The sequence below is a fragment of the Musca domestica genome, unplaced genomic scaffold (genome assembly GCF_030504385.1).
Source record: "Musca domestica strain aabys unplaced genomic scaffold, Musca_domestica.polishedcontigs.V.1.1 2, whole genome shotgun sequence".
In the NCBI taxonomy this organism is placed as follows: domain Eukaryota; kingdom Metazoa; phylum Arthropoda; class Insecta; order Diptera; family Muscidae; genus Musca; species Musca domestica.
Window position 1 is genome coordinate 22,462,561 of NW_026712249.1, and position 144,179 is coordinate 22,606,739.

General features: G+C 35.9%; 3 protein-coding genes across 11 annotated transcripts in view; 1 reads left to right on the plus strand and 2 right to left on the minus strand.

Annotated features, from left to right (window-relative positions):
• LOC101895070 (transferrin) overlaps nt 1–2,836 on the minus strand; it is a 4,359-nt gene extending 1,523 nt beyond the window's left edge. Inside the window, exons 1-4 of the mRNA XM_005179513.4 lie at nt 2,644–2,836; nt 2,336–2,578; nt 1,996–2,274; nt 1,778–1,935 (exon numbers count right to left, since the gene is read on the minus strand). Coding sequence (XP_005179570.1) covers nt 1,778–1,935; nt 1,996–2,274; nt 2,336–2,578; nt 2,644–2,722 — 759 coding nt within the window. The 5' untranslated portion in view covers nt 2,723–2,836. The remainder of the gene's footprint in view (nt 1–1,777; nt 1,936–1,995; nt 2,275–2,335; nt 2,579–2,643) is intronic.
• Nucleotides 2,837–6,020: 3,184 nt separating this feature from the next.
• On the minus strand, nt 6,021–116,232 carry LOC101893244 (cytosolic purine 5'-nucleotidase). 9 transcript variants are annotated; one of them, XM_059121980.1, is made up of 10 exons: nt 115,703–116,232; nt 109,897–110,116; nt 109,635–109,747; nt 16,859–16,932; nt 16,572–16,785; nt 16,355–16,501; nt 8,724–8,844; nt 8,101–8,654; nt 7,606–8,026; nt 6,021–6,694 (listed from the first exon to the last, which is right to left on the minus strand). In XM_059121980.1, the coding sequence occupies exons 2-10, from the start codon at nt 109,930–109,932 to the stop codon at nt 6,536–6,538; spliced, it is 1,839 nt and encodes a 612-aa protein (XP_058977963.1). In that variant the 5' UTR covers nt 109,933–110,116; nt 115,703–116,232; the 3' UTR covers nt 6,021–6,535. The 9 variants fall into 9 exon arrangements, with proteins under 9 accessions (XP_058977963.1, XP_058977961.1, XP_058977960.1 ...); XM_059121978.1 differs by having other exon boundaries at nt 109,897–110,194; XM_059121977.1 differs by having other exon boundaries at nt 109,897–110,236.
• Nucleotides 26,833–31,236, plus strand: LOC101893068 (hypothetical protein). The gene is made up of 2 exons (XM_005179501.4): nt 26,833–27,185; nt 30,771–31,236. Exons 1-2 carry the CDS (start codon nt 26,939–26,941, stop codon nt 31,025–31,027), a joined length of 504 nt encoding a protein of 167 aa, XP_005179558.1. The 5' UTR covers nt 26,833–26,938; the 3' UTR covers nt 31,028–31,236.
• Nucleotides 116,233–144,179: the final 27,947 nt, after the last annotated feature.

The window sequence follows — 144,179 nt, forward strand, 5'->3', positions numbered from 1 at the left end:
AGCTTTGAGCTCTTCCTCTATGTATTATAACTCTAAGCTCTCTACATAAAGGACCACTCTGAAGTATCCCTGACCTCTTACGCTGCGAAGAAGACTTCTTCATCTTTAAAAATGCTTTCAAGTCTTTTTTATTAGGAAGACCTCTAAACGCTTGAACTCTGAAAGCCTATAAGACTTCGTTCTAAGAAAAAGACCTCGTATATTTTTGACCTTTGAGCTATCACCCTCTCTCTATGAAAGAGAACTCAGAGTTTATTAGGAATATTTACTTTCTCATTTCTCTATGTAGAATAACTGTAAGATTTTTTTCTCTGAATATCGTTGAGCTTTTTCTCAAGAAGAAGATGTATTTTTTCCATGAATAAGACTTCTAAGCTCTTTTTTATAAGGAAGACCTCTGAGCTCATCCTCTGTGAACAAGACCTGTGAGCCCTTCTTCTGTTTTTGAGCTCGAGCTCTATGAAGTAGACTTCTAAACTCTTCCCAAAACATTTCTTTGATAAAGAAGACATGTGGGATCTCCCTTATAAAGAAAGTCTCTGAGTTCTAACCTCGATCAAAAAGACCTCTGAACTTTTTCTCAACTAAAAAGTTTTCTAAAATTTCCCTTAGGTTCTCCTCACCTCTGAGTTTTTCTTGAAGTACATCTCTGAGATTTGCCTTTATGAAGAAGACCTCTTAGCTTTTTCTCCATAAAGAAGACTTCTGAGCTTTTTTCTATAAGGAAGACCTCTGAGCTATTCGTCTATGAACAAGACCTCTTAGCTCGGATTCTGTTTTTGAGCTCTGGCTTTATGAAGATTGTCTCTAAGATCTTTCCTAAACTTATCTTCAATAAAGAACACCTCTGAGATTCCCTCTCATAAATACAGCTTCTGAGTTCTTACTTCTATAAAAGAAGACCTCTGGATATTTTTCTCAACTTGGAAGAATTCTGAGATCTCCTCTTAGATCTCCCTTACCTCTGTATTCTTCGTTCATCAAAAACATTTCTGAGCTTTTCCTCCATGAAGAAGACCTTCTAAGCTCTTTCCTATAAGGAAGACCTCTGAGTTTTTTCTCTATGAAAAAGACCTGTTAGCCCCTCTGAGCTTTTTCCCCATAAAGAAGACTTCTAAGCTCTTTCCTATGAGAGTTTTTCCTCTATGAAAAAAACCTGTTAGCCCCTCTTTTGTTTCTGAGCTCCGGTTCTAAGCTCTTTTCCAAACTTTTCTTCAATAGAGAATACCTCTGAGATCTTCCCCTATGAAGACAGATTCTGAGTTCGCGCCTACATAAAAAAGACCTCTGAACTTTTTCTCAACTTGGAAGAATAAGGATGACTTATAAGTTCTTCCTCTATGAAGAATAATTCTTTACATTCCTCTAATATGAAAACTTTCGAGCTTTTTCTAAACCATTATTCAATGACGAAGAAATTTGAGCTTTTTCTCTATGAAGAAGACTCTGAGCTCTCTCCACCATGAAAAAAACTCTTCCAGAGCCCCAGAAAGCGTTTTAAGAAAACATTTGAACTCTTCCTTAATGTAGAAGCCCCCTAAGCCTTTCCTTTATGAATAATATCTCTGATATTTTTGTCTTTGAGATTCTTTTTTGTCTCTCTGAAGCATATCTCCTTTGACTCTATCTATTAAACAGGCCTCAGAGACTTTTCTGTCAAGAATACCTCTTTCTTCTTTTCTACTTCTATGTCCAAAAGCTCTTAAAATCCTCTCTATGACAAATACCTTTTAAAATTGTACTTCTTATTGATGTCGCTGTGTTTTTTTTGTCTTACCCCAAAATATCTCTTGACAAATTGAACCTTGGTAAAGGCCACATCACCTCTGCCCTTGTCCAGGCAACGTATGGCTCCATCATAGCCAGAATAAATATCAGGATAATCACACTGGTCAGGTTTCTCGCACAGGGCACACAGATTGGGATATTTCTTTTCTAAAAAATAATAATTTATTCAATTTATAACTCAACAAAAAATATTCCTATAAAACTCACTTAGTAAGCGATCTGTTTCCGGATATGGCGAATAGCTACCCACCATACAAGATTCCGTAAAAAATTCCGATAATGTTTTGAGTTCACGTTCTGTGGCTGTTATTTCAGGATTCAATGAAATTTGTAGAACGCCAGCATTTTTTAGTTTCGTTAGAGGAATTTTATAACCAACGGTACGACCGAAACCGGTGTGGCAAGATTTCGTACCATGCAGATCGGCGAGGCTGTGGATGGTGGAATTGTTCTTAATCAAAATAATGCCCTCATAACGGAAGGGAGCTACAAAAAGATTAAAAAATAAATTTCAAGTTGAATTCAAAAAAAAAAATATATATATTACCCTCATTATCCTCCTTGCTGCGAATCTCAGAGATAACCCGATAATCGGCATTTTGACTATGATAGGCCACATACATGTCCTCCGGTTCGGAGGCCATGACATCGGCCCTACGTTGATTGATCATGTCCAAACAATCAATACGATCACGGCCCGGTATACATTCCATGTGTATACCCGCCTCCGAGGGGTCCTTTAATAAGTTCAGACAATCGGCAAAGTATTTTTTGGGGACACACATGCGATCTAGATTTAAATTTTCAAAATTTTGAAAAATAATTTTGCTTTTTCTAGAATTCCTCTAAACTTACAAACTAATTCTTCGCATTGCACAGCCACCAAACTTCCCAAGACAAGAAATATATATGTCAACATATTTCTATGTCTCATTGCGACTTTTAACTAATTAATTAATTTAAACAAATTCGTGATTTTTTTTCTTTTCTTTTTTGGTTTACGAAGATTCCGCAATAACTACGATACGTGCCTTTTGATTGCTCTTTGCAAACTGACGAATAAACTGATGTTTAGCCGGTTTATTTTTTTAGTTTGATACAAAATGAAACGAATAAAAAAACAAGCAGACGATTTAGTGTGTGCTACTAGCAAGACATCAGCTACTGGACTGCTGCACAGCATTAATATCGGAGATGGTATGTCAAAAAGAAAACTATGATACGTCAAAAAAGTAATAAATGGAGAAATTTGTAAAAAAAAAATTAATTCTTTGAGAACGTTTTGGAATTGAATGCCAGGGTGGATCAAGGAAGGCATCTCATTACTACAACTATCTTCTATGGAAGATAGTACTACCAACACAAAATAGTGGTGGGAAATAATCATACTCTGCGACAGAATTCAATATTTTAACAAGTAAAAAAGCTGTAAGCTCCGTGGACCTGCACGGACAATTTTCTGTCATAGGCTGTTGTATCCATTACGAACTTCAAATACCAAATTTGAATCATTTCGGGTGAGTAATGTCGCTAAAATCATCAAAATACCGAATATCGGGAGGTGCCGACACACACAATTTTCTTTAATATGCTGCAGTATTCACTACGAACTTCAAATACCAAATTTGAAAATATCAAAAATAGGGAGGTGCCATTATATGGCGGCTGTAGCAAAACGTCGACCTAAATAGCCTATTTTCAATACCAAATGTCCTGCAGACATAATATACATTTGAGTAAAATTTTATCAACCTACTTTATTTCGTTCGGAAGCTAGAGTGATATCCACAGACGGACGTACATCGACATAGAATTTTATGGTGATCAAGAATATACACATAAGAAAATACTTCAACCAACTTCAGACTACTGTCATTTCTAAGCGACTCGTCCGAAAGCTGTTAAAATTAATCCTGTGACAGCTCATTATATTGTTTACAAGCGTACAAGCCGCCATAACAGCCGATGGTCGCTCTCCGCTCGTATTAATCGACCGTGGCATTAGAATAAATACCGAATATAATCGGGAAAATATTCTGGAGGGTGTATATGTAGCGCATTTATAATCTTCATTTTTTTTCACTATATTTTTATTTTTCCGAAAGAGTCGGAATTAGAATTCAAAATACAAAAAAAATATCTTTTTTGTCAATAACAGTGTTGCCAACGTTTTTTAATTGTTGCCAACTTTTATTTTAAACGGTCGATGTCGCTTCTACGCCTTACCATAATACCATTTTTGAATAGAAGCGACGGCGAGGGCGACTCGCACATAAAGTCGACGACAACTATAGTAACGACAACCGTAATTGGGCCGATTAAAGCCTTGGACACGCAAACAATTTGGCCGCAGACCTTGAACATTCCAACAGGACTCAGCACCATCGCACTCAGCACGCGCCACTCAAGAAAATCTCCGGATACCGGACTAATGTGTTTGGAGTATTTTGGAAAGCAAGGTTGGCACTAAAAAATACCAAAGTGTCGATCACCTCAAGCAAGCTCTTCGCCGCGAATGGACCAAAATATCGCAAAGCAACATTTTGACGGTTTCATTGGCCGTTTGAAGGCCATAATTCGTGCTCAATGTGACCAATTCGAACAAATCTAAACTTATTCTAAAATTTGATGCTATTTCCGACATTTTTAACTTTTATTCAATAAAATTTTTTAAAAAATGTAAAAAATATGGCATTTGACTTTTTTTGCAGTTTTTTTTTTTTATCTCGCCCTGTATATATTTTTCGAAATTTTGCAAACGAAATGACAAATGTAATATATCTTCTATTGTATGGCCGAGGGTATAAGAATGTGGCAAAAATCATGAAAATACCTTATATGGGGAGATATTTTTATATGTGATTTATATCACAACCGGGTGCTATATAGACAGTCCTTTTGTGGGTTTGTGTTTGGCAAATGACGGATTTTCAATGTCAAAAGTAGCGCGGCCTTAAAATCCGTTTGAGTATTTTTATTTTTTATTTACCCTACTTATTTCCGTTCGAAACCTAATGAATTTTCTGGGTATAAATTCCTTTTTTCGAAGAATGACTAATTAAAATGTTCACTTTTTTCATATCTTTGATTATTTTTCTCTCTTCCCCCATTGTAAATGTTCATCATATTTAGATCAAAAACAGTTTTCTATACTCTATTCTCTTTCTCGTGTATGTTACATCGGAGTGTCAGATGTTACTGATTGTATATTAGGTACGGAACAATATTAGGTACAAATTTAGTCTTATGTTCCTTTCGAACACTTTAAAAGCTTTTTATACATTCCAGCACTTTTGAAAAATGTATTTTTGACAGAGATCTTAAACCCATATTTTTTTACAAATCATAACTTTTTTCTATCTTTTGTTTCCATCACTTTACAGCATTGTTAAAAAAATGTCTCTCCCCCTCAAACATACACACAATGTTTGTCATCAGAATAGAGGAGGAGTCTGCTATTTGTTTATGTTATTAAAACATACATCCAACAACAACTATGTATTTGAATGTAAGTTTACCATTCACATCTACTAATTAACTTTCAAATCACGTACCATTTTTGGCATTCAGTGTTGTGTTGGGGTGACGCTTCAGTGTACTCCGTTGTTGTTCCATTGTTAATAGGGCTAAATTAATTATGTATGCATGAAGTTTAGATTTGCTATTTGTCTTTTGTATTGATAATGCTATCGGTGGCTAAAAGGCAGTGAAGCAGTAGCCGATGTTTGGAGATAAAAGTTTGCCAAGTAGTTGATATTGAAATGCAAAAAAATGGAAGGAGTATTTATTTACAATATTGATGAATTGCATTTTTTTCGGACATTGACTGCATTTGGTCGCAATTTACCAACAAAAAAATCTTAGTGACCAGTCCATTGACTTTTGTTTTCAATAAAATATAAAATTAAACGATAAAATCACATAGAAAGAAAACAATTCCATTGACTTCCTTTATAATTCCTTGGGGGTGTTTAAAACTAATTTTGTGGGTCCCTCAAAATAGAAATATTAGCGGAATTCTTTGTTTTTATTTATACAAATTCAATATAAAAAGTCAATTGTTTCATTTCGATCATAGAAATCCAGAGATGTCGCTTTAACATCAAAATTGTCAGTGTTGCCGTTTTATCATTATATTTCCTAACACATATGTAGAGCATACTTTCAGGCGCTATATTTTACTTACATCTTTTGACATCACACATCTTTTATAAATGGAAATTAAATTGATATTTTTTGGAATATTAATTTTTATTATTATTACTTTTCAAATTGTTTATATAATGTCACGATTACATACTCATCTACCTGTATAAAAATTTGTTATTTAACGACTCTAATCACACATAATAAATGAACAATAAAAACTAAAAACAAAAAACATGGAATATATGCATCTTTTGTTTTCAATTAAATATAAAATTAAACGATAAAAAATTCACATAGAAATAAAACATACAACTAAAAACAAAAGTGTTTTGTGTACAATCTCTAATAAAATCATCCAATTTGCCATAAAATCTTTGAGTCCAAATTCCTTGTAAGCGTGTGAGTGTGTGTATAGAGGTATAGAATAATTATTTCATACAATTTTTTGTTGTTGTTAAATAGAAAGGAAGAAAGAGAAAAAAAATTGGAAGATGCGGATCAACCGTCTTCTAGAATGCAAGCAACATAGTATTACTTCTTTGGGATGGTTCAATAGAGAGTTGGTTGGTTGGTATGGGAGGAATTATAAATAATCTCTTTATTTTGGAGTTTTGCGAGCCTCTTTGCCATTGGCATCATCAGCATTTTCACCATCACTTTTATTGTTGGGATCCGATTCTTCTTCGGAATAATCCTCATCGTGAGTATGGGTAACTGTGCGGGGAGTACTTGGCCTGGTGTGGGGTACAGTGACGGTCTGGAAAAAAATTAAAAATAATATTTTAGGATATTCTTTCCATACAAATATCTCCCCAAATAAAATACAAATCCACCACTTAAAATTGATTTTTAATCGCAATGAAGACTTCCAATTGAAATCTTATTGTAGCTGGGCTGAATTGAAGATTTCCTATGAAAATTCCCCAATCCAGCGAGGCTGAATTGAAGATTTCCTATGAAAATTCCCCAATCCAGCCAGGCTGAATTGAAGATTTCCTATGGAAATTCCACAATCCAGCCAGGCTGAATTGAAGATTTCCTATGGAAATCCACCACTTAAAATTGATTTTTAATCGCAATGAAGACTTCCAATTGAAATCTTATTGTAGCTGGGCTGAATTGAAGATTTCCTAGGGAAATTCCACAATCCAGCCAGGCTGAATTGAAGATTTCCTATGGAAATTCCACAATCCAGCCAGGCTGAATTGAAGATTTCCTATGGAAATTCCACAATCCAGCCAAGCTGAATTGAAGATTTCCTATGGAAATTCCACAATCCAGCCAGGCTGAATTGAAGATTTCCTATGGAAATTCCACAATCCAGCCAGGCTGAATTGAAGATTTCCTATGGAAATTCCACAATCCAGCCAGGCTGAATTGAAGATTTCCTATGGAAATTCCACAATCCAGCCAGGCTGAATTGAAGATTTCCTATGGAAATTCCAATTCCAATGAAGATTCCTATGGAAATTCCAATTCAGCAGGGAGCTGAATAGAAGATTTCCGATGCAAATTCCAATTCAGCCGGGAGCTGAATTCAGACTAGCTTCCTATAGAAATCAAATTTTAGTCGGGCTGAATTGGAGATTCCAATTCTAACGGACCGTCTTGAAAATCCAAATTCCGTCTGGCTTCAAATTTCCAATTTAAATTAAAAAAAATGTTTACCTTTTCATCTGTTGTAGTTTCCACTTCCTTTTCCACCTCCTTGACCACTTGGGCACCATTATCGGTGGCAACATGGCTACCACTGGCCGTTGTCGAGTCTGCTTTCGTTGGTCTGGCTCTCTGAATCATGGGTGCTTCGATTTGATAACGTTGCTCATGGGCCACCGTGGACTCATGCGGCAATAACATGGCCGGGGCACGGAACATATATGAGAATGGATAATAAATGAAATTTAAGAATGTTGCCGCATACAAATCGGCATATCTGACCACTTGACTGGAGAAGAATGTTTGGCGAGAACCAGAACGGAAGAGGGAGCCCATCATGCCATAGGCCATGTCCATTTTGTGGGTAACATCACGTATGGAGGCGCGCAATTTGGAAATGTCGGGTTTTTCTTTGTTGCTCGAGTCGAGATTTCTAGAAAAAAAATTGAAAATAACAAAGTTTAGTGATATTCTCTCCTCTTTAAATTGTTGAGAATGCCAACTTACTTATACATCTCTCCCAGCTGACAATCGAGTTGCTGCAACTCAGCAAAGAATTGACATTTATCGGTCCACACATGTAACTCCTGCACGAGCTCGGGCACCACCAAAAATGTACGCCAACCACGAATCTTCTTCGATTTCAAAATATCACCAAAAATGTGATCACCAATATAGAGGACATCTTTGCCTTTGGCATTGATGAAATTGGTGAATACCTCACACGAACCACCAGAATATACCTGACCTGGCTGTAGAGGGCCCATATGGGTACCGATTTTCAAGGCTCCCGTTTCAGTATCCACCTGCCGCAGAATGGTACCCTCTCCAAAGAACAAAGGTTTACGGGCATCGACAACAATAACATCGAAATAGGTTTTCCAATCACGATGTGGTTCATCGGGCTTGGCACCATGTGGGAAATCGAAGATGTAGGTCATAATTTTGTTGCTGAAGTTATAATCGCTGTTGGTGAGCAAGAACACTTTGGCGCCCGATTCGCGAATGCGTGCCAAAACCATTGGTAGGCGGGGATCCTTTTTGACATAGTAATCAAGATTCTGAAAAAGAGGCAATGTGACAAAAGGTAAGTATTGGAAAATGTAGAATGTTGTTATATAGGGACTTACCTCAACGGTCCTTTTCTTTAAATCACCCTGTATGTGTACCCAATCGACAGCTCTGCGTACATCTTGGAATATGGAGTTGAAAGACATAAACAATTCACCAGCCTTTACACCAGTACGATCCCTGGAAAGGAAAAGAGAGAGATTAATAAATTTATTCTTTGGATATTTGTAAATAAGGCTACATTAGTTTTCTGACAGAAGCGAGGCCTTATAAATTATACTGTACGACAAAATTATTATTTTTTTTTAATTATAGGACAAATCCAGCAGATTATGAAAGTAGAGCTAAAAATAGAAGAAACGTGTATGGGCGTTTTGAATGTTAACATCGCAATGTAACCTAAACAGAGGAGGAAAGTTCCTTCCTCTTCCACATTTTCTGAAATTTTCGAATTAAGATTCCTTGGAATTGATTTTAGGTATATGGTATCTCAGGCAACATTGCGGAGCAAAGTGCGGAGAATATTTTTGCTAACGATTTTAACCCTTAAACAAATAGATAAAAGGGAATTTTTGGCCCATTTTTGAAATTAGCAGTAAAAAAGAAAAATACATATTTTTCACTTGTGTTACATAAAATTCTGATGTGATTTTCTTAAAAACTATTGAAGCTAAGGATATGGCTTACTTTGAGATTTATAGTGAAATTTTGTATAAAATATTTCTTCTATTGACACCTTCTGCCTAAAATGAGATTTCATGTTAATTTCAGACGTCAACAGGAAAAAAGGCCAAGGAGAAATTTACCAAAAAATTAGGAAACATTTTCGAGCTTTTTTGTCAACATTGATGCAAATATATTCTTGATATACAATGATAATAGAAATTTCCGATCTTCGGTGACTTATAGTGAAATTTGATGAGGATTATTTTTTACTTTGAAGTCATTCTTCTAAAATGATGTTTTGTTATCGATTTTTGCATAAACTCACAGAAGCAACGACTTTAACCTTACAAAGTGTTTTAAATATGTATGAATTCTTGACGTTTAGGTTAGACATAGACTCTTGACGTCTTCTAGAACCTACAGTTATTTTAGGACAAATAACTTTGTAGAATACTTTTGACGATCCCGTCTAAGGAGAATTATTAACCACTTTTCCAAAAAAGCCCCAAAAAGACCCCTTTGTTGACTCGCTTGAGGGTTAAAACTTTTAAACAATTAGAGTACGCATATCCTTAACCAGATCCTTTTCTTAACCACAGACACCAAGTCACATCCATATCAAATTTGAGGATTCCAGACCTATCCCTTTACTCAATAGCAAATTTAGCACTGTGTAGTACTTTTCGTACAAGTATGGGAAGCATTTCCAAAACCACCTCCATATCTCAATTCCAGATAACAACAGAAACTTTAATATTAAATTTCAGGATTTTATCTCTACCAAATCACCCAATACCCAATTTAGTACCATTTAGTACTTTTCGTAAAAATATAGGACGAACTTTCAAAACCACCACTGAATATCAAACACAGATACCATCAGTAATCTAAATATAAAACTTCAGAATTTAGCCTCCATCCCTTCACCCTATACTGAATATATTACAGTACTTTTCGTACAATTTCCGAAATCATCTCCATATGTCCAGTAGGAAAAAAGCATCAAATTTAAGAATAAGTTTAGATTTGTTCGAATTGGTCACCTTTGGCACGAATTATGGCGTTCAAAGGTCAATGAAACCGTCACACGCTGCCCGAATGTTGATCTGCGGTATTTTGGCCAATTGCCGGCGAAACGCTTGCTTGAGATGATCGACACTTTGGTATTTTTTAGTTTCAACCTTGCTCTCCAAAATACTCCAGACACAATAATCCAACGGATTGGTATCCCGAGATTTTGGTGACCATTGTGCGATAGAAATAAGCGAGGAACCTCATTTTGTAACTATTCTTGAGTGGCGCATGCTGAATGCGATGGTTCTGAGTCCTGTTGGACTGCCCTGCAGGATATTTTCGCGATAATATTCGGCATTTATTCTGATGCTACGGTCGATTAATACGTGCGGAGAGCGACCATCGGCTGTTATGGCGGCCCACACCATACACCATGGTCGGCGATTGAGTTCTGGTGGCCAACCGAAGGTGTAGATTTTCATCTGACATCTTTGCAAGTAAACAGAATCATTTTTTTTGTTTACAAACTGCTGGACAACGAATGTTTTCTCATCGGATAAAACCTAATTCGGCAGTTCACCACTTTCGACCAAGCGAAGCAACTCTTTAGCTCTTTTGAGTCTATTTTCTTTCCGTTGTGGTGTAAGTTCTTGCACTTTTTGGAATTTCAAGGGCTTTACCCCGAGCACATTTTTCAATATTTTCCGAATGGAACATTGCGATATGTTCAGCTCACGATCCATTTTTCGGCCACTGCGACCAAGTCGCTTCTTTACTTTTCGAACCATTTCCGCTGATGTTGCTGTTTTCTTCCGTCCACTTCTTGACGTCGGGCTACGCTACCAGTATCAGAGCGGTGGTACGAGACACAAAAGATGTAGTCACATTTAAATGCTGGAGTACTCTAACGATAGCCACTTGTGGTTTTCCAGCCAAATATAAAGAAATCACACTATCACGCTTAAATTCCATCACGAATAACTTTTGTTCTGGAAAATTCTCACCGAAAATGCTTTTGTACACTTTTGAACTATATAATGAGCTGCCACTGGAATAATTTAACCAGCTGTCGGACGAGTGGCTTAGAAATGACAGCAGTCTGAATTTGTTCGCAGTTTTTCCATCTCACCCTTTAATTATTACAAACAGTGTGGCTTGTTTGTTCGGGATACCGTAGTATTTTGTTGTTGCAAAATGGTCAGGCTTTATCCCTTTATTATTGTTTTTATAAAACAACGTTTGTTTATTAGTGGAGAACGATAAACCTAGGTATTCCCTGCCTTACCCCCTGGTAAACATTACCATCGTTCTCCACTAATAAACAAACGTTGTTTTATAAAAACAACAATAAAGGGATAAAGCCTGACCATTTTGCAACAACAAAATATTATTTAAATATAATCGGCTCAGGGTATAGATTTTTCGGCAAAACCGACTTGTTTTCAATACATTTTAGTACTCTTCGTAATCTTTTAAATAAAAAAACTAAATAAGTATTTTTTGGATTTTAGTTTCTCAGTATGAAATTGTGGGTTTACCCAGCCCCTTCCTTACTCGCATTTTCCAAAAGAATTTCGATTTTGGTATATTTTGAAGATTCTTCTGCATAAAAATAAGGGCATAACATTTTATTTTTTTATTTTTTCATCGTTGAGTTTGGCTTTTGTGGAATATATTTTTGATTTAGTGATTCAAAAAAATCAATTATTCTATAAATAATGTATACTACTTGGGTATGATTTAAATCCATTGAAACTAATTAATTTCGATTATTTCTATAGAATAGGTGACATTTCTTTTAATTCATTTGAATGTATTTTTCTTTGTATTTATTAAACCATAACACACATAAACCATAACCACATTTCTCATCTCTCTTCTCTTTACTTGACTTACAATTCTTATTAATTGCCATCTTTGACCTCTTTGCACAGACATATGTTCAAATCAATAAGTTTCGTTCCTCCATCTATCGTCTCATAACCCAACATAATTCCTAATACACACATACTGACAAATCGTCCTTAACCCTCTTAATATGTTGCCAAATCCTCACAGAGAAACACACACACACACATACATGTTATAAATTTTTATATAATATATAATTGCTAGCTTCCAACCAATCCCTTCACTAATCCATGCCACACAACAGCTTTAATAAAAACCAAAACCCCATTTCTGGGAACACACAATCAGAAATAAATTCTTTTGAACCATTCAAAATCACAAATTAAGTATTTCCCTTTTCCATTCACACACATTATTTTTTTTTTTTTTTGTATTCATTAGTTATCGATTGTGAAAGGTGAATTTAATGAAAGCCAAAAGGAAAAGAAACGGAAAATTCAAAAGCTTTTCAAAATCAAGGTTCCGTTGTTGTCGAATACAAAAATGTGTAAGAATTAAGAGTGTTGTTTGCTTTAATGGAAAATAAAGGTAAGAAGGAAACATCACCGAACACATATAGACTTAGGATTTCCTGTTTTCGTTTCTATTTGAGGAATTTTCAATGACCCGTTTTATTTAAACAGGTTATCCTTAAAAAGATTTCAATTCACCTTTTTAATAAATAACTAATAGCTGTAGGAGAAATCGTTTGATGAAAAAGAATTCGCAGAAAGGTAGACGAAGACCTTATGGCCAAATAAAAATACCAATTGGCGATTGCATTGTTAACTTTTTTATCAACATCATTTTAAAAGCTTCCAAAAGTATTTCTTGTGAAAAATTCATCCAAATGACCCTCGTCGTCACATCACTGGTGTAAATAATCTGTTGTCTTTATGGCAGATTGTTATTACTATTGTGAAGATGACATTATGGACATGAGCCTTTATTATGATTGACCATGAATAATTAATGTTGTCATGACAACAATGTCATTATCATTGTCATATTCTTATATATATATATATATATATATATATATACAAACATATCATTCCCACACATACATTCACAACACATCAACCACTTATGGCAGGTCAAGAATTATTACTTTCATCAACTATAGGAAGTTGAAATACGCATATCCTTTATTGTATTGACAAACGAAGGTCAATATAGGTGGTAGCCATGGTGAATGGAATGTCGTACAGAAAAATTCCAAATGTGTATGTATGCAAGTAGGTCGAGTATTATCCTTTATAACAATTAATGAGCAATCATGAAAGAATTATCTTGAATTGAGAAAGTTACTGATTACTTTTGGGGTCAATTGGTTAGGAAAATTAGTTCAATTAGGGAAATATTACTGGCGATGTGAGTGGGAAGAAATTTATGATATCTGATATTTAGTAATAAATAGAAGTGGGAAAACTCTTATAAAAACAACACTAAATGGACATTTAAGAAATGGACAAATTAAGAAAAGCAGTAAACTTAGGAAGAAAATATATAGATTTTATCAATATTTCAGTCGAAACTTGGAATAAATTCATGTTGTTATTATATATATAGCTCTTCGATTTCGATACCCAATAAAGAAAGAAAAAACTGCGTTAACTGCAGAACTATAAATCTTTTGGTTGGTAAATGGTTTGGGGCCTATTCAAATTGGTGTACTTACAATGACAATTTTCTACAGGAATTGATTATATATGCTGAGAATTCCAATTCTCAAATAACTCTTCGGTTGGTTGGAAATAGTGGTTCAAATATTCCGAACCACTAAAGGGTTAACACCAATTTAAAACAAGTAAAAAAGCAGCTAAGTTTGGCCGGTCCGCTTTAATACCCTCTACCATTGGGTAAAGAAAACAATTTTATTTAATAGTAACTGTATTCAAACGTGTTAAAAAAATACCAGTAGGACTGGTTAGATCTTTTCAAAAAAAAAAAAAAAAAAGTGGGTGTGGCCTTTATATGGCCATACCAAAACGGGAATCTATAGACAATTTTATACTACAAGGATTGCTATCTATAGCGAACATTAAATACCAAATTTGAGTAAGATTATCAAAATACTGAATATAGCTGGGTACCGTTATATGCGCGCTATAGTGAAACGTGGACCTATATATTTAATGTTCTGCCATCGGAGCTAGAACCCCGTATAAACTGCAAATACCATTTTTAGACAAATTCGTAAAAAATGTGACTAAAACCATCAAAATACCGAATATCAGAAGGTATCATTTTATGTGGGCAATACAAAAACGTGAACCGCACCTAGAAACTATTACGAACTACAAATACTATTTCTCTGACAAATTCGCGGAAAAATATGGCAAAATCATCAAAATACTGTATAACGTGAGGTACCGTTACATGGGGACTATACGAAACAGTTGACCTAGGTATTCAATGTTCTTCCACCCGAGCTAGAACCCATTATGTATTACAAATACCAATTTTTAGATAAATCTGTGGAAAAATGTGGCAAAAATCATCAAAATACCGAATATCAGGAGGTATCGTTATATGGGGGGCCATACTAAAACGTGAACGGATATATTTCATATTCAATACCAACCATCCTAGACACAAAACAAATTGTTGTGCCAAACTTTAAAGCCCTAAGTCAAAAAATGTGGGCTGTATCCTGATTTTATCAGACAGACGGACATCGTTACATCTACTTAGAATTTTATGCTGATTATGAATGTATATAGTTTATGGGGTCTACGAAGAATATTTAGGGATGTTACAAACGGAATTACTATAGGCTATAGGAGCCAAAATATTTCCCATAAACTTGCCCTTAAAACTTCGGTGTGTGTCTGCCCATATATGCGTACTGCCCACATCAGCTATTATTTGGTATTTCAAGTTTCAAAGGAGTGAAAAAATTGCTGTTAAATGGGGTTCCTTTGTTTCAGGATCAGATTCACCGTTATATTAGGTTTATTAATTAAGAATGTCAACTTTACAGCAGAAATCGAATATGGATTTGGCCAAGGAAATTATCTATGCTTGGTGAGATCAGAAGGTTATTTTGTATACTGAGCTGTTGAGATCGGGGAACAAGGTTCCCTTATCGTGAATCGAAATAATAATCTTTAATCATGACAATTTGTTCCTTGGTCAGGAAAACATTTATCACTCCATAACTCGGAAGCTTTACCCATTTCTATTTTGCTTTGATGGATGCAAAGTATACCTATGGAGAAATGTTTCCCTGAAGAATTAGATCTTGTGAGCTACACCGATTATCTTCTGATCAGAAAAAAGTCTCAGCTTGAACAAAATTTTATTTCACATTAAGGAGGACCAGTCAATTGGTCACCTAGATCGTGTGATTTAATGCCCTCATACTATTTGCATGTGATTATGTTAAAGCTAATATCTATACCGACAAGACCGCTTCAATTGATTCTTCGGAAGATAAAATTGGAGTATGCCAAAATTGGACAAAGCGGATGAACAATTTGGTCAACATTTAAATGAAATAATTTTCAAACATCAAATTATATAGACCGTTCTTTCAATTCAAAATTTAATGCATTTCTCTGAATTTTATGTTTTCTTTTGAAAAACTTGCTTAAATTTTGTTTACGATAGAGCTTTTATCCAGGTTAACCATCGTTATAAAGATTTATTTGAGGTATATAAAAAGGAATTAATAATTTGAACTCACTCGCTTTTTTTAATTTTTGCAGCGCCAACCTACTATTGCAGCTCTTAAAAAAGCTCATTCATTTATTATATTTAAATACCGACAAATAGCCGACTTTTTTATTTTGAATTTTACAAATTGTGTGTAAATCTCTGCGAATAACTTCCGCGTTTTCAGAGTTTATAGTATATCCGAAAAAATAGTAGTATATTACACATCTTAGCTATAGAAACCAGATACTGAATTCTTTAAAATAATGGACGTGGTCTGAATTCTGTGCAACTATTTTTAAACGATTTCCGATCATGCTAAACAGCGAAGGAATACCTATCTGCTCTGAAATTATCTTGGTTACGTTCTTACAAAGGCAGTTATGTATTATTCTTAACCTCAAACATTTTGCATGGGGGAATGCATCATATTTCGTAAGAAGATAAGGTTAGTACTTACTCTGTATATTCCGAGCTATTTGTGAAAAAGTCCACCAGGCAGGCTAACAAATAAGTTTCTGGTAAATTGAACAATGTATTCAAAACATATACTCTTGATTCATCCAACTTCAAGAATTTATTGGGATATAATTCGTAGACTTGAGAACTGTAAAAAAAAAACAAAAAAAAAAATGTTAACAATTCAATAAAATAATTAACTTCATAAACACACTTACTGTTTTAAAAATTCAAAACCATGCACGCACACCAATATATTGCCATAGGCATCCACCTTCAAGAGATTACCGTATAAAGTGTCGAACCACAGACCTCTAATGGGGAACGAGGGATCATATTCGAATTGCATTATCTCTTTGGGATAGCCCATGCTAACCAGACGCTCTTTGACCAAATCAAATCCCAGCTGTTCATATTGTGGCGATTTGTATTCTGTAAGAGACAAACATTTATTGTTAGATGAATGTTTCAAAAAGGGGGAATATTTATTTTGAATTCCACTCACCGGCCAATGTGTAATCCATATCGAAGCCATAGAATTTTATGTTTTCCAAATGCAAGGATCTATTGACAAAAATTCTGTAAAGGGATAAAGAGAAAAATACAAGGTTGAGTATTTGAAGATAATAAATATATGACAATATAATAGTATTTTAAAATTAAGGCGAAAAGTCAAATTTTGGTCTATTTACAGAAGTACCATAAAATAGATCTTATATTAAAAATACAAATCGGAACAAAAATCAATGTTGTTAAACAATGATTTGAATGATGGGTAGCCTTTAATTTTCGTGCTAGCATATACTGACTTAATATTTTGGAGAAAACTAATAATGAATACATCCTGGTTATCTTCTTTTCATAAAGCCATAATATGCCAATCAAATTTATCATTGATTACCAATTATCACCAATTTATCAATAATTCTCGAAAAGAGGTTGGATAGGCATGATAGAAAGTTAGAAAATTAATAACTAATTCAAAATACTGGCCATTATCGCAGTTTATTCAATATTGGCATGTAAAGAAGCAAAAAGTGTAGGGCATACTTTTAGGCGCCTAATTTAAAGAGGAGTTAACCAATATGAAAACTATTGTGTGGCATATTCATTGTGATATTCTCCATCATTACAATACTTTTATGAAGTTTGAAACTTCAAGGATATATGCTACCCAAAATTGTAGATTTTGACCACACCTTCAATGGACCTTAGCCTCATTTAGAGAGGTTTATACACTGAAGACAGTTAATGGGGTGTTTTATTCATAAACGACATTTCAAAGGGCTATGCCAAAAATTATGAGAACTTTAAAAGTCTGCTCCACATATATGTAGCAATATCCTCATTTCAAGGTTTTTTAAATTGGGATTAAGTTTACTTCAAACCCATGAATTTTGGGAGTGTCTTCGGCGATATTCCAGATAAAAACACGAGCATTACTTTGAGCGGAAATGTTAACAAAGGGGCCTTTTTGAAAATATGGTTAAAAATTCGCTTTAGACGGGATCGTAGCAAGTCGAAATATTCTACCAAAATATTTGTGATAAAATTCTACTATAGGTTCTAGAAGACATCAGAATTAAGGTTATAGCCGTGCTTCATATGAGTTCATGCAAAACTTCCCTACAAAATATCGTTTTAGAATGATGATGTCAAGGACAAATATTTTCTTTATTAAATTTTATTATAAGGCACCAAAGAGCAGAAATCTCTATTTCCATTATAAATCGAGAAAATATTGTGCAACAATGTTGCCAATACAACTTCAGAATATTTCCTGCATATCAGAACAATTTTTCTTTTGCTTGATTTTGGAATTGAAAGTGTCGAAAGAAAAAATATTCTAGACACAATTTCGCTGTATATCTCGGAATAAACCATTGATCTAGAATTAAAGGCTTTTATGAAAATTATAATCGAATTGTTTATTTTATAAAGAAAAATTATTTGTTTGCGGTTTTAACTCCCAATTAGACACGAATTCATTCTAGGTCAAAACCTCCCTTAATACTTCATTTTTTGGGGGAATTGCCAAAGGAAGAAATATTTTAGACAACATTTCATTGTGGGTCTGTGAACAAAATAAATTCGTATTTATTTTATACCTCAAAATAAAAAAATCAATTTTGCCAAAAAACGCCAAAATATTTAAAATTGTTCGATCCAATTTTTCTTGTCTTTTTTTGCAAGTTGATGCATGACAGTAACATAAAATTTCATTTTAGGCAGAAAGTATTAAGAGAAGAAATATTCTACAGAAAATTTCACTATCAATCTCAGAATAAACTATATATCTATATATAATAGTTGTTAAGAAAATTATATTTTTATGTTTTACGCTTTTTGCTCCAAATTTAACACCTTTCCATTCTACGTCAAAATCACCTTTTATACTTCATTTTTTGGGGAACATTTCAAAGGAAGAAATATTCTATATCAAATTCCGCTATAAGTCACCAAAGAAAAGAAGTCTATATTTCTATTATATATCAAGAAAATATTTGCATCAATGTTGCCAAGAAAAAACGTAAAAATATTTCCTAATTTTTTGATAAATTTTTTTTCGTCAATTTTTCGAGTTGATCTATTAAAGTAATATAAAATTATGTTTTAAGCAGAAAGTCCCAAAAGAAGAAATATTCTACACTATAAATCCTAAATTAAACAATGTTTCTAGGTATAAGAAAGAAAGTTATATTTGAAATTTTTTGTATTCCAAACGAAAATCATGTATTTACGATTTTACTCCAAATTTAACACATTTCCATTCTGAGACAAAATATCCCTTAATACTTCATTTTTCAGAAAATGTTTCAAAGGAAGAAATATTCAAGGTAGAATTTCCTTGTTAGCCTGTGAACAAAAGAATTCTCTATTATTATTATATACCAAGAAAATATTTACATAAATTTTGGCAAAAAATCAATAATATTTCCTAATTTTTTATAAGTTTTTCCTTGGTCTATTTTGAGTTCACGCTTGAAAGTAACATAAAATTTCATTTTATGTAAAAAATGTTAAAAGAACAAATATTCTACACAACATTTCACTATAAATCTCAGAATAAACCATTTACCTAGGTATAATGGTTTTTAAGAAAATTACAATCGAAATTTATATATTACAAATGAAAATTGTGTGTTTACGTTTTTTACTCCTAATTAGAAATTTTTCCATTTCAAAGAATATTTTTCGATTTTACCACTGCTATACATTTCCACTTTCTATTCAAATGAGCTGAAATCCACTATATATTTATTTTGTTATTCATAATTTTATTCTGATTTATTCTTATCTTGACATTTTCTTTGTTTGATTGCCGTAAAGGTTATCTGCAGAGATGAACGAACACCACTCAGCAGAGCAGATAATAGTAGTAGAGTTTGTAATCAAGAAATTATAAACAATACGAAAAAAAATAATAAATAATTGCAAATATTTGTATTTTTGTATAATACTGCGACTTACTATAACATAATTTTCTACTTTGTGGAAAACAAATAGAAAACAAGTAAATAATAGAAGGGGAAAAACTGTTGAAGAGAGAGAGTGAGTGAGTGTCTATTTTATAGAGAACAAAGTCTAAAAGGAAGGGAATAAGCTTCAGCAATCAATTGTTGAGTTTCCTTCCACAAACTAACTGATTTTGAATTTTTGGAATGATTTTTGAAATTCTAAAAATCTAGTCAATACAGTAATTCTAGAAAAAAAATCCTAGGAAACATTTAATAACCAATTTTTGATAATGTGCTCCTGCAACATTTTTCTGCCAAAATCTGTCTAACTTAATTACACTGTTTTACAAAATTTAATTTTTTCAATAATTATAGGGAAATTATTACAGATTATGAAAGAAGAGCTTAAAATAAAAGACACGTACATCGGTGTTTGAATGTTTACATCAAACAAATAACTTAAATAGGGTAAGAGTTTTCTCCTCCTCCACACTTTTCAAAATTTAAAAAATTAACAAGTTTTTTTATGAAAAAAAGTCACGATATTTTTTCATGGTACATATTGAATATACAAATTTCTTTTGTTCAGAGACTCACAATGAAATTTGATGTAGAATAATTCTTCCTTTGAACATTTTCCCAAAAAGTGTAGTATAAAGGGAGATTTTGACTTGGATTGAAAACGTGTTAAATTAGAAGTAAAAAAGCAATCATTTAATTTTTAGTATACAAAATTCAAATGTAATTTCCTTAGAAACCATTGTACCTCGATACATGGTTTCTTCTGAGATTTATAGTTAAATTTTGTGTAGAATAGATCTTTTTTTGACACCTAAGGCCTACAACGAAATTTTATGTTACTTTCAGACGTTTATTTGAAAAAAGGCCAAAGAAAAGATAATCAAAAAAGTTAGGAAATATTTTCGACTTTTTAGGGAACATTGACCCAAAAATTTTCATGATACACAATGGGAATAGAGATTTATTTTCTTTGGCGGAATTTAGTTAAATTTGATGAGGAACATTATTGTCTTTGAAGTCGTCCTTCTAAAATGATGCTTTGTATGAGAATTTTGCATGAACTCACACAAAGAACGACTTCAGTCTTAAAATGTATTTTAATGGTACATGTGTTTTTTTCATAATATATATTGAATATACCAATTTCTCTTGTTCAGATACTCACAATGAAATTTGATGTAGAATAATTCTTCCTTTGAACATTTTCCCAAACAGTGAAGTATAAAGGGAGATTAAATTATCAGTAAAAATACAAGCATATAATTTTCACTTTTAGTGCATAAATTTCATATGTAATTTCCTTAATAACCATTGTACCTAGATATATGGTTTCTTCTGAGATTTGTAGTGAAATTTTGTGTAGAATATTTCTTCTTTTGACACCTAAGGTCTACAACGAAATTTTATGTATTTTCAAATGCCAACTCGAAAAATGTCTGAGGAAAATTTTTCAAAAAAAGTTTGCAAATATTTTCTGTTTTTAAGGGAACATTGATCCTAATATTTTCGTGATATACAATGGAAATATAGATTTCTTTTCTTTGGCGACTTATAGTGAAAACTGGTCTAGAATATTTCTTCCTTTGACATTTTCCCCAAAAAATGAAATATTAAGGGAGATTTTGACTTGAGAATGGAAACGTGCTAAATTAGCAGTAAAAAACATAAACACGTAATTTTCACTTGTAATATATCAAATTCGAATGCGATTTTCCAAAAAACTATTAAACCTAGATGCATAGTATATTTTGAGATTGATAGTGAAATTTTGTCTAGAATATTTCTTCTTTTGACACTTTTTGCCTAGAATTACATTTTATTTTAATTTCCTCCATCTACTCGAAAAAAGACCGAGGAAAAATTGATCAAAAGCATTTGGGAATATTTTCGCGATTTTTTGCCAACATTGATGCAGGTATTTTTTGAATCTGGAGTGGAAATATAGATTTCCTTTCTTTGTTGACTTATAGTGAAATTTAATGAGGAATATTTTTGTCCTTGACGTCATGTTTATACAATTATGCTTTGTTGGCGATCTCTGCATAAACTCAAAAAAGGTACGGTTTTAACCCTAAGATATGTATTAAATGTATATGAATTCCAGGCGCTTAGGTAAGTTTTAGACTTCTGACGTCTTCTAGGACCTTTAGTAGAATTTTATGACAAATAATTTTGTAGAATATTTTGAGTTGCTGCGATCCCATTTTATGGAAATTTTTAGCCATATTTTCAAAAAAGGACCAAAAAGACCGCTTTGTTGACTCGCTTGAGGGTTAACCTTTTTGAACAAAATAATCCTCACATTATTATCTGCAATGTCGTCAAAGACATTATATTCATAAAATGTAAGAATTCCATGAAATCTTGATTCGAAAATTTCAAAAAAATGTGGTTGAGGGGTTACTTAGGCCCCTCTATTTAGTTTTCTTGGAAATGTAAACTTTTAGGCTATTTTAAGCTATACTTTCAAAATCTGCTGGATTTTCTCAGTAAATATGTTTTTTTGTGTTGTTTATGACCTCCACACCAACCATGGAAGTCCTGGGCAGAAATAACCCTTTAACCCAATTTATTACATGCCACATTTTTATACCCTCCACCATGGGTAGGAGGGTATATTAACTTTGTCATTCCGTTTGCAACACCTCTAAATATTCGTCGTAGACCCCATAAAGTATATATATTCATAATCAGCATAAAATTCTAAGACGATTTAGCGATGTCCGTCTGTCTGTCTGTCTGTCCGTCTGTCTGTCCGTCTGTCTGTCTGTCTGTCTGTTGAAATCACGATAGAGCCCACATTATTTGACGTAGACCTTTGAAATTTGGCACAAGTGTGTGTATTGTCTCTAGGATGGTTGGTATTGAAAATGAGATATATCGGTCCACGTTCTGGTATAGTCCCCATATAACGGTACCTCCCGATATTCGGTATTTTGATGATATATGCCACATTTTTTCACGGATTTATCTGAAAATTGGTATTTGTAGGTCATGACGGGTCCCTGAGCGTGTGGCAAAACATTGCATGTATAGGTCCATGTTTTGGTATAGCCCCCATATAACGGTACCTACCGATATTCGGTATTTTGATGATTTATGCCACATTTTTTCACGGATTTGTCTGAAAATTGGTATTTGTAGGTCACAACGGGTCCCTGAGCGTGTGGCAAAACATTGCATGTATAGGTCTACGTTCTGGTATAGTCCCCATATAACGGTACCTCCCGATATTCGGTATTTTGATGACTTATGCCACATTTTTTCACTGATTTGTGTAAAAGTTGGTATTTGTGGGTCATAATGGGTCCTAGTTCGTGTGGCGAAACGTTGTAATTATAGGTGCACGTGTTGGTGTAGCCCCTATATAACGGTACCTCCCGATATTCGGCATTTTAATGTTTTTTGCCACATTTCTTCTAATGTTCTTTTACCCTAGGGTGGAGGGTATTAAAAGTTTGGCCCGGCCGAACTTAATGTTTTTTTACTTGTTCTATTTCTATTCTTCTTCCATTTCAAACCAAACACATGTTTCTACTTTAAAATCAAAGTAAATTTCAAAATTACTGGGTATTGTTGTTGAGGAAAAAGTACTGGGCAGGATGGGGAGTCTAACAACTCAACTAGCATGCAATTGTTGGTTTCTGACTTGTCGAATTCATAAATGTTGGATATGATGAGTCCTTGTTTCATGTGTGTTATTTCATTTTTTTTTCAACTCACAGCATGGATGTCGGATGCTACCCTGGTGTATTACTCGAAGTACTCATGTACTTCTCTCTATTTTTTTGTTTTGTAAAATTTACAAAAAATCTCTATGGATTCTGTTATAGATTTGCAATGCTGGTCCATTATGGTTTCACACAGGGTATTGTGTGTACTGGCATGTTTTTTTGGTAAACTCTACAGGATTCCTTGCTGGAAAGGATATGTGTTATGTTTGAGTGGTTTTTCATTTCCGTGTGTGTGTGTGTTCCCCTTTGGAATGGGCTTGGCTATGGTTGTTGGTTTTTCAAATGAGGTCAACCACAGAAACTGTGATCTTTATTCATCTGTGATGATTATCTTAACTGTTGGTGGTAAGCAAACCAACTGCAGAGTGACTGCATTTGGCCTGGATTTTTGGAATCATGCTAACCATGCACTGGGATATATGTATGATGGCACAAATCCAAGAAGATATGAGCACATATAAATTTCATGTTCACTAAATGCTGTACAGACATGCATAAATATGCAATTTGTAGCATATAATGGATGGCGAAGATAAGGGGAAATTTACGTACAACAAAGGCTTGGATGGGGCTGGTAGGGGAGCGGCCAAAAAAAAAACCTACAAATAGAGGTGGAGGGGGAGGTCTTCCTTAAAGAAGACAAGGACGTCTCTTTATAGAAGAGCAGAATATCTTCACAATAAAAGAGCAGAATGTCTTCTCCGTAGAAGAGCACAAAGTCTTCTCCACTGAAGAGCAGAATGTCTTCTCCATAGAAGAGCAGAAGGTCTTCTTCATTGAAGAGGACCAAAAGGTCTTCTTCATTGAAGAGGACCAAAAGGTCTTCTTCATTGAAGAGGACGAAAAGTTCTTCTTCATAGAAGAAGGCCTGCAGTTCTTTTTCGTAGAAGAGGACCAGATGGTCTCCCTACAAGTTTTACCTCCCTACAAACAGAGGTGGAGTGGGAGGTATTCTTTATAGAAGACTAGAAGAAGGTCTTCTTCATAGAAGAGGACCAGAAGGTCTTCTTCATAGAAGAAGACCAGAAGATCTTCTTCATAGAAGAGGACCAGAAGGTCTTCTTCATAGAAGAGGACCAGAAGGTCTTCTTCATAGAAGATTACCAGAAGGTCTTCTTCATAGAAGAGGACCAGAAGGTCTTCTTCATAGAAGAGGACCAGAGGGTATTCTTCATAGAAGAGGACCAGAAGGTCTTCTTCATAGAAGAGGACCAGAAGGTATTCTTCATAGAAGAGGACCAGCAGGTCTTCTTCATAGAAGAGAACCAGCAGGTCTTCTTCATAGAAGAGGACCAGAGAATCTTCTTCAAATAAAAGGACCAGAAGGTCTTCTTCACTGAAGAGGACCAGAAGGTCTTCTTCGTAGAAGAGGACCAGAAGGTCTTCTTCGTAGAAGAGGACCAGAAGGTCTTCTTCGTAGAAGAGGACCAGAAGGTCTTCTTCGTAGAAGAGACCAGAAGTCTTCTTCGTAGAAGAGGATCAGAAGGTCTTCTTCGTAGAAGAGGACCAGAAGGTCTTCTTCGTAGAAGAGGAATAGAAGGTTTTCTTCGCAGAAGAGGAATAGAAGGTCTTCTTCGTAGAAGAGGACCAGAGGGTCTTCTCATAGGAGAGGGTCTTCTCGTAGAAGACCAAAGGGTCTTCTCATAGAAGAACATGATGTCTTGTTATAGCAGATCGTAAATCCTTCACATATTTAAAGACTTAAAGGCACTTACCATATGAATCGCCTCCTTCCCTCCACAACTTCCCCTACCATATTTATCCGTTTTTATTTATTAACGTTTCGTAAAAAAATATTCTTGCAAAATGTCCATCTTTCGCAATTATCCTTTACACAGCATTACCTTAATAAAGCCACATTAAAAATGGATTATAATTGAAATTCAATTGAAAAGTGATACGGATGACCTGCTTCCCCGTGCTTGTGGTGTAAAAACTTACATACTTCCTGATTATTCTCGATACACAGAACAACGGTAGGGTTGAAAAAAAATTAATTTTCGCAGCAGCAAAAGGTCAGTCACTATGTGCGCGACATTGAAATGTGAAAATCATGGCCATAACTGAATGTAAATTATGCTCAGTTCGATTGACAGAATTTTATTTCACAGATTTTTGAATCTGAATAAATACAATGAAGGTTGCTTATCAGCCACGGGTGACCAGTATAATTTGCTTATCGGCGGAAAAGTAATAAACGCAGAGCATTGATAATACTGGATGTTGGGGGATTTTTTTTTCTGGTTCGTCTATCCGTAGTCAAAACAAATGACAAATCTGTAATAGATAGATTAGTAGGGATGGCAATTGGGAGAGATTGAAGCACTGGGATAATTATTGGGGATTTGAAAAATTCCCAGTAAATTATAAAATTACTTAAAAAACTATAGCATACTTTCAGGAACCTCACGCAAATTGATAAAGTAAAAAAGAGAAAAGGTAGTATAAATTATATATATTTGAAGCATAAGTATGGTATAGTACATTATACAGGGTGAGATGAAAAAACTGCAACCAACTGCAACTTCAGACTGCTGTCATTCTGTGTTTACTTGCCAAAGAGGTCAGCTGAAAATGTGCACCTTCTGTTGGCCACCAGAACTCAAGCGCCGGCCATGGTGATGGTGTGGGCCGCCATCGCTCTCCGCTGTATTAATCGACCGTGGCATCAAAATAAATGCCGAATATTATCGCGAAAATATTCTGTAGGGTGTATTAAAACCTTTGGCACGCAAACATTTTGGCCGCAGACCTTGGACATTCCAACAGGACTCAGCACCATCGCACTCAGCAAGCGCAATCTTAGAATGGTTACAAAATTAGGTTCCTCGCTTCATTTCCAGCGCTTAGTGGCCACCAAAATCTCCGGATTCCAATCTGGAGTATTTTGGAAAGCAAGGTTGGCACTAAAAAATACCAAAGTGTCGATCACCTCAAGCAAGCGCTTCGCCGGGAAAGGGTCAAAATACCGCAGAGCAACATTCGGACATCGTGTGAAGGTTTAATTGGCCGTTTGAAGGCCACCCTGTATACACTATACAATACAATCTTCTATAGACCAAAGAGTTACCAATCCTAGAAAACAGTTTTTAAACCTGAAAATCCAATCGAATCGTCATCCCTAAACCAAAAAACACCCAACATAGAATATTCCTGATTACTAAACGCTGATAAGCCTAAAGTAGCGGCAGCAGCAGAAAACAAAATTAAATCTCAGCAAAGATTAAAATAACAGGTCAAAAATATATATAAAAACACAATTACTGCCTGTCATCGGAATTAGTTGATTTTGAAACATTGAAACGGAAATTACGAAGCGCAAGTTTTTTGTTCTCCGTTCCTAAAACCCCTACAATTCAAAAGAAAAAAAAAATGTTCAAACATTTATGCTGTATCTTCGTGCTGGTAGTGGCATTGGGCCATTCAATTTCCGCCAAAAATGTGCCCCCAACACAAGCTCCGGAAACCAACAGTGTCCAGTTGCGTGATGTACAAACCGTTAAGGATATACGCGCCTTCATAGCTCAACATCCAAATTTGCGTTTGACACGTTTAATCAAAAAGGAACGCACCAGCCATTTGCAGACAGTCAAATACAGTTTGGGTAATCGTGTTTCAGGTAAGCCATCGAGAGGGGTGGTCAGGTGATGTTTCGGTGAAAGAGATATTGTTCCTGATTGAGGAAATAGTGAAAGAAAAGTGAATCGACCCAGTGTTAAGACACATCTTTGAAGTTGATGTGGAAGGGGGGAAAATTAATGTGATTTATAGCCACATTTGGAGTTTCTTGGAATGGGAGGGATAATAGATAGACCCAAAATGGGAAATGTGAAGATGTAGAGATTTATGAGACAAAAACGGTTAAATTTTGCAGAAAATTTCCAGAAAAAAATTATGCTAAAATACCATTTGAAATTGAAAAAAAAAAATTGAAATATGTTCTCTCAGTTTTTAATAATAAAACTAGTCAAAGAAGGGAAATGTGAAATTCTTCTGAGAGAACTATTTTGCCCAGAAAGTATAGGAACGAAAACTAGCAAAATATTAAAATTTGATAATCATGTTACACCTTTTTACTCAGACAGTTGTGTCTAGTAAAGAGATTGAAAAAAGAGTTCCATTTAAAGCAATTCTTTCTTGGATTCTAGCTTTTCAGGCACGCCATCTGGTTTCTACTAAAATAATGCAAAACGTGTGAAAAGTGGTAGATCAGTGGCGGGGGTTCTGCAACATTTAGAAGAATACGTGAGAAAAGGTTTTCACCTAAGACAAATTAATTAAGGTTGGTAATTTTTCCAAATCAACCTGCCAAAAAATCGAAAGATCATGCAAATACTTACCCCTCCCAAAATTTGTCTATTTAATTCTTGAAAGTGAATTGCAAAAGTAGTAGATACATGCAGATTCTGGAACAACGCTAAAATGTAAGGTGCGCCATCGTTTAGTATGTATGAGAAATGGTTTTGGTCTTAGGTAAAATTAATTAAGGAACAACAACAGACCAACTTATCAGCTAATCGAAAGTTGGTAAACATGCTGTTATTTTTTTCTCGGCTAAATTTATCTAGCCAAATTTATATCGAGAGCGACTTTGCCATTCATTTTTCTCTAAAATTTTTGAAATTTAATGCATGTCCTGGAACATTTATTTGTGCAAAAATGTAGCGAGGAACAGTGAGATGTGTGAGAACAGATTTTTGCCTAAGAGAACATTTATTAAAGAAATAACACCAGATGGTTATACTTCAAAATAAACCTATCAGCCAATTGGAAGCTGGCAAACAGGCTATTACTTTTTTTTTGCTAAATGAACATTGTAAAGAGAATGACATTGATGGTAATTTAGATTTTCCCAAAATTTGTCTACAAGTTTAAATAGTTTTTTTTTGGTTAAAAAATTTCAAAAATGTTTAAAGTAGTAAACATATGCGGGTTCTGGAACATTGGTAGAATATAAAGAGCGACATCTATTAGTATAGGGGAGAGAAGGTTGTTGTCTAAGAAAATTAAATTTCTTTGCCTATTTTGGGGCAAAATTAAATCATAAATATTTAAATCTGTATTAAATGTACTCTGTAGAGGTGTTGATGAAGTTGTGAATAGCTGACTTTCAGACCAGGTGTTAGTGATATTAAGCGGTTGATGATAAAATCTGGAAAGTTTGGACGAGGCTTACAACAACACTAAACGGTAATTCTTCGGAATTAACCTTCAACCTAGCAGCCAATTGAAAACTGGTAGTCATGCCTTTACTTTTTTTACTGAAAATTTGTTTCTAATAAAGTTTTAAAAGAGAGCGACATTGCAAGTCATTTTGCTTTTTACAAAAATGATAAAAGTAGTAAACATATGCAGGTTCTGGAACATTGCTAGAATATAATGGTAGCCATCTATTAGTATCGGGGGGAGTAGGTTGTTGGCCAAGAACAATAAAATTTCAGAGTATACTTTCGGGCATAATTTTAAATTGCATAAATACGATTTTAGTATCTATTAAATGTTTTCTGTTGAGTTGTTGATGAAGCTGTGAATAGCTCACCTTCCGACTTAATTTCAACTCATCCAAATTTGTCTAGTAAATCAATTTTAAAGGGAGGGCCAATGGCAAAATAATAGAGATCGACTCATTTGCTAAATCGAATATGGTAGGCCTCTTCTGACAAACTTAACCTTGTTATATCCTCCATCTTGTAACATCCCTAAATATTCGTCGTAGACCACATAAAGCATATTTATTCATGATCAGCATAAAACCGACGTAGAGATTTAACAACATCCGTCTGTCTTTTGAAATCACGATACAGCCCACATTATTTGATGAAGAGCTCCAACATTTAGGAAGGTTGGTAGTGAAAATATCGGTCTAAGTTTTAATACTGTCGCCACATAACGAAACCTCCCGAATATCGGGTATTTTGATGAGTTTTGTCACATTTTAGTCCACCAATTTGTCTAAAAATTGATATTTGTAGATGATATCGGGTTCTAGCTCCGGTGGAGAAACATTGTATGATCTACGGTCCACGTTTTTGTATAGCACCCATATAACGGTACCTCCCGAAATTCGGTATTTTTTTGATTTTCGTCAAATTTTTCAACTGATTTGTCCAAAAATTAGTATTTGTAATTCGTCATGATTTCTAGCTCCTGTGGCGAACATAGTATGTATAGGTCTACGTTTTCGTATAGCAGCCCGAAAATTATACTTTGAAGCAAAATTCCAGCAGTCCATAATCAAGTCTTATAATACTTATGAGGCTATTCTTTTACTTCACGTTTTTGGTTGTATTATACCCTGACTTTTACACCCTCTAAAAGGCGTGGAGTTGACAAAATATTTGGTCATAAATATATGTAAATATCTTGCCAGCGGTACGCCTTTAAGGAAGTACTACAAAATATAAATTTGACAATAAAGGGACATCAAATAAAAAAGTAATGTACAATGAAAGGCCATTGACAACAATTTTTAGTTGTTTCCCTTAAATTTGTTTACAAGCTTTACTAGTTTCTTTAGACATGGTTTTCAGGTGCAAAAAAAGTAGATAGTAGTAGAGCAATGCTGGTTCTGGAACAGTTTCAACATATAACGAGCGCCATCTATAGGGATTTAATCTAAGAAAAAGTAACTTAAAAAGAGTTGGCAAATATCCAAAATCAATATATCAGCCAATCAAAAGCTGGTTATGATGCTAATAATTTTTACTCCGAAAAATGCGTCAGTTTTTAAAGAGCAATAAACAATTTTGACAGAAGCAAATTTAACAGCTTTGTAGGTAAAAAGTTTGAAAAAATATAAAAGTAGTAGATGTATGCGGTTCTGGAACAGTGCTAACATTAAATAAGCGCCACCTATTAGAATCATCAAAAAGGAATGTCGTTGTGTACGAAAAAAGAATTTCAGAGCATATTTTTAGGCGGAGTTTTGATTGCAATAAATACGATATGCGCAGAATATGGATTTAAACCAGATTTCAGAGAAGGCCGCCCCAAACGCAATGTCATTGGTTAGGGAAATGTATTCCAAGACTAATATTTCCTTCCAGGGAATTATGATTTCTTCCCAGAGAATTAAAAATTGAAGCAATTCATAAATAAATTTGTTAATTAAATTTCCATGTAGAATTATTCCCCCATTAAAATAAAAATGTTTAACTAATATCCTTTATTTCCTATATTCCCTCTTCCCCCACTACCTCTGCAGGTGATCGTTTGGTTGCTCAATACGGTGACACCACCTATTATCCGGCCAAAAAGGATGTGACCACACAGGTAACTTATCCTGAAACTGGTACCGGCAGTTTGGTCACTGCCGTCGAAATCCATTGTCTGCAGGACGACAATGGAGGCAATGCTTATGTGGTAGCCGGTGGCATTGGACAACGTTTCATTTCCATTGTTATGGAGGCAACACAAACGGAACGTTTTACCTACAACATCCATGTCTATGGTAAGGATTAGGCAAAGCAGTAAAAAACGGAAGGAGAAACTTCACACCTGCATCGAGAGAGAGTGTGTGTATAGCTATAGGGAACAAAGTGTACGTTTTTTGGGATTTGAACAGGATATGCAAGTGTAAATTTGAAAATTGGTTTTCACTATGTGTTCTAAGAACTTTTTCTACTTGTATTAAAAATTAAATAAAATGTTTGCAAAAAAAAAACAAAGAAGTAGAAAAAAAAAATACAAAATAAAATGCAAATTGTGTGTTCACTGTTGGTTGTTTGAGTTTTCCATGAAACTGGTTTGAAAATGGAAATGTTGAAAGGAAAGTTTTTCAATTGAAGACATAACTGGGAATAAAGCGTAATATTGAACTTAAACTTAAATGAAATAGAGTTCAAAATATTTAAGAAATACCGCTCATAAATAAAAAGAAGGTCTTATAAAAATAGGAAGATCTATATGTGATCTCAGGAATATTTGAATACTTCCTATGGATAGAAGACCCCTCTATGGTATATAGAAAATAGCTTGCTGATATTTTGTGAATAAAAGATTCTAGTTGACCGCCATCTATGTTTCATGTTTGGAATAATCCAGAAAGTTATATTTACATATATATTTCGGGAGATCGTCTACAGATGGATGTTTTTTTAAGTCTTCTGAAAGATCTCTTACATCACTTCGACATAACTAAAACTTATTGTTGAAATAGAAGACCTTTTTAATTTTTCTATGGATGAAAGGTTTAACGCTATGAATGGGAGATACTTCTATGGCCTAAAGTCTTTCGAAAATTGAAGTCCCTTTGCAGATTTTTTATGGAAAATACATTTTCAGAGAGACTTCAATACTTTTAAGAAGCAGGCAGGACTGATGCCTCTAAGTATTGCTTATGTCTTCTATAGATGATCTATTTAATGGAGGACTGCAAATATTCAAGAAATTCGGCGAAATTGAATGGAAAATATTAATAAAATGTAAAAAACATACAAGGAGGGCTTAAGCTTAAATTTGAAGCTGCTCCAAAAAGTGGACTCACATGGCCTACTTTTTAAACCGATGATTCTTGAAGTAATCCACAGCTCTTTTTAAATTTACAAAGCTCTTTGTTAAATGTTGCGAAATATATCTCAAACTATTAAGGTCTGTTTGAAAATGGGCAAGGCTATATAAAATTTGGCCTAAGAACCTGAAACTCTGCTTGGGTTTTCATCCGCAAACCGAGAACTATCAAATCCACTTAGAGTTTCCCCAGCCCAGACTGGCTATTTTAAAGTCAGAAAATAATTTATTTATATAATCCTATTTTGCTCCAACTTTGCAAATCCTAGTATTTGTATTAGTGATAGGTCATGTTAAATATCGGATAATATCGGTCCACTCTATCAAGTACCTCCCCCACAAAGGTTCAAAATTTTGAATAATTATAACTCTTATAAAACGTGAAGTAAGTCTGATCCTCTTCAATTTGCACACATCGTAATATTTTTATTAACCCAAGGTCTGGTGTGAATATGGAATACAGGGTTGCCCATATTCGACGGACCCATTTGGCAACGTCATAACTTTTGACAGAGATGTCACAACGCTTAATGACATAAAATTTTCGACTGGTAAGGCTCTTTCTAATCCGAAGAGGCCATATAAAAGTCGACCAAGGTGATCGGCCGAGAATATCGCTGCCGTAAGAGCCAGTGTTGAGTGGTCCCCTAGAACATCCCAAAAACGCCGTTCTCAGCAGTTGGTCGTGGCTCGGTCCACTTTACAACGGATTATTCGCATTGATTTACATTTGTTCCCGTACAAAATTCAATAGACGCAAAGGATGTTGCCTGCGGACAAGCAACCCTGTATATCTATCCACCCCTTCTAGTACCTCCCCCACAAAGGGTCAAAATATTGAATATCCATGGAGCTCATAAAGATTTGTTGTGAGGATCATATATATCCGCGAGCCCCTTCTGGGGGTCAAAATTTTCAATACTTTTATCTGTCATAACTTGCGAAACAAGTCAGCGATTCTTTACAACTTGCTATATCTAAATATTTCTCCTCACAACCAGAAATTTGAGATGAATATGGAATTTATGATTTCGCATAAAATTGAATATAAATTTTCGATTTTCTTGTAATTTCGCCCATACTAATATTATTGGCTGTGTTAGATGAAGTATGAAAATGGTAATAGAAAAATGTTCGACTATATGTGGTACCTCGCGCACACTTTTAACATTTTCCAAAAAATGTTCACATATCTCATGTAAAGTGAAGGAAGTAACAAATGTAGTCCAAACCTGGCACGTCGCAATATTTATATCATATTTACTTAGGTCCGATACGAAATGAACAATATTGGACCATTCCTTGGGAACCTACTCCATAGAGAAATCAACAATTTGAATAATCATAACAGAAGTCAAAATATATTTTAATAATCGAACATTAGCTAAGGGTATATATATGTCGGCAAAACTGACTGATACTTCTTAACTTGTTTTAAACTGATATTAGCTCTTCCAAACATCGGCGACTTTATGCGTCTCGTTTATACATAAAAGGCCTTCCTGAAATCTTCAAACGACGTTTTTACAATTCTTCCATTGACGACATACCATATTTCAATTATTCTAAAAAAATGTCCTAATTATTTACCTGAAATATACCTTCCGCCTTGATGCCCACATTCACATTTCGAACATGATTATCATAAATAATCACGAAAATTGCATTGATTTTCCCATTTGAAATTCTGCACTGCATTTGGTGACCACAAAACTCAACATAATTTGTCACCCCATGACGTATGAGTGTTATTAATTAAGGTAATTAAATGAAGGCTAAAGCGCAACGATGACCAAATACCCCGAATAACAACAGCAGCAACAACAATACAAATCAATAGGAAAACATCTACATAAACTGTAAAGTGCATCTGAACCCCATCCACACCCCAGAAGCAATCTGTTTTTCATTAGAATAACCAAAAATACAAATTAAGATATGACAAATATTTAAGAGGAAGTGAAATAAAGCAAACTCATCACCTATCCCCTTTCCTCGCGTCACCTGTTGAAAAACATTTCAATTATTAAAATTCATTTTGTTGTCACAAAAAGAAAACATTCACACTTTTCTCATGTCTTTGGGATGTATCTGGTCGGGGGGCCGGGGGAAAAGAAAGATAAATATCTATACCTTGACCATAATGTGTTCGGTCGTCGTTGCACACCCTAAATTAGTGCCGATTTCAAGATGCCAACATTTTTAAGATTTTCAACAAATTTTGCACACATGTTCGCTGGCAAAAATATAGCAACACAAACAACAACAAACACAACATATGTTTTTATCAGATCCAACAACTACAACTACAACGTCAACACAACAATTTTGATTAAGCGATCGTTTTTGTTTTGTTTCTAAAAATAAAATGCTTTAATTATTTAAACGCCATTGTGTTGTGTTTGAGAACAATCATCGTCAGAGTGGCGTCACATTGCGGCACGAGTGTGCCCCCAATAGGTTTGGCCATTTGATTCGATGGCTCGCAGCAGAGCACAGCATCGACTATTTCTGGTCGGCGCAAATTGAAAAGTGCTCAACATGTTGCACATCGATAATGTGATATTTTCTGCACCCATATAAAAATTAGGAAGGGGAGGGAGGGGTCCAAATTCAAAATTGTGGACTAAATTGAAGCGGATTTTGATGACGGATATTAAATAAATATATGTTAATTTTAAGAATATAGTTTTAATATTAATGGACCTGCACCCAGTCTTCCGCATATGGAAGATTCAAAATTCATATAGGGTTAAACGTATCAAGTAAACCAATATAATGGAGATCTTCGGAAGACCCCAAAATATTATATTTAAAAAAGTTTTAGATACTCTATATTGAAAAGGCCGTCAGTCCATCTTCTTCCGACATAACACCTCAGAAGGGTGTTCCATGTAATAAAGTTATAGACATCAAGTAAACCAATCTCTAAGGGAGATCTCCAGGAAATCCGTTCCACAAAATGTAGTCAAAACATATTCTATCCAAGGATTCTTATTATGGGGATGCTTTATATAAAAGATCAATAGAAGGGCTCCTGTTTATAAAATTCTGTTTTAATATAGGGTCCGCAAAATGACTTGTTATACCCTCCACCATAGTATCGGGGGATTATAAAGTCTGTCATTCCGTTTGTAAAACCTCGAAATCTACATTTTCGACCCCACAAAGTATATCTCCTTGATAAGCATAAAATTCTATGTCGATTTAGCGATGTCCGTCCGTCTGTGGAAATCACTCTAGCTCCCGAACGAAATAAGGTTGTTTGATAAAATTTTACTCAAATGTATATTATGTCTGCAGGACTTTTGGTATTGAAAATGGGCCATGTAGGTCAACGTTTTGGTATAGCTCCCACATAACGGTACCTCCCGATATTCGGTATTTTAATGATTTCAGCGACATTATTCACCGGAATTTTTTCAAATTTGGTATTTTAAGTTCGTATGGATACTACAGCCTATGACAGAAAATTGTCTGTGCAGGTCCAAGTCATCGTATAGCCCTCATACCTCCCGATGTTTGGTATTTTGATAATTTTAGCGACATTATTCACCGGAATTGCTTCAAATATTGGTAATGGATACTACAGCCTATGACAGACCCTTTGCCTTAAAAACTGTTTAAATGCCTTAACAATATTTGACCTAATAACTCGAAACTCCTTTGGGGTTTTGATCTTCAAATCCACTTTTCACATTTTCATTTCCTAGCCATATGGCGACCGAAGGTACATATCATTTGATACGGCCAAAACGTGCCTCATCGAAATAATGGTTTTAGACCCTAGGTCTCCTTGTATCAAATCCGCTTCAGGACATTTGGAGGAATTTTCGTCCGTCCGTCTGACTGTGCCGCACGATAACTCTCGAAGGGAGTACCTGATATGATCCACTATTATTATCAAACTTAGATCGAGCTCGGTCCACCCCCTCTGGCACATCTCCCACAAAAGGTTAAAAATATTTTGCTGCACAGAAAGAGAAGGGGAAATCCGATGTTGCTCCAATTTTGTAAACCCTAATATTTGTATCAGTGTTAGGTCAGGACAATATCGGCCCATTTCATCAAGTACCTCCCCCTCAAAGGGTCAAAATTTTGAATAATTATAACTCTTATTTCTACTAATACAAGATCTGCTATGAAGATGGGATATATCGGTCCACTCCTTCTGGTACCATCCCCCCACAGAGGGCCAAAATTTTGAATGTCATTGAAGCTCATAAAATTTGAAATTATAGTCCGATTCCACTCAGACGTGGCACATCTAAAAAGTTCCATTAACACAAGATCTGTTATTGAGATGGTAGATGGTAGGACCATTTCTTCTGGTACCTCCCCCACAACGGATCAGAATTTTAAATAGTTGTAACTCTCATAAAATTTGAAATAAGCATCCGTCTCTCTCCAAATTTCTTCTTCAAGGGATAATCTGATTTTGATCCCATTTTGCAAATCCTAATATTTGCATCAGTGCTAGGTCAGGTCCCCCACAAAGGGTCACAGTTTTAAATAATTATCTTATATAACTTATAAAATGTGAAGTAAGAGTCCGATTGTCTTGAAATCACACACATCACAATATTTTTATTAATCCAAGGTCGGGTGTGAATATGGAATATATCGGTCCACTCCTTCTGGTACCTCCCCCACAGAGGGTAAAAATATTGAATGTGATTGAAGCTCATATAACCCAAAATTACAATCCGATTCCATTCAGACCTGGCACATCTCAATATTTCCATCAACACAAGATCTGTTTTAAAGACGGTAGAGATCGGACAATTCCTTTTTGTACCTCTCCCACAAACGATTATAAAACGACGATTATAAAATCCGAAATAAGCATCAGGTTATTTTTAAATTTCACACATCCCAGTATTTCTACTAATACAAGATCTGCTGTCAAGTTGATATATATCGACCTACCCCTTGTGGTACCTATCCCACAAACCATCACAATTTTATATATTTAAGTTTCTCATAACATGCGAAACAAGCCAGCGATTCCATCCAAACCTGATCTGATGTGAATGAATTTTTCTGCAAACTAGCTCTGATACCTCCTCCCCCAAAAAAGATGGAGTTTTCTTGTAATTATTGTAAAAATTGAATTTTGTAGAACAGTAAAATTATTCTGTTCAAAAAACAGAACATTGATGTATTTCTTGCTTGATTAGCTATTGGAGAAAATATACAAAAGACGTAGTCGAGGAATTGGAGTCTTTGTCGATCAAAAATTATAAAATACTTGCTATCTTTTTCTAATGGTCCATTGAACTAAAAATAATTTTTACGCATTTTTAATATATTTTACCTCGTCATCTTCTTCTTTTTTTTTAACCGACTACCCCACCACTTATTTTCTCTTCTATTTACGTTGCTCTTTAAACCGCAAGAAATTATTAATTTACAGCAAAAATATTCTTAATTGTCTGTTTGACATTTAAAATGATGCCAATGAATGTTGTCGCATCTCACCTCACAACACCCCCACGAAACGCAAATCTCAACAGGTATTTAGCAGAGCTTGCCACCCAAAAATATTAAGGCACCACAATTAATAATTCGAAATTTAAAATAAAAAAAAAAATTAAATGAGAAAAATAATTTGTGGGACTGATAATAAATTCTTCAGCGCAGCGCAGATCTCTGTGAACTAATTTTTCAAAATAAAAATTACCCCAATAAATAATAATAAAAATTCATTTCTGGGTAATTAAGTTTTGTTTTCAAATATTTACAAGAACAATAATTATGAAAAATAATAACAACAACAACAACGAAACACTCACTCATTCCTCAGCGGATAGGGATTATCGATGACATAACAGTCGTCATCGAAACTCGATGCCTGGGTAATGTCGTCTGTGGTGTCGGGACCGGCGTCATTATCTTCTGCTGGATTTAATGAACACTCGAGCAGAGGGTCACCCGTATCCTCCAACAGATCCTGATAATTAGTATCCTCCTCATCGTCGTCGTCATCGCTGAAATGATGGCTGGTTGGTGCATCGTCACCATTGTTGTTGTAGTCCTCCAATGGAAATTTATATTCAGCTATCATGGAATCGATTAATGTGCAATCCTCTAAATCTTCGGCCAGGGTGTCATCTTCTCGCCGTTCCAGTGTCGGGGAGAAAGAGGAGGAGGATAATTTATCAATGGCACACAAATGGCCGGCAAAGAATTGGGCAGATTGGCTGCGTTGACGTTGTGAGAAATGAGCAGGGGTTTGAGAAGACGAAGAGGATGCTGCTACAGCTGACGATGACAATTCTGCTGCATTGAGGATTTCTGACTTTAGCTGGTTATCCTTTGACGACGATTGCATGGGTGGTTGCTGTTGAGGATATTGAAATTTTATGGCATCCACAGAATAACTTCGTTTGCCAGTTGTCTTTGCATGGCGTTTCTTTACCCCGCCCCCAAGGGGTTTTTTGGCCAAGTTATCCTCATCACCTAGACCTGTTGTCATAGCCTTGGCCAATGACATATCCGCCGTGGTAAAGCTGGCAAATTCATCGGCTACATCACTGGCCACATAGATATCCGCAATTACATCATTGGCAATATTTTGTTGAGACGAAAAGGAATTACGTCGCATTGACTGTGATAGATCCATGCTGAGATGTCCTTAGAGTGCAGGATTATTTGTTTACTTTTTGTTGTTTTTCTTTTTTAATAAATCGTTCGTTTTTTGTTTGATTTTAAATATTTTCGGAATAGCTAATGCTCTCTCTATTTATTTAGTATAGTCACGTTTTGGGTTATTTGTGGCGTATCACCTTGGTTCTATTGCGAATGACAAGATATTGAAGGGTGTTTTATTCAAGGACAAAGGAAAAAAAATGATACGCAACAGCTGGTCAGGGAGAAGGGAATATGGAAATTATGGAAGCAAGATTTAATGAGCTTTCGTTGGATACAAGGCATCGAAAATGTCTTTTAAATATAAAACGCCTTCAAGAGATCTCCCATAAGTTAGGGGTCCTCCATACAAGAAGAATTTAAAAGGTGGGTTTGGAAATGCGTCCTATATTTGTAAGAAAAGTACTAAATAGTACTTAGTTTGGTATTGGGTGAAGGGATAGGCCTGGAATCCTCAAATTTGATATTGAGGTCTCTGTTGGTATCTGGAATTGAGATGTGGAGGTGGTTCTAGATATGTTTACTAAAATTGTACGAAATAGTAATTGTAGTAAAAAGTACTAGATTTGGTAAAGGGTGAAGGAATACAGCTTAAATCCTGAAATTTGATAAAGATGTCACTGTTGGTGTCTGTGTTTAAGATATAAAGGTGGTTTTGGGTTTCAGCAGATCTCTGAAAAGTCCAATACCCATGGAAGTCCTTTGAGATATACTTTATTCATAGAAGAGCTTTTCGAGGTCTTCTGTTTATAGAAGATCTTCGAAAGCACCTGTAGATATAAAATAACTTTAAGAGTTGTCCGAAAGATCCTTGAGAGGTCCTCTATGTATGAAATATTTTTGATAGCTCTTGTAGGTATAGAAGACCTTTGGGGGATTTTCTATGTCCAGCAGATCTTTGAAGGGTCTAACACCCTTTTCTGGTATTTTGTCTATTTAATACCTTCCAGTCTTTAGTAGTCTTTAGTAAACTTCATCAGCACTTCAAGATATAAAAGACCTTTAAGAGATGTCCGAAAAATCCCTCAGAGTTCCTCTATGTACAAAATACCTTTGAGAGCTCTTCTAGGTATATAAATCCTATGAGAACTCTCCTAAGCCTAGATGACCTTTGAAAGGTCTAATACCTACAGAAGTTCTTTGGGAATAGAAGACCTTTGCGAAGAGTTTCCAGAGCACCTCAAGATATATTCAATACTTTTAAGACACTTTGAGAGCTCTTCTAGGCATAGAAGACCTTTGAAAGATCTTCTATGTCCAGAAGGTCTTTGAAGGGCCTAATACTTTTTTCTTGTCTTTTGACCTTCCAGAGTGCCTCATGATATAAAAACAACTTTTAAGAGATTTCTGGGCGACCCTTGAGAGATCATATATGTTCGAAATACCTCTGGGAGCTCTTGTAGGTATAGAACACCTTTGAGAGATATTCTATATCCCGAAGATCTTGGAAAGGTCAAATACCCATAGAAGTCATTTGATAGATATTTTTCCCATCGAAGAACTTTCCGAGGTCTTCTATCTAAAGAAGATCTTCGAGAGCGTCTCAATACATAAAATACCTTTAAGAGATGTCCGGAAGACCCTTGAGAGGACCTTTAGGCGTCTTCTATCTACCGAAGATTGTTATTACGTCTTCTACCTATAGAAGACCTTTGAGGGAAATTTTATCTGCAGCAGACCTGCTTGAGATATTCTTTATATGATAGACATTGGAGAAATCTTTGAGCCGTAGTCTTCTTCTTGTTCTTGTTTCTGTAGAACGAAAGGTCTTCTTTGTATAGATTTTCATTTTAGGACTTCTTTTCACATAAGACCTTTGGAGATATTTTATTTTAAGAAGATTTCTGACAGGTCATTTTATATAATCGTCCTTGTACAAAATGCCATGAAAAGTGATTTTTGCTTAGAAGAAGGAATGTTATGCCTCAAGAGAAGTCTCTGATGCCTCAACGAATTTTAGATGTCTTAATGAAGCCCCGGGAAACCCCTTCTTTGAAAAAATAACCTTTAAAATACCCTTCTTTACATGGAAGATTTTGGAGAGGTCTTTCAATAAAAATTTTACTAATACAACCCTGAAATTTCGAGATGATCTTTGGCATCTCTTTCAAGGTCATGCTCTCAAACATGCGGTCCATAAAATCAAACAACAACAATGACAAAGAAGAATAAAACAACAACGATTGGCCACTTCCCATTGCGGCATCATTGAATTAAAAAAAAAGAAAAACGCAAAATAAAAGTCACCATTGTTATTGTCATTCATTTAATGTCATTTACACACCGCTTACCACGTTACGTTCCGTTATTGTCATTCATGTCAGAGACACAATAGCACACACACACACTCATATGCTACTCATCCAAACGGGGATAGAATGGAAAAGACCAGAGCATCGGAACGATTCATCTGACAGCAATCAGCAACAAAATGGCATGCAAACAATGTTCTCTCGGTTAGGGGAAGCAAGACAGTGGCTCAAGGTGAGATAGGGGAGAAATAAAATGTATGCAATTTAGGGTCATGGGAAGATTGAGGAGAAAGATGAAAATCCGGGGGAACAGGGTTGAACGTTTTTAAGAAAGAAGACTTCTATTCTAAGGTAAACGATGGATGTTCCTCAGGCTTTCAGAAGGAGGGCTTGTCTGAACGAAAGATCGTTAAGATTATATTAAAAAAAAACTCACACTTAAGAGGTCGAAAATGAGCAAGGAGTGGTCGGTACCTTATCAAGCCACGTTGATCGAATTTATGTTCACAAAAATTGATGTGGAGGATGTTGGCAACAGTTATTTTCAACAGGACAGCGGTACGTGCCACACTGCCGAAGTTAAAATAGATTAATCAATTTTCGAAAAAAAATTCTTGGTGGAGCCTATACAAGGTGAGATGAAAAAACTGCAACCAACTTTAGACTGCTGTCATTTCTAAGCCACACGTTCGACAGCCGTTAAAATTATTCCAGTGACAGCCCATTATATTCTTTACAAGCGTACAAAAGCATTTTGGTGAGAACTTTCCAGAAAAAAGTTATTCGTCATGGAATTCAAGCGCGATAGTGTGATTTCTTTTTATTTGGCTGGAAAACACAAGTGGCTATCGTTAGAGCCCTCCAGCGTTTAAATGTGAATAAATCTTTTGTGAAAGTGGACGGAAGAAAACAGCAACATCAGCAGCAATGGTTCGAAATGCAAAGAAACGACTTGATCACTTGACCCGCGTGGCAGTAGCCGAAAAATGGCTCGTGACCTGAACATATCGCAAAATTCCATTCCGCAAATATTGAAAAATGAGCTCGGGGTAAAGCCATTGAAATTCCAAAAAGTGCAAGAACTTACACCGCAACAGAAAGAAAATATACTCAAAAGAGCTAAAGAGTCACTTCGCGTGGCCGAAAGCGGTGAACTGCCGAATTTGGTTTTCTCCGATGAGAAAACAAAGAGGTCAGCTGAATGTGCACATTTGGTTGGCCACCAGAACTCAAGCGCAGGCCATGGTGTTGGTGTGGGCCGCCATAACAGCCGATTGTCGCTCTTCGCTCGTATTAATCTACCGTGGCATCAGAATAAATGCCGAATATTATAGCGAAAATATTCTGGAGGGTGTATTAAAGCCTTGAGCATGCAAACATTTTGGCCGCAGACCTTGGACATTCCAACAGGACTCAGCACCATCGCACTCAGCACGTGCCACCCAAGAATGTTTACAAAATGAGGTTCCTCGCTTCATTTCCAGCGCACAATGGTCACCAAAATCTCCGAATATCAATCCGTTGGACTATTGTGTCTGGAGTATTTTGGAAAGCGATGTTGGCACTAAAAAATACTAAAGTGTCGATCACCTCAAGCAAGCAAGCTTCGGCGGAAATGGGCGAAAATACCGCAGCGCAACATTCGTGCAGCGTTTCATTGGCCGTTTAAAGGCCATAATTCGGGCCAAGAGTGACCAATTCGAGCAAATCTAAACTTATTCTAAAATTTGATGCTATTTCCGACATTTTTTGAGTTCATTCAATAAAAAATTTAAAAAAAAAATGTAAAAATTATGGCGTTTGACTTTTTGCAGTTTTTTTATCTCACCCTGTATGTAATGCAATCCTAGTACCTTCCTTATGTATTTTCCTGTGATGATTGCCATCAAATAAATTAAACTTCAAATGGCAACAAAACAATGGCTCTGCGACAGGTGCAGCAGCGGCTCCGCGCTATAACTACAACCATTCAAAACGTGATAAAACTAAAAAATGCGAAATAAAACCGCAATCATCCGTTTTGTTGTAGCTACGCATCAGCAGTTTAGCTCTCCACCTCGAGCAAAATTCTCAGCACGTTAAGTTAACCGCTAAGGGAGAAAACTTTTATTTCATTTTCTAAACTTTTTCCATTTAAATGCAAGACGCACACAAAAGCATCCAAACATTTGTAAAATTCAGTGTCCGGATTCTATGGCAATGTGACCTTCATTGGCATTGGTTTTGAATATTCGCCAAATGGGGAGTAGAAGAGAAGAACCACTAAAGCTAAATATTTAGAATATTGGATTGCAAATTAATTACACTGGGTAATAAAAAAAAAAAAAAAATAAATAAATAAATAATTAAATATGAGAAAAAAAATTAGCAGATTATCAAAGTGGAACTAAAAATAGAAGACATATGTATCGGCGTTTAGATGGCAGAGTAACCAAAATGGAGCTGGGGGATTCCCCCTCATCGACTACTGGCGTTTAGGTATGATTAAGACTTTTGATGTTATCTGGGACCTATAGTAGAATTTTATGACGAATAATTTTGTAAAATATTTTGACTTGCTAAGATCCCGTTTAAAGGGAGTTTTTAATCGTTATCTGAAAAAAGGACAAAAACAATCCTCGCATTGTTATCTGTAATATTGCTGAAAACACTATGGACCTAAAATTCAAGGATTCCAAGAAATCTTAATCACAAAATTTCTATAAACTCTGGAAAAGAGGGAATCTTGCCCTGTCTATTTAGCCTACTTTGCGTTGCAAGCTTTAAAAGCGCTTTCAGTCCTAGTTTCATAATCTGCAAAATTTTCACTGTACTTATTCAAAAAATAAAACTTTGCCGCACAGTGTAATTGAGGAGTAAAAGGAGATGGAGTGAAATTTTTTAACTTAACAAAATTAAAAACATCGTCATTGAAACTTTTGAAAACGGAAATTGCAATTTAAAGTCGATTGTAGATTAGTTGTAGATTAGTCTGGGTAAAATTACAAGGCTGCGTTAAGGACTTTTTAAGGTCTTCTAAAGATAGAAGACCTTTCAAAGGTAAAGATATTCTACAAATAGAAGACCTTCAAAAGGAATAATGTAAATAGAAGACCTCGCAAATATCTTTAATAGATATAAGAGCTCTCAAGAGTTTTCTGTGGATAGAAGATATCTCAAAGTTCTTCTAAATATAGAATACCTTTCAACGACCTTCTATAGATAAAAGGCCTCTCAGATGCCTTCTATAGTTAGAAGGCCTCTCAGAGGTCTTTAGATAGTAGCCCCCTCAGAGACCTCTCAGAGGCCTTCTATAAATAGAAGACCTCTCAGAGGCCTTCTATAAATAGAAGACCTTTCATAGGACTTTTATACATAAAATACCTCTCAGAGGCCTTCGGTAGATAGATGATCTCCCAGAGACCTACTATGGATAGAAGACCTCTTAAGTCTTCTATTGATAGAAGACCTCTTAGAGGCCTTCTAAAGATAGAGAATCTTTGATAGTTCTTCTACGGATATCTATCCATCTGTAGATAGAGGACCTCTCAGAGGCCTTCTGTAGATGGATGATCTCTCAGAGGTCCGCTATGGATAGAAGATCTCTTATAGATAGATTCTATGGATAGAAGACCTCTCAGAGGCCTTCTGTAGTTAGAAGTCCTTCGAAAGGCCTTCAATAGTGGGAAGAACTCTCAGAGGCTTTCTAAGGGTAGAAGACATCTCAGAGGCTTTCTATAATCGGAAGACGTATCAAACGTCTTCTGTAGTTAACGGACTTCTCAGAGACCTTCTATGGTTAGAGGATCTCTCCGAGACATTCTATAGGCCTTCTATAGTTAGAAGACATTTCAAAGGCCTTCTATAGTTAGAAGACATCTCAGAGGCCTTCTATAATAGGAAGACGTATCAAACGTCTTCTGTAGTTAACGGACTTCTCAGAGACCTTCTATGGTTAGAGGACCTCTCCGAGACATTCTATAGGCCTTCTATAGTTAGAAGACATTTCAAAGGCCTACAATAGTTAGAAGACCTTTCAAAGGCCTTCCGTAGTTAGAAGATCTCTCAGAGCCTCCTGTAGTTAGAAGACCTCTTAGAGGCCGTCTGAAGTTGGAAGACCTCTCAGAGTGCTTTTATAGTTAGAAGACCTTTCAGAGACCTTCTATAGTTAGAAGACTTCTCAGAGACCTTCTATAGTTAAAAGACCTCTCAGAGGCTTTCTAATGGCTTTCAGAGGCCTATTGTAGTTAGAAGATCTTTTCGTGGCTAGGACGTAAGACTATAAAATGCCTTTTGTAGTTAGAGGACCTGTCTGAGACATTCTAAAGGCCTTCTATAGTTAGAAGACCCCTCAGTGGCCTGCTAGAGTTAGAAGACCCCTCAGAGGCCTTCTGTAGTTAGAAGATCTCTCAGAACCTTCTGTAGTTAGAAGATCTCTCAGAGCCTTCTGTAGTTAGAAGATCTCGTAATACCTTCTATAGTTAGAAAACCTCTCAGAAGCTGTCTAATGTCAGTTTGTAGTTAGAAGACCTCTCTGTGGCTTTCTAAGGGCGTAAGACATTGCAGAAGCCTTCTATAGTTAGAAGACGTAACAGAGGCCTTCTATACTTAGAAGACGTATCAGATGTCTTCTGAAGCCTTCTGTAATTAGAAGACCTCTCAGCAGCTTTCTAATGTTAGAAGACATCTCAGAGGCCCTAGATAGTTAGAAGACCCCTCGGTGGAAGAAGACCTCTTAAAAGCCTTCTGTAGATAAAAGATCCATCCAGTGTATTTTAGAGACAGAAGACTTCTCCTGTAGACGACCTCCCACGTCCCTTATTGATAACAAGGTTTACATTTTATTTCACGATCCATACTAATATTCCTTTCAGCCATCGCATTAGTTGTGCCGGTGGCGTCTTATATACATTCCACCTTTCACCTCCGGCAAAATCAGTAATCCGCCACATCCTTTTGTTTGCATGTTAGAAAAGTTGAATTGCATTTGAACAGTTTCTAGTTTTTGACAATCGACATGCAATGCAAGCAAGCCGACAAAGGATTTTTGCCACCAAATGTCATAAGGCGTGATTTTCAAAGATTGCATTTCACTCAAAACAAAAAAAAAAAAAAAATAGAAATTGAAATTTGAATTTCGTGTTGGTTTGACAGCGGCAAATAGAAATTTTTGGTAGAGAAAACTTATGTAGGTCGTTGGAAGAGAGGACCAAAGGCGGAAATATTCAAAAGTTTAATGAGTGTTGGAAAATAATTAGTTTCGTGGGTATTGGGAAATTTAAGGTCAAAAGTTACATATGTCAGGCTAAGATTAAGAAGGGAATTGATGGAATGATAAACAATCCGAAAACTGGTTAGGGAATATGATCAATTGGTTAGGGACGTATTCAGAAATGCATTTCGAAGGATTAGCTAGCAAAAAATTAACTTTTCAATCTTAAATTTACATTTGGTACATTTCTATGTAAGAAGTCCGCCAAATGACTTTTTTTTTAAATCGAGTATAGCTTCGGCTGTGTGGCACGTATTGCCGTCCTGTTAAAATCAAATGTTGCCAACATCCTCCTCCTCATTTTATGTAAAGAAAAATTCTCTCAACGTGGGCCGATAACGTAACGGTCACTCCTTGCTGATTTTCGAAGAAAATTAGCCCCCTTATGCCTCTCGACCAAAATCCGCACCCAACAGTGAATTTTTCATGCATGTGTAAGAGTTCCGGTTTTCTGTGCCCTAAATACGACAATTTTGGAATACGTAATTGACGTTGCTTCTCTTCTTTTAAAAACCGTACGCAATTTTCGTACACATTCCGCAATGTTAACATAATTTTTAAAGGAATATCGCAATATTTTCCAGCATTTTTGAAGCGTATACCCAGCCATATTCGTTTAGCGGAATGATAAAACCAATTATCTCTCAAATCAGACATGACCTAAGTGTTACCATTTACGAAATAAGCACTACTTGGAAAAAAAATTCTTATCAGTATCCTTCTAGATTTTTCGACTTTAACTTTTCAAAATATATTTTTATACCCTCCATCATAAGTTTGTCATTCCGTTTGTAACACCTCGAAATATGCATTTTAGACCCCACAAAGTAGATATTATTTTGAAAATTCTATGTCGATTTAGCGATGTCCGTTCTGTATGTCCGTCCTGTATGTGGAAATGAAGTAGGTTGATAAAATGTTACTCAAATATTTATTATGTCTGCAGGACTTTTAGTATTGAAAATGGACCATCCATGTAGGCCAACGTTTTGGTATAGCCCCCATATAATGGTACCTCCCTATTTTCGGTATTTTGGTGATTTCAGCGATCTTATTCACCGGAATTGTTCAAATTTGATATTTGAAGTTCGTAATGGATACTGCAGCCTATGAAAGAAAATTGTGTAGGTCCACGTTTTGGTATAGCCCACGTCGTCGTATAGAACGGATACATACGGTATTTTTAAGATTTTAAATGGATTTTAATTTATTTATTTTTTTTTTTTTTAACCGCCAAATTCGTTCTAAATGGTGGAGGGTATTCAAAGCTCGGGTCGACCGAACTTACAGTTTTTTATTTGTTGACTTTTAAATAGTAGTTTTTCTCAGTTAGGGCTATGATCGTGTTAGTCAATTCTTATTTTTTTCTCTTTCCAGCCATTTAGATCATATCTGAAGCCCAAGGTGTTTTTGCCATTCCAGGCAAATTTCAGATAATTAAGACCGTCTCGAAAGAAAAACAATTGAATATATTCTGAACGTATTCTCCTGTTTGAACAAATAAGTCAACAACATTTATGACACCCGTAAATGCCATATTTAAAAATAAATATTTAACAAAATTCTCATAATCCTGATGCGGGAAAAAATTAAGCCATTTTAAATTCTTCGACAAACAAATATTATTTTTTTTAATGTGACTCAGTTAAACAGAACCAACCATTGTTTTCGGTTCGGTATCGGGGTTTTTTCCTCAGTCTTTTGGCAAATACATTAGTAAGCCAAAAATATACATTGTCGTTCTCCCCCTCTATCCCTCCACTACCCCTCCACTGCCCCTCTATCTCACTGTTCTGTTGTCGTTTACAAATGCTCTAAATGGTTTTTATAAACGAGAAATTAAATGAATGAATGGCAAAACACAATGGCCAAGTTTGTAAACAGTCAGTCATTCAGTCAATTGGTCAATGGGAAATTGATTTTCATTGAAAGGCAATTGTTAACAGAGTTTGTCGAAAGAAATGAAAGAAAAAAGAAAAAAAAAAAAAAAAAACGGGAAATAAATTATTTACAATTAGCTGGCTGAAGCAGCTGTAGTTGTTGAGGGAAACGGAAATCTCAATAATCGAGGAATATGGGACAAGGATTGTTTTCACATTTTTAGTAGATCATGTGATAGAGTTTGGAAATACTATTTAAGGAGTTTTTTTAAAGACCGTTTTTTACGCTGGAAAAAAGCCAATGGCTGGGCGAGGAAAGGGGTAAACTTTGAGGTTTAGTGGATGCCTCTTAAATTCGAAAGATTCTAGAAGTGAAATCAATGGCTACGACAAATGTTGGATATATATTGATCGTATAGCTAAGGAGAAATATTGTCTTATTTATTATATCCTAAGACTCATGTATACAGGGTGAGATGAAAAAACTGCAACCAACTTCAAGCTGCAGTAATTTCTGAGCCACTCGCTCAGCTGTTAAAATTATTCCAGTGACAGCTCATTCTATTGTTCAAAAGCGTACAAAAGCATTTTGGTGAGAATTTTCCAGAGAAAAAGTTATTCGTGATGTAATTCAATCGCGATAGTGTAATTTCTTTATATATGGAACCCATAAGTGGCTATCGTTAGAGCACTCCAGCATTTAAATGTGAGGAAATATTTTGTGTCTCGTACCATCGCTCGTTACCGTGATACTGGTAGCGTAGGCCGACGTCAGCAGAAATGGTTCCAAAAGTAAAGAAGCGTCTTCATCGAAACACGCGTCGCAGTGGCCGCAAAATGGCTCGTGAGCTGAACATATTGCAATATTCGGCAAATATTGAAAAATGAGCTCGGGGTAAAGCCATTGAAATTCCAAAAAGTACAATAACTTACACCGCAACAGAAAGAAAATAGACTCAGAGCAGCTAAAGAGTTGCTTCGCTTATCCGAAAGTGGTGAACTGCCGAATTTGGTTTTCTTTCTCTCCGATGAGAAAACATTCGTCGTCCAGCAGTTTGTAAACAAATAAAATGATCGTGTTTACTTGCCAAAGAGGTCAGCTGAAAATGTGCACCTTCGGTTGGCCACCAGAACTTAAGCGTCGGCCATGGTGATGGTGTGGGCCGCCATAACAGCCGATGGTCGCTCTCCGTTCGTTTTAATCGACCGTAGCCCTTAACGAACTTAACCTGCCTACTGGCAAAATATACATTAATGCAAAATGTTAACGTTCTATCTTTATTCGTTCGAAACCAAGCGTGATTACAACATACAGACGGACAGACAGACACACAGACTGACGGACATCGCTAAATCGTCTTTGAATTTTACGCTGATCCAGAAAATATATACTTTGTAGGTCTATCACGGATATTTCGAGGAGTTACAAATGGAGTGACATAAAGGTGTTTACCATATGGCATTACCATATGGATGCACATCCTTTTTTCCCATCTAACACACTTATACACATGCATTATAATTGCGCTTTAATTGCAATTTAATTGCGTTAGTACGAATAGAATACCTATGTCTTCTACAGATAGAAGACCTCTCAAAGGTCATTTATAGATAGAAGACATCTCAAAAGTTCTCTATGGATGGAAGACCTCTAAACGAAATTTTATTGGCAGATGAACGGTGTAAGGTCTTCTTTGTATAGAAGCCATCTCAAAGTTCTTTTATAGGAATAAGAGTTTTCAAAGGTCTATTATAGATAGGAGACCTTTCAAAAATCTCCTATGCGTAGAGGACCTCTCAAAGGATATTCAGACCCATTTAGAGGTATTAAGATTATTTCTTTAAAGATATTCAAAATTTTGTGGAATTATTAAGAATAATATATTCCTACTTGAATAATCTACTGAGTATTTCTTGTAATTATTTTTTATTTTTGCACAGTTTAAGTTTTTCGATTATAATTTACTTATTTATTTTTTTAGCTTCGAAACACTGTGCATTACCATATGGATGCACATCCTTTTTTCCCATCCAAGACCAACAACACACATACACTTATGCATTATAATTGCGCTTTAATTTATGCCATTACTGACCGAGTTTGGCCTTCAGATATTTATTGCCAATCAATAATGATTTTACACGAAAAGGTTGGGGAGAGAGGGGAGGTAAAGTGTTGAAAGGATGAAAAATGGAATCAATAGTATTTTGTTACACGACCAGCAAAACACAACAAATCATAATTTTTTTGTAATTCCAAACGTGGCTATTTTCAAACTATTCCACGACAATGTTTGCAGATTTCTTTTGTTTTTTTGTTTCGTCTTTGCTTTTTCATTCGGTTCCGGGGAAAATGAAAGAAAGTGGGTGAAATATGGATTACAGGAGTAACGCTCACGTTGGGTTTTATTGTTACAGTTTCTTGCTTTTGTCACTCACTCGCTCACGAACACAGAGAAACACACATACTCGAAGACGGCGATGGTTTACAGTTAGTCACGTTTCCGAATCTCTGTCGCTATGTTTATCTCACGTAAACGACGAGGGTGATGTCGACGCCTGGGCCGAGACGTCTGTGTTTTTGCACCGTAAAATGACACACTAGAGGGTCTGTTGTAAAATGCTCGGTTAAATGCCAATTAAACAGCCAGCATTTATGTCATTTGATTTTTTTCTCACTCTTTTTTCATTTCAATATTTAATGACGAACGGATGGACGGCCCCCGTGTCTATGGCCATTACCAGACATGGCTCATTACAACACTAAACGGCCATAGAAAAGAAATTCACTTTAGTTCCAATAAAAAAAATAAGAAAAACACTTCAACACTGCCATGAAATCTCCAATGCAATGCTGGCTGGCTGGTTGGCTCACTGGCCGGGTCGTTTGTTTTCAACACCTTTAGTTTTCAGTTTTGAGTACTGGTACTGCCACTGAAAGAACAGCCGAATGAACACGCCGACAAAAGCAAAAACAATAACAACAACTTTTCAAGGTCTTCTTTTTGAGCAGCAGCATATCGTTAAATATAATGTGCGAGTTTTTATGAGTAGGAAATGTACGAAAAAAAAAAAAAAAATAACAACAAGAATAGCAACAAAAACAAACATGAAAACTAGGGGAAGGATAACCATGGGGTCATTGGTCATTTTTGCTGATAAGATTTAAAGGATATTCGCTGCTCTAAATGAGGATTTTTCAAGACTATTTTTTAAGGACCAACAGTGTTGCAAACGAGGATTTTTTAACAATTTTTTTCAAGGATCAAGAGAGCTTTAAACGAGGCTTTTTTAAGAATATTTTCAAGGAATTCGAGGATCTTATGTTGGAATTTTTCTGAATATTTTTTTAAGGACCAACAGAGGTCCATGATTTCTTAGGAATATTTCTTTAAGGATCAACAGACCCATAAACGTGGATTTTTAAAGAGTATTTCTTCAAGGACTAACAGAGGATTTGTTAAAGATATTTTTCAAGGATATTCAGACAAATGAACGTGGATTTTTAAGAGTATTTCTTCAAGGACTAACTGAGGATTTTTTAAAAATGTTTTTCAAGGATGTTCAGACAAATGAACGAGGATTTTTAAAGAATATTTCTTCAAGGACTAACAGAGGATTTTTTAAAAATAATTGTCAAGAATATTCAGGAAAATGAACGCGGATTTTTAAAAAATATTTCTTTAGGGACTAAGAGAGGAGTTTTTAAAAATATTTTTCAAGGATATCTAGACAAATGAACGTGGGTTTTTAAAGAATATATCTTAAAATATTCTGACAAATAAACGTGAATTTTGAAAGAATATTTCTTCAAGGACTAACAGAGCCACAAACGTGAAAAATATTTCTTCAAGAATATTCAGACAAATAAACGTGGATTTTGAAAGAATATTTTTTCAAGGACTAACTGAGGAGTTTTTAAAAATATTTTTCAAGGATATATATTATTTTTTCGAGGATTAACAGAGCCATAAACGTGGATTTTTAAAGAATATTTCTTCAAGGACTAACAGACAAATAAACGTGGATTTTTTAAGAATATTTCTTTAAGGACTAACAGAGCCACAAACGTGGATTTTTTAAAGAATATTTCTTCAAGGATATTCATATACACAAACGTAGATTTTTAAAGAATACGTCAAGGACTAACAGAGCCACAAACGTGGATTTTAAAATATTATTTCTTTAAGGACTAACAGAGACACAAACGTGGATTTTTAAGAATATTTCTTCAAGGAAAATTTATTCAAGGACTAACAGACAAATGAACGTGGATTTTTAAAGCATATTTCTTCAAGAACTAATTGAGGATTTTTTAAAAATGATTTTCAAGGACTTTCAGACAAATGAACGTGGATTTTTAAAGAATATTTCTTCAAGAACTAATTGAGGATTTTTTACAAATGATTTTCAAGGAGATCAGACAAATGAACGTGGATTTTTTAAAAATGATTTTCAAGCACATTCAGACAAATGATCGTGAATTTTTAAAGAATATTTCTTCAAGGATATTCAAACAAATAAACGTGTATTTGTAAAGAAAATTTCTAAAGGATACTCAGTCCTATAAACGCGGATTTTTGAAAGAAAATGTCTAAAAGGATACTCAGTCCTATTAACCCGGATTTTGTTTGAGAATATTTTCTCAAGGACCAACGAAGCCAAAAAAATGATTTTTTTGAGAATATTTTCTCTTAGTACCATATATAGTACGATTTAGTACTGTTTATGCACTTGTAGTACTCATTTCCAAAACTACATCTTTTTCACAAGCCAACCTCCAACAGAAACTCCAATGCAAAATTTTAAAACTTCAGCTTCATCCGTTCATCCTAAAACAAATTCTTCCAATTTTAGTACCATTTAGTCCAATTCGCACACTTAGTACACATTTCTAAAACCACCTTCATATATCAAAATTACTTGCCAACCTTGATTCTCATACCAAATTTCAAGTTGTTAGCTATATTCGTTCACATAATACCATATGGTACAATTTTAGAAGTTTATTACCATTTCAGAACTTTTCATAACCGTAAATTTCGAATTTTCAAAAACCCTTTAGTATATCTATCCTGCACTCCATTAGAATTCTAGCTCATTCCGTTTGTCCAATACAAGCATTTAATTTTTAGTACATTTTAGTACTTTTCGTGCACTTGTAGTACCCATTTCTAAAACTACCTCTTTGTCAGAAGCCAACCATCAACAGGAACTCCAATGGAAAATTTCAAAACTGTTCCAAATTTAGTACCATTTAGTACAGTTCGCACACTGAGCATACATCTCCAAATCCACTTTCAGATACCAAATTTACTCTCACTCAGCTTACTCAGCCTTGATTCGCATACCAAATTTCAACTTCATAGCTCTATTCATTCACATAATAGAAAATGGCACCATTTTCGAAGTTTAGTACCATTTTAGTACTTTTCATAACCTTAGAGTCAAAATTTCAGAATTCTAGCTTATTCCGTTTGACCAATACGAAGCATTCAATTTTTAGTACATTTTAGTAGTTTTCGTATCCTTTTAGTACAAATATCCAAAAAAAACTTGTTTTATTTATATTCCACTAATGTTCAGAGGCTATACATCCCTCATGTCTCCTACACAGGCTGCCCAACGACCGTAAGCCAGATCACGTCACAATATTAGTTACAACACTTTTCCATGCGCCTGAATGCTTTCCTCACCACCAACGAAGAAACCAAAAACAACAAAAGGAAAAAAATGGCAACAAACAAATAGAAGAAGCGGTAGCAGCAGCAATAACAAAAACAAAAAAAGACAGCAACGTGATATCTAAGAAAAGTTGCTAAGCACGAAAAATTTTCCTTAAAGACCGAGCAGAGGTAAATTGTACGGCATAAAGGATAAAAATAGTCAAGAAAGAAGGGGGAAATGATAGGCAGACATTGTGGGAGGCAAAGAATTGCACGGAGTATGTAAATAAATAAAGTTTGTTGTTGTTGGAATTTTCTTTATTTTCGTTGCTATTTATTCACTGTCAGGGAAAAACTACAACACCATTCATTGGTGGTGTGGGAGGGAGCAATTTCTGTTTCTTTTTTTCACTTAACACCATATTTGTGAACTTTGGCACTAGCGTTTTTCGCGTTTTTTCACCGAAACTTGCACACGCGATTTGACGTCATCGAAGCCAACAAACACACATACACACACACTTTACTTTCGTTGAACCGGCTTTTGTTTGGGGTTGTGAAATTTCTTTGCAATCTCTATTGCATTTCTTTTGGGCAATGTTTTTGTTGTTGTTGTTGGTATTTTTTTCTTTACTTAAATCACATTTTTTCACTTTCAAATGGTCGCTCGGTCAGCTATTGTCGCTGTTGATTCCCATGTTGGCTCTGTAATGGCTTTCGATAAACTAACCAGACAGAAGACATTAACCACAAGTGTGTAAAAGCGACGAGGTATGCAAAATAACTAAAACGAATACCATCATATAACAAGAACGAAAAAAAAGTGACAACAACAACAACAAAAGAGCTGCAAAAAATAATAATAATAAAAAATTTTGTAGACATAGATGTCGACCAGGTGATACCGTACAGATGCTGCGCATCAATCAATTTTTTAAAAATATTTTAGCGATAGATTATTTTTTTAAGAATATTTCTTCTAGGAAAAATAGGCAAATTATGGTGGAATTTTAATGAATATTTTTTCAAGGCCCTCTTACAAAGCTACAAACGTCGATTTTTGAGAATATTTTTCAAGTACCATAAGAGCTCTTAGCATAGATTTTTAAAAAAAATTCTAAAAAGAATTTTCATAGCTCTTAGTGTGAAATTTTTAGGAATATATTTTTTCTAACAATTTTTAAGAATTATTACTAAGGATATCCAGGTATTTTAACGAGGTTTTTTAAGATAAAAATAAGATTAAGATATTCACCAATAAATATACATATTTTTAAATTATTTTTTTGAAGGAAATTTAGTGCTTTAAAGTGAATTTTTTCAAAACTTTTTTTGAATAATATTAAAGCGTGAATTTTTGAAATATATTCTTAATAATATTCAGAGCTTTTATTATGCACTTTTTTTAAATATTTTTGAATGATATTTACAACTGTTAATCTGGATGTTTAGAAAATATTTTCAAAGCTATTTAGAGCTTTTCGCGTTGATTTCTTTGGTGATAAATAGACCAATAATGGTGGATTTTTTAAGATTTTTTTTCAAGCTGCATAAGTGCTCTTAACAAGTATTTTTAAAAATATTTGTTTAATTATTTCAGAGCTCTCTTTTCAAGAATATATTTTTTAAAGAATATTTTAAAGGATACTGCAGTCCTTTAAATATATATTTTTGGGGATATTCACGATATTTTTTTAAGGATGTACAGGGAAACTTGTTGTTGTTAACGTGAATTTTTTCAAAACCTTTTTTGGAGGATATTCAAAGGTGTAGCGTATATTTTTCAAATATAAATTTTTCGAAGGATATTCAGACCTATTACTATGAGTTTTGTTTAAACATTGTTGAAGGGTATTTACAGCTGTTGAACTGGATTTTTAGAAAATATTTTCAACGATATTTTGAGTCCTTAGTGTGGGTTTCTTCTAGGATTAATAGACCAATAGGTGTGGAATTTTTAAGATAATTTTTTCAAACCTACCATCAAAGCTAGATTATTGAGAATATGTAAGTATTTTAAGAAAAAATTTAAAAATATTTAAGATAATTTTTAAGAACATTTTAAAGGATACTCACCCTTATGGAGAATTTGTTGGGGATATTCACCAATAAATCTAATTTATTTTTTTTTTTTGCAAGGAAATTTAGTGTTGTCAACGTGAATTTTTTCAAAATGGGTAGCGTGAATTTTTCAAATATATTTCAAATGTAAATGTAGTTTAATAAAATTGAGCTAGATGTCTTTGTTGTTTTTATATTATTTATTTATTATTCTCGATATTTCTTCCTCCGACTGTAGACATCATCAGGAACAATATTTAAACATGTAACAAGTAAAAAAGTATCGGTCGGCTTTGCCGACAGATGTATACCCTCAGCTCTCTTCACCCTCTATGGAGTGGGTTTTTAAAGAATGGGTCAATATTGTCAATTTCGTATCGGACCTACATAAATATGATATAAATATTATTATAGCAGATGGATAGCAATTGTAAAGAATCACTGAGTTGTTTCGCAATTTATGACAGATAAAAATATTGAAAAATGTGTCTCTTTGTGGGTGAGGTACCAGAAGGTGTTCGCAGATATATAGGATCATCTTCAAAACAGATCTGGTGTTAGCAAAAATAATTTGTATGTGTGAAATTTGAAAAGCGTTGAATCCTTATTTCACTTTCTTTGAGCGTTATGTTTTTCAAAATTAGATTATTGCTTCCTTTCTGTGCAGAAAATATATATCTCAAATTTTCGACCATTTGTGGGGGAGGTACCATATGATGTGGACCGATATACTTCATCTTAACGCCAGAGCTTGGGTTAATATAAATATTGGGATGTGCGCCATTCGAAGACAATCGGACTCATACATCACATTTTATGAGAGTTGTAATTATTCAAAATTTTGACCATTTGTGGGGGAGGTACTTGAAGGAGTGAACCGCTATTGTCCATTTTTACACCTAACGTAGAACTGATGCAAATATTAGGATTTGCAAAGTGAGAGCAAAATCGGATTATCCTTTCTCTTTTTGTGCAAAAAATATATTTTTTGCAAATTTCGACCTTTTGTGGGGGAGGTACCAGAAGGAGTGGACCGGTATATTCCATCTTAACATCAGATCTTGGGTTAATATAAATATTGGGATGTGTGAAATTTCAAGACAATCAGACTCTTACATCACATTTTATGAGAGTTGTGATTATTTAAAGTTTTGACCCTTTGTGGGGGAGGTACCAGAAGGAGTGGACCGATATTCTCCATTTTCGCACCAGACCTAGCAATGATGCAAATATTAGGATTTGCAAGGTAGCAGAATAATCGAATTATTCTTTCTCTTTCTGTGCAAAAAAAAAAATATTTCTTTTTGTTTGAAAATTTCGACCTTTTGTGGGGGAGGTACCAGAAGGAGTGGACCGATATATTCCATCTTAACACCAGACCTTGGGTTAATATAAATATTGGGATGTGTAAAATTTTAAGACAATCGGACACTTACATCACATTTTATGAGAGTTGTAATTATTCAAAATTTTTACCATTTGTGGGGGAGGTACTTGATGGAGTGGGCCGATATTTTCCATTTTCACACCCGACCTCACACTGACTCAAATATCAAGATTTGCAAAGTTGGAGCAAAATTGGACTATAATTTCTCTTTCTGTGCAAAAATTAAATTTTTTGAAAATTTCGAACTTTTGTGGGGGAGGTACCAGAAGGAGTGGACCGATATTGCCCATCTCCGAACTCGATCTAAGTTTGACAAAAATATTACGATGTACCAAGTTTGGACCAAATTGGATACTCCCTTCGAGAGTTATAGTGCGCACCAGCCAGCCAGACAGACAGACAGACAGACAGACGGACGGACGGACGGACGGACGGACATCGCTAGATCGACTCGAAATGTTCTGAAACGGATTTGGTCCAAAGAGACCTAGGGTCTAAAACCGTTATTTCGACTAGGCACGTTTTGGCCGTATCAAATGATATATACCCTCTGTAGCCATATGGCTGAGGGTATAATAAAGATATACAAAATTTCGCCAAGTACCGATGTCGACCTTGTCTTGCTGTCATCTGTTTTGTTAACAAAGACCTACAGCTCAATTTTTTTAAACATACGTTTCAAGTACAGGGTGAGATGAAAAAACTGCAACCAACTTTAGACTGCTGTCATTTCTAAGCCACTGGTCCGACAGCTGTTAAAATTATTTACAAGTGTACAAAAGCATTTTGATGAGAATTTTCCCGGAAAACAAGTTATTCGTGATGGAATTCTAGCGTGATAGAGTGATTTCTTTATATCTGGCTGGAAAACCACAATTGGCTATCGTTAGAGCACTCCAGCATTTAAATGTGAATAAATCTTTTGTGTCTCGTACCATCGCTCGTTACCGTGATACTAATAGCGCAGCCCGATGTCAAGGAAGTGAACGGAAGAAAACAGCAACATCAGCAAAAATGGTTCGAAAAGTAAAGAAGCGGCTTGATCGAAACCTGCATCGCAGTGGCCGAAAAATGGCTCGTGTGCTGAACATATCGCAATATTTCATTCACAAAAATATTGAAAAATGAGCTCGGGGTGAAGACATTGAAATTCCAAAGACTTTCCAACAGAAAAAAAATAGAGTCAAAGAGCTAAAGAGTTGCTTCTCTGGCCGAAAGTGATGAACTGCCGAATTTGGTTTTCTCCGCTCCGATGAGAAAACATTCGTTGTCCAGCAGTTTGTAAACAAACAAAATGATCGTGTTTACTTGCCAAAGAGGTCAGCTGAAAATGTGCACCTTTGGTTGGCCACCAGAACTCAAGCACCAGCCATGGTGATGGTGTGGGCCACCATAACAGCTGATGGTCGCTCTCCGCTTGTAGTAATCGACCGTGTCATCAGAATAAATGCCGAATGTTATCGCGGAAATATTCTAGAGGGTGTATTAAAGCCTTGGGCTCGCAAACATTTTGGCCGCACACCTTGAACATTCCAACAGGACTCACGACCATCGCACTCAGTACGCGCCACCCAAGAATGGTTACATAATGAGGTTCCTCGCTTCATTTCTTGCACACAATGGTCACCAAAATATCCGGATACCAATTCGTTAGAATATTGTGTCTGGAGTATTTTGGAAAGCAAAGTTGGCACTAAAAAATACCCAAGTGACGATCATCTCAAGCAAGCGCTTCGCCGGGAATGGGCCAAAATACCACAGAGCAACATTCAGGCAGCGTGTGACGATTTCATTGGCCGTTTTGGGCCATATTTCGTGCCAAAGATGATCAATTTTAACAAATCTAAACTTATTCTAAAATTTGATGCTAATTCCGACATTTTTTGCTCTCATTCAATAAAATTTTAAAAAATGTAACATTTTTGTCTTTGTTGGAGTTTTTTTGCCTCACCCTGTAAATGTCGACAGCGAATGTGCCCTCAAATCATCCATATCTTCAGTTTAATTTTTGGCTAAGCCCTTTTTGAAAGAGACTATCTTTGAAGCGTCTTCTATAAGAAAATCTCTTCTTTGGGCATTCTAAAAATAGAAAGATCTGTCAAATACTTGTCAAGGACTTTTTCAAAATAAGTCCTCCCAATTGTTACTAAATTTGGTATTGAGTAAAGGGACAGATCTAACACTCTGAAATTAATTATTGAAGCCTCTGTTGATTTCTAGGCTTTACATATGGATATGTTGAAATAGTTTTACACAGAAAATTGGATGTAGGTCGATTGAGCAATAGGTTTACTAATACCCTCCGAAGTAAACTTCAGAAGTTAAAGAGTTTGAAGACTTTTTGGTGTTAAAAAAATAAACATTTTCCTATAACTCTTTCCGAAAGAGCAAAATCCTGAATAATATATAAGCCTTTCTCTTCCTTCATTGGTGGACCTTTAAGATTTTTTATTCATTTTTTTTTATTTTTAAGGAACACCGACATTTGAGAACCGATTTAATGATGATGTAGGGTGCAGACGTACTGTTTAAAAAGGCCACACACACAAAAGAACATCATCCGAAAAAAACTGAATACCACAAAGAATCAATGAGAGCAGTAGTAGAAGCAACCAGCGGCCAACCAAGTCATAGCCCCCCTCCAGCCCCCTCAGTCTGTCATCCCTTGGAAAATAATTTGTGTGTAAAAATTTAATTTTTTTCCTACTATAAATTTTTATTGCTTGCCATGTAAACGATAACTAGGGTAAGGTAGGTGGGTAGGTATGTTGGTGGGTTGGTGCCGGTGCTTGTGTCACTGTTTTATGATGCTGCCTTTAATCGTAGGATTATGACGACGCTTTGGAATAGGTGGGGTCTGAATGGAAGTTAAATTATAAAAATTTTGTGGTCATGGCTTGACCAAAAATGTTTTGAGATTTTCCTGTTGAAGACTTTATAGGGGATCAATGTAGAACCAAACCTTGAAATAAACCTCATATTTATAGGCATTAAAAGCTTCATGAAGCCCCCTCCCAATTTCATAGGCAAGATCAATAAATTATTTAATGCCGTTACTAATTACCATAAAATGTAGCATATGGATTTATGGGGGCTGTCAAGAAAACTAATAGGGTGTCTCGCAAAAATATATTTGCAACTAAAAGAGGCCATTGCCCAAAAGGCGTGGATTTTTTAAAAATAATTTTTAAACACCCTCTAGGGCCCAAGAGGCGTGGATTTTTTTAAAGAATTTTTAGACACCTCTAAGGCCCAAAAGGCGTGGATTCTTTTAAAGAATTTTTAGACATCCTCTAGGGCCAAAAAGGGGTGGATTTTTTTTAAAGAATTTTTAGACACCTCTAAGGCCCAAAAGGCGTGGATTCTTTTAAAGAATTTTTAGACATCCTCTAGGGCCAAAAAGGGGTGGATTTTTTTTTTTTTAAAGAATTTTTAAAAGCCCTCTAGGGCCCAAAAGACGTAGATTTTTTTAAAGAATTTTTAAAAATTCCTCTAAAAACGTGGATTTTTTTTAAGGAATTTTTAAACGCCATCTAGGGCCCAAAAGATGTGGATTTTTTAAAAGGATTTTTAAACACCCTCTAGGGCCCAAAAGACGTGGCCGCTAATATGAATGACTTCTCCAACCACAAATTCTTCCAAAGGTCATCTGTAGTCAAAGAACTTTAAAAGTTGCAATTTTAGACTTCCATCTTTGGCAAAATTGTCCACAATTTCCAGAATTTTTAGCATCCTATCTTTTCGTTCCACCCCACTGAACAAAAATTTGAACCCAAATCTGTCGACAGGTTTTTTTTCTGTTCAGCGTGTGTTAGGAAAAATACCCAAAGATTAAATGAACTGTGTTTTTGTTGTGATGTTGTTGTGTGCTGCAGACACCATTTACTTGTTTCTGGTGGCGGTGGGCGCTGAACACAGACAGACTGTCGTCCATTTCTAACAATGTTTTATCATCGTTGGGGCCACTTGAGTTTTATGAATTTCACGCCGTCATAGTAGTTCGATAATTTTCCTCAGTTTTCTGTGGCACTTGTTTTGCGAGAGGATGGAAGAGAGGCATGGGGCTACATTGTAAGGCGTTATATGTTCTATGTTTTATGTTTTAATTGAATTTATTATAAATGTAAGTGGGTAACTCAGTTAGAGGCCCCCCTCCATCGACAAAAATAGAAAACTTAGCAACAACAAATTAATGTAATTTAAATTATTTTTAATGGAATAATTGTTAAAGATAATCAAATTGTTATGGGATGTATTGTTGGATGCACGGATGGTCAGGGAACACGTGTTTCAGATGAACAGGGAACACTGAGAACCACTGAGTAATTCAAAGGTAATTTCGAGATAACAAAAGTGTAATTTATATATACGAGGTCTTGCAAGGTCTTCTAAATACGGAAGACATTGATATGTGGATATAGGAAAGGTTTTCTGTAAAGAGAAGAGCGTTTTTATAGACACCCTCTTTAAACAATTTTTAAACACCCTCTACTGGCCAATAGGCGTGGATTTTTGAAAGAATTTTTAAAGACCCTCTACTGGCCAATAGTTGTGGATTTTTGAATGAATTTTTAAAGACCCTCTACTGGGCAATAGTTGTAGATTTTTGAAATAATTTTTAAAAACCCTCTACTGTCCAAAAGGCGTGGATTTTTTAAAGAATTTTTAAAGACCCTTTACTGCCCAAAAGGCGTGGATTTTTTAAAGAATTTTTAAAGACCCTTTACTGCCCAAAAGGCGTGGATTTTTTGAAGAATTTTTAAAGACCCTATACTGCCCCAAATGCGTGGATTTTTTAAAGAATTTTTAAACACCCTTTAGTGTCCAAAAGCCGTGGATTTTTTAAAGAATTTTTAAACACCCTCTAGTGTCCAAAAGGCGTGGATTTTTTTAAAGAACTTTTAAAAACCCTCTACTGCCCAAAAGGCGTGGATTTTTAAAGGATTTTTAAACACCCTCTAGTGTCCAAAAGGCGTGGATTTTTTAAAGAATTTTTACTGCCCAAAAGGCGTGGATTTTTTAAACAATTTTTAAACACCCTCTACTGCCCAAAAGACGTGGATTTTTTAAACAATTTTTAAACACCCTCTACTGCCCAAAAGGCGTAGATTTTTTAAACAATTTTTAAACACCCTCTTGTGTCCATAAGGTGTGGATTTTTTAAAGAATTTTTAAACACCCTCTTGTGTCCATAAGGTGTGGATTTTTTAAAGAATTTTTAAACACCCTTTTACTTAAAAATGTTTTTTGAAGAGGGTACTACGTTTGAACTTCATTGAAGATCACGTTTTATTAAAACTACATAATTTTCCATATTCTTACCATGAATAAGATTTGATGGAAAATTCCGAGAATTTTGAAGGAAATACGTGTGGAAATGCAAACATCTCTTACCTACAAAGAAAAGGATGAAAATGTTGGTTATTAATTTAATAAATAGATATGCATCTTTAACAATTATAGCTATTATATTTTTATATTTTCCGAGGCCTCTGCTTAGGTGTCCTCCCTATATTCCTCATAAAAAAATATAAAATTTATTAAACAGCCATTTAATTTCCTGCCATGGAAAGAGAGATACCAATCTTCCTATTTCTGCAACAACTACCTATTTTGTCACGTTCTAAATAACAACTACGACAAAAGAATGATTGAAGATAGTTGCTTCAGCATCAGCTAGTCCATAAAAAACAGACATACACACAATTTATGTGCATTCTGGCAAAGAATTCCCAAACGTCTTACACTGAACTATCACGTAGAGTGGCGGCAAGGCAGAAGGTAGCTCAACAAAAATAGGGAAAGAAATTCCTTTTTATGGAGCAGCAGAGGATCAGCAGCAGTACTTTACAATGCAATCTCGTGGGAGATGTTCAATGGTGAGGCATTTTTGTTGCTGCTGCTGCTGCTATTTTTTTCCTGCAGTTATTTCCCCCATCTAATGTAAATGTGGAGCGATGGGCGTGTGCGTCTGCAGTGCAACAGCTGTTGCATAAAGAAAGCTTTATGATAAATGAGCTAAGTTGTTGGTTGAGTTGCTCCAGTGCATACAGGCATTGGTGTTGCCTCCCAAAGGATAATGATATGTGTAATTTTTGAAAAATTACACACACCAAGAAGATGTTGACTTCGAACCTCCTCAAAAAAGCCGATGAAAGTTAAATTGTTAAATGAAGAAGAAGGAGATACAGAAGCTGATAGAGAAGCTTGCCAAACTTTGGGGATTTGTTCGGGATCATGTGTGTCATCACTATTTGGAACAAATTGCAGATTTAGACAGCTTGGTTTTGTGTGTGCTTCATTTTTTTCTGTTTCACATACATCTCAAAGGATTTCTTAGAATCGAATATTTTTTGCGAAAAATAAAAAAATATCTGGCACAAGAAATTTGCAAAAGACATTTTCATGTTTCGGAAAAAAACTACAAAGTGTTGTAAACATGTCACACGTTCTTTTTTTTTGCAAACATGAATATGGTAAAACATCTCACCCAGAGCAATCAGAGCAATATAGACATGCATGCTGATGATGACAAGCCATGTCATTGCACTGTAATGTCATCAGTACCAGTCAGACGAATCTGAAGACTAGTGAGCGAACAATAACATATCAATGACAAAAAAAAAAAAAAAAAAAAAAAAAAAACAGCTTATGGTTCATTTAACCTCGGCAGCTTGTTATTGTTGAGCTGAGAATCGGCATATCAATTTTCCAGATGAAATGCGATGCCTTTGTTTGTTTTTCCATGCTGCATAAAATATTGAACGTATACTTAATATGAAATGAATAGCAATCATACGTATAGGTGTTCTATTGTATAAGCAGTCAATTTACGGCAAAGAGTAAGGAGGGCAGCACAAAATGTGAATTATTCAACACCATATGGCGCCCAACGTAAGGAGCATAAAATTGATAAAGAATAATATGTCTTGTGAAGATAAAAGTTATTCAACACCACATGGCGCCCAACGTAAAGAGCATAAAGTTGATGAAGAAAAATATGCATAAGGTATACAAACAAAATTATACCCATTCTATGGGAGACCTTGAGAAGATCTTGAGCTCCTCTACAGAGCTCTTATATAATCCATAAAAAACCAGGAAGTCTTTTTTTGTCTATATGAAACCTAAAGGTCTTCTTACACCTAAAAGAGACAGTGAGGTCTTCAAACACCTATAGGAGACCCAGAGGTTTTCTACTGCCTACAGGAGACCTTGAGGTATACATAAGACTTTAAGGTCTTCTTTGGTCTATGAGAGAACTTGAGGTCTTCTATGGCCTATAGGAGACATTCTGGTCTTCTATTGGGTATAGGATACCTTAAGGTGTTCTATTGCGCATAGGAGACATTCTGGTCTTCTATTGGGTATAGGATACCTTAAGGTGTTCTATTGCGCATAGGAGACCTTAAGGTCTTCTATCGCCTATAGGAGACCTTAAGGTCTTCTATCGCCTATAGGAGACCTTAAGGTCTTCTATCGCCTATAGGAGACCTTAAGGTCTTCTATCGCCTATAGGAGACCTTAAGGTCTTCTATCGCCTATAGGAGACCTTAAGGTCTTCTATCACCTATAGGAGACCTTAAGGTCTTCTATCACCTATAGGAGACCTTAAGGTATTCTAAAACCTATAGGAGACCTTAAGGTATTCTATAACCTATAGGGGACCTTAAGGTCTTCTATAACCTATAGGAGACCTTAAAGTCTTCTGTCACCTATAGAAAACCTAGAGGTCTTCTATCACCTAGAGAACACCTTAAGGACTTCTATCACCTATACGAGACCTTGAGGTCTTCTATCGCCTATATGAGACCTTGAGGTCTTCTATCGCCTATAAGAGACGTTGAGGAGACCTTGAGGTGACTGAGGTTTTCTATGGTCTATAGGAGACCTTGAGGTCTTCTATCGCTTATAGGAGACCTTGATGTCTCCCATCGTTTATAGGATACCTTGAAGTCTCCCATCGCCTATAGGAGACCTTGAGGTCTCCCATTGCCTATAGAAGACCTTGAGATCCTCTATTGTCTATTGGAGGCATTGAGGTCTCCTGTTGTCTATAGGATACATATTCGTCTCCGATTGTCTTTACGACCTAAAAAATTTGGCCGATGGGAAAAAGTTTCCTTTGTTCGCATATCTGGCATGTGAACTAGTTATGGCTCTAAGGTTATAGTCTTTATTAATTTTTCTGTTCGTGAGATCCTAAAAAATAATACCTGCTCCACATTCCAATATTTCGCGGCATAAAAAATACGAAAAAACTTGTAACAGAAAACAAAATTAAATTCCCATCAAGCAAAGGACAAAAGAACGGGCACATGTCCTTTTTCAATCTCGTACCGTTCCCCCCCATTTCGCTTGGCAAAAATTTAACACACGTCACTTTTCATTATCAATTAGTCTTTGTGTCATGCCAGAATGGAAAAGAGGACACTGCGATTTTTTGTGCAACACATTTCTTGGCTTTTGTTGCCATAAATGCAGCTGATGGTGGAGGAGTCACAAGCATGACATTGCGTGGCAAAAAAATACGCGTTAGGTTACGCGTAAAAATGCATTCCAAGCGTCCATCACAAAATGTTGAAACTATGTTTTTGTTTTATCTGCTTCGTGATATGAATAATCGGGGTGGGAAGAAATCGCATGTAAGTGTGTCATTGCTGCAGGAGAAGCAGTTGCAGCAGTTGTAAATATGCAAAGGATAAACCCGAACGAAAAAAAAACATTTTCTCTGAAATGTGGTTAAGGTTTATTCGCTGTCATGTATTACAACGTGGCGTGCTGAAGATGCATGTCATTCGTTAACATTGTTATGGCAGTGATAGTTTTTCTGTTGCTGTTGTTACGTTGTCAGTGATGAAAATCCTGATGCCATGACCAACTAACCATGCAACCAACCATCCAATCAGCCATTCAACCAGTCTTGTTGATGTTATTGTGTCAGAATTTGCATATTGTTGAAATATCTATGTCATATACACGTTAATGATTCTCTATTTCCTTCTATGTGCGTGTACAGCTGCATCGATGGGGAGGAGGGGAATGGAAAATAAACAAAGTCTTTTTGTTGTAAATTGATGTAAGAATTTGAATGCTTTGTTTTAGATCCTTGGATAACGAAGTGTATTTTGAGTGGGAAAATTCCAAAAGATGCGAGCTCCATGAATGTATTAACAGAAGTTCTTCATTTATTGTGTATAGGAGACCTTTAGGTCTTCTATTGTTTATCGGAGACATGGAGATCTTCTGTTGCCTATAGGAGACCAGGAGGTCTTCTATTGACGATATGAGACGTTGAGGTCTTCTATTGTCTATAGAATACCTTGAGATCTTCTATGGCCTATAGGAGACCTTGATATCTTCCATTGTCTGTAGAAGATCTTGAGATCTTCCATTGTTTGCAGGAGTCTTTGAAGTCTTCCATTGTCTGTTGGAGACCTTGAAGTCTTCTATTGTCTATAGGAGACCTTCAGGTCTTCTATTGTCTATTCGAACCTTTGAGGTCTTCTGTTGTCTATAGCAGACCTTGAGGTCTTCAACTGCCAATAGCAGACCTTGAGGTCTTCTGTTGTCTATAGCAGACCTTGAGGTCTTCAACTGCCTATAGGAGAGCTTAAGGTCTTCTACTGCCTATTTGAGGCCTTGAAGTCTTCTATTGCCTATAGGAGAACTTAAGGTCTTCTATTGCCTAAAGGAGACCTTGAGGTCTTCTATTGCCTATAGGAGACCTATATGTCTTCTATAGCCTATAGGAGTGTCTTTTATCGCCAATAGAGTAGTCCAATAGTCCTTGAGGTCTTCTGTTATCCCTAGGAAACCTTAAGGCCTTCTATTGTCTACAGGAAACCTTTAGGTCTTCTATCGTCTAAGGAAGACCTTGCGGTCTTCTATTGACTAAAGCAAACCTTGAAGTCTTCTCCTGTCTAAAGGAGACCTTAAGGACTTGTATTGTCTATAGGAGACCTTAAGGTCTTCTATCGCCTATAGGAGACTCTAAGGTCTTCTATTGCCTTTAGGAGACCTTAAGGTCTTCTATCGCCTTTAGGAGACCTTAAGGTCTTCTATCGCCTTTAGGAGACCTTAAGGTCTTCTATCGCCTTTAGGAGACCTTAAGGTCTTCTATCGCCTTTAGGAGACCTTAAGGTCTTCTATCGCCTTTAGAAGACCTTAAGGTCTTCTATCGCCTTTAGGAGACCTTAAGGTCTTCTATCGCCTTTAGAAGACCTTAAGGTCTTCTATCGCCTTTAGGAGACCTTAAGGTCTTCTATCGCCTATAGGAGACCTAGAGGTCTTCTATCACCTATAGGAGACCTAGAGGTCTTCTATCACCTATAGGAGACCTAGAGGTCTTCTATCGCCTATAGGAGACCTTAAGGTCTTCTATCGCCTATAGGAGACCTTAAGGTCTTATATCGCCTATAGGAGACCTTAAGGTCTTCCATCGCCTATTGGTGACGTTAAGGTCTTCTGTCGCCTATAGGAGACCCAGAGATCTTCTGTCGCCTATAGGAGACCTAGAGATCTTCTATCGACTATAGGAGACCTAAATATCTTCTATCGCCTATAGGAGACTTAGAGGTCTTCTATAGCCTATAGGAAACCTAGAGGTCTTCTATCGCCTATAGGAGACCTAGAGGTCTTCTATCTCCTATAGGAGACATAGAGGTCTTCTATCACCTATAGGAGACCTAGAGGTCTTCTATCACCTATAAGAGACCTAGAGGTCTTCTATCGCCTATAGGAGACCTAGAGGTCTTCTATCGCCTATAGGAGGGTAAGACACTCTTTTGTTGTCTATAGGAGACCTTATGGTCTTCTATCGCCCAATAGGAGACCTTAAGGTCTTCTATCGCCCAATAGGTTTAAGGTCTTCTATCGCCTTAAGCTCTTCTATAGACTTGTATTATCCCTAGGCGACCTTTAGGTCTTCTAGTGTCCATAGTAAGGTCTTCCAATGTCTAAAAGAGACTTTGAGGACTTCTTTTGTCTAATCTGGGCTCCTATATTGCATTTGGTTGGAAAAATGTTTTCTTTCTAAAATTAACCTCACAATTCGATACCGAAAAAACGTGATAATAATAATTTTAGGACAATTAGAAATGCTGCTGGTTATGATAGACCAATTTAATGACGAAAGATTTAGCAACAACTACAATAATGGGATTTGTGATGATGCTGATGATGATGACGGGAATGACGCAAAACTTATTCCAACTGACGTTAGATAGACAACCAGCAGCAATGAATGTTGCCTCTGTTTCTGATGATGATGATGGTCATGACGACGATGGCAATGACAATGACGATGGCAGTGATTATAATTATGTGTTAATTCTATTGTTTGGCATTTATTTAATTTACTTGGAATGGAGGAGCTAAATTGGGAAAATGTTATATTAGAAGATACCACAAACGGCTTTAGAATGAAGAGAACAGCATTTAATACTTTTTCCAAGTATAATTCATTAAAAACGACAGACCACAATCTACCTCCTTTTAATCCCTCCCCTCTGGCTATGTACCTGTGCATAGAAACAATTATCATTTTGAAAACTATTTCAATTAAAATGTATACCTTGCGGTATATAATGGATGAAAATGCATGCAATCTTCTCTTGTACGTGGGGATTATTATTTTTTTGCTATTCATTTTCATGTCGAAAGAAATGTTTTGTTGTGGAAACATTTTTGCTCATTACTCGGGATTGGATTACCTCCTCGGAGATAATGCCTTGGAATTTCTTCGAAATGCAATTTGCATTTGCAACACGTGTGGGATTTATTATCTGAACCGAATTGTCGTCAGCTTCTTTTGAGTGATGTGATATGAATGGAAGGTCAATGGGGGTTAAATTTGGGTTGTATTTTCTTAAGTAGAGGTATCGTCTAAATGTCGAAGTTGGGTGAATTTTGTTTACTCTGATTTGGAAGAAAATGTAGTTGTGAAAAAAAAAACGAAATGATCTGCCCAACTTTTCTCTATTCTTTCTTGCCTCATTTGGTTGGCCCATGTGGGCCAACGTTATCATATGGCCCCCATACAACGGTACCTCCTGATATTCGGTATTTTAATGGTTTTAGCGACATTATTCACCGGAATTGTTTCAAATTTGGCATTTGAAGTTCGAAATGAATACTACAGCCTAAGACAGAAAATTGTCTGTGCAGGTCCAAGTCTTCGTATAGCCCCCATATAACGCTACCACCCGATATTCGGTATTTTAATGATTTTAGCGACATTATTTGCCGGAATTGTTTCAAATTTGGCATTTAAAGTTCTTAATGAATACTACTATCCTAAGACAGAAAATAAACCATGTAGGTCCACCTCTTCGTATAGCCCCCATATAACGGTACCTCCCGATATTCGGTATTTTGATGATTTTAGCGACATTATTTACTGGAATTGGTTCAAATGTGGTACTTGAAGTTCAAAAAGGATACTACAGCATAAAACAGAAAAGTGGCCATGTAGATCAGCGTCTTCGTATAGCCCCCACATAACTGTACACCCGATATTCGGTATTTTGATGATTTTAACGACATTAATTACCGGAATTGTTTCAATATTGGTATTTGAAGGTCGTTATGAATACTACATCCTAAGACAGAAAATGAACCATGTAGGTCCACGTCTTCGTATAGCCCCCAGATAACGGTACCTCCCGATAGTTGGTTTTTTTAGACATTATTTTTTTTTAGAGACATTATTCTCGTTGTGGGAAAGGTACCAAAAGGGGTGCCTTGTGAAAATATTGCAATATGCGAAACTTAAATATTCAAAATGTTGACCCGTTGTGGGGGAGGTACCAGAAGTAGTAAACCGATGTATCTCATCTTAACACCAGATATTTTAGTACTAAAAATATTGGATTGTGAGAAATTTGAAGAGCATCAGGTGCCTTCTTCACATTTTCACAGAGTTACAATTATTCAAAATTTTAACCCGTCGGGGAGGAGAAGGAAGTGGAAGTGGTCCGATATATCACATCTTCACAGCTAATTTTGTGCTGATGGAAATATTGGAATATGCGAATTTTGGAAAATAATCAGACGCACACTTCACATTTTATGACCTTCATGGCTATTCAAAATTTTGACACGTTGTGTGGGAAGTACCAGAAGGAGTGGTCCGATAAATCCCACCTTATCACCTGATCTTGTGTTAGAAAAAATATAGCTATATGTCAAATTTGAAGACAATCGGACACTTACATCACATTTTATATGAATTGTAATTATTCCAAATGTTAACCCTATGCGGGGGAGGTACTAGAAATAATGGGCCGACGTCTAACATCTTCACACCAGAGCTTGTGTTAATAGAAATACTGGAATGTGTAGAGTTTCATTTCATTTTATGAGAGTCATAATTCTTCAAAATAATGACCCGTTGTGTGGGAGGTACCTGAAGGAGTGGTCTGATATATACCATCATTTCACCAGATCTTGTGCTAATAAAAATATTGAGATGTGCCAAATAATCGGACGTCCCATTCGCATTTTATAAGCTTCATGTCTATTCAAAATGTTGACCCCTTCACATCTTCGGATCAGATCTTGTATTAGTTACAAGTAAAAAAGATTAAGTTCGGCCGGGCTGAACTTTTAATACCCTCCACCTTCGGGTAATGGGAACATTAGAACCAATTATGACCCACAAATACCGATTTTTAGACATATTCGTGGGAAAACGTGATCGACTCCAAATGTCCTGAAACGGATTTGATCCAAAGAGACCTAGGGCCTAAGACGTTATTTCGATGAGGCACCTTTTGCCCGTATCAAAAAATATACAACCTTTGTATGGCTGAAGGCATAATTAGGAAGCATTTTAATTTTTTGGGAGCATTGATGCAAATATTTTTTTGGGGTGCAATGAAAATAGAGTTTTCTTTTCTTAGGAAACTTATAGTGAAATATTATGTAGAATATATTTGTCCTTGACGTGATCTTCCTCAAATGATGTTTTGAAGGAGATATTTGCATAAACTCCAATAAAGTACTGCTTTAACCCTAAAATGTGTTTTTAATATTTATTTTATGAGGAATAAATTTTTAGAATCATTTGACTTGCCGCGATCCTATTTAAGGGGAGTTTCATTTCATTTGACTTGCCACGATCCTATTTAAGGGGAGTTTTTAACAATAAATTAAAAAAAAGCACCAAAAAGACCACCTTTTTAACTCGTGCTCTTATCTGCCGAAGATACTATGTGTCTAAAATCGACGGATTTCAAGGAATCTTAAAACAAAAATTTTCAAAAATGTGAAAGAGGTGGAAATTTTCCCTTCTATTTAGGTTACTTTACGATGTAAGCATTCAAAACGTCGATAAACTTGTCTATTATTTTTAATTCTACATCTAATCACCTGTATTTTTATACCCTCCACCTAAATATTTTGCCACATTTTTCCACTGATTTGTCTGAAAATTGTTTTTTGTAGTTCGCAATGGATTCTAGCTCCGTCGTCGGAACATAGTATATATAGGTTCAGGTTCTTGTATAGCCCCCATATAAAGATATCTCCCGATATTCGGTATTGTAATGTTTTTAACACATTTTTTTTAAGGAATTGGTTTTTGTAGGTCATAATGGGTTCTAGCTTCTCTAGGTCCACGTTTTCCTATGGCGCAGATATAATGATACCCACCTATATTCGGTATTTTGATAATCGTAGTCACATTGTTTTAAATTTGGAATTAAAGAAGATTTTGATTTTGAAGTATAAAATTCTCTATAGAGGTTCCCGTTTTGTTATGGCCCTCAAACAACGGGTTCACCCAGATTATGGTTTTTTGAAAAGTTTAACAGTATTATTCAAACGGTCTTACTGCCGAACTTAATGTTTATACCCTACACCACAAGGTGGTCAGGGAATTATGTCTTTGTGCATTTGTTTGTAACAGGCAAAAGGAAACGAGATAGACCCATATAGTTCCTTTTGATGATCTGCATAGAATCACATTCTGAGTCGATTTATGCATGTCCGTCCGTCCGTCTGTCCATGTATTTTTGTAAACAAAGTACATTTCGCATTTATTAGCCGATCCAGATGAAATTTTGCACAAATTATTTGTTTGGCCCAAAGACGAACCCTATTGAAATTAGAGATAATCGGTTAAAATTTAGATATAGCTCCCATATATATCTTCGTCCGATTTGCATTTTATTGTGCACCAAACGTGTTATATCAGCCCGAATAGTATGGAATTTTGCACATACAACCAAATTAGGCCTAAAAATAAGTATGCCAAATTTGATCGACATCGGTTCAGATATAGCTAAAGCTCCCATATATATTGTTCATCCGATTTGTTATTATTGTCCTCTGCAGCCGTAATATGCACTCAGTAACAAGGATATTTGGGGAAATATATCAAATACAGCTCAGAAATACATTTGCAAAATTTTATTGAGATCGGCTCAGATTTGGATATAGCTCCCATATATAACTTCGTCTGATTTACCTTTTATTGTGCACCAAACGTCTAATATTTGCCCAAATGGGATGAACTTTGGTACTTACGACCGAATTGAGTCTAGAAGCTAGTATGCCGAATTTGATGAAGATCGGTTCAGATATAGCTATAGCTCCCAAATATATTTTTCATCCAATTTGTAGTATTTGTTCCCCACAGCCGTAATATGCACTCCGTAACAACAATATTCAGGGAAATATATGAAATACAGCTCAGAAATATCTTTGCCAAATTTTATCAGGATCGGTTAAGATTTGGATATAGCTCCCATATATATCAAATGGGCAATACATGTCCGAATTTAGAAGATACAAATGCTTCGGCATATTTAGTCTTTTGAAATGTTCATAATATTTTTCATAATTACTGCAAGGGAAGAAGATACATTTTAGCTTAATTACTGAGAAAACCCGACCAGAGGTTATGATGACACTGACTACAAGAACACAAGAATTGTGGCAATGATGTGGGCTCTTAAACAAGGAATGTGGATGGATAACAATATATCAGCATTGACTTGATACTTCCAGGTTTCGTTGTATTCTATGCGCAATAGAGGAGCTTCAAGTCACCTATAAGCAGGAGAAAACCCCAACGGACATCGAAAGACCTTAACGTCACCTATAGGCGATAGATGACCTTAAGATCACCTATAGGCGATAGAAGATCTTAAGGTCAGCTATAGGCGATAGAAGACCTTAAGGTCACCTATAGGCGATAGAAGACCCTTAGGTCACCTACAGGCGATATAAGACCCTTAGGTCACCTATAGGCGATAGAAGACCTTAAGGTCACCTATAGGCGATAGAAGACCTTAAGGTCACCTAGAGGTGATAGAAGACCTTAAGGTCACCTATAGGCGATAGAAGACCTTAAGTTCACCTATAGGCGATAGAAGACCTTAAGGTCACCTATAGGCGATAGAAGACCTTAAGGTCACCTATAGGCGATAGAAGACCCTTAGGTCACCTATAGGCGATAGAAGACCCTTAGGTCACCTATAGGCGATAGAAGACCTTAAGGTCACCTATAGGCGATAGAAGACCTTAAGGTCACCTAGAGGTGATAGAAGACCTTAAGGTCACCTATAGGCGATAGAAGACCTTAAGGTCACCTATATGCGATAGAAGACCTTAAGGTCACCTATAGGCGATAGAAGACCCTTAGGTCACCTATAGGCGATAGAAGACCCTTAGGTCACCTATAGGCGATAGAAGACCTTAAGGTCACCTATAGGCGATAGAAGACCTTAAGGTCACCTAGAGGTGATAGAAGACCTTAAGGTCACCTATAGGCGATAGAAGACCTTAAGGTCACCTATAGGCGATAGAAGACCTTAAGGTCACCTAGAGGTGATAGAAGACCTTAAGGTCACCTATAGGCGATAGAAGACCTTAAGGTCACCTATAGGCGATAGAAGACCCTTAGGTCACCTATAGGCGATAGAAGACCCTTAGGTCACCTATAGGCGATGGAGGACCATAAGGTCACCTATAGGCGATAGAGGACCTTAAGGTTACCTATAGGCGATAGAGGACCTTAAGGTCACCTATAGGCGATATAAGACCTTAAGGTCTCCAATAGGCGATAGAATATTTTAAGGTCTCCAATAGGCGATAGAATACCTTAAGGTCTCCTATAGGCGATAGAAGACCTTAAGGTCACCTATAGGCGATAGAAGACCTTAAGATCCCCTATAGGCGATAGAAGACCTTAAGATCCCCTATAGGCGATAGAAGACCTGAAGATCCCCTATAGGCGAAAGAAGACCTTAAGGTCACCTATAGGCGATAGAAGACCTCAAGGTCTCCTATGGCCAAAAGAAGACTTCATTGTCTCCTATGGACAACAGAAGCCCTCAAGGTCTCTTATGGACAATGGAAGACCTCAAGGTCTCTTATGGACAATGGAAGACCTCAAGGTCTCTTATGGACAATGGAAGACCTCAAGCTCTTCTATGGGCAATAGAAGACCTCAAGTCCTCCTATGGCCTATAGGAGAACTTAAGGCCTTCTATGGCCAATAGAAGACCTCAAGGTCTCCTATGGCCAATAGAAGACCTCAAGGTCTCCTACAAGCGAAAGAAGATCTCAAGGTATTGGCCATTGGAGACCAATAGAAGACCTTCATGTCTATAAACAATAGAAGACCTTCATGTATATAAACAATAGAAGACCTCAATGTCATCTATGGCCAGTAGAAGACCTCAAGGTCTCTTAGGGACAATAGAGGACCTCAAGGTCTCCTATGGCCAATAGAAGACCTCAAGGTCTCCTATGGCCAATAGAAGACCTCAAGGTCTCCTATGGCCAATAGAAGACTTCAAGGTCTCCTAAGGCCAATAGAAGACCTCAAGGTCCCCTATAGGCAATAGAAGACCTCTAGGTCTCCTATAGACAATAGAAGGCCTCAAGGTCTCCTAAGGCAATAGAAGACCTCTAGGTCTCCTATAGGCAATAGAAGACCTCTAGGTCTGCCATAGCCAATAGAAGACCTCTAGGTCTCCTATGGCCAATAGAATACCTGAAGGTCTCTTGTGGCCAAAAGAAGACCGCAAGGTCTCCTATGCCCAATAGAAGACCGCAAGGTCTCCTACAGGCGATAGAAGACCTTAAGTTCTGCTATAAACAATAGAACACCTCAAGGTCTTATATAGGCTATAAACGACCACAAGGTCTCCTATAGACGATAGAAAACGTCAAGGTCTCCTATAGGCGACAGAAGACCTTCACGTCTCCTATACAGATGGATCTCCAATGGACAATAGAAGACCTCAAGCTCTCCTAAAGATAAAAAATACCTCAAGATCTCCTTTGGCCAATAGAAGACGACAAGGATCCATATGGCCTATAGAAGATCTCAAGGTCTCCCAAGGCCAATAAAAGACCTCAAGCTCTCCTAAGGCCAATAGAAATAGAGAATACCCTTACGTGCCTTCAGAAGATGGAATAATTTTCATAACTACTACCCCTATTCCCACACGTTACAACTCCTACATTTGCCTTTTTCAAATTTATCCTCAATTTCCATTCCAATCAAAATTCAACAACTATGATTCGACAGCTTTCCAGCTGTCACCCCAAATAAATGTAAAATGTTAATACACAGCAAAATCAAAGGATATGCATGTTTAGAATATGTAAATGTGTTGGTAGGTCCATTGGTTTGAGAGTATAAATAAATCTTGGGATTAAACTGTCACATTTGTTTACAACTCACATGAATTTATGACATTTGTAGTCGGTAGCAAACAGGGATTATGTATTCGGATTTTTTGTTTAACAGAGATTTAAAGTGGATTTGCAGTTTTTTTTTTTTTTTTTGTAGACCCACAACAACAACAATGTATATACACATTCATAAACATAATTGTATTACTGTTTATTAATATTTGGTATTGAATTAAAAAAATCTCCTCTGATCTCCAACAGAGTCTGTATTTAAATTTAAAAATATATTTCGATTCACACTCTCCTATGGAATTCCTTATCGTTTTATTGGTATAGCAAACCTCCCGCCCCCCCTGAGGTGGGAGGTCATGTTGGTACCTAATAAAATTTGCCAGACTATTTATATGGCTTGCAAATAGTTTCGTATTCCAATATCAACTGATAAGATTCCTTTTGTATTTGGATGGAGATAAACAGTCGTCGTCTGTCTCTGTCTGAATCTGTAAACTTGAAAATCTTTGCATATTTATATATTTTTAGTTACTTAGCAAAACAAATAGATAGACAGTCAGACAGACACGCACACACACACACACACATCCATTCATACATACAAGCATTCATTACGGAACGACAATAAGTCGATTTATTTATTTATTCTGCTTAAGTTTATTTAAGTTTCCGATCTATTGGCAAATAAATGGTTTAAATAAATAAATAAAACTTGAGTTTTGTCTGTTTCGACAGTAGAGGAGAGACAAATTATGTCCGTGAAAAGATTTCGATTCAATATTAAATTCGATAAAGTGGAAGGAACTATACCGGAACTATCCTATCAAGTTTAGGTTCATTTTTATGCCGTCAGCAATATGGCTTCAGAGGGTATATATCATTTGATACGCCCAAAACGTGTCTCATCGAAACAACGTTTTTAGTCCCTAGGTCTTTTTGGACCAAATCCGTTTCAGGACATTTGGAGTCGATGCAGAGAGGTCTGTCCGTCCGTCTGTCTGTCTGTCAGTTTGTGTGGCTGTTGCGCACGATAACTCTCAAAGGGAGTATTCGAATTGGTCCAAACTTGGTACATCGTAATAATATTATCAAACATAAATCGAGTTCGGAGATGGACAATATTGGTCCACTCCTTCTGGTATCTCCCCCCACAAAAGGTGGAAATGTTTCAAAAACTATTTTACTGCACAGAAAGAGAAAGTATAGTCCGATTTTGCTCCAACTTTGCAAATCCTAATATTTGCATCAGTGCTAGGTCAGGTGCGAAAATGGACAATATTGGTCCACTCCATCAAGTACCTCCCCCACAAAGGGTCAACATTTCAACTCTTATAAAATGTGATATCAGAGTCCGATTGTCTTCAAATTACACACATCACAATATTTTTATTAACCCAAGTCTGGTGTGAAGATGGAAATACTGGTCCACTCCTTCTGGTACCTCTCCCACAGAGAATCGAAATTTTTAATATTTATGAAGCTCATAAAGCACGAAATTAACATCCGATTCCATTCAGACTTGGCACATCTTAATATTTTCATTAAAAGAATATCTGTTATATAGATGGTAGAGATCGGACCATTTCTTCTGGTACCTCCCCCACAAAGGGTTAAAGTTTTGAATAACCAAACCGATTATAAAATACGAAATAAGCATTCAGTTGTCTTCATATTTCACAAATCTCAATATTTTTATTAACCCAAGGTCTGGTGTGAAGATGGAATATATCGGTCCACTCCTTCTGGTACCTCAACCACAAAGGATCGAAATTTTGAATATTTATGAAGCTCATAAAACGAGAAATTAACATCCGATTCCATTCGGTCTTGGAACATCTCAATATTTTTACTAACACAAGATCTGTTATAAAGATGGTAGAGATCGGACCATTTTTTCTGGTACATCCCCCACAAAGGGTCAAAGTTTTGAATAACAGAAACGATTATAAAATACGAAATAAGCATCCAGTTCTCTTCATACAAGGTGAGATGAAAAAAAAACGGCAACCAACTTCAGACTGCTGTCATTTCCAAACCACTCGTCCGACAGCTGTTAAAATTATTTCAGTGACAGCTCATTATATTGTTTACAAGCGTACAAAAGAATTTTGGTGAGAATATTCCAGAAAAAAAATAAACGTAATGGAATTCAAGCGTGATAATGTGATTTCTTTATATTTGACGGGAAAACCACAAGAGGCTATCGTTGGAGCACTCCAGCATTTAAATGTGAATAGATCTTTTGTGTCTCGACCATCGCTCGTTACCGGGATACTGGCGTGTAGCGTAGCCCGACGTCAAGGAAGTGGTCGGAAGGAAACAGCAACATCAGCAGAAATGGTTCGGAAAGTAAAGAAGCGTCTTGATCGAAACCCGCAACGCAGTGGCCAAAAAATGGCTCGTGAGCTGAACATATCAGAATATTTCATTCGGCAAATATTGAAGAATAAGCTCGGGGTAAAGCCATTGAAATTCCAAAAAATGCAAGAACTTACACCGCAACAGAAAGAAAATAGACTCAAAAGAGCTAAAGAGTTGCTTCGCTTGGCCGAAAGTGGTGAACTGCAGAATTTGGTTTTCTCCAATGAGCCGATGAAAAAACATTCGTTGTCCATCGTTTGGGTACCAGAACTCAAGCGCTGGCCATGGTGATTATGTGAGCCGCCATAACAGCCGATGGTCGCTCTCCGCTCCTATTAATCGACCGTGGCATCAGAATAAATGTCGAATATTATCGCGAAAATATTCTGGAGGGTGTATCAAAGCCTTGGGCATGCAAACATTTTGGTCGCAGACCTTGGATACTTCGACAGGACTCAGCACCACTGCACTCAGCATGCGCCACCCAAGAATGGTTACAAAATGAGGTTCCACGCTCCATTTCCAGTGCACAATGGCCACCAAAATCTCCAGATACCAATCCGTTGGACTATTGTGTATGGAGTATTTTGGAAAGCAAGGTTGGCACTAAAAATACCAAAGTGTCGATCATCTCAAGCAAGCGCTTCGCCGGGAATGGGCCAAAATACCGCAGAGCAACAGTGTGTGACGGTTTCATTGGCCGTTTGAAGGCTATTATTCGTGCCAAAGGTGACCGATTCGAACTTATATTTGCATCAGTGCTAGGTCAGATGCGAAAACGGATAATATCGGTTCACTCCATCAATTACCTCCCCCCAACAAAGGGTCAACATTTCGATTATTTGCAAATTAAACACATCACTATATTTTTATTAACCAAAGATCTGGTGTGAAGATGGAATTAATCGGTATCTTCTTGTACATCACCCACAAAGTTTCAAAACTTTGAATATCCGTTAAGCTCATATAACGCGAAATTAACATCCGATGCCATTCAGTCGTGGCATATCTCAGTATTTCTATCAACCAAAATATTTTGGAAAGGAAGGTTGGTACTAAAAAAATACCAAAGTGTTGATCACCTCAAGCAAGCGCTTCGCCGCGAATGGGCCAAAATACTGCAGAGCAACATTCGGGCATCGTGTGACGGTTTCATTGGCCGTTTAAAGGCCATAATTAGTGCCAAAGGTCAAAAATTGGAACAAATCTAAACTTATTCTAAAATTTGATGCTATTTCCGACGTAAAAAATATGTCGTTTGACTTTGTTGCAGTTTTTTTTGTCTCACCGTGTATGTATTAAAAAAGTGGAATATTTCGGTCCGTAATATCTGGCACCTCACACATATTTCCACATTTTCCAAATATTTGCACATATCTCTTTTAAAAACCAGTAAAGAAAGTCTTAAAGTCGGGCGGGGCCGACTTTATGATACCACTTTGCTAATTTAGTAGAGCTGCGCATAACAATTAAAATTTTTTATGGGAGAATTCAATCATACACCCTTTGATTATAATTCAAAGTTCAAAGGACTAAAAATGCCGAAGCATTTGTATCTTTTAAATTTGGACTTGTATTGCCCATTTGGTACACAATCAATTTGAAAACGGATAAAAATATATATCCAAAATCGGAACCGATCTCGATAAAATTTGACAAAGATATTTCTGAGCTGTATTTAATATATTTCCCTGAATATCGTTGTTACGGAGTGCATATTACGGCTGTGGGTAACAAATGTAACAAATCGGATGAACAATATATATGGGAGCTATAGCTATATCAGAACCGATCTTCACCAAATTTGACATACAAGCTTCTAGACTCAATTCGGTCGTAAATGCCAAATTTCATCCCACTTGGGCAAATATCAGACGTTTGGTGCACAATAAAAGGTAAATCGGACGAAGTTATATATGGGACCTATATCCAAATCTGAACCGATCTCGATAAAATTTGGCAAATGTATTTCTGAGCTGTATTTGATATATTTCCCCAAATATTGTTGTTACAGAGTGCATATTACGGCTGCGGAGGACAAAAATAAAAAATCGGATGAACAATATATATGGGAGCTATAGCTATATCTGAACCGATTTCGATGAAATTTGGCATACTTATTTTCAGGCCTAATTTGATTGTATGTGCAAAATTCCATACTATTCGGGCTGATATTACACTTTTGGTGCACAATAAAAGGCAAATCGGACGAAGATATATATGGGAGCTATATCTAAATTTTGACCGATTATCTCCAATTTCAATAGGGTTCGGCCTTGGGCCAAAGAAATGTTGTTTGCAAAATTTCATCTCAACCGGATAATAAATGCGACCTGCATTTTGTTCACAAGAATACATGGACAGACGGACGGACGGACGGACAGACGGACTGACATGCATAAATCAACTCAGAAAGTGATTCTATGCAGATCATCAAAAGGAACTATGGGTCTATCTCGTTTCCTTTTGCCTGTTACAAACAAATGCACAAAGACATAATACCCTGACCACCTTGTGGTGTAGGGTATAAATATAGGAAAGTACCCGATATAGTCCTAATATGGCATGTTGTAATATTTATATCAGACTTAGGTCAAGTACGAATGACTGTTCCCCCAGCACTTAACGTTGCACCTAACTCCGTTATACTCCAATGCACTTAACGGCCTTTCATTGTTAGGGTAAAAAAATTCACAATTATTATCTCCACTTGGCAGCGCACTGCAATTTCCCCCAAATAAATATTACTCACACATATTTCTTTTCAATTTCACAATATTTTCTAATACCCCCAATAACTTCCTAGAAAAATGACACCCAATTGCAAAAATAAAAAAAACATTTTTTTACCTGTGATCCAATTCACGTTTGTAACGATGTGAGACATCCAATGCGGATAGGCCATTGATAATTGATTGATCCATATCGTTTTCGCCGATGGTTGCACTACGATCACGAAAATTCTCACTAACCGTTAAGTGGCTGGGTGTTGTTGCTGTTGTTGTTAATTCGCCAGCTACTACTACTGATGTGGGGCTCGAAGGGTTTTTTGCTAAAGAATTTGAACGAGAACGTAGTTCAGTTGGGGTTATGGGTATTAGGCCGGGATTTAAGATCTCAAAAGCATCTTGCGAAATTTCGGGCATTTTTATGCGAATCGAATTCAAAAGAAATCCGTGGGAGAGACGAGTTCAAGTTATCAAAGCAAAAACACACACAATTTTAAACTTTTTATTTTTTTTTTAATTTTTTTTTCTGTTTTATTTTTATCAAATTAACTGGTTTTATTTGCCCGCACGAAATTATGTCACTTTTTCACTGCAATATTTTATATTGCCTGCTCTGGTTTTCGGTTATTCAGGTTTTAATTTTTATTATTTTCTTTATTTTTTTAATTTTAAAATATTTTATTTTATTTCTTGGATTTCGAAGCCCACGTTAGCTACGATCGAATGCCACTTTACAACTGAACCGTTTGCCGAGATGCAGGCCAAATAATTTACATGTGAAGAAAAATTAATTCATTTCAAAAAAAAGAAAACAACAACGAATTAAGACGTTTTCTTATTAATTTCATTTGACTATGCCGTTGTTGTTATTGTTATTGCCATTGTTGCTTTTTTAGACAATTTTTCAATATTTGTGTTATTAAATTTCAATGAGGAATTAAACAAAAAAGTAAATAAATATTTGCCATTGCCCTCAATGCGAATTAGTGCGGCTCATTAATTCTTTTTACACACTCACACCAATGGTTGTTGTTATTGTATTATGACTGATTATCAATATCTTATCAGCGAGTTGTTATCACCACAACCACCTTCCCCAGTCGACCCAGCCAGCCAGCCAACACGTCATGTCAAATACCATCAACTCAACACAACCCACCAAACACGATTAAATGTATGGTTGATTATGTGTTACTCTTCCAAATGATTTTCAAGAGAGAGAGCATCAAGAGATGAGATAATACAGAGATGAAATGAGATGAACAATGAACAGATTTTATCATGCCGCTCTCTCTTAAGTAAACAACAATATGAAATTGCAAATTGCAGTAATGTTTTAAGAGTGTGAGTGAAAGAGATAAGGGGAGAGACAATTGCCATTACATTGGTAGCAGACGGTGTGTGGGTGTTTTTCAGAGAAGAAAACGAAAACATGTTTTACAAATCAGGCAGAGTATATTACCGCTGCTTAAAAAACAAGAGACCGTCCACCAGTCATTTCTCTTAGCTTTTTGAAATCATCAACAAATCAGATTTTTTATTGTTAATTATTAGCTTTATTAGTAATAATTTTTTTTCAAATTATTAATGAAACTAATAATTAACAATAAATAAAGTTTTGTTTTGATGATTTCACAAAATAAGGAGAAATTAACTGGTGAGCACCCTCTTATTCTTAAGCAGCAGTGATATTAGAGAGACAAGAGTGGGGTGATGTGTGGTTATATTAAAACTCATGTTTATACAAATGAGCCCGCTCCAACTGATGCATTGGAAGACTACATTAAAGCATTTATTTGTGAGATACCGGCCGATATATGGGAAAAAGTATGCCAAAATCGAACTAAGCCGATGGACTATTTTCAGTGCAGTAGCGATCAACATTAGCATGAAATAATTTTCAAATATTAAATTACATAGACCGATTTCTTGGAATTTCATGAAAATAGAGCCTTCTTTTCTTTGGTGACTTATTGTAAAATTTTATGAAACATATTTTTGTCTTTGACGTCGTCCTTCTAAAATGATGCTTTGTAGGAGAATATTGCATAAACTCACATAAAGTACGTCTTTATCCCCAAAAAATTGTTTTTAAATTTTGCGAATTCCTGACATTTGGGTAAGATTTAGACTTTTGATGTCTTCTGGGACCTATAGTAGAATTTAATGACAAATAGTTTTGTAGAATATTTTAACTTGTTACGATTTCGTTTAAAGGAAGTTTTTAACCATATTTTGAAAAAATACCAAAAAACCCGATATGACTCACTTGAGGAACCAAAATAATCCTCCTATTGTTAGCTGTAATATACCCGATTACATTTTATATCTTAAAAAAGAAAAGGTCGATCATAGCAAGAAGACCGGCAAAAGGCCCTCCGAACAGAAAACCTTGAGAAGGCCTTTTTATAGGAATGGTCTTCTGTAGACATGAGACCTTTAATAGGTCATCTATAGAGAGAACACCTTCAAAAAGGGTTTCAATAGAGAAAAAAACAAAAATTTCAAAAAGATATTCTATAGAAAGAAGCGAGCTTCAAAGGGTCTTCTATAAAAAATAGTACCTTTTCATGATCTACAGATCAAAGAGAGCCAGATGGAAGACCCTCTTAATAGAAGACATCTATAAATAGAAGACCTTGACGAAGACTTGCCAAAAAGTTTCAACAGAAATGGATTTCAAACAGGTGTCTGCAGATATAAGGCCTTTAAAAGAAATTCCAAAAAGTCTGTTACAAAAAAGCCTTCAAACAGGGGTTCTATGGACAGAATACCTTGAAAAGGTTCTCCAAAATCAGCAGGCATTAAAATGTTCTTCTATGTATAGGAAATCTTCGTAACGCCCTTTATGAATGTAATACCTTCAAAAGATCTTCTAGAGACAGAAGACCTTAAGAGAGAGGTCATTTAAAGGATCTTCCATAGACAGAAAGCCTTCCAAAGGTTCTCAAAACATCTTTAACCAGTAATAAGGAAAAAACGCTTAAGTTCGTTCGGACCCATTTGCCATAGAAGGTGGAAGCCATTCTGAAATCAAAATACCAACTTCGAAAAATTTTATGAAGAACAATATTTTAAAATAATCGAATTACCGAATATTGGGTAATTCTGTTATATGGGTGCTATGAGAAAACGTGAAACGTAGACAGTTTTTGGCGAAAAAGTTTTCTATCCTCTTGGAACAAAAACTGCCGATTTATAGCAAATTGGGCTAAAGGTATGACTGAAACCTCCAAAAAATCGTTTTAATCGGATCATACTGTTATATGGGAGGTACGAAAATTCTACCGACCTAAAATACATTTAAGTAATATGTCCATTCCGTTCGAAAACTAGGTTGATTTCCACAACGGATTGATTTATGGGATATTCTAAAATGTGAAAGTTCCGGGTCACATAAGAGTTATATCAAAAACAATATTTTGAAAAGTTAAATCTTCAACTGGAAACACAAAATGTCCTACTCATCTGCTAAGGCGCCTCCAAATGAGGGTAGAAAAATAATTTCCTGATGCCAAGAGTAATTTTGCCACCTTTAGAAAAATGTGTTGCCAGAAGAAAATTGACAACAATGTTGATGACAATCAAAACATTGTTATGTTCTTCACCTTCTATACGGCCGATGTTGACGACCCACTTTATGTTGTTTATTTATTCTGTTTTATTTTAACATATTTGTCTATTAGATGTTTTCATGGAGCTTGCAATAACAATAACACTCTGAGAGTACAGAGACAAATTTGCATAGAGGCAGGCACAGTGTTTCGAGGTGATGGAATGTCGGAGTGAGCTCAGAGGACAACTACTATAGAGTAGATGAGCTCCGAGGTCATTTACTATAGAGTAGATGGGCTCAGAGGTCATCTACTATAGAGTAGATGGGCTCAGAGGTCATCTACTATAGAGTAGATGGGCTCAGAGGTCATCTACTATAGAGTAGATGAGCTACTATAGAGTAGATGAGCTCAGACTATATATCTACTATAGAGTAGATGAGCTCAGAGTATAGCTACTGTAGAGTAGAAGAGCTCAGATGTCATCTACTATAGACTAGAAGAGCTCAGAGGTCATCTACTATAGAGTGGAAGAGCTAAGAGGTCATCTACTATAGAGTAGTAGAGCTCAGATGTCATCTACAATAGAGTAGAAGAGCTCAGAGGTCATCTACAATAGAGTAGATGAGCTACGACGTCACCTACTATAGAGTTGATGAGCTCCGAGGTCATCTACTCTAGAGTGGATGAGCTCCGAGGTCATCTACTCTAGAGTGGATGAGCTCCGAGGTCATCTACTACAGAGTAGATGAGCTCAGAGGTCATCTACTATAGTGTCGATGAGCTACGACGTCACCCACTATAGAGTTGATTAGCTCCGAGGTCATCTACTATAGAGTAGATGAGCACCGAGATCATCTACTATAGAGTAGATGAGCACCGAAGTCATCTACTATAGAGTAGATAAGCTCCGGGGTCATCTACTATAGAGTAGAAGAGCTCAGAGGTCATCTACTATGGAGTAGATGTGCTCAAAGGCCATCTACTATTGAGTAGATGAGCTCAGAGGTCATCTACTATAGAGTAGATAAGCTCGGAGTTAGAGCAGCTCAGTTGCATCTAGACAATGGTCATCCATTCTCTCTTAATCTACTATATAGTTACTGCTACCCACTGTCTCAGCCCACACACTTCAGTTTTCTTCTTCCTTTTCTTTTCAACAAAGTTCCTATTCTAACATCTTAAAGCTACAAATTCTCGCAGATAACTGCAGACATTTTGAGAATATTCAAGTAGTAAAAACGAATGAATGAAAGAAGAAGCAAAATGGAAAATACCATTTTTGTTTTGTGATGTTGATGAAGTTTCTATCATGTGTTGTTTTTGTTGTTTTGTATATCAAAACAATAACAACAACAACAACAACAATGCTGATAGCAGCATCAAACTTTTCCAATGCAGCAAAAATGGTCTTTGTTGTCATTTTGAATTTCTAATATTATTTATGAGTTATCTACAAGATGAGGGAGGAGGAGGAGAACACGAAGAAGAAGAAGCAGAAGAAGACGTCGACGAATAAACTGATGTTTGTTATTTTGATGCGAACTTATTTTGTTTGATTTGGCGTAGTAGATTTTAAACCATCACGGAAGCTGATAACAGAATCGGAATAACAAAAGCAGAGAGAGAGAGGAAACACCAGCACCAACTGGAGCGTAACTTCATAATGTATTCAGTTATGGTATTAAAAATTTAACCCACGTTTTATGGTGCAAAAAATGTTTATGACATTTTACCTATTTGCATCTATAAAAATAGGTTAGATTTATCGAAGTGTTTAAAATTGGAAAAAAAACAAAACAAGTAAACAAGGATGTGCTGAATTCTCAGATTATCTGTCTGGGAAAAAATTAAAATTTTTGCGGGTACTTGTTACGAAAGAAGCTATTAGTTTGTTGTGGCGGACATAAAATGATGACAGTCCATAATGTAGTGAAGGCCTAGATATCAAGAACATAATTTTTATTGAAGTGTGTATCGAAGTTCATCTACTTCAGAGCAGATGGGCTCAGATGTCATATAATTTAGGGTAGATAGGCTCAGAGGTCTTCTTATTTAGAGTAGAGGATCTCAGAGGCAATTTAACCAAGAGTAGCTGTTGTCAGAGATCATCTACTATAGAGTAGCTGTTTTCACAGATAATTTGCTATAAAATAGATGGACTCAGAGATCATATACTATAGAGTAGATGGGCTTAGAGGTCATCTACTATAGATTAGATGAGTTCAGATGTCATCTAATATAGAGTAGATGGGCTCAGAGATCACCTACTGTAGAGTAGATGAGCTCAGAGGTCACCTACTGTAGAGTATATGAGCTCAGTGTGGAGTTTTTGACTTTTGTTAAAATTTTGAATATTTTTAATTTTTTATATCCTACACACAAGCCATTTTGGCTTTGTAGGTTATTGTAATGCCAATTTTTTTAATCAATAAAGATGTCCTATAGGACAAATTAAAAAAAAAAGTTGATATTCTCGGAGATCATCTACAGCGGGGTAGAAGAGCTGAACCCATCTACTATAGAGTAATGTTTATTTTGAATGAATAACTGTTTTTATTATACCCTACAACACTATGTGTTGGGGGTATTATAAGTTTGATTGGGCCAGAATTTATGTAACACCTCGAAATATTGGTTTCCCATATAGGAAAGTATATATGGATCTTCCTAGCTCGCCGAGCTGAATCGATCTAGCTATGTATGTCCGTCCGTCCGTCTGTCCGTCTGTCCGTCTGTCCATGTTAATTTGTAATCACTCTACAGGTCGCAATTATGGTCCGATCTTCACGAAATTTAAAATGAAGGTGGGGCTAGGGTCAGAATAGAACCCTATTTCTTTTGGTGATGATCGCATAATATTTAGGGGTTGAAATGGACCAAATACTGAAAAAATTCCTGATTTTGCACTTGCTCTACAGGTCGCAATTATAGACCAATCGATGCGGAATTTCGCATGTAGCTAGAGTTTAGGGCTGGCAAGAAGCCTACCCATTTGGGTGGTCATCGGATAATATTTAGCGGGTAAAATAGCCCATATCTTTTTTGTTGAAAAAAATCAAAAAATTTTCATTAAACCGCGAATATTTTAAATCCCGACGATATCACAAAGCCATGACAAGGTTACTTCTGATCTTTACATTGATGTTAACATCCAACAAAACGGATATATAGCAAAATATGTGCGATATATATGTTTATCAAAGCAGATATGCTTGAAAAATCTCTTATATGTCGAGAACGGCTGAACTGATTTCGACAGTTCTCATTAATTCAGAATGGCCTCTTGGCAGGAAACATAAAACGTCTAAAAAATCGCATAAAAATATCTCTCTAAAGATGAAAATATTGATTTTGTAAAATTTTCTCATATTTTTTCGATTTTGTCATATTTTTGGCATATTTTCATTTTGAATTAAACATTTGGTAATATTTCTACAGCTAACAAAACTAAGTAGTTAGGATATCAGGATATCATATACAGATCGCATTTATCGCCCGATCCTTACGAAATTTTGCATGGAGATAAGATGAGGGTCAGAATAAAAGCCTATTCTTTTTGGAGATGATCGCCATATATTTAGGGGTTGAAATGGACCAAAAAACTGCAAAATTGTCAGCAGGTCGTAATTATGGGGGTTATCGGACATTGCAAAAGCCAAGCAGTTTTGGATGGCCATCCAAAAATATTCAATGTGTGAAGGAGTTTGCCAACTTTTATAGACAAAATACGAAAATGTCCATTCTAGTGATTTTTTGAGAATTCACAAATACATGAAAGACGCACTTCTGACTATTTCGTTAACGCTGATTTCGTTGAAGAATATAGTCAAATGTCTGTATCTCATATAGATGCGTTTCAGTCAAAAACCAATAATAAATGTTAATCTTTTGCCACTTCTGAGAGATTATAGGTCTTTGGGAAATATTGGTTCCAGATCTAGGAAGACCATTTACGTGCAACATCTACCAATAAATTGGAAATGAGCAAATTAGTTTATGTTGCTATTATTCGAAAATTAGAGAACGAAACCTGATGGTTTTCTTTTATTATTTGTCACAATATCTTGTGGAATTCTTTCGAGTATCTCGCCTATATAAACTGTATCGTTTATTATAGTGTTGTAGGGTATTCAACGGTCGGCCCCGCTCGACTGTAGTCTTTGCCTACTTGTTTTTTTTATAAAGTACATTTGTTTACATTTTTTTTGGTGTGAAGGTAGATGGCATGTCTCGTTCAACTTCGCTTTGATAAGTCGGCTTATTTTGAGGTATGACACTTCTGCAGTAAAAACAAGTCGCTTAAGAAACCAAAAAATAGAGCCACCCAAAGTTGAACAATATTTTCAAAACGCTATTGGTATTTTTCCATTACCCCTAAACAATTTAGTATATTTTATCTAGTGAATTGCTTTGACCCCTACGCGTTCAAGTTTGCTTCAGTTGAATGCATCTCTTGATCTATCTTGTGTGTGGGTCATAAAATGCATATTATCTTCAAGCATTATGTTTGTGTGTGCGCGCATAAACATTTCCATTGGAAAATTCCACTATGTTACCACATAACAATTAGAAACAGGTAGATTTATGGAAAATGTCAGACCGGCACAAACTGAGTTTGACCGGTCAAAGATCACAGTTATGTTTTAATGGAAAATTTTCATGTTTTGAAAATTTCGATGACAAAATTTTCCATTAAAATGGTGAAAACATGAGATTTGTGTCCAGAGAGCGGGAGAAAGAGAGGGGAAGAGAATGCCGGCGTCCAAAATATCATTGCTTTGTTTTCAAAATATCGAATGGAAAATTTTTGTTGACTAGGAAAGTCGATAGCAGAATTTTCCATTAAATACGGGATGTGGTAGCATAACAAATATGTTTAAGAATTGTGGGAATGTATTTTCAATGTTTCCACTTTTTTGACATTAACACTAACTGATTATTTTGAAAAATGTTAAACAGAATAATATTATTTAATATAACATAAAAATTATTAAATAAAACATCAATAAAACAAGTTAAAAAGTATCAGTCAGTTTTGCCGACAGATATATACCCTCAGCCAATGTTCGATGATTTATATATATTTTGACTTCTGTTATGAAAATGTAAATGTTTGAACCTCTATGGAGTAGGTTCGAAAGGAATTGACCTAAATAAATTTGATATAAATATTGTGACGTGCCAGGTTTGGACTATATCGACTACTTTCTTCGCTTTATATGAGATATGTGATAATTTATAGAAAATCCTAAAACGTGCCTGAGGTACTGAAGTATTCCATTTCCATACTGCATCTAATACAGATAAAAATATTGGTGTGTGCAAAATTACAAGAAAATCGAACATTTATATACAATTTTAAGAGAAACAATAAATTCCACATTCATCTCAGGTTTCGGGTTAAGAGAAATATTTAGATATCGTAAGTTGGAAAGAATCGCTGACTTGTTTCTCAAGTTATGACAGATAAAAGTAATGAAAATTTGGACCCTTTGTGGTTGAGGTACCAGAAGGAGTTCGCAGATGTATATCATCTTCGCAACAGATCTGGTGTTAGCAAAAATGTGTGTGAGTGAAATTAGAAGAAAGTTGGCTGCTTATTTTGCTTTCTTTGAGCGTTTTGTTTTTTAAAATGGTCCGATCTCTAAAATCTTTATAACAGATATTGTGTTGATGGAAATATTGAGATGTACCAACTTTGAATAAAATCGGACGATAATTTGTTTTTTTTTTTTTAAGAGCTTGAGCCTTTGTGGGAGAGGTATCAGAAGGAGTAGACCGATATATCCCATCTTCACAGCAGATCTTGTGTAAGTAGAAATAATGGAATGTGTGAAATATGAAGAGATCCGGATGCTTATTTGGAACTTTATAATAGTTTTGGTTATTCAAAACTTTGACGATTTGTTGAGGAGGTACCAGAAGGAATGGTCCGATCTCTATCATCTTTATAACAGATCTTGTGTTGATGGAAATATTGAGATATGCAAACTCTGAATAGAATCGAAGGTTAATTTCTCGTTTTATGAGCTTCATGGATATTCAAGATTTTGAGTCTTTGTGGGGAAGGTACCAGAAGGTGTGGACTGATATATTCCATCTTCACACCAGATCTTGGGTTAATAAAAATATTGAGATGTGTGAAATTTGACTGTCGGACTTTCGGATTTGACTGTCGGACTCTGGCATCCCATTTTATAAGAGTTGTAATTATTCAAAATTATTTTGACCCTTTGTGGGGAATGTACTTCATGGAGTGGACCGATATTTTCGAACCTGACCAAGCACTGACACAAATATTAGGATTTGCAAAGTTGGAGCAAAATCGGATTATCGTTTCTCTTTCTGTGCAGAAAATATCGACCTTTTGTGGATGAAACACCAGAAGGAGTCGACCTACATTTTCCATCTTAACACCAGACCTTGGGTTAAAAAAAAAATTATATTGGGATGTGTAAAATTTGAAGTCAATCGGACTCTTAAATCACATTTTATAAGATTTGTAATTATTAAAAATTTTGAACCTTTGTGGGGAAGGTTCTTGATTGAGGGGCCGATATTGTCAATTTTCTCACCTGACCTAGCACTGATGAAAATATTATTTGCAAAGTTGGCGCAAAATCCGATTATTCTTTCTCTTTCTGTGCAGAAATTTTCAAAGTTTTGTGGGGGATGTACCTGAAGGATTGGGCCATCTACACACCAGACCTTGGATTAATAAAATTATTGTGATGTGCGTAATTTGAAGACAATCGGACTCTTACATCACATTTTATAGAGTTATAAGTATCCAATATGTTGACCCTCTGTGGAAGGAGTGGATCGATATTTTCCATTTTCGCACCTGGATTTGCAAAGTTGGAGCAAAATCGGATTTTTCTTTCTTTTCTGTGCAGTAAAATATTTTCTTTGAAAATATTGAGTTTTTGTGGGGTAGGTACCAGAAGGAGTGTACCGATATTGCCCATCTCCGAACTCGATCTAAGTTTGACAATAATATTACGATATACCAACTTTGGATCAAATCGGATACTCCCTTTGAGAGTTATCGTACGAACTAGCCAGCCAAGCAGACAGACGGACGGAAGGACATCGCTAGATCGACTCCAAATGTCCTGAAATGGATTTGGTCCAAAGAAACCTAGGGTCTAAAACCGTTATTTCGATGAGGCACGTTTTGGCCGTATAAAATGATACATACCCTCTCTACAAATATGGCTAATGGTATAAAAACGCTCATTAAATTGCGAAAAAAAAGCTTTCGATTCTCTACAAATTTTACATATCCCAATATTTTTACTAATGAACGATACAAATCGCCCCACCTCTTTCTGGTATCTCCTCCACAAATTTTTAATATTTATATTTTTCTCGGGCGGAAATCTGATGTGAATATGGAATAAATCGGTCACCTTCTGTTCCATCCCCACAAACAGTTAAATTTTTGTTTAACAAATGTTCGCACAAAATTTTAAATAATTGTGGTGCCAAAACCAGGAACGATTTAATATTTATATCAGACTTAGGTTAGATTCGATACGGACATCATTGGCCCACTCCATCGAAACATCCCCCATAAAGGGTCAAGAGTCTGAATACTCCATAAGGCAAGGCAAAATATATTTTAATAAGCGGACATAGGCTGAGGGTATACATCTGTCGGTCAAATCGGCTGATCATTTCCAACTTGTTTCTTAAAAAATTAGTAGGTACCCTCCTATCGGCACGTTCCAAATTAACACCTTTTTTATTTATCAATTTTGGTATTCAAGGTAGGTACCCAATCGCCAATATTTCCATTCTGATTGCATTGAATTGCTAATATTGACTTTGAAGTGTTTGAGAGCGCGCCTGACGCCGCTTGGTCATAAATCGAATGACGTACAGCAAGCAATTGCGGTCGCTCACTTGGCGACTAACCAATTGTCATCGTCATAATTTCGTGCTATCGCTTGACGCACAGCACCTACTAAATCAATTATTGTTGTTATTTATAAATTATAGAATTTATTATGTTTGATTTGTTGTTGTTATTGTTTATTTTGTATGGCTATTTTTTTTATTCATAAATAAGTTATTTTATTGACATTAATTTTGTTTTGGTTTTTCCATCATTTGAGAAAAAAATATGACAAAAATTATAAAAACATTTGTTTGTTTTATTTTTAAAATTATTAAATGGAAGTCATTTTTTGTTTTTTATTATTATTTGTTTTTTTCTTTTTTCATTAAAATTTAAATTATTTTTTTCTTTGTGTTGTTTTCTTTTTGTCTGACACTCTTTGTGTGATAAATGCGAGCGGGTGGAGAGGATGTTAACACCTTTTTTGCGAATGACACAGCACTTGGTAAACAATTCGTCATCATTGGCAACAACAATAGCAACAACACTTAATTTTTAAATAAATAAAAAATTTCCACAATTTTCACATGTCTGAATTGTTGTTGTTTTATTCACATGGCCTTTATAATTGTTGTTTTAAATAGAGAGCAGGAGAGCATCACTATCTTTGGCATGATCGATTTGGTTTTCCTTTGAATTCAATTTGGATTTCCCGAATTTTCGCAAAATGTGACATTTATTAATCATTTATTTAATTTTATATTTATTTCGTAGGTACTTCACGCAATCTCCAATTGCAGAGCAGAGATAACAGCAAATACAATTGGAGTGGGGAGCATGAGGGTACTGTACAAACAAGAAAAAACACACCCACACACTCATACATACATGTATTAGTCGGCAAAAAGTTAGTTGGTATCTAAACGAAATTTCCAAGCGAAAAGATGCGAAAATTTGTAATTTTGTATTTAACGCGAAATGAATGCCACTGACACACACACACGATTTGTTTAATTATTTTTCTTCTTCTTCTTTCTGTTTAATTTTTGTTTTTGTTTTCTTTGTTTAAAAAGGCCAGACAAAATTGTATACAATTAAAATTTGTAACAACAAAAAAGTAAGGCAACTAAAGAGCGGAAAAATAAATTCGTTTCTTTTTGATGTTTTGCTATTTTTGGCCACAACTTTTAATGATCATCTATGGTCAACGTACGCCGTACAACTGATCGCAACTGGTACAAAAAAAAAAAAAAACCAAACCAAACAAAAACAAAACCCCCCTAACAAAAAAAGAGCTTCACAATGTCAACAATCATTCAACCAACCAACCAACCGACCAACAACCAAGTACTCAATGAAAGAGAAAGAACGAGAGTGGGAGAGAGGGCAATGCAAGTACACAACACCTCAATTGAACTCAACAAGTAAAGTTGCATTAACTTTCTCTCGCCATAACTCTCTCCCTCTCTTAACACAAAGAAAAACAAAAAATCCATTACAATTGTGGGTGTGGTGGGGTGGTGTTAGGGAGCCATATGTGAATACGTGTTTGCTTCGTTAGGAGAGTCGCCAGATGAGTTTTGGAAGTGGTTCTCTTTGATAAAACATATTTGAGTTACTATGACGTTGTAGGTGCTCTGTGTAATGTGGCGTCGTCAATGCACTTTGCACTCATTGCCCTCTCTCCTTTTTGTTGTTGCTTGTGTTTGGAATTACGCCATGTATTTAATGGGGGAGTAGTCATTGAATGGAATTAGAAATTACAGTGGCTCAAAGATATATATTGGAAGTAGCTAACCAACTCTATAGATAAAGCAAGATATATTGTAAAATATTGTAAAATTTGTGTGTAGTTTGTCATCAAAGCTCAGATGAAACGAAAAATTTTGAAATTTTGCATGTGAATTATCATTTTTGTGTAGGTAGAGGATTACACAGGATTTTTTTAAATGCGTACCAAAATTCACAAAAACTGTTAAAAACTGGGGTTTCGGAGCTAAAGTCTATAATTTAAGAGCTAGAATGTCGACATTTCGCCTGTATGTTAAAATCGGTGAGACTATATTATGACGTGACGTTTACATACCCCTGCACCAAATAGTGGTAAGGGCATTATGTCTTTGTGTATTTGGAGAAGGAAGCGAGATAGACCCATAGTTACTTTTGAAGATCTTCATAGAATCACTTTCTGAGTCGATTTATTTTTACAAAATGGAGGTCGCATTTATTATTGAAATTAAATTTTCCAAACAATATTTGAAATTGTTGAGAATCGGTTCAAATTTAGATATATTGCTCCTATATATATCTTTAGCCGATATCAGGTTTATTGTGCACCAAATGGCTAATGTCAGCCCAAATAAACAGAATCTAGGCAATTCCGACTAAATTCAGTCTAGAAGCAAGGTCATCAAATTTTAAACCAATTTTAAATTAGTTGAGATATAGCTATGACTGCCGTATATGTATGTTTCTTCCGATTCGGGGGTTTCAGTCCCTCACATGCGTAATATGCACTCCACAATAATGATATTTGATACCAGATAACTTATGGATCTCAAAAACACCCCTGTCAAATTCTATCGCGATCGGTTTAGATTTGGATAGAGATCCCATATATATCGTTGCCCAAAAATAGGTTTATTGTGCACCACCTGGCTAATATCAGCCCAAATGAACTGAATCTTGGCAATTCTGAATAAATCCATCCTAGAAACATGTACTTCAAATCTGATGAAAATAGGTTCAGATATAGCTATAGCTTCGATATCCAGGGTGAGATAAAAAAAAAAAAAATGCAAGAAAGTCAAACTCCATAATTTTTTTACATTTTTTTAATTTTTAATGAATGAAAGCAAAAAATGTCGGAAATAACATCAAATTTTAGAATAAGTTTAGATTTGTCAGATTGGTCACCTTTGGCACGATTTATGGCCTTCAAATGACCAATGAATGTTGCTCTGCGGTATTTTGTCCCATTCCCGGTGAAGCAAGCGCTGAGGTGATCGACACTTTGGTATTTTTTAGTGCCGATCTTGCTTTCCAAAATACCCCAAACACAATAGTCCAACGGATTGGTATCCGGAGATTTCTGGAAATGAAGCGAGGAGCCTCATTTTGTAACCATTCTTGGGTGGCGCGATAATATTTAGCATTTATTCTGATGCCACGGTCGATTAATACGAGTGGAGAGCGACCATCGGCTTTTATGGCGGCCAACACCATCACCATGGCCTGTGCTTGAGTTCTGGTGGCCAACCGAAGGTGCAAATTTTTTCAGCTGACCTCTTTGGCAAGTAAAAACGTAAACATTTTGTTTGTTTACAAACTTCTGGACAACGAATGTTTTCTCTATTTTCTTTCTGTTGCGGTGTAAGTTCTTGCACTTTTTGGAATTTCAATGGTTTTACCCCGAGCTCATTTTTCAATATTTGCCGAATGGAACATTGCGATATGTTCAGCTTACGAGCCATTTTTCGGCCATCGCTTCTTTACTTTTCGAACCATTTCTGCTGATACTGCTGATTTCTTCCGTCCACTTCCTTGACGTCGGGCTACGCTTCCAGTATCACGGTAACGAGCGATGGTACGAGACACAAAAGACGAGACATAATTCGTGGCAAAGTTGACCAATTCGAACAAATCTAAACTTATTCTAAAATTTGAAGTTATTTCCGACATTTTTTATTTTCATTCAATAAAATTAAAAAAAAGGTAAAAAATAATGGCGTTTGCGTTTGTTGCAGTTTTTTTATCTCACCCTGTATACCCTCTCTAGCCAAATATAATCGCTCAGAATATCTCCAAACGTTGGTCTTATGGCAAAAAGTGCATCTGTACTGACCACTTTTTTTTTGGAAGAATATAACTTAATTAGCCCTAACCAAAAATGTTTGACGTATACTGGTTACTCTTTTTAAGAAGTCTTTTTTGGGTCCAGTGTTTTTTGTCTTTCGTATGCAAAAACGAGTAGTTATGCCGGCCACTTTTCGGACGGAGTTCATATTTGGGGTCACTTTTTTGAATGGAGATAATTTTGTGGATGATATGTGGACCTATACTGGCCTATTTTACTGGGTACCATTTTTAAATTTGGGCCAATTAATTGAACGACCAATCTCAACATTTTTTGCAAGGGTATAATTTTTGGGTGATATGCCAAAATGTCTTTGATATGCCAAAATGTCTTTGTCTGACTTTTTTTGGAAAGAAAATCAATTTTTGAGTTATTTGCCTAAACTTGGACCTATGACCAGATCCAGATCATTTTTAGGTCCCATGCCAAAAAGTGGACCTATACCGAGCAGTCCCTTTCCAACAGGTGGAACACAAGTAGCCACTTTTTTAAAGGATCTACGTCACAATATCTCTTATTATTCTTCTTTGCTTCCGTCGGGAGTAGATTATCTTCAAAGTAATATTTAAAGCGTTCAATGTCAACTTCTGCGAAACAAACCAACTTTACACTTTTCCAAGAATACTAGAAGCCATATCAGATCCGAAGTCATATCTCATCGAAATCTATTATCTATACTTTAATTTCAAAAAAAAAAAATATTTCTACGTGTTCATTTGATTATAATGAACCCAATTTAAACGAATTCGCACCATTCAACATAAATTAAAATAAACACGTACATTTTCTTATCAAAACTTAACAATTAAAAAAAAAAATAAAAACAAATTATTTACAATAATACCTGTTGCTATCTGCATGAGATAGTATCATGGAAACAATCCGCTATTTCAAGTCGAAACGTAGACAAAACAAACTAGCCGACTGCTGGGATATTTATATATTCTAGCCTCCTCTTATCAGAATACAAAAAATAAGTGGAAACATATACTTGCCTTCTATCAATTGCAAACATGAAATAGAAACAGATTTTTAATTGTTAATAAATAATTAAAATGTCAGTTCGAAAAGTGGACGATGTTATGGGGTTTTTTTTTTTTTGTTATGTCGACATATGGAATAGCACTCTTGAGAAATGTGGAGTTGCAAAACAAAATTTCTAAAAATATTCTCAAATAGGGACCAAAATGCCTTTTCTACAACGGCATGTTTATTTTGCCAGGTTCGTAAATGTGCCATATAGGTCAACGGTACCCCCATACATCAGTACCTCCCGATATTCGGTATATTGATGATTTGAGCGACATTATTCACCGGAATTTTTTCAAAGTTGGTATTTGAAGTTCGAAATGGATACTACAGCCGATGACAGAAAATTGTCTGAGCAGGTCCACGTCTTCGTATAGCCCCCATATAACGTTACCTCCCGATATTCGGTATTTTGTTGATTTTAGCGACATTATTCACCGGAATTGTTTCAATTTTGTCATTTGAAGTTCGTAATGGATACTACAGCCTGTGACAGAAGCGACATTATTAGCCGGAGTTGTTTCAAATTTGGTATTTGAAATTCGTAATGGATACTACAGCCTAAGATAGAAAATTGTCTATGCAGGTCAAGTTTTGATATAGCCCCCATATAAGGGTAAATCCCGATATTCGCTATTTTGATGATTTTAGCGACATTATTCACCGGAAATGTTTCAAATTTGGTATTTGAAGTTCGTAATGGATACTACAGCCTATGACAGAAAATTGTCTGTGCAGGACCAGGTCTTCGTATAGGCCCTATTTATCACTTCATCCCTACATTCGGTATTTTAACGATTTTAGGTACAATACTTTCCGAAATTGTTTGAGATGTCGTATTTGAAGTTCGTAATGGAAGCTACAGCCTGTGACAGAAAATTGTCTATACAGATCGAGGCCTTCGTATAGCTTCAATATAACAGTACCTTCCTATATACGGTATTTTGATGATTGTAGCTACATTATTCACCGTTTATTTCAAGTTTCGGATTTGAATATGTTAATGGCTTATGACAAAAAAAGCCTATGTAGGTGCAGGTCGTATAGACCCCAATATAACGGCTGTATTCGGTATTTTTAAGATTTTAACAGAATCTTTAACGGATTTTATTTTTAGAAAATGTCCAAATTCCTTCCAAATAGTGGAGGGTATTCAAAGTTCGGACAGGCCGAACTTATTGCTTTTTAAATTGTTTTTTTTTTTTTTTTTTTTCATTTTTTTGAATCAAAACAAACACTGTCGGAAATCGCATCAAATGTTAGAAAAAGTTAGATTTGTTCGAATTGGTCACCTTTGATACGAATTATGGCCTTCAAACGACCAACAAAACCGACACTTTGGTATTTTTTAGTGCCAACCTTGCTTTCCAAAACACTCCAGACACAATAGTCCAACGGATTAGTATCCGGATCTTTTGGAGGCCATTGTGCGATGGAAATGAAGCGATGAACCTAATTTTGTAAACATTCTTGGGTGACGAGTGCTGAGTCCTGTTGGAATGTCCAAGATCTGCGGCCAAAATATTTGCGTGCCTAAAACTTTAATACACCCTCCAGAATATTTTCGCAACAATATTCGGCATTTATTCTGATGTCACGGTCGATTAATACGAGCGGAGAGCGACCATCGGCTTTTATGGCGACCCACACCATCACCATGGCCGGCGCTTGAATTCCGGTGGCCAACCGAAGGTGCACATTTTCAGCTGACCCCTTTGGCAAGTAAACACGATCATTTTGTTTGTTTACAAACTGCTGAGAGCGGAGAAAACCAAATTCGGCAGTTCACCACTTTCGGCCAAGCGAAGCAACTCTTTAGCTCTTTTGAGTCTATTTTCTTTCTGTTGCGGTGTAAGTTCTTGCACTTTTTTGGAACTTCAATGGCTTTACCCCGAGCTCATTTTTCAATATTTGCCGAATGTAATATTGCGATATATTCAGCTCACGAGCCCTTTTTCGGCCACTGCGACGCGGGTTGCGATCAAATCGCTTTTTTACTTTTCGAACCATTTCTGCTGATGTTGCTGTTTTCTTCCGTCCACTTCCTTGACGTCGGGCTACGCTACCAGTATCACGGTAACGAGCAATGGTACAAGACACAAACGATTTATTCACATTCAAATGCTGGAGTGCTCTAACGATAGCCACTTGTGGTTTTCCAGCCAAATTTAAAGAAATCACACTATCACGCTTGAATTCCATCACGAATGACTTTTTTCTGATAAATTCTCACCCAAAAGTTGTCACTGGAATAATTTTAAGAGCTGTCGGACAAGTGGCTTAGAAATGACGGCAGTCTGAAGTTGATTGCAGTTTTTTCATCTTACCATGCATCATTTTATTTATTTAGCTCCGATACGAAATGGAGAATATTGACCCACTGGTAAGGTTGGAATAATCATTCCAGAAGTCAAAATATATTTAAATAATCAAACATTGGCTGAGGGTATACATCTGTCGGCAAAAACGACTGATACTTCTAAACTTGTTGCTTCTTAAGGTTTGAATAGAATATTTCATTGTCAAACAAAATCAAGCCTACATGTCACCAACTATTTATCATTTCCGAATCCACCCCGACTAAAACAAGTTTATACATTTCAAATACTATTTCCTAATTTTTGAAATTTTTCTGCTTGCAGTTGTCGTCAGAAATAATGCAGTTGCAATTGTCGTTCTCTATACTGACCTCAGCTACACCTTCCAACATCGACAATACCACTTTCATAATTTTCTTCAATTTCAAAAATTCAACTCCAGAGTGAAATTTAAAATTATTCCATAAAATCGGGAAAAATAGAATAACCGTAAGTACAAGTCCTTAAAGCCATTTTTATCAAAGACAAACATTAATTTTTTTGAAAATATAAAATCTGACACATTTTTCATTGCCATTATCATTTTTGCAGCTCTGACACGTTCACATGTCCATTATTTACGTGAAAATGTTTTTTGAAAATAATTCTGCCCCATATCTGGTTCATTGATCTATTCGATGCTAGCCGATGCGGTCATTGTCATCATTAAAAATTTTTCTTTTCAACTTGGGTGCATTGCTGTGTGAGTGTGCAAAACTGTTTTCAAAAACACAAAATTTTGCAGAAAAGTGAGGGAAGGGAAACGACTCATAGCCAATGCATCACATTTTCTTATTATTATTTTTTTTTTTTGCAATTATAGGAAATATTAATATTTCACAAATATGGCCACACACAAATATAAATACGCACCCGTAGAAGTCAAAAACAAATGTCTTTGTCTAAGACGTGGGCATTGACAAAATCATCAACGTTTAATTTGTCCTCGCAAAGAATTCAATAATTTTTGAAAAACAATATTTACTTATATTAAATTATTTATTTATACAAAATAAATTATAATTAATAAATATGAGATAAATATTCGGTAGGATCGATTTTTTAATACCCACCAAAGTGTGAAAAATTAGAACCTTGAAAATATGACAGTGTTAATTTTATCATACGAGTACTGCGCCACACTCTCCTACGATACTCTGAACAAGGAATTTTAGGAAATCCACAGTAAAATGGAGGCTATACAAAAACGTCGACCTGTATAGCGAATTATCTGCCAGAGAAGAAAGTGCCTATGGCGAAATCCAAGTACTAATTTTGATACAATTCATTTGGAGCATGTGGCTATAATTGGCTAAAACGGAATATCGGATGCTACTATTATTACAGTGTGAGATGAAAAAACTACAACCAACTTCAGACTGATGTCATTTCCAAGGCACTCGTCCGACAGCTGTTAAAATTATTCTAGTGACAGCTCATTATATTGTTTAAAAGCGTACAGAAGCATTTTGGTGGGAGTTTTCCAGAAAAAAAGTTATTCGTGATGGAATTCAAACGCGATAGTGTAATTTCTTTATATTTGGCTGGAAAACCACAAGTGGCTATCGTTAGAGCACTCCCGAATTTTTATTGTGAATAAATCTTTTGTGTCTCGCACCAATCGCTCGTTACCGTGATACTGGTAGCGTAGCCCGACGTCAAGGAAGTGGGCGGAAGAAAGTAGCAACATCAGCAGAAAAGGTTCAAAAAGTAAAGAAGCGACTTGATCGAAACCCGCGTCGCAGTGGCCGAAAATGGCTCTTGAGCTGAACATATCGCAATATTCCATTCGGCAAATATTGAAAAATGAGCTCGGAGTAAAGCCATTAAAATTCCAAAAAGTGCAAGAACTTACACCGCAACAGAAAAAAATAGACTCAAAAGAGCTGAAGAGTTGCTTTGATTGGCCGAAAGTGGTGAACTGCCGATGAGGAAACATTCGTTGTCCAGCAGTTTGCCAAAGAGGTCAGCTGAAAATGTGCACCTTCGTTTGGTTACCAGAACTCTAGCGCCGGCCATGATGATGGTGTGGACCGTCATAACAGCCAATGGTCGCTCTATCCTCTTATTAATCGACCGTGACATCAGAATAAATGCCGAATATTATTGCGAAAATATTCTGGAGGGTGTATCAAAGCCTTGGGCTTGGTTTGTAAACAAAGAAAATGATCGTGTTTACTTGCCACAGAGGTCAGCTGAAAATGTGCACCTCCGGTTGGCCACCAGAATTCAAGCGCCGGCTATGGTGATGGTGTGGGCCGCCATAACAGCCGATGATTGCTCTCCCCTCTTATTAATCGACCGTGACATCAAAATAAATGCAGAATATTATTGCGAAAATATTCTGAAGGGTGTATTAAAGCCTTGGGCACTCAAACATTTTGGCCACAGTTCCTTGGACATTCAAACAGGACTCCTCAACAACATCGCACTCAGCACGCTCCACCCAAGAATGGTTATTAAATGAGGTTCCTCGCTTCATTTCCAGCGAACAATGGCCATCAAAATCTCCGGATACCATTCCGTAGGACTATTCTGTCTAGAGTGTTTTGGAATGCAAGGTTAGCACTAAAAAATACCAAAGTGTCGATCACCTCAAGCACGCGCCACACAAGAAATGTTACAAAATGAGCTTCCTCGCTTCATTTCCAGCGCACAATGGCCACCAAAATCTCCGGATACCAATCAGTTGGACTATTGTGTCTGGAGTATTTTGGAAAGCAAAATTGACTTTAAAAAATACCAAAGTGTCGTTCACCTCCATCAAGCGCTTCGCCGGGAATGGGCCAAAATACCGCAGATCAACATTCGGGCAGCGTGTGATGGTTTCATTGGCCGTTTGAAGGCTATAATTCGTGCCAATGGTGACCAATTAGAACAAATCTAAAATTATTCTAAAATTGGATGCTATTTCCAACATTTTTTGCTTTCAACCAATGAAATTTAAAAAAAATGTAAAAATTATGGCGTTTGACTTTATTGCAGATTTTGTATCTCACCCTGTAGTCCTTTGTATTTTGATAAAAATAATTCCATATTTCCCATATGCTAACTTTGTTTCCTTTGCTTTCCACTTTTTGCTGGGTTTTGCTGTTGAGAAAAGTTCATTAATATATAATCACCATTTGATTTATTAATATACGTATATCAAAAACAAATGTTAACAAATAAATTTCTACAAGTTCATTGCCTGGGTAATCTTTTTTTTTTCGTTTAATATTTGTTGGACTGTCTGCCCGCCCGCCAGCCTGTCAGTGACTTGCAGCGCTGCAGAGCTAGCTACATATATGTCCACTAATCTCTATATAATCTCAAATTAATTAACACTAAGATGTCAATTATATACAAATTCATATTTGATTCTGCTGTCGATTGGGTCCACCAGTTGGATAGAGATACTTCTTCACAGCTCACTGCGCTACGACACACGAACAACAATAATTATAATTTTCGTATTTTCACGTTCAATTAAATGGATATAATGGATAAATGGACAGCCATCCAGGGCAGTCTGGGTCTGGGTGTTAATAAAAAATTTAATCAGTTGATATATTAATAGATTATATGATGGAATTGATTTCATAACCATTGAGCTAAAAAAGGGGTTAGAATATTTAGAATTAATAGACATTTTAACATCGTGCAACAGTCCATTGGTCTTCAAAATTCCGCTTGATTTGAAATTGCCCTTAATTTTTTGACTCTTGGACATTGAAATGAACATTGTCAAATAATATTTTAGAGAGAAATTTTAGCGCTCCAAAATTGCTTATTTAAAAAAATGGCTGCCACTCAAAAAGAAAATCTAACCAGTAAAGAAAGTCCTAAAGTCGGGCGGGTCCGATTTTATGATACCCTACACCACTTTGCTAATTTAGTTGAGCTCCACTTAATAATTAAAAGTTTTTATGGGAGAATTCAATCATACACGCTATGATTATAATTATAATTTAAAATTCAAAGGACTAAATATGCCGAAGCATTTTTATCTTTTAAATTCGGACTTGTATTGCCCATTTGGTGCGAAATTAATTTGAAATCGGATAAAAATATATATGGGAACTATATCCAAATCAGAACCGATCTCGATAAAATTTGGCAAAGATATTTCTGAGTTGTATTTGACATATTTCCCTGAATATTGTTGTTACGGAGTGCATATTACGGTTGTGGGTAACAAATATAACAAATCGGATGAATAATATATATGGAAGGTATAGCTATACCTGAACCGATCTTCACCAAATTTGACATACTAGCTTCTAGACTCAATTCTGTCCTAAGTGCCAAATTTCATCCAATTTGGGCAAATATTAGAAGTTTGGCGTACAAAAAAAAAGTAAATCGACGAAGTTATATATGGGAGCTATATCCAAATCTGAACCGATCTCGATACAATTTAGCAAAGGTATTTCTGAGCTGCATTTGATATATTTCCCCAAATATTGTTGTTACAGAGTGCATATTACGGCTGCGGAGGACAAAAATAACAAATCGGATGAACAATATATATGGGAGCTATAGCTATATCTGAACCGATTTCGATAAAATTTGGCATACTTAATTTGGTTGTATGTGCAAAATTCCATACTATTCGGGCTGATATTACACGTTTGGTGCACAATAAAAGGCAAATCGGACGAAGATATATATGGGAGCTATATATAAATTTTTACCGATTATCTCCAATTTCAATAGGGTTCGTCCTTGGGTCAAACAAATGTTGTTTGCAAAATTTCATCTCAATCGGATAATAAATGCGACCTGCATTTTGTTCACAAGAATACATGGAAAGACGGACGGACGGACTGACATGCATAAATCAACTCAGAAAGTGATTCTATGCAGATCATCAAAAGGAACTATGGGTCTACCTCCTTTCCTTTTGCCTGTTACAAACAAATGCACAAAGACATAATACCCTGACCACCTTGTGGTGTAGGGTATAAAAATGTAAAGAAAGGATGTTCAAATGATCTATGTGTGTCCGTCTTCGGGGAGCATAGCAGTTTGCTATCGGGCGCGTTCACAGTTGCATATATTGCAAGATATACTGGATAGTTGTGAATTGAATAAGCAGTCGCAAACAGTTAGAGGATCTGGGGGAGAGTCTCGTCTAAAATACCCGAGTTCGGCAAATTATCCTCAGACTGACGAGGCGATCTTTTGGTGCCCTTAAAATAGCCAAACCTTTAAATAAACGCTAGGTTATTTGCCACCACTTGCCCATCAGTATTAGAGGATTGCAGTCAGGATACCGACTACATTCTAAAGTAGCTTCGTTGATACCTGGGCGCCTCAATGAATATAAGGTTTAGTAACCAAGACCTATGGTCGACCTCAGTCCATTCACAAGACAATTCGACCTCAGTCCATTCACAAGACAACCAATTCTGTTTCGACTGATTCTGAAGTGGATGCACCCTCAGTCAACGAATCTAAAAGTGCGAAGTTTACCTCCACCTCAAAAAAAAAAAAAAATTACCTTAAAATCGGACTCGACACTAGTAGGACGAAACAGACAGGAAGCTTGAGAGCAGATAATGATCTGACTCTTTACCTAGTTAACATCACCAATGAAAGACAGCAGCAGGCAATTCGCCAGATCATTGCGGATATGGGACCCTTAAGGGTGAGTCAGGACAGTATATCTGTAGATTTTTGAGAACTTCGCCTCTCTGACGAGGAAGAGGACAAGGTTACCACGGTAGTCCACGTCTCAACCTCTAGCAGAGGGTTGACTCATAATAAAGTCGATCTGAATAGTCCCAGCGGCCCCAATACCAATTCATGGGTAAACACTGGCAAGAGCCCACTCTCAAGTTAGGAGAATAGTCGTAGAATGAAAATAGAGTCACCATTGTTGATGTGGAAGAGCAGCTAAGACTGCCAAATCCAAGGACGTAAGGCTTAAATGCTTTCAGAGAGCAGTAACTACTGTAATTGATATGCCAATGGGGATCCATCAAAGTTTGTTGAGAAGGATCTGCAGCTTATCAGGACGACCCTGAAGTTGGTTAAGAAGTTCGAGAGAACATATTTTAACGCAACACTAAGGGAACTCTCGATAAGCCCGGTAATACAGAACAGTGCACAGTGGTCGAGGTCGTATGGGAACAGCGGCCAAAAATACTTTCAGTGCAGATATCAATATGATTCTTTGGTTATGGTACCTTGATGGGATAAAAATAAAAAATGTGACAAAATGGATATGGTCAATGCATGTTTTGGCATGGTCCCCTTACAACGTACCTCCCGAATAAGGGTTATTTGCCCAATTTTTGTCACATTTCTACACTAGATTGTTCTATTATTTGACATTTTACGTTCTAATAAGCTAAAAAATAGACTTACTGAAAATTATTTGGAACGGCCCGCCTTCAGGTAGAGTCCCCCTGTAAAGGTACCTCCAAAAATGGAAGTATTTTTTATTCAATTCCCCCTGTAAAGGTACCTCCAAAAATAGAAGTATTTTTTATACAAATCAAAATTCCAAATTTGATTATTCTTTTTAAAAAAATAGATTTTTTGTAAACAAAATAAACAATTCAATATAAAATTAAGTTAAAGTTACTAATGGATATTTATAAATTTCAGTGTTATTCAAGTAAATTAAATGCAGATTTTAATAATATAGATTTTTTATTGATTAGTAACGTTCGCTGTCCCGTTATAAAAGGGTCAGAGCTCAGAAGAATCGTCTACTTCGGGTATGATTTAGTTGAAACTTTTTTATATCTTTGTTTCTAGACTCCACGGTCACCTCCTATAATTTTATTAGCTACGGGTGGAAGATAGTACCATGGATATCTATTTGTTAACTCGTTAGCCGTTTCCAGTGCATTTTTGGACATTAATATTATACCCAGAAGACAATGCAGGCAACATTATTGAACACCCCTCAATTATATCCTTATCAATCCCAAACAACAAAAACATATTCTATGTCACTAGCACCATAGAACTGACAAAATTGGAGCGAAGTCACTTCAGTATATTGGGCATAACATACAAATCTGACAAAATCTGAAAGTTAAATTAGCACTTCTAGAATCTTAGGACCATTACTAATGGCGTGAAAAAAATCACATTGGAGGATTCAGGGGGGAAAACAATTAAAACTTTAACTGAAATCCAATTTTATTTTCAACATTAATCTTAAAGGCAACTTAGAACACTCACATCGCCTATATTACACGCAACTACTAAACACACAAATTACTGCACTAAAAATAAGTCAATACCTTGCTTTTCAATAATTATGCCAAGAATTGTCATTTTAAAATGTATTTCATTTTGTAATACAGATCTATTTTTACTCTTTTTTTTTTTTGCTGATCCCACCGAAAAAAGCAACTAACTACATTTTCTCTTTTTTTATGCTATTTTCGAAGTGTCCCGTTCGAATGAAGCCAAGATCATTATGTTTTCTAAAAAGCTTAACCTCTTAAGAGTTCCTGTGTACACATTTGACAATAAATATCTGATTTTCATTTTTTGAATTTTGGCCAATGGCAGCGACCACTGTGCAGTGGTGAAAAAAAGTCGCAAAAAATACGGCGATTGGCGGAAACTCCTGCTCATCTTGAGAGGTGATACCAAAGGAGACCGTGAGAACACTCCCAAAAATGTAACAGAACTCCCGATAAGCAGGATCCTAACCTGCAGAATAGTGGTGAAATCAGCTGTTGCCTAAAAAAAAAAAAAAATGACGACTGCGAGAAAACTCTGCTCAACTGGAGAGGCTGTATCGACGGAAACTTTAACAAAGAAATCTCTGAGGTTTCAAAGCCGAAGAAACCATTCTCCAAAGCAAGGTCAAACAAGAAAAGGCTGAGGTTAAGTATACGGAACTGCAAGCCTTAAAAAATTGCTGTGAGAAAGAAGACGACATAGAAGCCAAATAAAGCCCAGAATTTGGCTCTGCCCATCAGTTGATTCATCAGTTCAACCCGTTGCAACGGTGAAGGCGGTGAAACTACATGTGCACAGGACAAAGACAATTGCAATGAAGATTACAGCGAAGGGACATAAAAGCATATTTTCGAAAAAGACAGAACCGAAGCTACTTTACACCAAAGCAAGGGCAGGCAAGGCTTAGGTTAAGTCTAGTCTAAAGACTATGAGGAAGAAAACTAAATCGAAGCCTGCTAAACCCTCAAAACCGGCTCTGCCGATCCCATCACTTAATTCATCAAGGCAAACCGTTACAACGGAGAAAGTGGTGGAACAACAGGAGGACAGGCAGATACAAGTACAACGAAGGCTACAGCGAGGGGACATAAAGGTATATTTTCGAAGGAGACTGTAACAATGAAAACTCCGAGGTTCCAGAACCAAAGCAAGGGAAGGCAAGGCTGAGATTAAGACCACGGAACCACAGGCTTTAAAACAGGCTGTGAGCAATAAAACGAAATCGAAGCATGCCAAGCCGTTCAGTTAATCAGGTAAGGTCATCTTAAGTCTACGGAGCTGCAGGCCTCAAAAAAGGCTGTGAAGAAAAAGACAAAACCGAAGACTGAGAAATCCTTGAGACCGGCTCTACCGAGCCCATTATTCGATTCATCAACGCAACTCGTTAAAACGAAGAAGCTGGCGATACAGCATTTGGATAGGGCAGATACAAAGGCTACATCGGGCGAACGGGTATGTTTTCTTCTAAGTTGCCAGCCTCGCTGAAGGAAGCAGCATCGAGGGCGATCAAGTTTCCATTTCAGTGGCCAGTGGCTGTGAGAAAGATGCGATCAACTGAACAGTAACAACGCAAAGCGAAGAAGAAGCCCTGCAACCCAAAACCGAAGCAGGATCATCAATCTGTACTGGAGACATATCGAACTTCCATTTGACCATTTTTTACTACCGATCATGATACGGAATATCGGAAGGTAGTTGCTTTAGGAAACTTCATGAAAACGTAGACCTATTGTCACGAGACCAAAATGGTAGTCGTTATGTTGGCCGGGACGAACTTTTAATATGCTCCTCCATTTTGAAGAAACTTGAAAAATTTTAAATAATCCATAGATAAAAAAAAATACCTCTCAGATTAAACTATTTATATGGGGACCACGAAGACGTGGTCCTTCATAAGTCATAAGCTGTAGCATCGATTCCGAACTTTAAATACGAAATCATAAAAATACTGAATATCGAGAGGTATTATTTTATGGGGGCTAAATGAAGACGTGGACCTGCAAACGCGGTTTTTTCTTATAGAATGTAGTATTCATTACGAACTTTATCTACGGAATTTGAAACGATTCCGGTGACTAATGTCGCTAAAATAATTAAAATACCGAATATTGCGAGATATCGTCATATGATATCTATACGAAGACGTGGACCTGCATAGACAATTTTCAGTCATAAGCTGCAAGTACCCAGAACGAATTTCAACTACGAAATTTGAAACGATTCCGGTGAATAATGTCGCTAACATCACCAAAATACCGAATATTAGGCGGTACCGTCATTTGGGAACTATACGATGACGGGGACCTGCATAGTCAATTTTCTGTCATAGTTTGTAGTACCCTTTACAAACTTCAAATTCGAAGTTAGAAGCAAATCCGTTGAATAATTCCGCAAAAATCATTAAAATACAGAATATCGGGAAGTATCGTTATACTTTGATGGGTCTGACATGAGTATTTCAAGGAGTTACAAACGGAATGCCAGAGTTAATACTTCCTCCATAATATGGTGGAGGGTATAATAATAGAAGAATACCATCCAAGTTGAGTCATACATTTTTCCTCCACCTCCATGAGGAATACAATGGGCAATGCCCACCAAAATCATCAATATCAAATTAAATTCCACTTTTTTACCCACTTCCGGTGAGCCTTGCAGAAACTTAAATCAAGATGCATAATATATTGTTTCCTAGCCATACTATGACCTTGTGTAAATCAATACTTCTTTAAAAAAAATACGAATTCCAGAACCATTTGAAATCATGATCGAATTTCGTCATTAAATATTTTGTTGGAATATAATTCGGTAAAAACTTACCTGTGAGCGGCTTTGCGATAATATTTCTTCACCGGTACATCACACACCCCCGAACCATTCGGGGATGTGGGTGTGACACATTCGAATGATTGCTCCTGCATTGAATAGTTGAACTAGAAAATTAAAAGAAACAAACACTCGATTAACATACAACAAATTATTTAATCTTTTAAATAAATTAAAATTTAAATTTACTTTTTTTACACTTTACTTCCACCCAGATCCCAAAGGTATTCAAATAAATAGCTTCCAATATACTTACAATATTTCCATCATGAAAGAAACGTTTTTGTGACATGGCTGTGAGAGCACAGTGGTGGTGATGGTGGTCAGTAGAAGATGTTCTTGTTGTTGCTGTTGTGGTGTTGGTGATATAGGATTTTGTATAAATTGTGTTGTTGTTGTAATTGATGACAATAGCGGTGCAGTAGCTATCTGATAGTGTTAACGAAGTGCAGGAGCCGATATTGTTGATATTACTTCTGAGGAAAAGCTTACGTTTTAGTACATTTGAGGCATACAGTGGGCAACACAAATTTCTTAGCTTCCAAAAATACTGGCTAGGGATTGAGGATATTTGACGGATCAGGATAATTTTGGAACTTTTACAAATCGAGCCGAACATTTTGTTGGGGATAATTTGCAAAAATTGTTAATTTCGTTTTCAAATATTGGCAAATAGCGTTGTTGCGAGTAGAGGATTGGACGATGATTGTTGGATATTGAATGTTGCATGCCAATGATTTTTTGGTTGTCAGGTTTGTCGGATGACAGGGAAAAAAGAAATGGGGAAAACTAAAAATGTTTAGATTATGTGTAGGGGTAGGTGAATGACACAACGTTTGGAAAAACAAAAATAAATAATATTCAACAATACAAAAAATACGAGTGTGTGTATATGACGTTAAAGAAATCAATATATAGAAAATTATACTTCGATGTTCTTAACAAATACATTTCATTACCACTTATACTATTTTCACAGTGTATTAATATAAATCAACAGCCTAAAAGTATGCTTTGAAATGTGACTGATGTGTGATTTCAATGAAGTATTTACAAAGATAAATGTTTGATTCAATGGCAAGGAAACGAATATACACCCAGGTAAAAAGGGTTGACCTACCCAACCCATTCATAAGAAAAGTTGTTAAGACTGTGGTATAAAGGGAACGTACTGTATTTTTGCACCAAAATCCATAAATAAATTGTATTTTTTTTTTAGAATTTTGCATATATTGAAACATTTTAGCCGGGAAGTTTCCTACGAAATCAACTACAAAAATGAACAATTTGAATAAAAAACACTGAAATAGAGAACAATAGACAACATACACTGGAAATTTTCGGGAAAGGTAGCACTTATATGGGGGATATACGAAAACGTGGATCTATATGTACAATGTTCCGCAACTAAAGCTAGAAACCATAACGAACCACGAATACCAATTTTTAGACAAATTAGTGGAAAAATTTGGCTAAAATTATCAAAGTGCCGAATATCGGAAGGTACCATTATATGGGGGCTTTCCCAAAAAGTAGACCGATATATATCATTTTTAACACCAACCTTCCTAGACACAAAGAAAACAACGGTGCCAATTTTTTAAGCTCTGCGTCAAATAATGTGAGCATATATAGTGATTCTAACAGACAGTCCGACCGACAATTAAGTGTAAAATTAATTTGTTACGTTCCAAATGTTAGCAACCGTCAAGGTCAAAATATTGCCTTTATTGGCTTTGCATAAAGGCCTATATAAGGACAGCCAGTAAGATCGTCCCGATTTTGCTGTTTATTTTTTAAAAAGTCGTCTATAAATAGGACATTATTTTCACTCATTTATTTCCTCTGAGTTCCAAAGCGGTATTTGAATGAGTGGAAAAGGTCTTAACAAGTAAAATAGTATAAGTCGGTTTTGCCGATAGATTTATTCCCCCAGCCTTGATTTATGATTATTCAAACTGTTTAGCCTTTATTAGGGAGGCTCCGAAGCCGTTGGCCAATATTGGCCAATTCTTATCTGACTTAAGACTGATAAAAATATTACAACGTGCCAGATTTGGACTGCATCGAATACTTCCTATATTTTATATGAAATATGTGCAAATTCTTGGAAAATGCGAAAATATACATGAGGAAACAGATATAGCTGGCCGAAGTTTTCCATTTTCATACCTCATCTAATGCCGGTAAAAATATTGGTATGTGCAAAATTTAAAGGAAATCGAACATTTATGTCCAATTTTCTGAGAAATCATAAATTCTTGTTAAGAGAAATATTTAGATATATCAAGTTGTAAAGAATCGTCGGCTTGGGATAAGATCATGTTTTCTCTGAAGACAGGTCAAGTACGAAGGTTAATCCTAGCAGCGTAGGTTTTTGTATATCTTCCATAGAGCAACAATAAATAGAATTAGTTCTATGTGATGCAATGATTTCACGTTTTATTTCTTACAGAATATAAATATGCAGTAGGTATATTGAAGGGCAGTAAATATTTCATGATCAGCGGAAAATGTCTAATCATCCCAAGTATTCTTTAACTTTGTCGTCTTTATTATGCTATGAAATGAAAATGCAGTAAGGAAGTTTTGGATGTTGTGTTCGATGCACAAGGTCAGGTAACAATTCCATGCTTAGGATTGAAATATGATTTGGATCTTTTTCACGCTCTTCTAAAAAGGAGTGCAAAATTCGCCAACCCATAACGATGACTCAACTTAATTTTTGGCTTTGAAATTGTTGCTGAGCCTGTAATTGTACTTCCCAACATTTTGACGATTCAAGCCACATTTTGTCTACACAATCATTTGAAATTGAAAATATGAAATTTGTCCATACAGGGTGATATGAAAAACCTACAACCAGCTTCAGACTGTCATTCCTAAACCACTCGTGCGACTGCTGTTAAAATTATTCCAGTGACAGCTCATTATATTGTTTACAAGCGTACAAAAGCATTTTCGTGAGAATTTTCAGAAAAAAAGTTATTCGTGATGGAATTGAAGCGTTATAGTGTGATTTCTTTATATTTGGCTGGAAAACCACAAGTGGCTATAGTTAGAGTACTCCAGCATTTAAATGTGAATAAATCTTTTGTGTCTCGCACCATAGCTCGTTACCGTGATACTGGTAGCGTAGCCTAACGTCAAGGAAGTTGACGGAAGAAAACAGCAACATTAGCTGAAATGGTTCAAAAAATAAAGAAGCGACTTGATCGAAACCCGAGTCTCAGTAGCTGAAAAATGGCTCGAGAGCAAAACATATCGCAAGATTCCATTCGGCAAATATTAAAAAATGAGTTTAGGGTAAAGCCATTGAAATTCCAAAAAGTGCAAGAACTTACACCGAAACATACTCAAAAGAGCTAAAGAGTTGCTTCGTTTGGCCGAAAGTGGTGAATTTGGTTTTCTCCGATGAAAAAACAATCGTTGTCCAGCAGTTTGTAAACAAACAAAATGATCGTGTTTATTTGCCAAAGAGGTCAGCTGAAAATGTGCATCTTCCGTTGGCCACCAGAACTCAAGCGCCGGCCATGGTGATGGTGTGGGCCGCCATAACAGCCGATGGTCGCTCTCCGCTCGTATTAATCGACGCGAAAGTATTCTGGAGGGTTTATTAAAACCTTGGGCACGCAAACAGTTTGGCCGCAGACCTTGGACATTCCAACAGGACTCAGAACCATCGCACTCAGCACGCGCCACCCAAGGATGGTTACAAAATGAGATTCCTCGCTTCATTTACCAAGCACACTGGCCACCAAAATCTCCGGATACCAATCCGTTGGACTATTGTGTCTGGGGTATTTTGGAAAGCAAGGTTAGCACTAAAAAATACCAAAGTTTCGATCACCTCAAGCAAGCGCAGAGGTTGAAAGTTTCATTGGCCGTTTGAAGGCCATAATTTGTGCCAAAGATGACCAATTCGAACTTATATTTGCATCAGTGCTAGGTCAGGCGCGAAAACAGATAATATCGGTTCACTCCATCAAGTACCTCCCCCCAACAAAGGGTCAACATTGTGAATAAATATAACTCTTACAAAATGTGATGTAAGAATCCGATTATCTGCAAATGAAACACATCACAATATTTTTACATATACTCCAGTGTGGTCTGCGAATACTAGTGCTACGCAGTGGAAGAATATCCAGACCTGCCAGAACGCTGCCCTGAGAACTGCGACAGAGTGCCTCCTCATGACACCAGTGGACCATCTACATGAGGAGGCGAAAGTCCTTCCCTTACGTCAGCATAATCATATGCTTTCGTTGCAGTACCTGCTTGGGTGTTACCGTGAGAGTCATCCCAACCATCATATGGTGGATAACTCTCCCCCACCCAGGCGTGTCAGGAAGGGAGGTCCAGCGCTACAATGAGAGAGCCTCTAGATCAAGAAGCCTATCAGGCAGGTCTGAGTGGCATTCACACCGATGCAGTCGCGGATGCTATTAGCAGTTATAAAGTGAATGCCGTCCTCGGAGTCCACCCCCATCCATTGCAGCCGAAGAACGTCAGCTGCCTAGACAAACCAGGGTAGTTTTGGCGCAATTACGTTCAGGATGGTGTAGTCGCCTCAATTCGTATTGGGCACGAATTGATGAAGATGTGCGTGACGCCTGCCCGGCGTGCGATACAGACCCGCACAATACGCTACACCTTTTTAATTGCTCAGCCAAACCTACCCAACTCACTCCAGAGGATCTCTGGCTACAGCCCGTTAAAGTAGCCGAATTTCTAAACCTGGAGCTGGAACCAGATTAGCAGAACACAAACACACACATGTACTACTGCTACAACAACAACAACAACAACAACAATATTTTTATTAACCAAAGGTCTGATGTGAAGATGGAATATATCGCTCCACTCCTTCTTGTACAACCCCCACAAGGGTTCAAAATTTTGAATATCCACGAAGTTCATATAACGCAAAATTAAACTCCGATTCCATTCGGTCGTGCCAAAAGAGACCAATTCGAACAAATCTAAACTTATTCTAAAATTTGATGCTATTTCCGACATTATTTGCTTTCATTCAATAATATTAAAAAAATATATATATTATATATGTATATTAAAAAAAAGTAAAAATTATGGTGCTTGACTTGTTGTTATTACTGACTTGTTGCAGTTTGTTTATCTCACCCTGTATCTACGTCCTCTGTCATTCTAATGGATATACAGTTCTGAAAGTTTAGCTTCCTATATATATTATGCTATATCCTAATATGAACAGACGATTCTAACATATCTACAACGTCGCAGCTAGGCGTGATAGGAAGATCGATCCACCATCTAGAGTGTAGAACCTATATTCAAGGTGTTCTATACTTTTTGGTTCAATCAAAATTATCGTACACTCAACACATAGTATTGTTGTGATAAAGATGTTGGTATTTGGGTTTTTAAATTTAAGTATTTGCGGGGTTTGATTATATTTTCCTAAATTAAATTCCTTTACCCTTGGATGCAGAAGCAAGTTATTGGCTTCATTTGAATGTTGCACAGAATTGCAAAAGCATGGTAAAGGTTTAAGTCCCCATTCTTCTGATGAGTTAAATGTTGCTATGAGTTATTTCTATCAGTCTTTCAGTCTTCTAGGTCCTATAGGTTTCACAAATTACCAAGGACCTAGCTCAATTTGATTAAAGTTATAATTGTACCCTCAAAAACAAGCTGTCACACAACTCAGTTCCGAAAGCTCCTCCATTTGTGGCCTTTGAGTCCTTAATCATATTAGGTGCGGCGTTATACTGGTCATGAATAGAACTAAATACCAATCAAAAACAACAAAAATATAAATATAATACAAAAACAACAACAAAAAATATAATAAACCAAAGATAACACACAAATCAAAACAAATGTCAACAAATGGAAAATATAACGATAAAGTAAGCAACAAATCATAGAAAGTGGTGGTTGTCTGCTGGGGATGGGGAGGTAAAAGTATAAAAGAATTTGCGTAGGTTTTGTGGGAGCCAAATGGGATTGAAGCAAAACAATGTGTAGGGGAATGAGGACGACGAAGACGTCATTAGGATGACGGCAATGACTAATACCTTTGAAAATGGTCTTGGTGTTGTTCTTGATCCTCCTGGTGGTTGTTTCCTCCAAAACGGGGATTTCAAGTGTCGCCAATAAAGTGACGCCTTTCTGCCACACAAAGAATACACTGTTGAAGCCTTTTGCCCAAGGGACCGATTTGGGGACTAAAAATACGAGTCACACGGACGATGCCAAACCAAAAAAGTTAATTGCGTAATTGACACACGTTTGAGACGTTTGCTGAGATTTTAAAAATAAATTTTCAAATTCACTTCTTCTGGAAAATGGTGCAAGAGGACGACGCACTGACCCGCTTGTCTGACTAAAGTTAGCACGTAAAAAATACTGCGTTGCGTTTCGATTCCAACAAGAATATTGCTTGTGAATACTTTTTCCCGGTTCTCGTGACTTGTTTAGAACTTTTTTTCAGCTTTTTTTTCAACGTTTGAGGGAATTGTATAGATGGATGGATTGGATTTTTATTACTTTTTTGATTCGCAAAGAAAAACAATGGCCGCTTGCAACTAATTTGTTTCACTCATATCGTTTATCGATTGTCTTCTTTTCTATGCTGCTGCTTTCATTCTGTCATCCTCTTCGTTGACAGCTCTGGCGACTGCGCTGTTGTTTTGTTTACATCGCCATTGACTGGCTGGTTGGCGTCCTCTCATGCAATAATCAAAAAATGCCGGCTAGAAAAGTTGAAAAAGCTTACGAATGAGATGATCAAAACAAAGAATGGAACAAAAACAAACGGCAGCATTATTATATAAGGCGGCGGAATGTTAAAAAGCTATTAAAGCTTTAGTAAGTAAAAGTGTGCGTTTTTATAGAATGACGGAATTTAGACATAAGTTCAAATTCATGTTCAAATTTATTTTAGGAGAGTTTACTTGCGTCAAGTCTCAATATAATGGAGAGAGAAGATAGGGAAATGGAAACAACTTCCATAGACAAATGAAAATATAGACAACGAAATGCTCTCACCGTTTATCTTCGAAAAAAATGGGATCAGCAGATGTCGTCCATATCGTTTCAGGGGTTTGAGTGGGAATTTTGAAGTCACTCAATTCAAAAATGTTAAAAATAACAAAAACTGTAGGATATTTGTCAGCTGAAAATTATTTCATAATAAAAGAAATGTGAAAAGTACGTGATGACATCGAAAAATATGGGAATATTCCAGTGAAATTCTTGAAAAACGATAAAATGTGTTTTCGAAGTCGAGTGGCTTGAACGCGTAAATCAGCATGTTGACTATGCAAAACATGATGAGAGCCACCTGGATAAAAAGACAAAACTAACTTTTCGTTGTCTATATTTTCATTTGTCTATGCAACTTCTCGTATTGACATAAGCGTAAGTAAATGACATTTATAGTGGCCGGCGACTGTCATTTAAGGAGAGATTCCTATAAGACTCGTCACAACCAGGGTTGGGAAATAAGATAGAAATTAAGCTCAGGCCCAACTGGCGGAAACTTCTGAAATTTTTACCGAAGGCAGGTTTTTCCTAAGGGTTTATCCTAATCAAAGAGACATAAATCAATTTTTCCTAGTTACAGGGTTCTATAGTTGCAAAAATAAACCTTTTGCTTTGCTTTTTCTAAACAGTTAATAGAAATAAAATCTTCGAGATGTCACTACAGGTAGGTTTTTGTATGTAATTACAACAACAAAACATTTTCGGGAAGTGGGTCCGAAGAAATTGAATAGGTAAATTAGTCCGAATTTATATTAGACAAGTTTTCTGGCTGCAATTCTTGGTTTGTAGATTATTCATTTTGTGTTTTTATGCTAGAGAGGGTGTGTATTTGGTCTGTTCCAGAACTTCAAGAATGTAAAAGTTTTTACTGCGATAACCGATTTTCTCTTTAGGATATCGAAGAAAATTGTAAAACTAGTAGATTATTGCAGGTATTGGAACAGAGCAATTATTTGATACGGCCACAACGTGCTTCATCGAAATAACGGTTTTAGACCATAGGTCTCTCAGGACATTTGAAATCGATCTAGCGATTTCCGTCTGTCTGGCTGGTGGGTGTGCACGATAACTCTCGAAGGGTGTATCCGATTTGATCCTAACTTGGTACATCGTAATATTATTGTTAAACTTAGATCGAGTTCGGAGATGAGCAATATCGGTCCACTCCTTCTTGTACCTACCTCACAAAATGTCAACATTTTCAAAGAAAATATTTTACTGCACAGAGGGAGAGAAAGGACAACGCAATTTTGCTCCAACTTTGCAAATCCTAATATTTACATCAGTTCTAGTTCAGGTGCGAAAAAGGGTCAAAATTTTGAATAATTAAAACTCTTATGAAATGTGATGTAAGATTCCGATTACTTTCAAATTACAAACAGCACAATATTTTTATTAAATCAAAGTCTGGTATGAAGATAGAAAATGTCGGTCCACCACTTCTGGTAACTCCCCCACAAAGGTTCAAAATTTTGAATTTCCCTGAAGCTCATAAAACCCGAAATTAACATCCGATTCCATTCAGGCTTGGCATATCTCAATATTACCATCAACACAAGACCAGTTATAAAGGTGGTAGAGATTGGACCATCCCTTCTATGACCTCTTCCACAAACGGCCCAAGTTATAAATAACCAAAACGATTATAAAATTTGGAATAAGCATCCGGTTCTCTTCAAATTATACACACCACAATATTTTAAATAAGCCAAGGTGTGGTGTGATATTGGGATATATCGGTCCACTCCTTCTGGTACCTCTCCCAAAAAGGGTCGAAATTTTGAAGAATTATGTTTCTCATAAAATGAGAAATAAGCATCAGATTCTTTTCAAATTTCAACACAAAATCTGGTGAGATGATGGAATATATCGGTCCACTCCTTCTGGTACATCCCCCACAAAGGGTCAAAATTTTGAATATTAATGAAGCACATAAAACGCGAAATTAGCATCCGATTCCGCTCAGCCTTGGTACATCTCAATATTTTCATCAACACAAGATCTGTTATAAAGATGGTAGAAATTGGACCATTTCTTCTGGTACCTTCCCAAATAGGGTTGAAGATTGTAAAAAACAAAACGCTCAAAGGCAGTAAAATAAGCATCCAACTCTCTTCAAATTACACAAATACAAATATTTTACCTAACACAAGATTTGTTGTGAGTATGACGTATATCTGCCAACCCCTTCTGGTACCTCACCCTCAAAGGGACACAATTTCCCATACTTGTATATGTCAGAACTTGCGAAAAAAGTTGGCGATTCATCACAACTTGCTATATCAAAATATTTCTCTTAACCAGAAATCTGATATGAATATGTAATTCATCGGAATTTATGATTTCGCATAAAATTGGATGTAAATGTTCGATTTCCCTCAAATTTTGAACATTATAATCTGTATTAGATGAAGTTCGCTATATCCGTTAACTGACGTACAAAAAATTTCACATATCTCATATAAAGTATAGGAAGTAGTCGATATAGTCCAATTCTGGCACGTTGTTATATTTATATCAGTCTTAGGTGAGATACGAATTGGTCAATTTGACAAACTGCTTCGGAACCTCCCCCATAAAGGGTCAACAATTCGAATAATCATAACTCAAGGCTGGGATTATAAATTTTTATAGTATTTTTGATATTATAATCCCTACAGGTAGATCTCTTTTTTACAACTTTCCCAAACTTATCCTACCTTACACTCATTCTACCGTGGATGAACCCATTACATAATAGACTAATTTCCTTATATGTAATTAGAGTAAACTGAAGTCATCTTACATTCTTCAAACATTTTACATAGATTTAAATCAGTATTTATTAAAATCGAATCAAATATATATTTTTTAATCTTCAAAACATCCAAAAAATCAGTTTTGAGGTTATATGTCAATTTTGCATTTGTTACTTTGCATTAATTCATATTATCCATCTCTGGCAAAAAGAGGAAATATAGATCTCAAATGTTCCTTTTCACAAAACTGCCAATTAGATAGCAACTCTTTGGCATTCTCAACTCTCACTTCTCACCATTAATTCCGTTGCTCACAGCAATTTGATGACATTTCCTCTTTGGCCTCATCGTGACGTCAGTTGCTCGCGAATATTTTGGCGGTCGGTTGTGCTTCACTAGGGAAATTAATAAAATAACTTTATAAAAACATCAATAAATGTGGTTGTGTAAAGAATGTCATTTATTTATTGTTGGAAACAATTAAAATTGTGAAAAAAAGTGTAAAAAACAAATCATATATGACAAAAAAACACATTCTTTTTGTCATTCGCTTGAATGTTCGGTTCGGTCGCTTGATCTTTTATGCAGTAATCGTGCGTCGTCGTCGTGTTGCGTGTGTGTGTATACGTATTTTATGTTCTTTTGTTGTTTTTAAGAAAGAGAAAGCTTAATGCATTGCGAGTGTGCAAAATGAAGGACATATAAATAAATTTACGAATGTCCCATGTTTCCATGTCGCCTTGGGCCCAAAAATTGTGAACAATTTGATTTAAGGCAACCTAGTAAAAAATTGTGTGAATTGTGGGAACGTGTTCGATCATAAATTGCCCTATTGCATTTTTGGCAAATTGAAATGGTATTTCTCTCATCTCTCTCAATCTTGTCTCCTTGAATTAATGTTCTCATAATGGTTGTTTGTGAAATTTTGGTGACTAGCTGTGTCCTATTGAGGAAAACATCTTCGAAAAATGTGGATAAAGATTTATGATATGTATAATTAATGTAATAATTGCAATTTTTTTAAAGTAATTATTAAAAGTTATATCGAGATCTAGTCTGTTTTGATAAAAGATAATAATAAAAATTGTAAATAGAAGTCTCTCACCCAAATGTGAGTCGTTTTTATTGCGCCGTGTTTGAGTATTGACTGTGGTGTTATTATTATCTACAAAAGAGTTTAGGAAATGTGTAAATTTTTGATTTAATTGTTGCAAGTACCCGTAAAAAGCAGTTTCAAAATGAAACAGTGAAAAACCTCCCGTCTATCAAATTAGGTGAAAACTTGGACTGAAAAAGAGGTAAGATTAATAACAAAGAATTTTCGATTTAAGGTTGCAAACTCATTTTGCTGGGGGCGCAGTTGAAACATTAACTTGACTTCTAATCCGGGTAATACCAGGCAGTATATATTTAGTTTGTGATTCCGTCTATAACAGGCCCCAATTTCAGGCCCCAAAAAGTATGTATATTCTTGATCAACATAAAATTCTATGCCTATACAATGTCTCTTTTTTATATCCTTAGTCATATTACTTCAGCGGATATGTATATTGATACGGCCAAATAACGAACTTAGACACTAGATCTCCTTGGATCAAATACGATTCAGGGCATTTGGGGTCTATCTAGTGATGTCCGTCCGTCTGTCTGTCTGGTTGGTACGGGCGATAACTTTTGAAGGGAATATCAGATTTGGTCCAAATTTGTCACGTCGTAATACTATAGTCAAACTTAGATCGGGTTTGGAGATGAGCAACACCAGTCAACTACTTCTTGTACCTCCCCCACAATATGCAGACATTTTCATAGAATATATTTTTCTGAATATAACAAGAAAGGATCATTCAATATTGTTCAAATTTTGCAAATCCCAATATTTGTATCAGTGCTAGGTGAGGTGCGAAAATGTACAATATCGAGCTGCTCCATCATGTACCTCCCACACAAATGGTCAATATTTTGAACAATTATAACTCTTATAAAATACGAAATAAGTATATGATTCTATTCAAATTTTACATATTCCAATATTTTTATACCCTCCCCCTTGAATCATTCCGTTTGCATAAAGTATATAGTATTCATAATCAGCATAAAATTCTAATTCGATTTAACGATGTCTGTCTGTCGGTCCGTCTGTCTGTTGAAATCACGATACAGCCCACATTATTTGACGTAGAGCTTCAAATTTTAGCAGAAAAATTTTTATTGTGTCTAGGATGGTTGGTATTGAAAATGAGGTATATCGGTCCACTTTTTTTAAAGCTCTCATATGACAGTAATTCCATGGATTTGTCTACAAATAGGTATTTGTAGGTCATAATGGGTTCTAGCTCCGGTGATGAACATTTTATGTATAGGTTTAGGTTTTCGTATAGCCCCCATGTAGCGGTACCTCCCAATATTCGGTATTTTGACGATTTTTGCCACGTTTCTCCACGAATTTGTCTAAAAATTGGTACTTGTAGTTCAGATGTTAAGAAGATTTTTTAAAGTACAATCCTTGAAGTTTAAAATTGACTATGGAGGTTCCAGTTTTCTTCGTCCGATTTGCCGAATAGTATGGAATTTTGCACGTACGATCAGATTGGACCTGAAAATGAGTATGCTAAATTTGATCGAAATCGGTTCAAATATAGCTAAAGCTTCCATATATATTGTTCATCCGATTTGTTATTTTTGTCCTCCGCAGCCGTAATATGCACTCTGTAACAACAATATTTGGGGAAATATATCAAATACAGCTCAGAAATACATTAGCTAAATTTTATCGAGATCGGTTCAGATTTGGATATAGCTCCCAAATATAACTTCGTCCGATTTAGCTTTTATTGTGCACCAAACGTCTAATATTTGCCAAAATGAGATGGAATTTGGCAGAAGCTAGTATGTCAAATTTGGTGAAGATCGGTTCAGATATAGCTATAGCTCCCATATATACTGTTCATCCGATTTGTAGTATTTGTTACCCACAGCCGTAATATTGAATATCGTTGTTACATATTCAAGGAAATATATCAAATACAGTTCAGAAATATCTTTGCCAAATTTTATCGAGTTCGGTTCCGATTTGGATATAGCTCCCATATATATCTTTATCCGATTTCAAATTAATTGTGCACCAAATGGGTAATACAAATCCGAATTTAAAAGATACAAATGCTTCGGCAAATTTAGTCCTTTGAACTTTAAATTATAATCATAGCGTGTATGATTGAATTCTCCCATAGAAACTTTTAATTGTTATGTGGAGCTCTACTAAATTCGCAAAGTGGTGTAGGCCCCGCCCGACTTTAAGACTTTCTTTACTGGTTTTTTACTTGTTGTTAGCACAAGATCTGGCGTAAAGATGAAATATATCGTCCAACTTCCTCTGGTACCTTCCCCACAGAGAGGTTCACATTTTGAATAACTATGAAGCTCATAAAACACGAAATGTGATGATATAAGAATACATCGGTCCACTCCTTCTGGTATCTCCCCCACAAAGGGTCAAATTTTTATACCCTACACCACAAGGTGGTCAGGGCATTATGTCTTTGTGCATTGGTTTGTAACAGGCAAAAGGAAACGAGTTCCTTTTGATGATCTGCATAGAATCACATTCTGAGTAAATTTTGTGCATGTCCGTCCGTCTGTCTGTCCGTCTGTCCATGTATTTTTGTAAACAAAGTACACTTCGCATTTATTGCCCTATCCAGATGAAATTTTGCACAAATCATTTGTTTGGCCCAAGGACGAACCCTACTGAAATTGGAGATAATCGGTCAAAATTTAGATATAGCTCCCATATATATCTTCGTCCGATTTGCCTTTTATTGTGCACCAAACTTGTAATATCAGTGCGAATAGTATGGAATTTTGTACGTACGATAAGATTGGACCTGAAAATTAGTATGCCAAATTTAATCGAAGTCGGTTTAGATATAGCTATAGCTCCCATATATATTGTTCATCCGATTTGTTATTTTTGTCCTCCGTAGCCGTAATATGCACTCCGTAACAACAATATTTGGGGAAATATATCAAATACAGCTCAGAAATACATTTGCTAAATTTTATCGAAATCGGTTCAGATTTGGATATAGCTCCCATATATAACTTCGTCCGATTTACCTTGGATTGTGCACCAAACGTCTAATATTTGCCCAAATTGGATGAGATTTGGCACTTACGACCGAATTGAGCCTAAAAGCTAGTATGTCGGTTCAGATATAGCTATAGCTCCCATATATACTGTTCATCCGATTTGTTATATTTGTTACCCACAGCCGTAATATGCACTCCGTAACAACGATATTCAAGGAAATATATCAAATACAGCTCAGAAATATCTTTGCCAAATTTTATCGAGATTGGTTCAGATTTGGATATAGCTCCCATATATATCTTTATCCGATTTCAAATTAATTGTACACCAAATGGGTAATACAAGTCCGAATTTAAAATATACAAATGCTTCGGCATATTTAGCCCTTTGAACTTTAAATTATAATTATAATCATAGCGTGAATTGAATTCTCCGATAAAAACTTTTAATTGTTATGCGCAGCTATACTAAATTAGGAAAGTGGTGTAGGGTATCATAAAGTCGGCCCCGACCGACTTTAAGACTTTCTTTACTGGTTTTTATATAATTTTGTTTTTTTTATGTTTTAAAACTGTAAACTGGCCTTTAGCTTTAAGTGGCGATTTTTTAATAAAGTAATTTCACCCATTTAAATTGTTCTCAAATTCTTTAATATTCATATTTGATAGTCATTTTCAATTGCAATTTATTTGTATTCAACACCGATTATTATTATATTATTTGTTTATCTCAGCTACTTCTGAACAAGTGTTCTTCATATCTTCAGCCATAATTCTTAATAAAAATACAAATTTACCCAAAATAGCTTACCACACTCCCGACACCTCGTCTAGGATCCACACGCGCTACATGTGCAGAATAATAACTGGCAAACCCCACTCATCACAACCAATCTAAGCAAATTAATATTACCACTTTTTGGTTTCCATAAAGAAATTTTTACAATTACCGCCCACCAGCCATCATCATTCACCCATCCACCACCCACCTTTGATGCTCATATTTGTCATATACACAATGCCAGAAAAGTGAACAATTTTCCCATTCATAATTGTTGACAACACGACACGTTTTATGATGCTGACTGATATGGTTTCATGGTTGACTGAATGAGTGAGTGACTGACTGAAAGATTGAGCCAGCTGATGGTGATGCTTGCCTCTGTTGTGACATCAACTCTTATTCCAAATAGGGCTATGCTAAGACTCCTCTCGTTGCTCGTGTCAGAAGAGGGAGAACATATCCTTTGCTTGATTTGATTGCAGGGAAATTGTTCATGCATGATTTTAATGTCTATTGTATCTGCATAGGTTTGACACGCACTTCAAAAAATGTCCGTTCAATTGGAAAGACACAAAAAAAAAAAAAAAACAAAAAAACGAAAAAACATGAAAAAGTTACATTTGAATGATTTCAATAGGGATCCCCCACAAAGATTTTAATAAATTGGAGGCAGGGATATGACTGGTTAGGACGAATGTGAAATTCAGTTGAAATTTTTTGTATTGTATATCGAATTTTATTGGTTCTCAATTTAGGGCCGAAGATGAACATAGGGTGTTACAATTGGAGGGTGTCAAAACATATCTGAGCGGATCTTATAGTTTGAACCCCTTATGAGAGTTCAAGTAAGAGGAACTAAGAATGAAAGAGGTTCTAATACGGGAACTTTTCACTTTATTTTCACAAAGTATACAAAATAGTAAAAAACTAACGACCTTACAAGGGTCTTCAAAATAGTTCTACTACACTGCTGCTTCGGACCACAATAAGTATAAATTTGTAATTTCGAAATCCTAATCTAACAAACAATTACTGTGAGTACCTGCCGCTGGAGTTAATTTCAACTACCAAAGATTATGTATCTGCAGGCCTCACAGAAAGTTTTTAAGCCGGTTTTTGCAATGGTACTACCAATAATACCCTGTAGCAATAATAATAAACCCTTGAGCCACATAGCCCATTACTAAGTAATAAAAACACTCTTCTGTTTACAATATGCAATGCAAGGGTCAGATTACACATGATGTTAGAGTCGCATGTAAAGTGACTTTTTAAAAATATGTAGCATTTTTTTAGGCGCTTCTCAGAATTATTAATCCAAAAAGAACCGCTTTATAGTACAAATTTACTACTTCGTCAGCGTAAAGTCTATATTAAAATTTTAGATTCGTTCTAATAGCACACGTGAAGTCTACCCCCTATCATACAGTGGAAGGTGTATATTAAATAATAATTTAATAATTAAACAATTCCGTAATTCCGTTTGCAACACCTCGAAATATTCGTCGAAATAATATGATCTTCTGTCCGTCCGTCTTTGTGTCTGTTGAAATCACGATCGATTTAATATAAAGCTTTGAAATTTAACACAAATATTAATATTTTATGCAGACTGATTGGTATTGAAAATGGGCTACATTGGTCCACGTTTAGGTATAGCCCACCAATAACGGTACCTCCAGATTTTCACTATTTTGAATGTTTTTGTCACAATCTCCAACCAAATTAGCTGAAACTTGAAAATTGATGTTCTCGGTAAAATCTCTCCTCCTTGCAAAAAATGTTCGATTCAATTCCACTTATTGGTATAGCCCCATAGACCGCTAACGGCCGAATTTCGTTATTTTGAAGGTTATTTGGGTTATTTCAATTTGTTAGTTTAACAACATTTTTCCATCAGAACTGCATACATTGTACTAAATTTTCCGACTTTCAAGGTTTACTATATTATTCAAGTTTTGCATTTTTCGCAAAGAATTACAGGATAATGTTTAGCTTTTACACCAAAAAAAAGTTTAAAAGTTTTTTTTTTTTAAGTTTTAAAAACCAAATTGATCCTAATATCAAATTCCAGGATTTCAGCTGTATTCCTTCACCGGATGTCCAAAACGATCTACATCTCTAACCATAACTCATAACTACTAACAGAGACCTCAATATCAAATTTCGGGATGTCAACTCTATACATTCAACCAATACCCAATTTAGTGCCACATAGTACTTTTCGAACAATTATAGTGCATATTACCAAAACCACCTTTATATTTTAACCGCAGACATCAAAAATGACATAAATATCAAGTCTGAGGGTTCCAGCCCTATCCCTCCACCCAATACTAAATTTATTATCATTTTATACTTTCGTCAAATCTCAACCTCAGATATCAACAGTTATCTAAATATTAAATTTTTTGGAATCCAGCCAATACCAAATTTGGTACCATTTAGTACTTTTTGTACGATCATAACATATACATTTCCTAAACCACCTCCATATCGCACCCTAGAAACCACTAGTGACCTCAATAGAAATTTTCAGAAGTTTAGCTTTGTAATTTCTTCATTACTAAATTTAGTAACATTTAGTACAATAGTATGTATGTTCTCTCAACCACTGACACCAACAGTGACATCCATATCGAATTTCAGGATGTCAAATCTATACCTTCACTCAATAACAAAATTTAGTACCATTTAGTACTTTCGTAAAAATACAGGACTCATTTGCAAACCACTGCCAAATCTCTACCTCAGTTATCAACAGTTTGCTAAATATGAAATTTTAGGATTCCAGTTTTACCCTTTTAGCCAATACCAAATTAAGTACTATTTAGTTCTTTTCGTACAATTATAATGCACACTTCCAAAACCAACTCCATATCTCAATTCCAGATACCATCTATGACCTTAACATTAAATATCAGAGTTTCAGCTCTTTAATTTTCCCCCATTACCAAATTTAGTGCCATTTAGTACAATATAGTATATATATCCAAAACCAGCTCAACCATAGACACCAACTGTGACTTCTATATAAAACTTTAGCACATAGTAAAACTTAGTAGCACATAGTACTTTTCTTACAAATATAGGGCGCATTTCCAAAACCACCTCCATATCTTAACCACAGACACCAACAGTGACATGTGTATCAATTGTCAGGATTCCAGCTGGATTCCTTCACCCAATGCAGACACCAACAATGATATAAATATCAAATCTGAGAATTCCCTTCACTCAATATTAAATTTAGTACCATTTAGTACTTTCCGTAAAATTATAGTACACATTTAAAAAATCACATCGACACATCACACATTTCCACAATCTCCAAAGCGACATCTGTATCAAATGTCAGGATTCCAATTTCATTCGTTCACCCAGTAACACTTAGTACTTTTCGTATAAATTTAGTACTCCGAAACATGCCTCAATATCATATTTCAGAATTTCATCTCTCTCTCTTCACCCATTACCAAATATAGTACCATTCAGTACTTTTCGTACACTTATAGTACACAATTTCGAAACCACCATCAATGTCCCGGATACCCTTAAACAGAGGCCCTAATATCAAAGAATTTTATTTATATCTCTTCTGCTATTACCAAATATAGTACAATTCAGTACTTTTCGTACACTTAAAGTACACATTTCCGAAACTACCTACAATGTCCCGGCTACCCATAAACAGCGCTTCTAATATCAATAAATTGTATCTTTATCTCATCACCCATTACCAAATATAGTACCATTCAGTACTTTACGTACACTTATAGTACACATATCTGAAATCACCGTCATTGTCCCGGCAACCCATAAACAGCGCCTCTAATTTCAAGTTGAGATTTCAAGCTCTGTTTGCTCGCTCAATACCAAATTGTACCCAATATTGTACTATTTAGTACATTTCGTGCACTTGTAGTACATATTTCTAAAACCACTTCTTAATCATAAGCCAACCACAAAGATGGACCCCAATCCAAATTTTAAATATTTCATCTTTTCAACCCCTAGCAAACCAATTCAAATTTAGGACCATTTAGTACAGTTTGCGCACTTAGTACATATTTCATTCATATATGAAACTGTTTTAGGTTCTATCTGTTCACATAATTCCAAATGGTTCCATTTTAGAAGTTAAGTACCATTTTAGAACTTTTTGTAACCTTAAAGTTCAAATATCCAAAAATCCTTTGGTACGTCTATACTGCACTCCATCAGCGACTCTCACTTCAAAATATCAAAATACTAATTTTATAGTACTTTTGGTACCCCTTTAGTACGACTTTAAAAAAAACCCAGCTTTATCATCGTGCACAATTTCAAGATTTTAGCTTCAGCCGTTTCGTCAGTACCCCTTGTTGTGGGGTACAACAATCAGAACATCAATAAAAAAGAACTCCAAACAAATAAACATATCATTCAACAAAAGAAGGAAATTGGAACAAATTCCATCACAAAACGAAGCATTTGACGTTTGCGTGTGTGTGTCTGTGTCAGTCCATCATGACATTCAATCACAACAACATTGTGTGTTAGCAATGCTTTGTTTGGCTTGTCCACCCAACCATTCCGATATGGACATCCTCCCATAAAAACAACCTATTTTCCATTCATTTATCCACCCAACAATTCGAACATCCTTTTTTTTTTCTGGTTCAAAGCTACTGGTTTGTTGTTGTTGTCCCTTATTGGGAATAACCAAGCAGTTGTCAATTGATTCATTGCTTATCAATGGTTCGATTCAGCCATAAATGGACAGGCAGCAGCATGGATGAGTGGAGAGATTGAGTGATTTGTACGCAAAATGGATGTGGTTGTTGTTGTTTCAAACGCCAAGGGGGCTCGGCTGCGATAAAAGCATGATTTTCTTGTTGTCAAAGATTAACTTTTTTTAGGATTTGTTTGTTACGCCTAATGAACATCTCTGACTTTGGGTTATTTATTTGTTTTTAATGGCTCAGTCTACGGTGTTTGCATTGCCAGCCAACATTTTAGTACAATTAATCGCCTTCAACTCCATTTTTGAGTTCGAAATTTGGGCAGAGTGTTGGCAAAAAATGGTTATTGGAAGCGGAAACTATTTCATTGCCGGAAGCGACAAGTGACAAGTCATCTAAATTTGGCATGTCTGGGTGGTTTGTTGTTTGTTTTTCTGCTGCTCTCCTTCGCTCTCTCCCTCTCTGTTTGGCAAACTTCCGTTTTGAAATGACCTTAAAATGGTAGGTGGACTAGTTGTTGTTGTTTTTCTGTGTGTTTTTGTTTTTCAAAATATTGACATCTGTAAGAAGAAACGGAAATGATTCGATTGGAAAATTTGTAATAAAATAAATATATTTGTGGAGTGTAATATATAAAATAAAAAAATCGACAATGGAGAAAGAGGGGTTAAAAAGGTCCTGGCAAAATTCTTGTATGTTTTTTTTTGTTACAAAATATTGATACTAGAAGTTGGGTATAAGTATTATGTAGTGCAAAGTTCGGTGATTCCCTTTGCTTTGTTAGATTCATAATTTTTTTACTCTACAATACATTTCTGTTTTGGCCAAATTTTAAAACGGCGTTATCTGCCAAAAAATGTCAAATTCAAGATTTTCAGGATATTAAGAACATTTTGGGCGACTTTTATTACGGCTGAAGAAAAAAAGGAGGAAAAGGATAGAGAAATTTTTAAGTTATTATGGTGACTGTTGTAAAAAATTGTCATTAGTTTTGACTGAAGAAAATCATGTCATAACTGAGATATGTAATCGCAACAGGAGATATTTTGCATTATGTTAAAACTCGAATCATCTTTCGGGGTTCATTATATATTCACAAACGGTTTTCATCCCGAAAGGAAATTTCCAACACCCGAAGATTAGGTTCAAAGTACATTTTTTCATCGTCATCTTGAGACTTCGTACCCGTGTGGTTTATATATTTTTTTGAGAGGTAAGCTATTATATAATGCTTGCTTCTTAAATAGATTTAGAATTGCATGCTTATTTTGCATTATATGGGCGTTTTGGTTATTCATAATTTTGACCTCTTTATTGGGAAAATACCAGAAGAAGTGGACCAATATATACCGTTTTCTCACCAGATCTTGGTAGAAATATTGGGATCTGTGAAATTTCAAGAGAATCTGATGCTTACTTCACCTTAGATGAGACTTTTGGTTATTAAAAAGGTTAACCCTTTGTGGGGGAGGCTTCAGAGGTAATAATCTGATAATGTCCATTCTCGCCCCTGATCTTGCCCCGATAAAAATATTAGCCTTGCAAAGTAGAATCAAAATTCTTTTATGATTACTATTTTTATACCCTCAGCCATATGGCTACAGAGGGTATATATCATTGATGCGTCCAAAACTTGGCTTATCGAAATAATGGGTTTAGAGCCTAGGTCTCTTTGGACCAAATCCATTTCAGGACATTTGAAGTCAATCTAGGCGTGTCTGTCCGTCTGTCTGATTTCCGGATGGGCACGATTACTCTCGAAGGGAGTATTCGATTTGGTCCAAACTTGGTACATCGTAATATTATTTTCAAACTTAGATCTAGTTAGGAGATAGACAATATTGGTACACTCCTTCTGGTACCACCCCCTCAAAAGGCCAACATTTCCACAGAAAATATTGAACCTTAAAATATAAGAAACGATCGTCCAATTTTAACAAAAAAATGCAAATTCTATTTTTTAATCAGTCTTAGGTCAAGTGCGAAAATTGCCAATATCGGCCAACTCCATAAAGTACCTCCCCCACAAAGGATCAATATTAGAAATAATTGTAACTCTTTAAAAATGTGAAATAAGACACATCCCAATATTTTAAATAGCCAAAGATCTGGACTGAAGATGGCATATATCGGATCACTCCCTCTGTTACCTCCCCCACGCATGGGTCAACATTTTGAATAATTATGTCTCTCATAAAATGCGGAATAAGCATCTGATTTATTTTAAGCTTCTCACAGGAGGCTCACTCCTTTCGGTACCCCTGGTACCTTTAATTTTTGATCAACAACTATTCTCAAACAATTGAAAATAAATGCTAAATTTTCATCAACATTTTCACATCTCAATATTTTTATGAGAATCTGGAATACTTACGGTCCACTACACCTAGTTCCTCACGCATATTTCAATATTTTCCAAAAAATATTGTATAATATTTCTTTCCATCCTAAACACCAACAGTGATCCAAAATGCGTACCATTTAGTACTTTTCGAACAATTATAGTACGCATTTGCAAAGCTACCAGCAGATCTCAACACCATATACCAGCAGAGACCTCAATATCAAATTTTGGGATTCCAACTATATCCTTTCACCAAATACGCTATTTAGTACCACTAAGTACACATATAGCCCAATACCAAATTTAGTACCATTTAGTACTTTACGTACAAATATAAGAAGCATTTCCATTCGACCGCCGAATTTTAAACGTAAATACCATCAGTAATCCAAATATCAATTTCAGAATTCTATCTCTATCCCTTCACCCAATGCCAAATATAGTACCATTTAGTACTTTTCGTACATTTATAGTCTACATTTCCTAAACCGCCCCCAATGTCCAGGGAACATATGAACAGCCACCCTAAAACCAAATTTCACATTTCAAGCATTATATATTCACGAAATGCCGAATTATGCCAAGTACAGTACCATTTAGTACTCTTCGTCCAATAAAGGACGCATTTCCAAACCACTGCCAAATCTCACACGAATACCATCAATAATAAAAAATAGAATTATATACATATGCCTACATCTAATACCAAATTTGGTACTATTAAGTACTTTTCGTACAATTATTATATACAATTCCAAAACCACATCCATATCTAGATACCAACAGAAAGCTTAACATCAAATTTGAAAGTTCTAGCCCTATCCCTTCACCCAATACCAAATTAAGTACTATTTAGTACTTTTGGTGCAAATATAGGACGCATTTCTGAAATTACCTGATGTTAGATTTGAATCACTATTTGTTTGTCCAATACCAAATATAGTACTATTTAGTACAGATCGCACACTTTGTACACATTTTCAAAACCACCTTTATATATCAAACGTACTTTCCAAATTTGATTCTCATACCAAATTTAAAGTTTTTAGCTCTATCCGTTCACATAATATCAAACGGTGCCGTTTTAGAAGTTCAGTACCATTTTAGAACTTTTCGGAAACTTAAATTTCGAATTTCCAAAAATTCATTGGTACATCTATCCTGTGCTCTATCAGGGACTCCTATTCCCAATTTAAATTCTAGCTCATTCCGTTTGTCCAATACAAATTTTTGTAATTTTCGTACCCTTTTAGTACGAATTTCAACAAACCAGCCGTTTTGTTTGGGCCTTGATTCTCAGAGAGAGTGAGAGAGAGAGCTATCCAAATATTGCCTACCCTGAAGAATTCTAACAAAAACTCCTAATGCCACCATAACGAAATTTGACTCCTTTCCCTTTCGTACGCTATAGCTTTTCTTACTCCACTCATATTTTATATGCCTCATAATGCTTAGTAACAATCATAAATTCATACAAACATACATACGCATACGGTAATTTGAACCAGTTTCTTGATTTAATTTTCCAGGGAATATTTTTTTATTTTTTGCTGTGGCTGCTGTGCTCTATTGTCATCCATATCGTGTTTGATGTTGATGCCGATTTAGCTGCAATTGTTTTTTATCGTTTCGGCATACATTTCTTGTTGGATCGTTGGTTATTGTTTCGATTTGGGCCAAATATCAACAATCGAAGTCATACAAATGTCCAATAACCCATAAATGGGTAACGCAATCACTACACACACCACCACCATACACACACACAGCCTCACATAATGTGGCAAAAATTTTCCAAGCCACACGTTCCAACAACTAGACTACTTTCATTTGAGGCATAGGCTGTGTGCATATGTGGGGTGGGATAATCCAGGATAAATTGGAAGTGGTTTCGATTGATGGGAAGTTAAAATTATTGTTGAGTCTTCCAAGCTGCTTTTGGGCCTACATAGAAAATCTTCTATTGGTTGGATGTACCATTTTATATAGAGTTATACATTAAAGGAGCTCCATCTCTGTAGATATATGGACTTTTTATACCGCCACCTAGTACTAAGGGTATTATGTCTTTGTGTATTTGTTTGTAACATGGAGAAGGGAGCGAGATAGTTACCTTCACAGGATCTTCATAGAATCACTTTTTGAGTCGATTCATGCATGTCAGACCGCCTCTCCGTCCGTCCATGTATTTTTGTAAACAAAACGCAGGTCACATTTATTATCCGATTAAGATGCAATTTTCCAAACAATATTTGTTTGCCGAAAGGACGAACCGTATTAAAATTTGTGAGAATCGGTACAATTTTAGATACAGCTCCCATATATATCTTCACCCGATTTCCGGTTAATTGTGCACCAAATAGCCAATATCAGTCTAAATGACCTAAATCCGGTAAATCCGACCAAATTCAGTCTAGAAGCAAGTACATCAAATTTGCTGAAAATCGATTCAGATATAGCTGTAGTGCCCTTCACATGCGTAATATGCACCCCACCAGAACTATATTTGGTATCAGATATCAGATACAGCTCAGAAATACATCTGCTAAATTTGATCAAGATCTGTTCAGATATAGCTTCCATACATATGTTTTATCCGATTTGGTGTTTTTCTCCACAACAATGATATTTTTGTGTACCATATATCTTATAGACCTCGAAAATACCTTTGCCAAATTGTATCGAGATCGGCTCAGATTTGAATATAGCTCCTATATACAGGGTGAGATGAGAAATCTGCAACCAACTTCAGACTGCTGTCATTTCTAAGTCACTCGTCCGACAGCTGTAAAAATTATTTCAGTGACAGCTCATTATTTTGTTTACAAGCGTACAAAAGCATTTTGGTGAGAATTTTCCAGAAAAAAAGTTATTCGTGATGGAGTTCAAGCGTGATAGTGAGATTTCTTTATATTTGGCTGGAAAACCACAAGTGGCTATCGTTAGAGCACTCCAGCATTTAAATGTGAATAAATCGTTTGTGTCTCCTACCATCGCTTGTTACCGTGATACTGGTAGCGTAGCCCGACGTCAAGGAAGTGGAGGGAAGAAAACAGCAACATCAGCAAAAATGGTTCCAAAAGTAAAGAAGCGACTTGATCGAAACCCGCGTCGCAGTGGCCGAAAAATGTCTCGTGAGCTGAACATATTGCAATATTCCATTCGGCAAATATTGAAAAATGAGCTCGGGGTAAAGCCATTCAAATTCCAAAAAGTGCAAGAACTTACACCGCAACTGAAAGAAAATAGACTCAAAAGAGCTAAAGAGGTACTTCGCTTGGCCGAAAGTGGTGAACTGCCGAATTTGGTTCTCTCCGATGAGAAAACATTCGTTGTCCAGCAGTTTGTAAACAAACAAAATGGTCGTGTTTACTGGTTAAAGAGGTTAGCTGAAGATGTGCTCCTTCGGATGGCCACGAGAACTCAAGCGCCCGCCATGGTGATGGTGTGGGCCGCCATAACAGCCGATGGTCGCTCTCCGCTCGTATTCATCGAATAAATGCCGAATATTTTCGCGAAAATTTTCAGGAGGGTGTATTAAAGCCTTGGGCATGCAAACATTTTGGCCGCAGACCTTGAATATTCCAACAAGACTTAGCGCCATCGCACTGAGCACGCGCCACCCAAGAATGGTTACAAAATGAGGTTCCTCGCTTTATTTCCAGCGCACAATGGCCACAAAAATCTCCGGATACCATTCCGTTGAACTATTGTGTTTGGAGTATTTTGGAAAGCAAGGTTGGCACTAAAAAATACCAAAGTTTCGATCACCTCAAGCTAGCGTTGCACCGGGAATGCGCCAGAATACCGCAGAACTACATTCGGGCAGCGTGTGACGGCCGTTTGAAGGCCATAATTCGTGCCAAAGGTGACCAATTCGAACAAATCTAAACTTATTCGGAAATTTTTCGCTTTCATTCAAAAAAAAAAAAAAAAAAAAAAGATGGCGTTTGACTCTGTTGCAGTTTTTTTATCTCACTCTGTATATAATTTTTGCAATTGCAGGTTTATTGTGCAAATAATGACTAATATTTATCCAAATGGAGAGAATTTCGGACTTACGTTTCCATTTGGTGGAACTCGGCAGCAATACATATTTTTGTTTAATATAATCCTTCTCGAAGTGATATCATGCACTCAGTAGCAATGTTGTCTGGTATAAAAGATAAAAATATCTCCGCCAAATTTGGTTAAAATCAATTAAGAACTAAATATGTCTCACACATATTAGCCCCCCTCTGAAACCAAATTATAACTGCTCAAAAGCCAAAGGTTGATAGGTGGTATGATCTACTTCCAATACATTCTTTTGGAGCTCTACTAAATATGCATAGTGGTGTAGGGAATCGGGTTCAGCCCGAATTTTGACTTTTTCTCACTGGTTTAAAAGAATATATCATGCCTTTTCTTTATCTGAATATTGAATGTTTTCACTAGACCTCCTCCTTTTGCCCATTAAATGAGTCAATTTTTTTAAAGTCGAGTAAATTTCTACCTCAATGCCTCATACATTCATCAGAATCCATACATAACTACTATTTTGCGCCAACAAAAATCCATCCATTCAACCTCTTATGTGTGTGGACCACAACGCATGCCAGGAAAATAAATGCGTAAACACAATGTGGATTTACCACTCACTTGGCGATGACGCACTCACTTGACTAGGCCAGGCCAAGTCAGGCCGACAGTGCTTATCGTGATGAACATACATTTCGACATAGTTATAATTTTGTTGCGCCCAGATGATTACTGCCGCCGTCGTCTCACATTGGCAGAAAACTACAAACAATACGCTTTTTTATTTTTTGGTTGGCAAAAAATCGTTGTTTGCGGCAAATCAATTGCCGTTGGCCGAACGACCACCTAACCCCAAGCAAATCTTGTCACAGCTTCCTCATGCCGCTGAATCGATTCAATATTATATTGTTATGCAACGATTGTCGCAACGATTGGAATCCATAGAAATGTCGTTCCATTCCAGTTCTTGGTCAACCAAAAAATAAAACAAAAACGATATGAAGAGCCAAAAAATTGTCTAAACACTTGTATGACCATACATGAGGTTGATAACTTGGACAAGTTAATGACCGAATAATTGGATCTGGATCACAGGCGAACGAATTTTTTGGTAATGTGAGCTTTTGCCACACGCGATGGAACCGTTTTGGTGCGAGAATAAATATTTAAAATTGTAATTTTTCATAGTTTCCATTCTAAAAAAAATTGTCATTTGAAAATATTTAATTTGGACCCTATGCGATGTAGGTTCCAGAAGATTAGACAATTTTTCAAAAATTCATTGAATATGGTTCGAATATGAAATAGGGATGTATAACACGGCTCAGATGACAAAAATCATCGTGAATCAGATTTTTTTTAGACATTGGAACTTAAGAGCATGAAAAGAACAAAAAGGTACTAATTAGTATGGCATTGTTATAAATAGACCTCCAAAAATTTGATATTTGAAATTCTGTATAGAGATCACTTTCGTGTGGATGGATGTTAATAGGTGTAATTAGGAAATTACCATCATAAAGGTACGAAAAGTACAAAATGAGTTTTGTATCTGAAATTTTTGAAAATCTTACTTTTGTGATCCAAATATCAACCTTAAAATTTAAAACTCGTTTCAACAGTTCGTGGTATATTTTTAGTACCCTACACCACCCTGTGGTCAGGGTATTATGTCCTTGTGCATTTGTTTTTAACATAGAGAAGGAAGCGAGGTAGATCCATACTTGCTTTTGATGATCTGCATATGAACACATTCTGAGTCGATTTATGCATGTCCGTCCGTCCGTCGTCTGTCCATGTATTTTTGTAAATAAAGTACAGGTCGCAATTATTTCCTGGTCGAGATGAAACTTTGCACAATTCGTTTATTTGAACCAAAGATGAACCCTATTGAAATTCAAGATAATCCGTTAAAGCTTAGATATAGCTTCGTCCAAGTTGGCTTTTATTGTGCACGAAATGCGTAATAGTCCGAATAGGATGGAATTTGGTACATACGACCAAAATGAGTCTAGAAATAAGTATGCCAAATTTGGTGGACATTGGCTCAGATATAGCTATATTTCCCATAAATTTGCCATCCACAAGCGCAACATGCAAATACAGCTCAGAAATGCATTTGCAAAATTTTATAGAGATCGCTTCAGATTTGGATATATGGGAGCTATAAATATATTTACTCGATTTCAAATTAATTGTGTACCGAATATTTTATAAAATCCCGAATTAAATGGGTGTTGTCACATACGAACGAATTTAGTCTGGAAGTTGATACACTTTCTGAAATCGGTTAAGATACAGTGATCCAAAAGTAGTAGTATTTAGTATTTTTCTAAAAAAAAAAAAACAATTTAAAAAACCATCAGCACATCTCAACCCCATATACCAACAGAGACCTCAATAGAAATTCGGGATTCCAGCCCTATCCCTACACCCAATACCAAATTTAATAACATTTACTTCTTTTCATGTTTTCTCGTTTGCAAAGCTGTCCATATCTCAATCCTAGACACTAAAGATTATCGGAATATAAAATTTCCCAGCTCCATCCCTTCATCCAATACCAAATTTAGTACCTTTCGTACAGTTAAAGTACGCATTTTCAAAACAATCTCCATATTTTATCCCCAAGTGCCAACAGCGACCTTAATATCAAATTTGAGTATTTCAGCGATGTAATTTTCCTCATTACCAAATTTAGTACCACTTAGTATAATTTTAGTACGCACATCCAAAACTAGCTCCTAATCTCGACCGCAGACACCAACAGTGACATCTACATCAAATTTTAGGATTTCAACTCTATTCCTTCACCCAATACCAGATTTAGTACTATTTAGTACTCTTTTTACAATTATAGTACACATATCCAAAACCACATCCATATCACAGTCCCAGATACCAAGAGAGACTTCTATATCTAATTTCAGTTCTATACATTCCCTCCATTCCAAATTTCGTACGATTTAGTACTTTTCGTATAACATTAGTACTCATTTGCAAAACCGTTCCATATCTCAATCTGGACACCAACAGTTATCGCGATATATAATTTCAAGGTTTTACCCCATACCGAAATCAGTTGAATTTAGTACTTTTCGAACAATTATAGTGCGTTTTTCCAAAACTACCTCTAAATACCAAAAAATACCTCAATATCTAATTTTGGAATATCAGTTCAATACCTTCATTCAATATCCAATTTTGTACCAATAAAAACTTTCCAGATACGAACAAAAATGTCAAGATCAACGTACCATTTAGTACCTTTCGTACAATGTCAAATTTAGTACTATTTAGTACTTTTCTTACAAATATAGGACAAATATCCAATACCGCCAACAGATACGAGCAAAGACCTAAATATCATATTTCTTCTCATAATACTAAATTCAGTACCATTCTGTACTTATCGTACAAATGTAGGACGCATTTTCAATCCACCGCCAAACCTCAAATACAGACATCAGTAATCTTAATATGAAATTGTAGAATTTTATCTTTAATCACTCGCCGAATACCAAATTTAAAACTATTTAGTACTTTTGCGTGCAATTATAGTACACATTTCCAAAACCAGAAACCAACAGAGTCCTAAATAATAATGTCGGGATTTCAGCTCTATCGCTTCACCTAATACCAAATATAGTACCATTCAGTACTTTTCGTACAGTTAGATTACACATTTCCAAAACCAGCTCAATATCTCAATTCCAGATATCAACAGAGACTTCAATTTCAAACTTGAAGATTCCAGCTCAATCCCATCATCCAATACCAAATTTGGTGTTATTTAGTACTTTTCGTAAATATACCTTTATATCTCAATTCCAGATACCATCAGTAATGTAAATATGAAATTTCAAAATTGTATCTATCTATCTATCTACCCAATACTAAATATAGTACCATTCAGTACTATTTGTATAATTATAGTACACATTTCCCAAAAAAACCTCCACATGTTCAGGCTACACATGAGCAGCGCCCTAATACCAAATTTCAGATTTTAATACCAAATTTTATATATATTTCAATCCCAGATAACACTAGATACCTCTACTTGAAATTTTGAAGATTCCAGCCCTATCTCATCACCCAATACCAAATCTATTACCATTTAGTACTCAAACCACCACCAAATCTCAAACATAACTTCCATCTAAATATTCAATTTCAGCATTTTATCCCTATCAGTTCAATCAAGACCAAATTAAGTACCATTCAGTACTTTTCGTACAGTTATAGTACACATTTCCCAAAAAAAAAAAAACCTCCATATGTTCAGGCTACACATGAACAGTGCCCTAATACCAAATTTCAGATATTAATACTAAATTTTATATATATCTCAATCCCAGATAGCACTAGATACCCATACTTGAAATTTGAAGATTCCAGCCCTATCCCATCACCCAATACCAAATCTATTACCATTTAGTACTCAAACGACCACCAAATCAATGGATATCATCTAAATATCCAATTTCAGCATTTTATCTTTATCAATTCAATCAAGAACAAATTTAGGACCATTCAGTACTTTTCGTACAGTTATGGTACACATTTCCAAAACCACCTCCCTATGTCCAGACTACACATGAACTGCGCCCCTGATACCAAATTTCAGATTTCCAGCAATATCTGTTCACCCAATACCAAATGGTACCAAATATAGTACTATTAATTACTTTTCGCGCACTTTTAGTACGCATTTCAAAACCACCTTTTTATTACAAACCTATCACCAACAGGGATTTCTATACAAAATTTCAAAAATGCCAGCTTCACACGTTCATCTATAATCACACAGTCCCAAAATTTAGTACCATTTAGTACAGTTCACAAATATAGTACACATTTCCAAAATCGGGTTCATATATCAAGCTTTCTTTCCAACCTTGATTCTCATATCAAACTTTAAGTTTTTCGCTCTATACGTCCACATAACACCAAATGGTACCATTTTAGAAGTTTAGTACCATTTTAGAACTTTTCGTAACCTTAAAGTTCGAATTTCGACGTATACTTCCTAACATGTGAAGTTTAAATAAAAGTTAATTTCGTTATCGGTAAAATTACTTTTTTTACTCACCCACTTTTAACGGGGATAGGCTTTTCAATAAGTCTACATATATGCGGAAATTTTTATTTTGGTATTACTGAAGTCAATCTAAATATGACATAAATTAACAGCAGCCAATAAAGGCAACTGCAAATTATTATTTTAATATCTGCCAAAAAATGTAATGCATCCAAAAATTTATGTCTGCCTAAACGTGCTAGCTTGTTTTTTTCCATTGTCCGTCTGAGAAATCTTAGAATGTAAGTGATATGGAATTGTGGTCAACAATTCTAATGTTAGGATTTCTGTGATTGTGTTTCGCTATCTTTGTCGGAGTCATTGACTTGTCCACATCATTCCCATATTATGTGGTGTTGTCGACCACCACACTTCAAACCCAAAAGCACTTGCCACAAACCATATTTTTTTGAAACATAAAAATAAATGCTTGCAAATGCAGCACTCGTTGGCTCGTTGGGGCTCCAGCAGGAGGAAAGGGCAAACCAAACACGCATTTGATATTTGGCCAAAACAAACTGGAGCAACATTTGTCGAAAATTTTATTATTCGTTTATTTGTTCTTGTTTTGTGCTGGCCAGCGAACAATAACAAGTCCGTTATGGTGCAAGAAAAACGAATGGGATTTCTAGTGTGGCATTTGGAACACATAAAATGAGGGCTACCATGTGCGATGGTGGCCATATATGGAGATTGTAACAGAAAATTATAGGGGACTGTTTTTCTATCCATATCTATTCATTTCCATCCAAAGAAGATTTTTTATTTTATCTGTGGAAAGTTTGTTGGAGGTGATGTAAAGTCTTATTTTCATTATAGACCGGCTGAAGGTATTCTATCGATAGAAGGACCTTTGGAGGAGAAAATCTTAAAATGAATTTTTATTCATGGAGGATCCACAAAAGGTTTTCTATCCGGAAGAATACAGTTGAAACGTATTCTGCTCGTAGAAGACCAGAAAAGGCTATAAAAAGAAAATTTTTGTAGAAGACCTGGAAAGATTCTTCTATCCATGAAGAGACATTTGAGATCTGTAAAAGTTTTCTATCTGTGGAAGGCCTGTTGCATATCTTCTATCTTTAGAAGGCCGTTGCGTACGATAACTCTCGAAGGGAGTATTCGATTTGACCCAAACTTGGTACATCGTAATATTATGATCAAACTTAGATCGAGTTCGGAGATGGGCAATATCGATCCACTTTTTCTGGTACCTCCCCCATAAAAAGTCACAGAAAATAATTTACCCTAAAGAACAAGAAAAAAACATCCGATTTTTTTCAAACTTTGCAAATCCTAATATTTGTATCTGTACTGGGACAGGTGCGAATATGGATAGTATAAACCCACTTCGTCTAGTACCTCCCTCACAAAGGGTCAATATTTTGAATAATTCCGACGCTTATAAAATTTTAAATAAGAATCCAATTGTCTTGAGATTTCGCATATTCCAATATTTTTAACAGCTCTGGGTAATAGATGGGATGAGATAGATCCGACCACTAATTCTGGTACCTACCCCATAAAGGGTAATACGAAATTACATCTGATTCCATTTTAACTCGGCAGACCCCAATATTCCTATGTACACAAGATGAGGTGTGAAGATATAATATATAGGACCACTCCTTCTGGGACCTCTCTTACAACGAGTCAAAATTTTTCATTCCTTCTGTTTCCTTCTCCACAAAGGGCTAATATTTTGATAACCGAAACCCTAATTAAATGCAAATAAACATTCGATTCATAATTTCTTCAAACACAAAATCTGTTATGAATAGGAAAAGGACCACTCCTTCTACTGGGTGAGATAAAAAACTGCAACAAAGTCAAACGCCAGTATTTTTATTTTTTTAATTTTATTGAATGAAAGTAAAAAATGTCGGAAATAGCATCAAATTTTAGAATAAGTTTAGATTTGTTCAAATTGGTCACCTTTGACACGAATTATGGCCTTCAAACGGCCAAGGAAACCGTCACATGCTGCCGAATGTTGCTCTGCGGTACTTTGGCCCATTCCCGGCGAAGCGCTTGCTTGAGGCGATCGACTTTCAAAAAGTGGTGCTAAGTCCAGTTGGAATGTCTAAGGTATGCGGCCAATATGTTTGCGTGCCCAAGGCTTTAATACACCCTCCAGAATATTTTCGCGATAATATTCGGAATTTATTCTGATGCCACGGTCGATTAATACGAGCGGAGAGCGACCATCCGCTGTTATGGTGGCCCACACCATCACCATGGCCGGCGCTTGAGTTCTGGTGACCAACCGAAGGTGCACATTTTCAGCTGACCTCTTTGGCAAGTAAACACGATCGACGAATGCTGTACAACGAATGTTTTCTCATCGGAGTAAACCAAATTCGCCAGCCCACCATTTTCGGTCAAGCGAAGCAACTCTTTAGCTCATTTGTGTCTATTTTCTTTCTGTTGCGGTAAAAGTCTTGCACTTTTTGGAATTTCAATGGCTTTACCCCGAGTTAATTTTTCAATATTTGCCGAATGGAATATTGCGATATGTTCAGCTCATGAGCCATTTTTCGGCTACTGCGACGCTTCCTTACTTTTCGAACCATTTCTGCTGATGTTGCTGTTTTCTTCCTTGACGTCGGACTACCGTACCAGTATCACGGTAACGAGCGATGGTACGAGACACAACAGATTTATTCACATTTAAATGCTGGAGTGCTCTGACGATAGCCACTTGTGGTTTTCCAGCCAAATATAAAGAAATCACACTATCACGCTTGAGTTCCATGACGAATAACTTTTTTCTGGAAAATTCTCAGCAAAATGCTTGTTTACGCTTGTAAACAATACAATAAGCTGTTACAGGAATAATATAAAGAGTTGTCGGACGAGTGGCTTAGAAATGACAGCAGCCTGAAGTTGGTTGCAGTTTTTCTATCTCACCTTGTAGTACCTCCCCCACAAAGTGAGTCCTCCAATTTCTTAAAATTTGACATCCTTAATATGTTTATTAACAGTAGATAACCATTGGCCCACATCCCCCACAAATGCTCACAATTTTCAATAATTATTATCTCTCATATCTCGTGAAACAAGTCAGGGATTTATGAGATACCTATCTATTTCTCTCAACCAAAGATCTGATGTTCTGATGGTTAATATTTTGATTACCTATTATTCGGAAACGGTTTTTTAGGTCTTCTTTTCCTAAAAGGACAACTAAATGTCATCCCTCCAAAATTGCGAATTTACGGTCTTTTGTCACAAATTGCAAGCCGAACCCACCATAGGATACCCAAACCCACATCAGCTTTGTAAGGTGTCTTTGAAAGAAAAAGTGAAGGCAATTTTCGGACTTGTTGAGCATGTTATCGTTCTTATTGTTTTCTTTGTTGCTGCTGTTGTTGTTAAATGGTTTCTTGATCACAACACGCACTTAGGATAAAAATGTCTTGAATGTACAACAACAACAATCAAGCAATGTTTTTGTTGTTGTTGTCACAACCATATCTTGACTTAATTTATCGTTTAGGCCAAGTTTTTCGCATTCGTGTTAATTGTTGGCCATTTTAAAATAAATGCTGGGTGGTGTAGTTGTTATTGCCGGCCAAGGTGGCGGCGGGTGTCTTTTGGGGGCCTCCGGCTATGCCTATCTGTTGTTGTCCATTTCAACATTCTTTTTATGGGAAATTGTAATTGCAAATTCTTGGAAAAAAACGTTTTTGTTTTGTTTTTTTTGGCGAAAAAAAGGTTTTATTTTT

Bases quoted from the DNA above. Each gene is read 5' to 3' on its own strand.
- LOC101893244 (XM_005179502.4), bottom strand. From the start codon at position 38,699: ATGGATCTATCACAGTCAATGCGACGTAATTCCTTTTCGTCTCAACAA. The intron at 8,845-16,354 runs GTAAGTACTAAC...TTTCCTTTCCAG, and splicing joins AATAGCTCGGAATATACAGA to GGATCGTACTGGTGTAAAGG. The intron at 8,655-8,723 runs GTAAGTCCCTAT...CCTCTTTTTCAG, and splicing joins TAAAGAAAAGGACCGTTGAG to AATCTTGATTACTATGTCAA.
- LOC101893068 (XM_005179501.4), top strand. From the start codon at position 26,939: ATGTTCAAACATTTATGCTGTATCTTCGTGCTGGTAGTGGCATTGGGC. The intron at 27,186-30,770 runs GTAAGCCATCGA...CTACCTCTGCAG, and splicing joins TTTGGGTAATCGTGTTTCAG to GTGATCGTTTGGTTGCTCAA.